At 40.6% G+C, this 144,179-nt stretch overlaps 3 protein-coding genes across 3 annotated transcripts; all 3 read left to right on the forward strand.

The window, feature by feature from the left end:
• Positions 1-4,559: 4,559 nt before the first annotated feature.
• CD2AP (CD2 associated protein) lies at positions 4,560-81,398 on the forward strand. The gene is made up of 18 exons (XM_056487248.1): positions 4,560-4,797; positions 26,489-26,649; positions 42,375-42,528; positions 46,045-46,145; positions 50,195-50,315; positions 52,655-52,854; positions 56,163-56,271; positions 59,508-59,599; positions 61,146-61,250; positions 63,595-63,631; positions 63,994-64,056; positions 67,299-67,458; positions 69,221-69,363; positions 75,281-75,396; positions 76,239-76,325; positions 76,958-77,142; positions 77,875-77,938; positions 79,089-81,398. The coding sequence occupies exons 1-18, from the start codon at positions 4,794-4,796 to the stop codon at positions 79,128-79,130; spliced, it is 1,944 nt and encodes a 647-aa protein (XP_056343223.1). The 5' UTR covers positions 4,560-4,793; the 3' UTR covers positions 79,131-81,398.
• A 2,325-nt stretch (positions 81,399-83,723) lies between these two features.
• ADGRF4 (adhesion G protein-coupled receptor F4) lies at positions 83,724-95,296 on the forward strand. The gene is made up of 9 exons (XM_056488626.1): positions 83,724-83,849; positions 87,040-87,141; positions 87,511-87,547; positions 87,682-87,842; positions 88,819-89,100; positions 89,795-91,153; positions 91,987-92,028; positions 92,108-92,167; positions 94,364-95,296. The coding sequence occupies exons 2-9, from the start codon at positions 87,064-87,066 to the stop codon at positions 94,367-94,369; spliced, it is 2,025 nt and encodes a 674-aa protein (XP_056344601.1). The 5' UTR covers positions 83,724-83,849; positions 87,040-87,063; the 3' UTR covers positions 94,370-95,296.
• Positions 95,297-124,887: 29,591 nt separating this feature from the next.
• LOC130251441 (opsin-5-like) lies at positions 124,888-143,130 on the forward strand. The gene is given in 7 exon segments (XM_056488056.1): positions 124,888-125,041; positions 131,706-131,825; positions 135,840-136,010; positions 139,055-139,389; positions 141,558-141,692; positions 141,694-141,794; positions 143,067-143,130. Coding segments are annotated over 7 exon segments (1,065 nt in total). The 5' UTR covers positions 124,888-124,902.
• Positions 143,131-144,179: the final 1,049 nt, after the last annotated feature.

Raw genomic sequence — 144,179 nt, forward strand, 5'->3', positions numbered from 1 at the left:
GAAAATCTGCATGTTGATACAATTTTTATTTATGAAAGAACTGCTCTGTGATTTTATATTTTCTCCCCTATTTTTTTTAATAAGAGTTCTGCCTCCTTCTGTGGAACAAACAGATTTACTGCTCACTGATTATGCAGTGAAGGGAAAAGTAGTGCATGCTTTGAATTAATATTTTCCCAGTTTGTATGCTTTTAGATGAAATATATCTGCTGCTGCTTCAAACCAGCAGAGGGAGTTTGCTCATCCAAATAATTTTTAAACTTCTCAATACAATCCTACTTTTTCAGTACTGTTGTTACCTGGCACAAACTGCTGCTGAAAAGAAAAGGTGAAATTTTACCATCCAGACTGTTTAACTCCCTAGGGCTAGAGGCTGCTTGCTTCCAGTCAATTTTTACAGATATCATTTTGCAAGAAGTTGCTGCATTGAAAAATGCATTAGAGAATTAAAAGCATGGAAAACCAACTCAGCTGGAATGTTTGGGAGAAAACTATTTGGTTAAAGGGGAATCTACAATTATTTCAGTGCATGTGCCACTCAAATATGCATGAAACCACGGTGTGGTAACAGCTGACACACTTGTTTTTCCTTTTTTTTTCTTTATCTTTTTTTTTTTTTTTTTTTTTTTTTTTTTTTTTAAAGTCAGTTCCTTTATTTTTTTGCATTTTAGAGAGAAGCTTTGAAAGTTCCTGGTTTAGGTTTCTTTATTTGGAAATACTGGAGTAATTTTAAGATGACTACAGTGGCAAAAAAGGTCAAGTGAAATGTTCACTGTAGCAGTACAAGGGAAAGAGTCTCATTATTACTAGCTTTTTTGTGAGAAAAAAAATCAGCTCCAGTGGTGACAAATTGTATCATATTTATCTTGTGTTATAAACCTGCATAGCAGGAACTATACAATGAACTTTCCTGTAAAATAAAATTATAGCAGTTAGTGACGTTAACAGTGGATATTATCTTGATCTGCAAGTATGTCACAACTCTTCCTCTCTCACAAGCAAGGTAGAAATTCAGATATTCCATTAAGCTCAATCATAAAACAGTTAAAATGCAAAACTTCATTTTTAAAAGTTTTGTTGAACAAATTTGTGAGATGATTGTGTTATTTTGGGAACCTAATTGAATTTGAAAATACTCTGAAACAAATGTGCACTTTTTTAATTCCAAAGAGTCAGAATATCAATTCTCTACACCTTGAACTGAAAGGAAGGTCGGAATAAAAAGCAAGAGCCAGTGTTCCCGTTCTCTATATCTATCTGAATATGAGTAAAATTATTTTCAAAGGACTGCATAAATACCAATTATTGACTAATGGCTCATTAAAATGTTCAGCTTTTCCTGAAGTGGAAAAGGAGAAAGGAACTCATTGTAGATGATTTAGAAGGCAATTTTCTGTAAATAAGCATTTGGCACATGCCACCAGATGTAGAGCATAGAGAGAAGAAATGAAGCAGTCACATGATATAACAGTTGAGTGAAAATAGTCAATAGCCTGGCACAGATGTTTTTTCTTTACATGTATTACAATTGCCAACTCATATGAGAATGCTAAATATGGGTCCCCACGCTGCTCTGAGTCACACATGAGCAGACTCTTGCACTTTTGCAAACCTCAGTGCTGTGAGCACTTGTCAAACTCAACAAAGCATGTCAAACTCAACACAACCACCAGTGCCACACACCTCACAGGCCACCACCCAGCTTCAGACAGAAAACTGCTCAGGCTGCAGGTGAGGGATTCAGCAGCATCACAGAGAGATTTGGGCTCAGCAGCCACAGGGGCTCCCTCAGGAGCCATCCCATTTCTGCCTCACTGGTACTGGAAAGAGGATGGAGGCTGAAGCACAGGACCAGGAGATGCTGGTGCATTATCATTGGAGCAGATGGGCTCAGAACAAAACTCAGGTTTGTACTCAGGCTGCTCAGAAGCTTTGAGCCAGCCTTGGCCAGAGTTATCAAGGCATTTGAAATGAAACAGAATTTCACAAAGCCAGTATCTTATCTGTTCACAGTGTAAGGATCAAGAGCCAGGGCTTTGCTCTCCTGTTCTAGGCTGAAGGGAGGGGCAAGGCAACTTTATGCCAGCATGAGTGAATATGAACTGGAATTTGGCCAGCTTCCAGAAAAAAGCTTCCAGAAAGAAGGCTACCTGGAGCTCCTTCAATGCTCTGTAAACATGTACACTATGGACATTTTATTTCTCACCTCTTGTTCATGCAAACTTCAGTTTGTGGCAGTGTTTAAAAAAGTAAAAACTGCTACATCAGACAAAATTTATAATTCCTCTTATCTTTTATCCTTCTTTTTTTAGCACATAGCTCTACAAAGGAAGTGGAAAAAAGCAATGCATTGGACACATGAGGATAATTCATTCTCATGGAAGTTATTTTCTGAATTTTTATTGTGAGTGACTTCAAACTCTAAGGCTGATGTTTCCTTTCTGTCCTGAACTTCCTCTTCTTGTTAAGTACTTTAAACCTGGGGGTGCAGAAAGGTTGTAATTTTATAAAAAATAAATTCTCCTTTTAAGGGTAGTACCATGGGGCCATTTATCAGCAAAACACTGCACCTGCTTCAAGGAAAGTCTGACTATGACTTGTACATTTCCAGTTCTGCAGCTGAAAAAAAAGGAAGCACCTGCCTCAAAGTATAGTGAAGCAGATAAAATGCCATAATAAAATGTGATATATATACTTGTTTATACACTCAGACTTCATGTTCTGTCTTTAGTGCTCATTATCTGATTCATTTTCCCTTTCTGTGCCATGAGAAAGATGCTAAGCAAAAGCTGACTCCTGGAAATACTTGACATTCTTTTCAGGCTAATTTTGTCCTGAGCTTGGCTGAAACAGCTCATTTGGAACCACTCATAAAAGGATGTCTGCAGCAAGGAAGAGGGAATATTTTCATTTCAGAGAGCCCTGCTGTGTTGTATCCCCTGATTTTCATCAAAACCAGACCATGTTTACTTGTCCTTTTGGCCTCAAGGTCAGGGTTTTTTCTTTAAATTGCTTCAGTTCTAAGTAGTTGTTTCACTCATTCCTGAGTTTCCCACAAAAACCTAAACAGTGGCAGCCTGATATAGCTTGCAGAACTTTCCTCCATGCATCTGAAATAAAAAAAAACAAACCAAAACACCCAACAAAAAAGACCCCTACCCTATAAACTCTTCAAAAGCAGTGCACAAGCCCACAAACATGTGCATGATGTTAATGACATTGGCCAAGGGGTTGGTTAGGTTGGAAAAGACCTCTCAGATCATCCAGTCCAACCTGTGAGCAGACAGCACCGTGCCAGCTAGACCCTGGCACTAAGTGCCACGTCCAGCCTTTGCTGAACATCCCTCCAGGGATGGTGACTCCACTGTCCCTGAGCTCCCGTTCCAGTGTGTATCACCCTTTCTGTGAAAACTCCAACCTGAGCCCCCTCAGCTCCCGCAGCTTTTCCTCATAAGATTTGTGCTCCAGACCCAGAGGAAGAGGAGAACTTTACACCAGGAAGCAGGGCAGAGATGTGGGGTGGCCCCAGCAGTGAAGGCAGCGGTGAGGGGTTGGTGGCGTTTATGAGCCCTTGAGGCCAAAAAGGCAAAAGGAATCCTGTGTGCAATTGGAAGAGCATTGCCAGAAGTGTGATCCTGCACCTCTGCTCAGCCCTGCTGGGGCATATCTGGAGAGCTGTGTCCTGTTCTGGGCTCTGTGAGAGACATGAGCTCCTGAAGTGAGTCCAGCGGAGCCTATGGAGACGATGAAGGGAGTGGAACATCTCTTACAAGGAAAGGCTGAGGGAGCTGGGGCTGTTCAGCCTCGGGAGGAGATCCTCAGAGGGAACCTCATCCCTGAGTGTCCCTGTGTGTCCCTGAGTGCAGGGAGGTGAGAGCAGTCCCAGGCTCTGCTCCAGGGCCCAGCAATGGCACCAGAGGAACGGGCAGGGACTGATCCCAGCAAGTCCCACCTGGACAGGAGGCAGAACTTCTTTACTGTGCAGTGACTGAGCCCTGAGCAGAGACCAGAGAGGGGCTGGAGTCTCCTCACTGGAGATATTCCAGAACTATCTGGACACAATTCTACGCCATGTGCTCTGCGTAATTCTGCTCGAGCACGGAGGTGGAACCATTGTGGTCCCTTCCAACCTGCCCTACTCTATGACTGCGTGAAGAGGGCTGCGAGGGATGTGAAGGGGGTGATGAGGAGGCGAATGAAGGGGCTGTGAGGGGTGTGATGAGGGGATTGCGTGGGGATGTGAGTGGGATGATGAAGGGGCTGTGAGGAGGTTACGCGAGAGCTGTGAGGAGGCTGATTGGGGAGTGATGAAGAAGCTGTGAGGGGGTTATGTGGAGGGGGTTTGGTGAGGGCGGTGATGAGAGGAGGGCTGGGGGCAGAGGAGGAGGTGAAGGAGGGGAGCCATGAGGGTGTGGCGAGGGGCGGAGCCGGGGGCGGAGCCAACCATGAGGGGCGGGCCCGGGGGCGGAGCGAGCTCCCCGCGCGGGGCGGGGCCGCGGCGGTGACGTCACCCCCTCCTGGCAACGGCGTGGGGGCGGTGGCGGCGCGCGGCTCTCGCGGGACTTGGCGCCCCCCGCCGTGGGCGGGGCGGAGCCGCCGGTGCCCGAGCTCGGCTGAGCGGCGGCGGGAGCGGCGGGACGGGACGGGCGAGCGGCCCCTCTGCCCCGGGCCGCCCGCGGCTCGGAGCCGCCCCTTCCACGCCCGTAGCGCCACGGATGGAGCCGCAGTGCCCGGCTTGAGCGCGTCGGCGGGACCCGGAGCCGCTCCGCCGAGCCTGGGCGGGCGGGCGCAGCATGGGTGAGCGCGGCGGGGAGGGCGGCGGGACCGGCTCCCTCTTCCCGCTTCCTCGGGGGCGCCTTCGCCGCCCTTTGTCTGAGGGGAGGGCGCGGAGCCGCGGGGCTGGGGCGGCGGCGGTGCCGGTTCCCGGGGCCGGTGGAGGGGCTGCCGGGCCGGCGAGCGCGGCAGGTGCTCGGTGAGCGCTCCCTGCTGCGGGGGCCGGGGCCGCTCCGGGGGGCTGCGCAGGGGCCGCGGCCGGAGGAGGCGCGGGGGTTCCGTGGGTTTCTGTGGGGAGAGCGAGGTGTACAGCAATGCCCGGTGCTGCTCGGAGGGAGTGGCTTGGTGGAGCATAAAAGTTTTTATGGTCAAATCCTGCCCTTTCGCCTTTTTTTTTTTTTTTTTTTTTTTTTTTTTTCCTTAGCGTCAATTTGAGCTGCGTCTTCACCTATTTCTCCACCAAGGCGACGAGCACTCACTGTATTTTAAAAAGAGCGAGTGTAGAACCACTGGGAGTGTTCAGGATGTGCCAGTTCAGGTTCACACTGGTTGTAATGGGTCTGGTTTTTAATGTAAGCATTGTCATAAGGAAGTATGAACGAGTCACTCAGACACCACTCCTGAGAGCCCTCTTTGCTTATAGCGACTTCCCCTTTATAGACTTCGGACCTCAGTGGGTCCAGAACGGTGCGCGGATCATTCTGTGTGTCTGGTTCCTCCGCCCTGCTCTGCTGTGCTGTGTACACTGCACTCCCGGAGGGTGTGTGCAGGTGGCAGTGGCTTCTGTGCCCTGTGTGCTTGTGCTGCTGTGTGCAAACATGCTCTGTCAGAACGAGAGTAAAGCTTTTAAAGTGGAAGGATACCTGGGTTTTGGATAGCTTTTCTGCCTCCCCGTTGTGCATGAAGGTGAAGAAGTGCACGGTGTGCAGATCAAACGTGCAGTTAGTGAAGCGAGAAGCTCTCCTCCTGGCTGGTGTTCTGCTGATTATCAAGATCTGCTTTCAGTGTGTTCATCTCAGTGGAAGTTGTCATACGGGGTCAAAGCATGCTTAAAATGAAATCTGAAAATATAAAATGAAATTAATGTTTTAAATTCTGGTAGAAACCAAACATCTCACTTTTTGATGCTTTTTGTGATTATTCAGAATAGGTAAGACTTGCTCCTCATTTATTTTTGGGCAGCATTGTTTTATTTGCAAGTGAGAAATGTCTGCCCAGGTCATTATAGTGGCTTGTGATGGTAGTTCCTAAAGCAGAAAGGCTTAGTGTGCTAATTGAACATATTGAACTCAGGCTGTAATGCTGAAATGAGAAATACCTCAGGATTGACATATGGTAGGTTTGAGTTATTGAAATCCTTAGTATACTCAATTAATATAGTTAGGAACACTCTATAAGGGCTGAGTCCAGCTCATGATTGTATATGATTATTCTGTTACATGATTTTATGTATTTTTGTCCTTAAGTCTGCTTTTCTAAAGGAAATCCTCTTCTGATGACCATAATGAGCATGTTATTGCTGTTCCAGATATGACTGAACTGAGTGGGTGCACACACTGTGTCGAGAGATGCTGTTGTGTGGGTTATTTATTACCATAACAATTGGTGTGTATGTGCAGTTACAGAGCAGTTCCTGCCAGGATGGTGGCCAAGCTCTAGAAAGGATTGTATGATAATCCCAGAGCCATTTAAACAGATTTTCTCTGAAGGCTTTGTTTATTCAGATTTCCAAGTATTTCTTTCATGTGGTCAAAAGGAGTGAGGAATACAGTACAGTAAAACATCACTAAAAATAAGAGTGGAAAAAGAAGTAACTGCATCTTGTTTTGCACTCACTGTAATTAGCAGTTGCCTCACAATTTACCTTGAGAAGTCATTAGTTGATTATTTTATTACTGGCGTCATGGTAGAGCTGTCTTTTGATAAGAGATTATTTTATGTCAGCTTGTGGAAGGGATTTTACGTGTGAGAGGGGAGTGCTGAGGTACCCTTGACAAACTCAAAGGTTTTTGAGATTTATGAAGTAAAAACAGCCAGTATGACTCTGGAGGAACCAAAAGGAGAAGGGCAGAAGTACAGAATGCCTTGGAAACAAGTTCTTTCATGTTCTTCTGGTAGCTGGAAATTAATGTTTCAAAAGCACGTGTCATTCAGGCATCTGAAGGATGGGAGAGTGTGATCAGAGGTGATGCACACAACACCATATAAAGTTATTTGTAATGTTCAGTGGCACCCTTGAGCCCTGTCATTATAATTCTCTTCCTTCTGCACTAGGTTAATCATGTGTGTATGACTCTAGAAGCAGCTTGATAAACAGATTAAAGAGAAGAAAATGTGTTCAGATGTTATAGGTGGAAAATACTTTATTTGATTGATTGTCTTTTGATTATATCTTGGTTCGATATTAACTTGGAGAGATTAGCTTCCAGCTAATTGTCAAATGGCTTTATAACTAAGAAGGAAGTATTGCAGCAGCAGCTGATAAATTGCCACAGTGGAACACTGCAATCCACTGAATGTCTGTCAGCATCTTCTTAGCTATATGCATCCCCCTCCATCTTTATTTCCAGAAATTTGTGCAGACTTTGATTTGTTGTTCCCATGGTTAGTATATTTGAATTTGCTACGTGTGATCTTCTGAAAAAATTTTAATTTTGGAGTACTTTAAGAAGCCAGGTACACTTCTTCATTGCCAACAGAATAAATTTAAATATATTTGGTCTACAGAGTAAGTTCACTGAACATTAAACTTGTGTGAAGCCTTTTGCTAACTTCATTTAGCAACAAAAAGCAATCTAGAAGGTTTTTGTAAGCAGACTTAATACTTTTAACATATTGTGGAGAGAGTGACAGTTTCAGTATTCACTAGTAGTATTCCAAGAACCTCTTAGAACATTTCTTCAGGATTTGTTCTTCAATTCAAAAACAAACAATAAACCCACACAGAACAACCCCCCACCAAAAATCTATTCCATACACCCCCAAGCAGATGGGATAGGATAGATGAGGAGTCCTGCTGCTGGTATTTTTACCAAGAAGTATGTCAGGTGGGATGTGCAGTTGAGTTTCAGTCAGACTTTATTGTAGAGTAAAATGACAATCAGAAATTCAGGCTGTTAAACCCTTCTGTACTCTGGTACTTGATGAGCCTGATGTTGACCAACTGTACTTCTGGTGATCAGCAAAGTGGTTTCTTCTACAATTTTCTTTATTGTAGACAAAACCATAAGGAAGAGTGATGTAAAACTGACTTCCAGAAAATATGTGTCTAAGCTAGTGGGAAACCAAATTACAGTAACTGAGAAGAGTTGGTGGACCCTGACTTTGGGTCAAGCCAGAGAGGAAATCCTGCCAAAAGGTGCTAGACATTCTGTCAGCTCAGCTCTGGCCTTTTTTGTTTTTTGAGTTTTTTCCCCAAGAATGTAAGAACTGCTGTGGTGAGAGTCCTGACTGTGGAGACAGGTAGGGAGGAAAAGGATATGGAAAGCAGGTTTGTAGTGGAAAGTTTTTTTTCCTTTTTTTTTTCTTTTAATTAAAACCCCTAGTCTGGCAGTTAGTGATTTATGAACTTTTTCAGAGGTGTTTGTGGTTTCACCAGATCTTTTTTTGTAGATAATTTAAGTCTGTGGTTGTCCATCCCTAAGGGGCTCAAAAAAACCCTGTGGTTTTTGCCACACTGTCTGTGACAGTGGGAGTCCCTGTTTAACATCTCTGGGAATGTGTGGGGGAAATATGTCCTTTCAGTGTGTTTTTTTGCCCTAAAACTGCTCCTTGTTCTGCCAGACTCCTTTGTATTTTTGAAAAAAGGTGGGTGATTGTTTGGTGGCTTCATACTGGGAAGTCTCTCTACATCTACTTTTGTTATGTGCCAGTCATTCCAGGTGCTGGTCACCTTTGCTGGATAGTTATTTTAGTACTGATCGTGTTTTCAATCTTGTTGAAAAAAGTTTTTCATGTTATTCAAGAGGTAACTTCATGCAGGGGTGGAATTACATTTATTGTCTTGATTTCTTCTGTTTTTCTAACAGTTCTTAAGAGCTTTAGTTTCATCTGGGTACGACCTTGCCCTTGAATTATCTTCACCTTCATTGGCTTTCTCCATTGTCTGTCTGTGCTTGGTTTTTTTTTTTTTCCTTTGTGGGTTTTTGTTGCATAAACACAGGAAATGTGTGGTTGGGCAACTGTGCTGTCTGGGGTGAGTGAGGTGGCTGCCTGGTCTGTCCTGCTCTGGCTGTCACAGCTCTGCTCTTCCCATTCATTTTGCTTCCCTGGAGATGCTGTCACATATGACTGCTGGTCTGATAGTTCCTTAACATGGCTTGGTAAAAATGATTTGTTAGGAAAGAGCAGCAGTGAAGATGCTTAAAGTGTCTAAAATAATCTTGACAGAAGTGGTGAGTCAATCAGGAGAAATTTGTTGCTGTGGGTCTGGGGTGTAGCAATTTCTATCAGCTGTGATTGCTACCTGGGCACTTAAAATGTGTCTCTGGTGCTTGACTGGGATTTAAACTTTTTCTTCTGCTCCTTTTAAAATGAGTCTTTTTTTAAACTGGCATCCTGTGTTTTGTAAGGTAGCTAAATTTCATTCAGCTTTTTCTTTCCTGACACTTTTCCTTTCCATAAGATTGCTTTTTGTTTTTACTCTGAATTGTGAATGTGTTAATGATCTAAAATGTGCCCAGTGTTCTGTGGAGGTGGTGCCTGAGCCTTTGCTGTCCCTCACTTTGGATGTGGGGTGGAGAGAAAGATTTCCCCAGTGCTGTGGTGGTGGAAGCACAACCCTGCTTGAGCATCACCCATCATCCTGGTGCACTGGTGACAGCAGGAGTGAAGCACTAAAACTGCCTTTCCAGTTGCCTCTTTCCTGATATTAATAAGTGTCCTTTTACCCTAAATTATTCCCTATTTCCTAGCATAAGCTTCAGACTTCATTTCACCAGCCCTGCTATTTTCTTTCTCTGACTAATGCCAACAAGAGTTTTTGGGTGAGATTGTGTTTTACTTCACTAATACCATATAGAATTGACTTTTTTCATATACAATCAGTATGAAATACTTCCTTTTTGGAAATCTTGAAAAAAGAAAAGGATGCATTGTAGATATTTTTGAACAAAAATTTAAGCCTTGCCACTGCCAGAGTCCTAAATCAGACTGAAGGAAAAATCACAGTATGTGTCTGCCAGATGAGTTAAATCTTTCCTCTTTCAGGGTGATGTACACTGTAGAGAGTATAATATGAGGTAATTCAGAATATTAAGTTCGCTTTTCTTAAAGGAATATTTATTGCCTATAATATGCTCATGACTCTGAGATTGGCTCAGCTCATCAGAGCCTGGTGCTAAAAACACCAAGTTATGAGTTTAGTCTCTGTATGGACCATCTATTTAAGAGTTGGACTCAATGATCCTTGTGGGTCCCTTCCAACTCAGAACATCCTGTGAAATCTCTATTAAGCCGGGATTGCTTACAGCAGAATAAATGAGAGTATAATATTTTGAATAATTAAAAAATGAAGCATTTTCCTTTAATTTCAGCAGTTTGCTCATTGCTGACTTGTGGTGTTGTAGATGAGGGCTGCAGTTGCTCTCCACTTAGTGCTGAAGAGCTTTGTGATTGCAAATTGAGTTTAAATTTGACATTGTTGTTAAAGAAACTCAAAGTGAATGTTACTGCTTTCATTGTTTTAACTAGATAAAGTGTTGCTTTAAATTATTTAAATGGCTTAAGATTGCACTGTTTTTTAACTGTGAGTAAATCACTGTAATCATATTTTTTGTCATTAGAGGCAAATGGTTTTGGAATTAAGCAGTGCTAGGCAATGTCATTATTTTTGCTTCTGCAGCAGCTGTGACTAGATTCTTGTTAATGGGAGTTATTAATGATTTTTACTTTAATTTTAAATAAGGCAGTTTTGCTAGAGTTCCTGGAAACTTGCCTGACTTACTATTTAAAGAAGACTTTTAAGTCATCAGTTTCTGCCTCTTTGATAAAATTACTAAGTGGTCAGCCTTTGTCAAATGTTTTTTACTCTGGATATATTTGATCTTTTTAAACTGGCATTGAAGTTAAGTCTGAGCCTTTGCTTATCTCTGGCTAATGAGCATTGTCCTCTTCCCTTGCTTGTATGAACTAAATAATCTGAAACTTCCCTGCCTTCCTGAATCAGTTTTCAGCCAGCCTGGCTGTCTAAAAACTGAGACTGAGCTTGTGGCTGCAGAAGGAGAGTGAGGATGCTGACACATATCAGCTGCAGCACACTTACAGCAGTGTCAGCTTGGCCCTGATAGAAAATGTTTTGTCATCTGGTTTTGGCTCTTCAGTTCAATTATGGCTTTATTGGTAACATTAATTCTTCTTAGAGTTGCACTGATTCTTCATTTTTCAGGAAAAATGCAAAAGGAAACTTGTCAGAATGCTTCAAGTTGTTTCTTCTCTCAATGCATCTTTGGCACTCAGGGAGAGGAGTCTCCATCTTTGCTGCTTGAAGAAATGAAACCACTAGTTTCACAAAGTGAGGGAGAATCTCATTGCTTTGAACTCGTATCTTGAGCTATGAACAGATTTGTTTTAAGGCTGCTATGTATAACCTCCCTTGTCCTGCAGTCATGCTGTGGGTGCAGTTCCAGGCTGTGGTTCAGAGATAACTCCAGGCTGCTGCTGGAAAGGGCCCGAGCTGTGCAGTGCCTGTATCTGGCTGGCCCTGGCTCCAGTGGCTGTGAGCCCTGCTGGGAGAAACTCCTGTGCAGCTTTGCCATCGTGTCAGCAAGCAGGATGGCCTCACTCTGGCTGCAGTCCTTGCCTCCTGGGAAAGAGAGTGGATGGAACTGAATTTCAGGAGTCAGGGAGTGTAGGGTGTTTTTCCTTTTCTGTTTTAATCTGCAATTACTTTGCACTAGATCCACGCTAAAATTTCATGAGTTTTTTCTGAGTGTCTATATTAATTGTTCTCTTATTTCTGTATCTTTAAAGGAATTTTTTTATCCCTCCCAATCCATTTTAAGCCAGCCAAATATTCCTTTTCAACTGTACCTCTGTTTTGCATTTTTTTTAGTCATTTAATAATACCTTTAAAGAGAAAATAGTTTCTAAACAGCTAGAACCTGTTGCTGAGATGCCTTTTGTATTTCTGTAGGAGCTGGTTTTGTTTGTTCTCAATAAAGTGTATGTCTTGAGAAGAGGACTGAGCACAGTATGTAAAAATATGCATCTGTTCTTCTGTATCCCAGTTTTCTCCAGTTGGGCTGGACTTGCAACATTCCTATCACTTAAATGTTTTTATGGAGTTTGGCTTCTTTAGCACTATCATAAACCAGTAAATATAAGATTAAGTGGAATAAGCCTGCCTAAAACTTGAGGTAAATCACATTGCTGTTTGCACTCATTATAACATCTAAATGTTTCTGTCAGGGAAGTTATTAATAGCTAGAACAAACTGCCAGGAGAATTCTAGAGCCATCATGTCTTGGTGTGGTCAATCCCTGGATAATGCAGATGTCAGTGTATTCTTCAGTCTCCCCTTTTGGCTGGTTTAGTGATCATGTGTCCATACAATGATCTAGTTCAAGACACTGGCCAGGGTTGAATCCAGCTGGAAGAGAACCAGCTGGCTGGTTTGGCAGCAAACTAGGCTGACACACCCTGGAGCAGCACAACTGTGAGACCAGCACAGGGGAAGAGGTGGTGAAATGAGAATGAGTACAGAGAGACCATGCAGGGTCACTGCTTTAGCTTCAGATTGCTGGAGTCACTGTAAAACTCTGGTCTCTGTAAGCAGCTAAAGCAGTTGTTCCTGAAAAGCAGAGCCCAACCGTTTCCCTTTCCAAAGAGGTTAAGTGAAGAAATATTCTTTTGTTAAGAGACTTTGGTACAAGACTTGACAAAATTAGCAGGGTTTACAAGCTGCATGAGTGTCTGCAGGGTGGGCCATGGGCTGTTTGTTTAAAACCTCAGTGTCCCAAACAGCACTTTTGCTGTGTTCAGCTGAGTTGGTGCTGTTCTGAGTCCAGGTGGAATGAGATGCTGTGCTGCAAGTGGGGCAGTGGAAGTGCTGAGGTGAGCAAGGCTTTTGAAGTTGTGAGGATAAAAGCAAATATGTTAATCCCTTGCTCTCATGGGTATGGTAGATAAGGAGGCAGCAGATTTTCTTTAAAAGTGCAAACAGCAGAATGTAACCTTTTAATTAAGGATAAATGATCAGGAACTATGCTGTTTTGCTCTTGAAAATCAAATACAGGGCTTCTTTTGCCTGACCCACAGGTTACATCTCATCCTTGAGCACAGGAAGAGAGAGTATCTGTGAGGTGGAAGATTATACTAAAAGCCATTACACTGACACATTCACATTATCAAAAACCTAAGTATAACAGGGCCTGCTTTTACAGACTGCCAGTAGCTGAATAAGGATGTGGTGCAAGGAAGTAGAGAAATTGGAATCTATCTCAGTTGATACCCTTTGCAGCTTGAGGAGAGCTTGAAGGCATTTCTTGCATTGTGTGCTGTAGGGCTAAATATATAAATTAACAGTGTGGGGTTGTAAAGTAAAAGCACAATTAAGAGTGTATAAAATTGCTTCCTTTGATTTTCATGTGCTCATCACCTTAATAGATGCTTATTTTGTGGAAAAAGTTTGCTCTTTCAGTCCTAGTGTTTCATCCTTACTGAGACAGAACTATAAGGCACATGTATGGATTGTAATGTAAATAGCTTCTAACATGTAGGTTGAAAAAAAACTTCCCTGGTAGATACCAGTAACAGAAAGCCTCAGGCTGGATGAACAGCAGATGAAATAAAGCTGTTTATGAAACAGGAGGTGTGCTGTCAGTACAATAAGACACAGCCTGCCATCTCCATGCAGCAAGGAGACTCTACTGATTTCCCATCAACACAGAGTTACTGGATCCTGCTGTTCACTGCTGTATCCTGGTTTTTTAGTTCTGAGCTGCACTTGAAGTGGTAAATCCTGACCTTGGTGTTGGAAAAAGCTGAGGTGGTATTGCTGACTCTTCTCTCATGATTTCACTTTTGTTGTGTGTATTAGCTGGGTCCCCAGGATTATGCCTGTAGTTGTGAATATGTGGGAACAGTCAAGAGTATTTCCTTTGTGTTTCTGAAATCCAAATGACTTCTTCAAGTGACTGTCTTGAGAACAGCAGAGGTGAGGGTTGGCTTTCCATGAACTTGCCTTGGGTGCTTTGTCTCCTGATGGCAGCAACTGCTATCCCTTGCCCCAGACGCTTTTCATAAACTCCTGTAAGGCCTCTGATCCCTTCTCTAATTCTTCAAATACAACATAGTGGTGTTACTATCAATTAGCTGTGCAAAACACAGCACATGCTGTAACTGCTTCCAAGCTGTGTATTTGGTGATCAGCCAGCCATCAGATCAGAAGGGCAAATGTTGGGGCAATCCTGAAGTCTTTTCCTCAGGAAGGAATGAGATTTGAGTGCTTCAGTGCTGACTCTGCAAAAAAAGCTAAAAACAAAATATGTACTGCTCATATTTTAGAGATGCTGCTCATCTGGCATGTTTCAGCCAAATGGGTGTACAGGGGAAGAATTACTGGGAGTGAAGCAGGAGGACAGGCAGGTAGGGATGCTCACAATGATGCTGGTTTCTTCAAATGCTCGAGATTATGACCAGGTACCTAAAAAAACTCCACAGTGAATGGGGTGGGGGATGATTGATGTGCTGCAATAATCAACTAGCTTACTGTCTGCCAGGGGGCACGAGCAGGATAGTAGTCAGCAGGTCATGGGAAGCGAGTGTTCCCTACTCCCTGGCACTCACAGGACTGTCTCTAAAATACTGTGTCCACTTTTGCTCCTCCCTCCCCTCAAAGTCAGCAGGAATGCCACTGGCCTAGAGTTGAGGGTGGCTGGGAGGCTGGTGCATATGGTGTGCAACAAGTACCTGTGCCTGGAGAGGAGAGCAACCTGATCTCCTTGGAGGCACAGTGCAAAATTGTGAACCAATGCCTGCAAGTTAGGAGAGTGGTAATTCCTATTAATATAATGTGGAAAAATTATTATGAGAATTCAGTATCAGAAGAGGTGCTTGGGGTGGCTGTTTTATCTCTATCCTTTCAAGACTTCTAAAATTCAACTGGACAAAACCTTGAGCAGCCTGATTTGGCTTTGAGATTAACCTTGCTCTGACCAGTTTGGAATAAGTAGCCTCCAGAAGTCCTTTCAAAAGCTATTTTCCTGTGATTGGAAGCATTGCAAGCCATGCAGATTGAAATAATGATCTTAATAAGAATTACTTGAATCCTTCTAAATACATGTGGAAATAGATATTTGAAAGACTTGATCCCTGAACTTTTAGTAGCATAATTGACCTAATGAAGCAATTTTGCCTCCTTTAAAACTGTCTGAGATTGTAGTGTGCCCTTGAGCATTTAGTGTTTTGACTGGCTTTTGTAAAAAATCCATTTCATAGGGATTTCTTTCTGTGCTTTTCCATCAGAAGTTCAGTTTATTGTCTTGACTAAAATGTCCACACTGAAAAGTAAATTAACTTTGTCACAATTAGTGTGCCCTGACAGCATGGAGTCAGATACAAACACTTGTTCTTGTTGTAATGCTAAGCATATTTTGTGGTTTTTGCAAGATTCCAATCTGGGACCATTCAGACTCTTGCATCATGTCTGTTTTCACAGATGAAGGGAACACTTTGTGCATGCTCTGAATTATGCTTTTAAGTTCCTGTGAATTTATTTCAAAGCCAGATTCTTGCTATGTTTGCAATAAGTACTAATTGTCATTCAGAATTAGAGATGTTCCAAATTGTAGGCTGTCTGTCAAAGCATTTCTGCATTTCTTTGGAGCGTAAAAGGAGTTTTCATTTAAACCTGAAAGGCTTTCAGAGATTTTCTTGTTTTCATAACTCTTGAATTCATAACCTGGGGCTGTGATCATGATGTCCTTTTTGGCTAGGAGAATCCTGAAATAAAATATCTGCAGGAGGAGCTGAAGCTTTTGTAGTTGTGTGGAGTCCTTATAGAAGAAAAGAAACTTCAAATACAGTTTTTTGTTTTCCTGGGGAATTACTTTGTAAAAAGAGTTCTCAGATAAGCAACAGAATCTTTAGCTTCAAACTTATTTTTGTGAGCTAATTATCTAGTGAAGGCTTTAAGGGAACACCTATAAATAGGGTGTTGACCTCAAGGTACTTTCACTGCTTATTTATTGCTTTGGATTTGAACAAAATATAAATGAGGTATAATTCTTTTGTTCTTCAGTGCTTTTTGGCATGGCTTTGTTTCAGCAGAATTTGTAATTTGGTGTTTTGTGACTCACCTTGAATGTTTTGCCAAAGAGATGTTATAAAATTAACTTAAGGGAAGGAAGAGAGGAAGAGGCATACATCTATATATAGAACAATGTCTGAGTCATGTCTTCAGAAAATGTGGTATTTTTTTTTTTAAATACATTCCCTTGTGCCCTCAAAGATTCCTGGTTTTCTCTGCAATGTGAATTAGTAGCATTTTTTCACTTCTGCTCGTGGAGGCATTTCCTGCCTTTCCTGCAGGTGTCACCTCTCATATCCAGGCTGGTTTCTTGCTCTGAGGTCTGCTCAGGCTGAGGAAAATAGCAAGTAGCACAAACCATCACTTTCTGCTTTGTGTCACTGGTGAAATATTTCGACCTCTTCTGTCCTTAAAAGGTATTAAATACCTGGAGGTGTTGAGGTTTTATTCTAATACTTCCCATTTCATGTCTTGTGCTGTAAATGGAAGAGCCCTGCAATTTGAAGCGAGGAGGTAAATTAAATCCAAACTTGTAACATTTATTAAATTTATGACTGAGTTTAAGACAAGTATTTCTGATAAGGTTGGAGGAGACATGATGGGGTACTTCTAAAGTTGAGAAATATGCAGTGAGGTATCCCTAAAACACTTTTCTTCCCTTCTAGTTGGCAGTGGTGACTTATCTACAGCATACAGTAGTAAAGTTAAAAGGATGTGTGTGAAAACAATATGCTTTAGTAAGTGAAAATTGACAAACATTGAATTTTCAACTGTTTTTTATCTTATAGAGTGTTAAGCACTATAATGCACTCCAGAAAATTACAGGAGCCTGGAGAAGGAAAATCAGGCATATGTGGTTTGTGTCTCTCAGGGCAGGCTGTTGGGCAGGGTTTCTGCTTTACTGTTCAGTTTCCTTCTCAAAGTCTCTTGCTAATTGCACCTGAGCCAGCACCAGAACTGATGTTTGAAGTGGTGGTTGTTAGAATGTAATGAGTTTCTTATTAGTTGAAATAATTTAATAGGAAAAACCTACATTTTAAACTGTTTTCAGCTGTTCATTTTCCTAATTATTTCAGGCATTCTTAGTGGTCTGTAAAACTGAACACAAACTTTTTATTAAAAATGCATGGTGAGTCATATCTTGGAGAATGCACCATTGCTTACCCAATCCAGAAATGCCAGGCGGATCCAGGGCGGCTTCCAGATGGACAAGTTCTGTGCTGACAGAACCAAATCTCCTGGCTTTAGACTGTCTCAAGGGTAGACTGCTATTTTTGTTTTAGTTTTTCTTTTTTTTAGGCAAGCTATGGATGTAGAGGCATTGTTGCTTTAAGCAAAAAATATTTGTGCTAGAACTGGGTGATGCAAGCACAGAACAAATTGCAAAAGGAGTAAGGAAAAACAGCAGATACTGCAGGGTGGACAAAAGAAGGAATAAGAAACTATTCAAGTTGCCTTGTCAGAGACTTAAGACACTGCCACAGGCTGCTCAGAGAAGCTGCAGATGTTTCATCCCTGGAAGTGTTCAAGGCCAGGCTGGATGGGGCTTGGAGCAGCTGGGTCTAGTGGAAGGTGTCCCTGCCCATGAATGATCTTTAAAGGTCCCTTCCAACCCAAGCTATCCTGTGATTCACAGGATATATTTTATAATATATTTTATAATATTTTTTGTTATAGACCATACAAATAAATAAACAAATCCTTGTCATTAGCACGTTCTTTTTCAGAGACATCCTGTAACTTTCACAGATTTCTTATAATCTGCAAGATCTCTCATATCTCTCACTGAAGTTTTTTACTTACACTTTTGATTTAACCTTTACAGCTGACAGGAAATTCTGCAGAAGTTAGCCAAACTGAAATTAGTTTCAGCCACTGAACACTTCTCCCAAAAATACCTTTTCTCTGCTGTGCCACTGACATCTGAGTCACGAGCTCTCAGACAGTGCAGTCCCCAGGCAGCTCCAGGTGCTGTCTAACCACCCTCAGCCCAGGATTTCCTTCCTGAGGTCTAACCTAAATTTCCCCTCCATCAGTTTAAAACCAGAGACCCATCCTGTCATTACAGACCTTGGGAAAAAATATATACTGAAAGGATGCAATAAGGTAGCTGTTATCATTAGAAAGCACCAAATGTGGTGAGACCCCATACATCAGGAAAGTAACAGAACTGCCTTTGTGCCAGCTTGTTCCTTCTTCTCTTGCAGTGATAGTTTTTTTCCCTTTAAGCTCATAGTACTTAGTCACCATGGGAAGCTGACAGTAGCTGGCCCTCAAGTGTGGGGAAGCAGAGGTGCTGTCTTTGTAGCAGTTTAAAATACCCTCAGTGTAAGCACTGGAGAATACTTACTAAGTTTTTAACAGATCTTGTAAACCATCATGTATCCCTAGCTTTTGGTAGTGACTTGAGATAGTTAAGAGAAATTATTCCAGAAGAATGACATATTCTCTTGATAACAGTGCAATGATTTTTTTTAATTGAGAAGACTCTGGTATTTAAATTCTGAAGTTTTTTACCATTTGATATAGGAATGGGAGCTGCAGCTGAAAGACTGAGTTGGCTGGGCACAATGCTTTGTCCTGGGGTGCATCAGGCACAGCAGCATTGCCAGTCAGACCAGTGAGGGGATTGTCCTGCTCTGCTTTGTGCTGGGGTGGCCTCACTTTAAATGTTGTGCAGTTGTGGACACCACAGTGTAAAAGAGGTACTAAACTATTGGAGAGTATCCAAAGGAGGGCAGCCAAGATGGTGCAGGCTCTGGAGAGGAAATCTATATGAGGTCATTTGACCTGTTCAGCCTGGAGAAAGAAGGGAGACCTCATTGTGGTCTAGAGCTTCCCCATGAGGTGTAGAGGGAGGGCAGACATGGAGCTCTGCTCTGTGGGGACCAGAATGGCCTGAAGTTGTGTCAGGGAAGTTTTAGGCTGGATATTAGAAAAATTTTTATTTCTTCAGCCAGAGGGTGGCTGGGCATTGGAGCAGGCTCCCCAGGGAAGTGGTCTCAGCAGCAGCCTGACAGAGCTCAAGAAGTGTTTGGGCACAGGGTGTTGTGACTCCTGGGGATGGTGCTGTGCAGGGCCAGGAGCTGGACTCAGTGATCCCTGTGGGTCCCTTCCAACTCAGCACATTCTGTGATTAATTTGGTGTTGGCTCAGATGGGGAATGGTGCTCTGATTGGTCAGCCCATGTGCTGAGGAGGTGGAAAGGGGCTTGTTGGGAATTTAATTCAGCCTGACTGCAGCAGATCATCATTGGCCTCACTCATCTAATGCTGCTTTGAACCTGCTGAGGCTTCTGAGATGGGGTGTGTTGAAGTGAGAGTGAGCTCATACTCACTTCACCATGACGTTGCTTTTAACAAGAAAATCCTCAGGCATCCAAACCAAGGTCCCCAGTGGGTGACAGCAGGGTGTTTGTGGTACTTCCAGAGACTGGGTGGACATAGCTGAGCTGGGTTTATGTAGAATCATAGTCCAACACTGTGTGTTTGTATGTATTGGAATAATCTTTAGTGCTTGAAAGGATTGTTTGCTTGCCTAGCAACCTGAACTAATAAATTGTGGAGATTTAGGTTCTCTGTCTTTGAAATAATCCATGACTGGAATAAACAGTTTACAGCAAGTTGGGAACTAATTGTGTATGCTTAAAAGAAAATGTACACAGAATGACATGAAAATATTTTTATTTCATATACATTATGTTGTATTATTATAAACTAATGAAACAATTCTCATGGCTCTGGGCATTTTGCTTAAAATAAGACCATAAGTCAATATTTGAATAAATGAGGTCAGCATTATGTTAAACTGCAGAGAGCCTCCTCTGCCACATCCCCTCATTGTGGCAACAGAGTTTGCTTGGCTGGCACACAGACCAAAGCTTCAGGAGCAGGAGGAGGTGTGACTGCTTTGGTACAGGGCTGTTTGGAGCTGGCACGACTGGTGTGGCTCCCTTGGGAGGAAGCACAGGTAGAAATGGCTCTGCCATGTGTCACTGCCCAGGAGGCACCTGGCCTCCTTCTGAGCTACTGTGGAGGTCAAACATCTCACTGGTGATGTTTGATACTTGCAGTAACCCTTGTGATGCAACTGTTGGTGAGTCCTCCATGTGGCATGTGAATGTGATGGCTCTGCATGGCTCAGCTCAGTGAAATGTCTGCTCTTCAGCGTGGTGTGGCTCTAAACTAGTGACTTACTGATAAATATGTGTGGACTGCATGGTCTCCATTAGCTAATTACATTTGTTCAGTTTCTTAGTAGCATGGAACTGCATCCTTACCATCAGAGTTGACAGGAATCCAGTGGCCTTGTATCAATAATGTGTTATGTTTGGATGTGGTTTCATGGCAGATACTGGCTTTGAGCAAAGTAGCAAGTGGTGAGGGGCAAGATGAGTGTATGTACAGGGGGAAATTGCTTGGGTGAGGGACCATATTCAGATTTCAAGTTTTGGATGTTTTTATATCATTGTAGTTTTAGTCTTGTCCCATGGACATAATGCCTGTTAAAGATTAATATGCATTAAGTGTGTTCCTGGGTATAGTTTCAGTGAAAATTCCAGATTACTTTGTGAGACTGTTCCATGCTGAACTGGACCACCAGAAAGGAGGGTGGTTTGGAGCTTCACTGAGCAGTGTGCTCCTGATCTGGGCTATAACAGGGATACAGAGGTTGATCTGATGTGTATTTGGAGCAGTCCTGTGTCTGACCCTGCAGTGAGACATCTTAAGGAGATAAACTTGCAGAAAGTTGCAAGAAACAGGCTTTCTCTTGGGCTGTTCTCTTTATCTGATCCACCAGTATTATAAATATCTGCTAATTTAAGCAGAGACCAGGGGGAAGGGGCTGGTGAATGCACACAGAAGAAAGCATGGGATCACAACATCCTTAGGTTAAGGTGTCTTGGAAAAACACCTCCTTGGGTTTCTCACTTTCTGTTGGTGTGTAGCTTTATATGGCACCATGAGAAGGAAGTAGGAAATACTGAATATTTCTATCTGTTCAAGGTTCAATCTCTTGACTGCTTCTCAGTTGGATGGTTATTGGGGTGTGAAAAAAAGGAAAGGACTTTTGCCCAAGACCAGTGCTCAGAGTGTTTTCCCTGATAGTGGGAGATGTGAGGCACTTCCCTATTTAGATTGAGGAAGGGCAAACCTACATCTGTATCCCAAAGGAGTACTTGGGTCTTTGGGGAACTGGTTATTCTGGTCATTTGTAAGCAGGAGTGTGAAGCCTGGAGAAGCCTGGCTGGAGAGCAGTGGGAGCTCTTGGCCAGCAGAGATTTGTCTTTGGTTCCCAAACCCTGGTGCTCACCTTGTGTATGTGTCTCTACAGGAGAGCTTTGTAGACAAAACTCACAGTTTTGGGAGCAGAAACTAGAATTTTAAGGGTAGTGGGAAGTCTGTCAGGCCTTTCTATTTAAGCATCTGGGTTGTCATCAATGACTCAGGTCAGAGTGACAGGAAATTATATGGTATTGAAGTGGAAAGAAAACATTCTTATAACCACTACTTATGTTTAACACTTATAGAGCTGTTTTTATTGTTAGCATTTAAACACCAGAGCTACTTTTTAAGGTCTGTCTTAAGTGGCTGAACATACACTATTATATTAGTATTAAACCAGCTGGAATTCCTGTAGCTCATAAGTGGTAGAGATGTTTTTGTTAGAAAGCAGTTGGAAGGATCATTCTCCTAAAGTTCAGCACCTGATTTTGAAATAGTTGTGAAGAAAAGTACAGTAGTTAAAAGGGTAAGATTGTGTCCTGTGTGGTCTTTTTCTTTAGTGTAAACTTAGTCTGCTATAAAATGAAATAACTTTGTAACTCTTTACTTTGTAATTCATATATAATAACAAATTCATTAGGCTTTGTTTTATAGGAGACTGAACTTTGGAGGTTTAATGTGATTAATGTACAAGTGGAAATAACAGTACTTATGAAGTTTGTTTTAGGCATCTAGCAACTGTCTGTTGTGATAAATTGGAAAAAGCAAAAGCTCAGTTTCTAAGGTAACTGCAGTTCTGCTGGCAAGGTACTTCTGGAGGTCACACGACTTTCCAGGGCTGTTGTTCCAATAAATGACTTTGAACTGGCCTGAAACCTGCCTGAAGAGACCTTTGTGGAGTTCTGCAGCAATTCTTGCTCCTTCACTTTGGACTCTGTCCCTCCAGGCCTGCAGCAAGTTTCAGCAAGGCTTCCCAGTATATGCAAGGATTTCAGCTATCTGATGGATCCCTCTCCCCTCTTTAAAAAAAAAAAAAGTGTAAGCTATTTAAGTGTTTTTTAAGGTCCCTGGGTTCTGACAGCATTGTAATACCCTAAACAATGTACCTAGAATGTGAAATTGTGCTCTTTGCTGGATGAGTGTCTGTTTCTGTTGAAGACACAGGCATGCTAGAGTTTTGATATCTTTTCCACTCTTCCTTGATTTATGTTTTTATTTCTGTTTTAGGGCTACCAGAGGGCCTTAGTTACCTCTAATAGGCAACTTTGGAGAGAGTCTGAGTAGCTGAAGGCATCATTTGTTTAAAATCAGAGAAGATGGGTATAATGTGGCCATGCTTGTTGGGAGACTTGGCTCTGCCTTGGCACTGGGATGTGGTTGGCAGAAGAGCTGGTTGTGTAAGGTTTGGACAGGTGGGGAATCCAGCTGTGCCAGCAGTGATTGAATGCCTGGTGCAGGCAGTGTTGCTGTCTTGGCTGACAGTGGGAGCTATTTTGTTAAAGAGGTGTTAGGTAGGACACTTTGTGCTGTGGGGAATAATGTAGTCTAGCTGCTGACTGGCTTTGATGTGTTTGGTCTCTTATCACAGAATCAGTCAGGTTGGAAGAGATCTCTGAGATAATCAAATCCAACCTATGACCAAACACCATCATGTCAAGCAGACCATGGCATTAAGTGCCACATCCAGTGCTCCCTTAAACACCTCCCTGGGCTGTCCATTCCAATATCTCATCACTCTTTTCACCCTTTAGAGAAGAATTTCTTCCTAATGTCCAACCTGATTTTTTTATTCTTGTTTTGTTAGTGAGGTTGTCATCTTACTAAAAAGCAGGAGCTGAGCAGACCCCCTCCCACAGAGCCATCTTCTTCCAAAGATGTCCAGTCAATTTTTTTTATAGCTCTATTGATTATAGTCAGTCAGTTGCCCCTGAAAATGGGTCAGAACATTCAAAAAACACCATCTGGAAGGTTTCCCGAGTGAGTTGGAAAGCTGTCATGGCTGGATGACAGAGTGTGTTTATATATGTTTAAGTGGCATTTGTTTGGTCTCATTTTGCCCCACTGCCTCTTGTGTTTTCATTGAGCACTGCTTGGTCTTTTCCACCCTGATTCATGAGATATCCCTGAGACCTTTCCCAGCTTTTTCAGCCTTTCCTTGTATGCAGATACTCTGAAAACTCAGGAGAAAGTTGTCTGCCCCTCTCAGGTGAACTTTGGTGTTTCTGGATGTGCTAGAAAAGCACAGTAACCTCACAGTGTTCCTGCCTAAGTCTAAGGCTATTTTTCATTTGAGACTTGATCAGTAGGGACTTTAAGCTACAGATAATTGATCTGAGAGGAGTTTGAAATGGAGAAAGCTGTGTAAAAAGCAGAGGGAGATAAGACAGGTGGGTTTGATAGCTTGTGTTGCTGAGGAGTTCTGCTGCACCTTCTACCAGTTGAGAATTTTTAAAAAAAGTTTTGACCAGCTTGTATTACTGGAGTCCACCTTACTGCTGACTGATTGCAGTGTATTTGTTCTTGAGTAAAGCTTTTATGTGAGAACCTGAAGCATTCAGAGCTAGTACAAGCATTAAGTATAATCATTAAACTAATGTAATTTCTAGTTAGTGTTATTATAAGGAGCTGTGATTCCTTAAAAACATTTTCTGTCATCTCTGGACTCTTGTTTTCACTTGGGTAAATATGATACCTTAGGATGTTTCAGGGATATATTTAATCTGGACTGTTTTGGCAGTACAGAGGTCTCTTGCCCATCACCTGGATGATTCAACTAGTGTTACTTGCTAATATTGAAATGCAAAACTTCTAAGTGTTCTTCTTGAGGACCACATAGTAGCAAGACATGGAATGTGTGGCTCCTCACTGTTCCTCTGCCATCATATGAAAAAAATCTATGGGATGAAGCTGTCTTAACATTCCTCATGATCCCTTCCCCTTTACAGATGAGGCAACAGAATTCACATCTGGTTTGTCTGTGTATCCGTGACAGCGAGGGTGTCTTTGGGTATCACTGATGAAACAAGGGGAAATTCAGCACCTCAATTTCAGGTGTAAGAAGCTGATATCTGTTTACTGCTATTTGGAACATAAAGACATGTGGATGATGACTGGGATGTTGTTCAGGTTCTCTATTTCTTGATGGCATGACTGAGTCGATGCTTTATTGTCTGGAAAGGTGACCAAATGAATGTGCTGTGTATTTCAAGCACAAATACAGAAATGTTCTCCCAAGGTAATAAATAAGTTTTCAATAGAATTGGTTCATGTTGACACAGTGTGGGTGTGATTATCTACTGCTGCTGTGGAAAAAGGACCAGGTGTTTGGCAATTCAAGTCACTGCTGTGAGCATTTGTCATGACTGACACTCTGTTGTGATCCATTTTCAATGTTTAGCTTTGTAAAACTGTCCTATAGTGTGTATATTGAAATATGCTACCTGATAATGCGCTTCAAAACAGTGTATCATGAGAGAAATATGTGACATGGATATTTCTTATATTTTTCTACATGTGTAGTTTTCTAGAATGGCTGGGTTGAGTTGGTTGGAAAGTGATGTTTTCATTTCCAGACTCTTAGGTGATGAATGGTTGTTGTCTTTATGATTTGTGACTGCCAGAATTTCCTGTATGTTTGGCAGTATTTTATGTCAGCCACTCAAGAGACAATGCCATGCAGAAGCAAGACAGAACTACTCTGCTTGCTGCAGGAAATAATGGGGGAATGATATGATGCTTTGAAACAAGCTTAGAGAGTACATTTGGCAGAAATAAATGTCTACAGTACAAAAAGCGTGTGCTAGAGGTTCCAAGTGCATATCACAGGCAGGTAACTCTGGTGATGACTTCTGTTCATAAGGAAGAAAATGTTGGTGTTTTTATTTTCTTTTTTTTTTCTTTTTTTAAAGGAAGAAAGTAAAATAAAGTCTTCACATTTATGTCTTCTGATTCCTTTGTTAATGAGTGCATTCAGAAAGTTTGCCAGACATATAATTCAAGCATCTCTTGCATTCATGGCACCATCAGGTAGTTCTGTTTTTTGCTAAGGGTTTTCTGGCTTCATCCATAGGCAGCAGAAGGATAAAAGCTTAATTGTAATAACTGCAGCTGCACTTGTGATTAAAACTGCTCACAGATCAGAATTACATTGGTTTAATGCAGCTGTGAGTTCAGTGACAAGGAAATAATGCTTCTTCCCTTTTGATTCCTTCATTTTTTAATTAATTGTTGGGTATTATTATGCACTGATAAAATAGATTAACCTGGGAAAAAAACTTCTACAACCATTAAGGATTTGTGTCTTTAACCTTATTGTGCTCTTGTGCATTGTGATCTGCAGAGGAGAGGGAGGTTTCAGTGAGGACAGTATTTTAATATTTGGCAGTGCCTGGATATTTGACTGAATTTGAGTGAGAGGGAAGATTATTTGATTGCTGCAGGTTTGTGGAAGTTTCAGGGATGAACAGAATTTCTTGGTGAACAAATGGGTCTTTATTGCCAAAGAAGCCTTAAGCTGTCAGTGAGCAACTTTGATGGATCTTGTGCAACAGATGGACAAGTATGTGTGCATGTTGCTGTGCTCCTCTGAGTAAACTTAATTGTATCAAAAGTAAAGCTCACTTGCATATTCTACTTCATACAAACCAAATGACTCTGAAGGAAGGTGCTTTTTACATATTTGCAATTGAAGCTGGATGATATTGTCAATCACACACCTCCTGGCTGTATTGCACTTCTTGGCTCAACCCTGCAGAAATTCTGTGTGTGCAGCAATTTGTTTTTTGCAAACATAGTAGCAGGCTCAAGTATGAGAATTAAGAAAGCATTGCAAGTATGTACCATACACACAGCCTCTGATTCTTGGCCCCATATGAGCACTGAGTAAGAAGTACTTACCCTATGGGCAGTGATTCATAATTGGTGAATCTTCAGCTGGAACTTGGTGGGAAAAAAAAACCACTTCCTTCCACCAGACATGAACAAAAACCTATCCACAACCACCAGAATATGACCTGGTGTCACATTCCTAAATTTACTTTATTCTAATAGGTGGCTGAACAATTGTTTCTCCCTCTCAGAAATACATGGCAGTGTCACATTTTACAAATGAGCATTGCTGTGAGGGAAATGTTTGTTGTTAGCAGTCATTGTTAGGTTTGCCTTTTGAATGTGCATGGTTTTCAAGTTGCATTTCCCAGTCTGAGTTGTATTCATTGTGCTTTTTTTTTTTTTTCATTTTTAGTGGACTATATTGTGGAATATGACTATGATGCAGTGCATGATGATGAGTTAACAATCCGAGTTGGGGAAGTCATCAGGAATGTGAAAAAACTAGAAGAAGAAGGATGGTTGGAAGGGGAGTTAAATGGCAGAAGGGGCATGTTCCCTGACAATTTTGTGAAGGTGAGTTTTTGCATTGACTTGATTTTACTGTCATGGTGTGGCTGGGTCATTGTTACTGAAGTGACTGCAATACACAACAGTTGTATTTCTAGCTGGATGATTTTTTTTTTTTTTTTTTTTAATGGGAAGACATTCAAGGTGCTGACATTTTTAAAATATGCTTTTGAAGATTTTTTTCATTTAAGTTCTGCTGTCTATTCTTATTTTAGCATTTCTTTTGATTTGTACTCTTGCATTATGTGTTCTGTGTCACTCTGACTTCTGCAGTGCACCAAGTTGTCTGTAGCCATGGTTACCTGCTTTAGTGGGATGAACTGATTAAAAAAAAAAGAATATAAAAAGTCTTCTAAATCTACCCCTACAGAACACCTCCAGTCATGAGAGAGTTGGGAAAGTGGGGTCACAGCTCAGTCAGCTCATCTGTAATGAAAAACTGCATCCTCAGGCTGTGCTGATGTGGGTTCTTCAGGGATCAAGCTGCTTTATTTGAAGGGGGAATTCTGCTTCACCCTGGACTCTGCTGCTGGCACTGCCTTCTTTGCAAACTCTGTGGTGTAACACTTCCATATAGTCCAAGTGAATGTAGATATTCCTGCCCCTTTTGAAAGTGAAATTAATTCTTTACAAACCAGAACTATCCAGTGTATCTTACTGTGATACTTTCATGTTGTAAAACCTAAGGGGATATTGATCCAGTGCTATTAAACACTTCTTTAGACTTACTCATTTTGAATTTGACGGTATTTCTGATAAATTGAAAGAGCAAAATTATTCTTTTCTACTCTTCTGTGAAGTGTTTTGAGATTTTCCTTTTAAAACTGATGGGAACAATGCAGTTGTTCTCAGAGAGGGTCTCTTACCAAGGGAAAGTTTGTACATGCACTTTTCACTTGTCTAACATTTTCAGGTTGTTGGTAGTTTAGTTCAAAGTAATTTTTGGGTTTTGAGTCCTGTATAAATAGTAGTTTGACCTCAAGTGGTGCTTTGATTATTGTGCTGATGTTCTTAATTAGCTCTCAAGTGTTGTGTAGGAAGAAAGCATCAGTCTCATCTCTTTGCTTGTTTGTGTGTCATCAGTTTGTCCTGCTGAAGAGCAAAGTCGGATGTGACATGTTTCTGTGTTAATTACCATACTTGTTGGCTGTTTTCTTGCCTTCTGCAGCTGTGGCTTTTAGAAACTTTTTTAAAAATGATTTCCATCCTGGCATCTCAGCTGCAGGTATTTTTAACTTTCCAGCTGTTCATATGTGGATGGCATGGTCGGATGGATGTCCTGAATTACGGGGTACAGTCAGTTTTCAAGGAGGTGTAGGGGTTTGGAGAAGTAGAAGGGAAGTTGTCTAGAAGAAAATTATCACTCTTGTTTCATGACAACAGGGGTAAATTGCCTTCCTGCTGCTGGAGCTGAGTGCAGTTATGGGGCTGATCTTGGGAATTTATCTTCAACATGATCATGGGAAAGCATTAATTGTTAGGGAGGTGAAAGTTGTGTGTTTTCTTCATGGTCAATTTGATTATAGTTTCTTTGTAAAAGTTAATTTACAGGTAGTGGTAGTTTGAGAGGCTATTTCTGGGAGAGCTGTTACAAAAAAGAATTTTAGTGGGTTTTTTTTTTTTTTTTTTCCTTTTTTTTTTTTCCTTTTTGGTGCCTCCTCCTAAACCATTCTCATTTGCTGCTGTATTAGATTGTTGGATCATGCTGCAGGATCTATGGGATGCTACTTTGACCAGACTGCTGCAAGTTCCAAGCCTCAGCAACTAAACTCAAATGCCCCTTCTTGGCCTGGTTACTGTTAATACCTGCAAGGTGTGGGTGACCTGTTGGAGGGAGGTGGAAATGAGCTCAAGCAGGGCTGGACTTTGGCCTTGTGAATGAGGAAAGTTCCTTGAGAAATGGATTTATTTGTTTGCTGCTGACAGCAACCACTACCACTGGGAGTGGTAACAGTGAGGATGCTGACAAGGGATGAGTATTGCTGACTTCTCATGACCCACATGAAAGGGATGGAGCACAAAAGTCTGAAAGAAGACAGAAATGTGATCAAAGAGCACAAATTCCTGTGGACAGTACTACCTGGTTGCACCAAATTTTACATACTTGGTTGCAAAATTCTGGGCTGTACTTAAATATTTATTACTTCCTGAAAGGATCATCTTACTCTCCTGTTATTAATATAATTTCATGCAATAAATGAGGATCTGACCTGAATGCATTATGTGGTTAAATTTGTGGTGGCTTTTTGGTGACATATGTATACACACTGGTTTGTTAAGAATTGAGCTGTGGCCAGGATATAGCCTCTCCATGCAGACTATGGATGGTAAATTATGATTTGTGCTGATCTGGAAATGATTAAAATTTGAAGCTGAAAGAGCATGTATTATCCACTGGATTTGCCTTCATGTGTGAAATAGAAAAATACAACAAATATGACAAATTAAACTGGGTGAAGATAAACATGTTTTCTTTTTGAAATGTTAGATGTTATTAGAGAAGATAAATTATTAAAAAAAAAAAAAAGAAATAAAAGCCTTTGATTTTCATCAGCTGGAAGAGAATTGGGAGGAAGGTTCTAATTCCAGCTCATTTGTTTTTGCTAATTTTGTTAGTTTGTCTCTTCTTCATCCTGAGTGAGGGATGAGGGCAGGAAAAGAGCTTGTTGCTCTGGTGCCAGCTGCAAACTGTCCTTGGCTGTTGGGCAGCACAAGGCTGCTTCTTGCCTGTTTGAAGGACAAGGAAAATGTGGACAGGATTATTTCTGCATGTGGCATGCCCCAGATTCAGACTGTACCCTCACTGCTAAAGCAGATCAGTCTCCTTCTGTTCCCTCCTTCTGGGCTCTGCCCATACAATGGATTTACTGACATTTTATGCCACTTCTCATGCTTTGACAAATGCATCTTTTCTGTTTGAAGTATGACCAAGTGCTGTCAGCTTCATTTTGGGCTGTTAAAGCATGAGATAGATTTTTAAATTTTTTTTATTATGTCTTTCTTTTATTTCTCAAGTCTTCTAAATATTGCAAAATAATTTTAAATTGTAGTAGTAGTAAGCTTGTTTCATGTAGTGGTAGCAGTTGTGTCTTTGCTGTCAGAAGTGCAGCAGAGGAAGCTGAGACTGTTTTTAATTGGGTTAATTTGTTGTACAGTGTGGGTGAGCTAAGCACTATGTGACTTTGAAACACTCCTATGGAGAAGGGAAGCTTCCTGTGGATACTGGTGCAATGCTGATGCTTGGTATATTGTAATATCATCTGGTAATTTTTTGATTGGGTTTTGTTGGCTTCTACCCAGGCCTTTTGAATATTGATGGGTAGATTCTGGAGAATGACCAGAGCTTGGTGATGTCTGGTTCCTGGTGGCAGCTGGGACCAGGATGTTTCCTGTGAGCCCATCACTTGGTGGGTTGGCTAGCAGTCTGAGATGGTCTGTCCCAAAAGGTGCAGTCCTTGGTGCTTTTACTTGCATCGTTCTGCTTTAAAAAAAAAGAGAATAGGTAGACTCAGCTGAAGGGAGCCCCATAAAGCCTCTGTAACATCCTCAGATGCTACTGTGCAGTGCCACTGTGTGGGGGGTGGGAGGTGTTGTAAAGGTTGGGTGTGTGGGATGTCCACAGGAGTCCTGAAACCAGAAGAAGGTGGTAAATGTACAGTTGAGTACGAGTAGTTTAAAAAAAACACTGCAAGCAATTACTGCCTACTTGTGAAACTCATTTCCTTGAATTCACTTTTCAGTGCTGCAGCTTCTTAAAGATGTTCTGCTTGTATTGAAAAGCTGGATTTTGAAATGCACACGTTTCCAGTGTTATTAACCAAACCTGTTGTGAAATTCCGGTTTGAATTGTGTGCATATCCTCTTTGAGTGGGGTTGAATTAGAGTTCTTGTTTCTGACATTGTTATTGCCATTTTTCTGCTTCTTCCTGTATGGGCAATTTAAAATAAACAGTTTCATAAATTCCTGAAAGGAATTAGCAATGGAACCTAGCAGACTTTTATTGTTTTCTTTGAGAGCAGCTTTTCCTGTCTAAAATTCATCACAGTGAAAAATGTGCACACATTTGGTTTTTTTTCAGTGCGATTTAGAGAAGTGTAGTAATGCTGTTAAATGGAATGTGTGAGGTTTGTTGAGATATTAAGATGTGTGGAATGTGGAACACTTTTTGGTTTTGGGTTGGGTTTTATTTCTGTTTGCTTCTAGACTTTATATAATATACATGAACAGTTCTCTGAAAGTAAAGATTAAGAGTCCAGGCCTCCCCTCCTTCAGGAAATCTCCTAGATCTCCCTCTTTGGCCCAATGAATCCTAACTCCTTTTTTTGAATTTACTTTGACAAAATGGACTAAGATTAATTTTTGTTGATTTATTTGTTCTGAGTAGTTCTATTCACTCTCCAGACACCTGTTGTGTTGATAACTGGTAGTGATGATTTGGTTTTCATCCTTCTGCTTATTTTCTTAAGGTTTTTGTCCCTGCATAGCTGAGAAGTTTTTTTTAAGAGCCGAAGTTCCTTGTTTTATTTAATTTATTGCTATCTTAGTTTTTTAAATAGCTGTATTGTGAGTAATAGGCTTTTCATGGTAGTAAAACCAGTTTGATCATAAGCTCAAGGCAGTAACTCGGATGAGGGAGGAGCAGTGGATAGATTAATCAGTAGCTTTCATCAGTTAAGGCAGAGAAGTTTGCCAGCAGGCTCTGGGGACATTCTGGTGAGTGAGCTGGACACTTCTCTGAGCAGTTTGGGACATGCAGCCCCTCAGCCTTGGAGCTGGTGCAGGAGCAGCTTCCTGCCTGCGCAGGTGTGAGCAGCTGCTGCCGCTCTAGCGCCGAGCCTGGATCCTCTCCAGGTTAGCACGTGAACTTTGCTCACTGTGACATTTTTTCTTCCTCCCCCAAATAAAAAAAAAACCCTGCAACACTGGGCGTGTTCGAGCAAATATGTCCTTGGAAGTGGTAAGCTTGTTTTATTTTCCATATGTTCTTAACATTTAATGTTGCAAACAGACTTTGTGTTTCGGGGTAGTGGATGGAAACAGCATAAGTTTAAAAGTTGTGCTTGCAATATAATTTTGAGAGTTTATTTGGTGTGTGGTGTAAATTCTTGGTCTTAGAATTGTTTGCATAAAAAAATTACTTGGGGCTGGTTTACCTCATGTCCCCTTCTGTACTGTAGGGAGATGCTTAGAGATTGCAGACAGTGCTTGCAGAAAGAGTTCATTTTTAAAAGGGTGATTTGTTTTTAGGTGATTATTTCTGTTCAGCTTCCTGGTCTGTGTGTTTGTGGAAACAAAACACAGCCCAGGCCTCTTTTCTTCCCTTTTCATCACCCCTAGACAAGCACTTTTTAGAGTATTAGCACATCTGACCTACCTTCTTAAGTCTGTCTTTACTGCCTGTCTAGTGTTTTCACTGGAGGGATGTTGTTAAACACAAGTGTGCTGTGAGCCAGTGAGAGAAGTTTTGGCTGAGAGCTCCTTCAAGCGTAACATCTTCCTTAATTCCTTCTCAAAAACAGTAAATTGACCTCACCCAGAACTTAAAACAGGAATCATGGAGTTGGGAGAGATCACAGACAAGACAGTCTCTTCTAGATTAATTCTAACCTGAGCACAATTAAAAAAATGTAGTAACATTAGTTAAAAAGCAGATTAATAAATAAAATTGTAAGCAATGTCTATAGGTTACATCCTATGTATTTAGTTTGAAGTAAGTAGGATGTATCTAAGGAATAGAATACAATACCTATTTCCAAAATGTTGATGTCTGCTCCTTTTAAGTGTTCTGTCCAAAATCTTTGCATCCAGGTAAGACTTGGAAAAAACAAGATGCACAGCAATTTATCAGTCCTGTTGGTCAAATTGCACTTCAGTTTATACAGCCTTTTCCTTTGCTTTATTACTGTTTTGAGGGAGCTGTCACCACTAGCAGGGAGATGACACTGAGTGCTCAGAGCAGCACTGCTTCCCAGGCAGAGTAGGCAGCCCTGCTGGTAAGGTGGTGATGTTTGCTTCAAAGCTGGCAGTTCTTGTTTCTCAGAAACAAAGATTACATGCAAGATTGAAAACCATATTAAGTAATTTCAGTTTCAGTGCTGAGTGTGTGAGAGAAGCGCTGGGTTATTTGTCTCCAGGCAAGAAGTGAAGCTGAGCATTCAGGCTGGTGCTTTAACACCTGTTGCCAATACTATGATCCTATCCATTGTTCCTGCTGTTTTTTCTTCAGGCTTTTGGGGGAAATAGGACCACTGGAATAGAGTGTTATTTCAGGGGATACCTCGTGGGTTTGCCTGAGCTGCACCTGCTAATCCCATCCATTGATATATGTCTGAGATTTGTGAGAATGGGATAATGATTCCTGTGCTTGGGGGGTGAGAGACAAGTCTCTGCTATCCAGCTGTTTTGGCCTGAATGAACAAGGAAACAGTTTTTTTTTCCAACTGGAATGTTGCTTATTGGCTTGGGTGAGCCTTGCTTATGATGAGGAAACTATTGTTTCTAAAAACAATAGTAAAGAAAATAAATCAACTGAAGACATTGACAGATATAACTAACGGCACTGGAATGTAAGCATTTTCACTTTCAGAGCTCACCATGATTTATTCTTATTCCTGTGACTTTTCCAGTTGAATCACTGGATTTTCTGCTTTAGTTCAGACCAGTTGGGTCGTGACCCTGTGAAGTCCCTCTGTGATGTGACTGTACCTGGCATGAAGAGGGGAACTCTGGAGGTGTATTTGGTTTAGCACTGCAGAGATGCTGTTGCTGACACAGCTGTGCCCACACAGCCATTTGTGGGCACCTGTGTGTCAGGTTGTCTTTTCAGCTGTCACCACCTCCACACAGGAATTTCCTTTGTCAGTGTTGGTTGGGGATGTGTGAATTATTTCATATTCTGAGGCAGTATAGGTGCCTTGTTTGGAAAGAGCATGCAAGTGAGTTGACTATTTGAAATATTTATCTTGATGGACTGTTAGATCTGAAATGTCACAGATGCTTTCCTCAAAAGTGAACTATTTAACTGCAGGAAATTTGTTGAAATGATGTGGCCCTTTCCCTGTTTAAGGTGAGCACCTGTGCTTTAAGATGTCGAAAACATCACCTGAGAAGATTTCACTTTGCATTCACAAACTATTATTTCACTGTAAGAGTAAAAATCTGTGGCAGTGTGAAATCTTCAGTGGCTGGATGTGAACACGGAATGGGGAAAGTGCTGGTGGTTCTTGTAATACTTAGTATCTTTTCAAAGATGGAAAATTTGAAACATAACAAATTATGTATCAAATATGTTGATACTGTGTTGTCAAGAGCATTGAAGAAATGGAAATAACTTCTGAGTTTTGACTCAGTGGCAGCACTCGTATAGAACTTTACTTTAGGTGCTGTTCAGGAGGACAGCAGGATAAAGCATGATTAATGATCTGTTTGAATACTGCTTAGTATGCTAATTATTCCCTCTGATTTGAGTTATCCAAGTTTGTTGATTGTACCTGTGCCACTTGCTTTTCTAAATGCTTTATCAGCTTGCTCTGTGGTAACTGCACATTCCTGGATTCTCCCAGAGCTGCTCTGATTGAGTGTAATGGTCTGTGTGGAAGAAGCAGCAGGTCTATACATGTCCTTATTCCTGTAATCACATGAAGCAGTTTGCTCCTTTGTCTGTCCTTATTTAGTTGTTACACTTGATTTGTGTGTAATTTTATAGCTTTCTCTCCACGCACAGGAGCAAGGCAATCATTCCCTGCCTGGAGGCTTCAAACAGGGTGTGCTCCATCAGAAGGTGTTTGCAGCCATCACTGAGTAAACTGCTCAAAGCATTGCTGGCATCTCAGGCAGCAGGGACTGGGTGGGCTTGTGCAGGGACCTGACTTTTTAAGTGTAGACCTTCCCTATGTGCAGAAGTCTAAGATATGGCTATAAATATGCACTCTGGAATTAGCATATGTAGTAGGACCAAAGAGGTCAGTTAGCCAGGTGCTGTTTGCAGTAATGTTTGTTACATCCCAGGAGGCTCTAGCTGCACATTCCAGCCATGTAATTGTAGTCTTTTGCCATATGTCTCATAAATCAATGTGTGTGTACACCCAACAGAGTTAATATTAAATCTGTTCTTTTGCTTTTTTATCAGGTGGAATGATCTAAATGTGAACTTGAAGCTTAAACCTGCACAAGGGTAGCTCATCTCCATCCTGTCATCTCTTAACATTTGCACCAATTGTGAATTTTTTGTTTGGTGGCTCATCATTTTGGAGGGGCAAGTTAGTTTATATCAACTGGAGGACTTTCAGTATTAAGTTGACTTTCAAATGTATGTGTTCCTTGAGCACTGGCTTTATTCAATATTATAAGCTGATCTAAAAGTTTAGTGTGGTAAATATTTTGTAGGTTTAACAAGCTTTTTTGATGCTCTTCACTTTGAAAATATATTTTGGGGTATGTATGGAGTTCATTAGCTTTGGACTTGGTGTAATAAGCTTTTGAATTCTTGGAAACTAATGGTGATAAGCATGTTATATAGATGCATTCAAAACAGGAGCAGAAAGCAAGATGCATTTTCAGTTAAAAGTGTTATTTATTGTATGAATCTCTGGCAACGCTTAATCTTTAAACATTTTCTAATCTCCACTGAGACTCCAGATTTATATTTTTAGTCTTTATTTGACAAACTCTTAAGCATTTAATTTTGTGTCCTGGGCAAGACTTGTGAAGTGATGTGGATGTGTCAGTGTTTTATCTTGTGGCCACTAGTGATATGCTGAAGGTTTTACAGGAAATGCAAAGAGATGGTACCTTGGAAAAAGGATGCAGGGAAGAAGAAAACTGAGTGCCACAGCGTTGATGCAGAAAGACAGGATGATGGTGGAAAGGAGCAAGGCATGTTCTGAGTTAAACATCAAAGTGACCCTATAGTGTTACTGGATCCCACATTTCTCTGGACCAGCAGTAGAGGCAATTAAGAGAGAAGGGAGGAAGGAAAGAAATGTCTTCCTGCCTTCCCAGGTGGGGGAAGCTGATAAAACACATGTGCTGTGGGAGCTGGAGCTCTGTCTTGCCCTCTGCCACATGTGATTCCTGCTTTCATTGGTCTGAAGCACTGTTTTGTGGCTGGAGGTTGACAGGACATTAACTGTTATTCTATAAAACAATTACAAGAAATATAATTAAATTTTCATATGTATGTATTAGCAAATACAATAGAGAAGAAATGCAATCAGCATTTTAAAATGGTTTTATCTGGCTATGAACATGGCAACACCATAAAATATTCTTAAGGTACTACTTTCAGAAGTATTTTAAAATGAACTTTTTTTTTAATTAAATGGTTGGGGAACATTAATGTAAAGATCTGTGCTTCCTCTAGTTACTCCTGTTAATTTAGGATTCCTTGCTGTGCTGTTGGTAGACCTGTGAGCTGACTGCTGAGCTTTCCTGTGTCTGGGCTTTCATGTTTTGGTTTGAGGTCTCTTATATTTTGCCAATATTAACAAGACTTCGTGTCAGATTCTGTTTTGACACTTGCTTGACACAAAGTTTATATATATCCAATTCTTCATGACAAAATTGAATTCTTTGTATACATAAAAACTATATGCATGTATTTTTATAATCTGTATTAAAATCTGAAACTTCAAGCCTGCTTCTGCATTACCTCTATAGAGTATTCCTTATATAGGGAAGTTTTACTCTTTGTCTATTCTTGACCATTAAGTATCACAATTATTCAGTGGCTCAGGCTTTAGTCTGTAAATCTGCAGCAATTCAGTGAATTTTTTATGCTTCCTGGAGAACCCAATTATTCCACGTGTTGCCTATTGTGGGAAAGAAGTGATATCTTCCCTGATGGATGATTGTCTTCCTCCCACACAAGGAGACAGTATGATTAAAAGATCTATATTTAGTATAGATTATAGCACATGTAAAAATGTTGGTAACTTGTTAAACCATGTTATGTGATGTGGGTGTGGTTTAATAGAAAGCAACAAGTCAGACTGAAGAGGTGAAGACAGGGAGTGATGCTGCCTGATCTTGGGTCAGCACTTAAACCCAGTGATTCACTGTTAAACATTCCTACTTCAACCATAAATTAAGCCCCTGAAAAATCAACCCATGACATGTGTTAGACTCTCCAGGAGGTGGCTTGCAAAACAAAGTTATCTATCTTGTCTATTCTTCAGATGGGAGCTGCTTTCATCTTTAGGTGATTTGTTTCTGTTTTCAAGAATACTGTTTAATCTTCTGGAGAGTCATGGGCAACCTCTGACCTCTCCCAGCCAAGCTCTTCTCTTGGGAGGTGGAAGCTGCTCTGGTCTCCTGAATGCTCCAGAGAAGGAGCTCAGCAGCTTCTCAGCTGTTCTGGTCCATGGATTTTCTTGATGATTCTCTTTAGCCTATGTAAAGTAATGAGACAGATATGAGCAGCTGCACATTACTAATCTTTCTTTCATTGCCTTTATTAAATATTTTGCCTCTGGGCACCTACATTGTGGATGAGAAGTCATGTTTTCTACTCAAGGAAGAGACACAGGCAAAATGAAAGGATATGGGATATCTAAGATTTAAGTGACTGGAGCTGTTAAAGCTGCCATGTGCCTGCCTCTCTGTTGCTGTTACTAGAACTGGGAATATGGTGCCTGGATAATTAGTTATGTGAAGATTTGTGTGCTTCAGGAGCTGAAGGTTTCATTGCTCTTGAACAGGATATGGATGACAATCTCTCCTCTGTAGGTAGCTGTACAGATTTTTCATAGATTTATATACAGTCACATTTCTATGTGTTTTTTTTTTAGGAATGGGATTTTACAGGCTGTGACCTTGTATTAACAGAACTATTGCCTGTTTCCAATTCCTCCCTCTCCCCTAAAATGACAGGTTCAATTCTGAGTTACTTATTTTCCACTCAGTGAAATGAGAGTCCTGGACTCTCCAGTCCACAAGTTCTTTATTAGTGTCCTGATGGGGAAGAAAAGAGATAAGATAATTGTATGAGTAGGCTCAGGCATTTATCTTTATGCATTCTTTATCTCAGCCTCTTTAGAGATCGAGACCATTATCTGCTGCTGGAGATCTTGCTTTAAAATGTACTCAGCCACTAAGGGTAATGCACATCATTTTTGTACAAACTGATGTTACAGTGGAATTAATATAAAAGTCTGAAGATGATTGTTCTTTGTATAATGGCATACATAGGAGGAGATGGCAGTTGAAGCCTTAATATTTATGCTTGAAGAATCTAGCTAAGGATTTAGATTTGCTGGGTAATGAACTTCTCTGTGCTCTATAATTCAGGAATAGACTTGGTATTTTTAACTCCTGGCCTTTCAGATGCTCTGACCTGCTTTCTGCCTCTGCACTGCCTGGCTGATTGGAGTGCTCATGGCTGCTGGCAAGGGAAATGGGGAGGATCCAGCTGTCCCCTCTGGAGCCATGGGTGGGCAAGTGGCTGAAGGAGGGGAGGCTGCTCCTGCTTGCCTCAGAAGTAGGTCAGGAGCAGCAGCTTATTTTAACAGCATCATGAGGCTGTGCATGCATTTACATGTGTTATCTTTTTGTCTGCGTATAAAGAATAGTTCTTGTATCACACATTGCTGCACTTTAACAATTTTGAGATTTTTATTTGTAAACATACACATTTCCTTGAGGGATTATTAAACTGTGACAGATGCAATTTAAGCAGAAACCACTTTTTTTTTGGCTAGTTAAATTTATATACTTGTTTTTTGACTATCAGGCTGCAGTGAGTTTGTTAGTGTTGCGAAATACACATTTAGTGGAGATTATGAAAACTTCAAACCTTTATGACTACTGCTGTAGTTCACAACAGAATAAGTGGGTGGTTGCTTCCCAGTGGAGTGTGTTTTAGGCCAAGAGACAGTCTGTATTGACCTTGTACTGCCAAGTCATAAATGCATAAAATCTGTGTTGCTCATGGAAACACTGACAAGCCTTGAACTGCAATGGACTGGCAGAATAAAAATATTAAAATTTCCAGCTTTAGTTAATGTCATATTTTCATTTTGGTTTTGCTGGCAGTGGCCTCACCTCAGAACAAGATGAAGTGTCCTGGAGCTTTTTGTTTGTATTGTCACAACACAGACTCTCTCTGATAATTTGGGTATACGAGGCTGACTTAAAACCCATCAAAAACAAAGGAAAAAAACTGCCTTGTGAAACCCATGGGCAGGAGTCTTGGGTTGAGTATAGTGTTACCTCAGAGGTGAGACCTTTTGGGCAGTGTCATTTTCTAAACACTCAAAGTGCAAGCAAGCTGTTTGGAAAAGGTATAAGAATTTCAAACTCTTATTAATATTATTAATGAGGCATGAACTAATGTTTGCATCAATAACTGTCAGTTTTGAGATATCCAATCTGTCCTTGTATAAAGATTACTTCATTTGTGAAAGGAATCAGAAGGATGATGCCCAGGATGAAGATGCTGGCGGGGTGTAGGGTGTGTATGTCAGAGGATCCTGATGTGTGCTTTTGAAAATGAATCTTGGAGCACTTCCCTGCTGTTAGAAGACTGATGTGAACTACTGGGCTGTGGTGTAGTGGACCACATGCAGGTGTGGAGACCAGGGATTCCTGAATTTGTTTCAGTTTGGTTTAGTTTTAATATGATTTATAATGCCCCAAGGAAGGATAATTAATGTTGCAGTTCTTCTTTAACAAAGAGAACAAAAGGTTAAATATGAACAAAACAGTTGCTGGCCCATTGAGTCATTGCTTACTGGCCCTTCTGTAGTTCTTTGTCAGAACTAGATTTATGCCTGGCTGCTGTGGCAGAACTGTCTCATGTGGTTGTTTTTTCTCTCCTTGTTGCAAAGCAGCTCCTTGTGATGCTCCAGTGCTGCTTTCTGACACACAAAGTAAAACGTCACTGTCGGCTCTGGTTCAAGCCTGGCTGGTGCCTGTCCTGTGCCCACATCTGCTCATTGTAAACTGGATGGATTTGCAGCTCTCTGCTCTTGTTTTTATCAGAGTCACCTTGAACTTCTCTTTGCATCCTCTTTCCTTTTGTGTGTCTTGGATTAGGATGATTTCTCTTAACTGTGTTCACACCTTTCCCATCCTGGCTCTGGTAGGAAGAGAGCACCTTCCTGGTGCTGCCAGACCCTCCCCCTGTCTGACTGTTCTTTTTGATGTCTGCTGAGGAAATTCTTCTTCAGTAAATCTTCAGCCTTTGAATTGGGCAGCAAGATTTTCTGCATATAATGACTATACACAGAATTATTTTAGATCCTGTATTTTAATGTAATTCCATTGTACTTCCTGCTAAAATTTGCCACTGTCTTGTGTTAGACCCACAGCATTTTCTACCTGTCACTACTTCAGGTGGAGATGGAAGCCTGGCAGGAAAGTTGCTCAAGCATTCCTCTTTCTGGTTTTGGGTCCTTGGTCTTTTGTAGTGGGCACTGCTTTTATCTGAAAAAATTTCCTATTATTTATAACCTATCCATTATTTTACTACCTTTGATGCTGGACTTAAAAGCATATTGTCTGTTTAATTAAAAATACTGTTATGGGAGTGCTTATCTCACACCAGTTTCTAGCATTTGGAAGTGGTGTGTGTGGTGGTTTTTGTGCTTTTTGTTTTAATAAATAAATTTACAAAAAAATCCCTTATGTTTTTGACTAAACTGCCTGTGTGGGGCTTTCCCATTTACTTTTTGCATCTCTGTGCTTTTTACAAAGCAGACCTGGGGAAGGAGCCTGGAGCTGACTCCTCACTGGACAGTGTTACAACTGAGAAACAATTCCTGGAGCAGCTTGGAGATTTTAGTGTCTGTATAAATTGTATAGCAAAAAAATTATAATTTTAAAAATCCAAGGCAGGCAGAAGCACTCTAGGCAGATTTTCAGGTACCAGTATGTTTTAAGATGAGCAGAATGGCCTTGTCAGCAAGGATGTTTTAGAGGTGACAAACTTTTCAGCTGGAGCCAAATTTAATTGCTTATGGTTTTATCAGACTTGTATGTAACAGGCCAAACAACAGCTGTAGGCCTGAGAATGATAAAATCTTCAAAATGTGAAATGTCTACTCAAATAGGAGGTAATAGGATGCTGTGCTATTCAAGAGGGGTTAGTTTTTTGTTTGTTTTGGCGTTTTTTTTCATCTTGGAAGACGGGATGGATGTCAGCAGAGCTAAGATCTCCAGGGCAGGAGTCACTGTGGAGGAAGGAGAGTAACAGCAGGAGCTATTCAACTGTTTTCTAAAAAGCCTTTTTTATGTAATGTAGATGAGTGGGAGGAAAAATCCTGCTGTCTGTAGTCTTGCTCTGTTCTTTTGAGAAATAGGAAGGTGCTTTGGTCTGTTTAGCTTGTGGTTCATAGTACATTTGAAGGCATCAGTGAGTGCTCAGATCTGCTGAGTTTTCCAGCTGGACAGCTACAAGTAAGAAAGCTGGGCTTTAATGGTCCAAAAAGCACCAGACAGACAGGTCCTGGGGAATATGTTTCTCATAGTTTTGGCATTTTATCAATGTATGGGCTTTGTTGTCTTGAAGCTCATGTCGAAGAGCTCACATGACATGAGTAAGTGTATATATATGCTTTGCCAATTCTGTTTTCAAGTATTTAATATTTTATTGCAGCTACAGCTGCAATAACTCATGAAGTTGTTAGCCAGTGGCTGCTGATTGTGGATACAAGAATTGTTCTGAAGTGCATCACAAAAAGCTGCAAGTACTTATGGGTGTTTGCATCCCAAGGGTGCTGTGGAGGCAGGCAGGACTGGAGGTGCAGAAAGGATTTAGACAGCTCCAACTGCAGGCACAGGAGAAAGAGGAGGTGATCCATCTCCCTGATGGAACCTTACTGGTGCTCTGGGAACGTGGGAGAATCTGAGTTGCAGGAGCTCTAAAGAGCATCTGAGATTTTGGCTGCTGGAAGCTGTGTTCTGCAATAGATGGGACATTGATCTGGCTTAATGGGTTTGTTCTTGTGCAAAGTGATGATTTCCTTCTTTCAGAATATCTGTTCTCCAGTGGAATCCCATTTAATGAGCTGATACAGTAGAGTGACTGGTGCTGCTTGATCTTTTTGTTCAGAACTGGTTCTTTCTTGTTTATAGGCTTCTCAGTCTTGTGTGGCACAATCAATTTCAGTGCTAACATTCTAATTTAGAAAGATTAGGAGAGTGAGAGACATTAGCTAGAAAAATGGTATCTCTGTTATTTTCCTGTTAGATTTTTCCCCTCACTTGCTCCCACTCTGTTTCTTGGAGCTCACTTTCATTTCTGCTCCCATCTTTCAGCAGTGCATCTCTTCTCTGTAAACACCTTGGAGCTTTCTGGAGCAGAGATGATCACCTAATAGTTTTATATATGAAAATATTTTAGTACCCTACCCTATGGTCTGTCATGGAAGTAATATTTATATTTTTAAAAGTGTTTTCAAATATGAGCTGTTAAATAAAAGTTGTAATATGAGACTTCTGGACTCAAAGCTCCTTTTCTGAGATTTAGAGTAGAAGGCTAAAATGCTGTCCCTGTTTCTGATTTTTCTCAGCACACTACCTTACTAACACAATTGTATGGAAAGGTCAAGTTTATTACAGCCTTGGGTATGTTTAGTTGAAGGATGAATGCCATGATTTTTGAGTATGGTATGTCATTATACCCCAAATGGTAAGTACCTGAAATGTGTTAGTCTGTGGTGCACCTGTTTAAAACCACTGACCTCTTGGATGATTTAAGTGGCCTCTGAGTCTTTTAAATCTCTTGTTTCAGGAAGTTAAGAAGGATGTAGAGCCCAAGGATGATGCTGTGCCACTCAGGAGGGAGAAGTCTGGCAATGTAGCCAGCCTTGTGCAGCGTATGAGCACCTATGGGCTTCCAGCAGGAGGATTTCAGCCTCATCCCCCGTCCAAAGGCTTCAAGAAGAGTATGTGGTCTTCCAGTTCCTTCAATTGTGCATGCTGCTGATGTGCATTTGTAAAGTAAACATGAATTATTTAATGCATGACTTAATTTTAAGATAATGTGGAAAACTAGAAACGTACAAGATAAAACTGAATTAAAGACAAATTTTGCTCCTGTATGTATAGGCAGAAAGCTGAAATGCAGCTTTTAGCATCTGTAATAGGGGTGAATTTTCCTGTGAACAGGATTTAGACTCTTTCCAGATGTCAGAGAGCTCTGTAACTTCATGTAGGCTCTGTTTGTATTGCCAGGTACCTGAATGGAGAGCTGCAGGCCTGTTCATGATAAACAAAAATTTTCTCAAAAATGTGGTCATTTTAAAAGAAAGGTTGAAACATGCAAACAAGTTTTGCTACAAATTCAAGGCTATGACAAGGAAATGCTGATAGTCCTGATAGGCTTGCTTCTGGTGTGAAATAAGATGTTAACACCAACCTAAGGTTGGTGGTATTAACAAAAAGCAGTACTTTTCCTTTTGTTGTAACTGCAACCCTCAGGATGACAGGAGTGTAGGCCTGGTGCTTCTGTATCTGTGATTTCTTTGTTATAATGCCAGTTTTTGTATCAAGCTGACTAAAGCCTAGAGCAGAAAGGTTACCATTCCCTGCATCCAGCAAACAGGCTTGTGATTTGTATTTGGACATACCAATCTCTTGTAAGATATTGCTTTAAATTACTGTGGCTTCCTATGTCTTACCAGGTTTTGAAGGCATTTATGATTTAAGCTTGCTTTTTAAAAAAGAGTTCAGAACTTACTGGTTCTGGCATGTTTATGCTTTGAGGTTTTGCCTATAAAAGAAGAGCCACTAGTTGTCTTTTAAAACCCTGAAACAGGATCACCACCTTTACAAATTTGTTGAGACTTTGTTCCAGGAATCTAAGGGTTTAAAATCACTTTTTAGTGACTCTGATCTGTGTGTGCATGTTAGCAACAGTACATAGGTGCCTGTTGGATGTTTACACAGCAGGCTTTGGAAAAATCCAACCTGAAAGATTAATGCTGTTCCTAGATAAATACAGCCAGGCTCTGAAAGGGAATCAATGTGATCCTTATGGGTCCTTCCACCTGGAGACACCTTAGGGTTGTGTGAACATGATCTGATACCAGTTCAGCTGTCAGCTGTTGTTCTGGTCACCCTAACCCTGGAATGTTCCCATATTTTCCATGTCACATCCTCATGCTGGTGGCTGTGGCCAGGGTAGAAAGTACAGCTTGGTCTCAAACCCTGCAGGGCTCTGGCTACTCTCATCCATCTGGAGAAAATGGTGTTCAAGCACTTCCCTTCAGGCACACAGCTGTTTACCTGGTGCAGTGACAGTCTCTGCATTTCCATTTCACTTGCTGTTCCCTTTTTCCTGGAAGACTGTTTTAACAGCTCCTGCAGATCCTGTTTACTCTGTGCCTGGGCAGTCACTTGCTTTCCAGAGCTCAGTTGTCTTTGTGTTTCTGGTTTTTCACTTGCTGAAATGAGGTTTACAATGTTAAAAACAGAGTTAAAATTCTTTCATGCAGCTCTCCCTGAATTCAGGTATTTTTGTGTCAGGTGGGTGGTAAGCTGCAGGCAGAATTCCTATCAGTTAGATGTCTGCTTTTTTTCAGCAGAAGGAAAATAAAGAAGGTGTGCTAAGTGACAACAAAGAGCTAAATTTGGTTTACCCTATACAAAACAAACAAAACCTGAAGCCAGAGAAGTTGTTTTGGAAAGGGACAGGATTGCCTGCAGGCTGCCAGCCCAGTGAAGCCTGAGTGCTGCTCTCTGAGGGAACCAGTTCCCTTCCTAGGTTATTCTAGGGATTTTCAAAATGGGAGGCAGTACTTCTTAAACTGTGCCACTGGAAACAGACCTCAGAGGAGAGGGAGGTTTCTGGATGCAAAATGTATCCATGGGTTTCCCCCCCACTGCCATTTAGATATAATTACACTATGAAAAGGAACACTGAGATCAGATTTATACCAAGTGGCAGTGACTTTTTCATATGCCTTTTTTTGGTATCAGTTAATCTCCTACAAAGCAGAAGCCTTGAAAGCACTGCAGGAGGCAGTAAAGGCCATTGAACCATTTATTGCAATTACTCTTAACTGAACAATCCCTCTGGGCTCATGCATGAGTTCCAGTGGAGGTAAAAGCAGGGTATATTATATGGGAAATTATGTGTTATTAGAAGTAACTCATAAAGCTTCTTATTTCTGGTTTTTGTTTCTTGCATAGTTCATATACTAGCATGTAGAAAATTCTTGCTTTGGTGAGCCCTCTCAGAAATTTTAAGTGCTGAATATTACTCTGATGCCTGGCCTATTTTGTACTGAGGATGCTGGGTGTGGTTTTTAAATGCATTGCTCTGGACTTTGAACAGTGCTATAAAAAGACAAGGATCAATCTTGAGGCAGTATCTGTGTTTTGAAATGTTTTTACATGGCTAATCTTAATTGCTGAAGCTTGAGTGTAGAAGGAGTACGAAGAGAGAGCATGGAAATCACACAGCTCCTGTAAGCTTAGGCTTTACCACCTCAAGCTTTTGATTGATATTTTTGTTTAAACTGTGGCAGGTTGTTTTTGAGGAGAAGGGAACATGCATGAGTCATAGCTCAAGATGATAATTGTCTTCTAAAACATTCTGGCTGCTCTGTTGTGGAAAAGGTCTAAGGACATGGCCTCTTGTTTGAAGGAGAGGTGCATAAGCTGTCTGGGTTCAGCAGCAGCAGCACTCCAGGATATGTGCAGAGTAATTAGGCAGTGTGGGTTCACACCATGTGGCTGCAGGGCTTGGGTTGTCAGAAGCCACTTCAATGCTCTCTCCTCTCAGGATGTCATTTTGCCTTTTTAAAGTCTGCAGAGCTTTAATGATACGAAGCAAACAGCTAAAGACTGCACTTGATTTTAATCTTGCCTTTGTCAAAGACTGCTAATTGACAGTTTGAATTACTGTATGCCATACTGGCACTGAGAAAAAAAGAGGGATTTTTTTTTAATTCACAGATAAAGATGAGTTCAGGTTTTGAAATATGAGCCCAGCAAATGTTGGCATTACCTCACAGCTGTGGTAGCAAGGTCCTTGTTAGAGTCCAGAAGGTCTGTAAGCTCTCCAGTGTGGTGCATAACAAAAGGTGTTCCTGCTTTCAGGATTTCTTAAGGACTGGAGGCTCAAACTTGTACATTTTATTCCAAGTAGGTGCTAACTGGCAGTGGTTGCCATTCCTGCAGATTTTGGTTAGGAAATAGCTTGAGAAATCACTGTAGTGTGGATTTACCTGACTTGCTTGTGTCAACATGCTTTTTATAGCAGGTTGATAATTGATAAAGTGTTTGTGTGTTAAAACTGTAGCTCCCTAGCCTAAGGTGGCCCAAGCAAACCACAAAACCAGGATCAAAAGCTCCACAACTTCTTGGGATGGTTTCTAGGCCTTCAGGAGCAGAGTGTAGGGAAGATGAATTCTCCTCCATGGGAGTTCTCACTTGTGGTGTTTCCCTTGAACCAGAGTCCAGGAAGCGGCAGTGCAAGGTGCTCTTCGAGTACATCCCGCAGAACGAGGATGAGCTGGAGCTCAAGCTGGGGGATGTGATTGACATCATTGACGAGGTAAGCTGTTCTACAGAGCTGGCCATCCATGTGCTGAGAGTCAAAACACTTTTTTGGCTGATTACTTGTATTGCAAGCATGTTGGAAAAATAGCATGGGAAGTGTTTTTGCAGCTGAAGTTAATAATTTAGGAGTTTTTTTTCTCTCAGGATCTAATACTAAAACAATGAATGCTAGATGTTTAGAAGAAATATTTGATCATCACAGTAATAAATTGTGACCTGTTACACAGATTCAGTTTTTGAAAGGGTTTTGCAGTTCTTTGGCCCTGTCTGTGTGATCCTTGGCTTTAGGATAATTGTGGTAAAACTGTTGGACCACTTTCTTTAGTCTGACATACTCCAGATTGTTATAGGTGAAAAATGTTATTTGGCTTGATTTGCCAGTTTCAAACTCTCTTGTAAACTCATTGAGTTGGAGGGGTGGTTTCTTATCTTTTCTTACCCATGTGCTTCCTTGCTATCTGTTCCATTTAATAGCAGTGTGGGAAGCTTTTGTGTGTCTATTCCAAATGTGAAATCTGTCTGGGAAGCTGTGGAAAAGATCAGAGTGATTGTGGAAGGAGCCTTTTTAGAACTGGGTGGAAAACTTCTGCACAGCAGGCTCTGACCTTCACTGGTGCCATCTCTTCCTCTCTGAGGCTCTGAGGAAGGAGAGTGAAGCTTGCTTTCTAGCCATGTGTTATTGGTGGTTCTTTTTAAATAGCTTTATGAGACTGTGTTTTTCATATGCATGACCCTCTTTGGAAGAGAGTGCTAACCTGACAGTTGCCAGGAAGGACTCTTCCATTTTCCTAGCAAGCAAAAAACTGTGCCTTCAATGCAGTTGCAGTAATACTTCCTGAATTTAATATCTGGGAGTAAACAGAGCAAGTGAGTTGCAAAACCTGCTCACTAAACTCAGTTTCATAAATACCTTTGTGTGTGGGTGTTTTTAGAGGAGTGTTCCTGGGTAACCTCAGCAATTAATGTAATTTGTGGATGGTGCCTGCACTGGCAGTTGTGACTGGATGGTCCAGTGTAAGCATTCATGGGAGAGCACGTGCAGTGAACTGTTGTGAAAACTGCTGTTTTGGTTGCACGTGTCAGCATCTGGAATTATTTTCAGAGGGCTGTGTGGTATTGTGTACCAGAGATGGCCAAATAGCCTAACAAAATAAAAAGATCAGAGCATTTCCTCATCTGGTTTCTTAAGGAAGTGTGGATTATATTTTATTATTTAGATTTTTTTTTGTTAGTTACCATGCTTATTCCTTTTTTAATGATTTGAAAGTATGTTTTTGTAGTACCCAGTCTTTGGTACTTCCTTCAAAAACTGTTAACAAATTTTTAGGGAAATGCTACCTGGTAAAAAAGTATTGCAGCTTACTATGATCACAGAGCTGTTTGCACACTGTTTCATGGTGATGTACAAGAGACTTGACAGGTGTGGACTATGGCTGTCTGCTTCATGAAACTGTACTGATGGGACCAGAAAATGTAAATAATGGTAGAAAATACTGTCCATTGGTTGTGCAGTGTGCTGGGATAGCTTGTCTTAGGTAACTTGTTTTCACTATGAGATAGTTCTCTTCTGTTTATATATAAAAGGTGCTGTTTCTGTACATGCAGATGACTTATAACTTTTACTTCAAGGCAAGATTGTTTGATCATCTCTTTCTGTGGGGAAAATAAGGTAAAATAAGCTTTGTGAGAGGATCAGCTCTATCAGTTACTTGAGAATAATCCAATATTTTTCCCTTGACTGGAATTTGAAAATTGATTAGATATAGATGACACCACTGATCATGAAATTAAAGATGGAGGCAAATGGGTTCAGAAATTAAATGGTTGATATTGAAGAGATCAGAAGTAAATTTTTGGGAAGAAAAATGTGCTATGTGCTGGCTGGATCCACAGGGTTTTTTGTTTATGAAATGTCACGTGGGTTTTACACATGAAGAACATGCACAGAGTGCACGTGATGACTGTGTCATTGCTTTAAAACCTTTGTTTTTTTGTTTTATCTTTCCCTCTCTCCTGTCAGGAGCAGCACTAAATAGCAGATTTATTTTTGTAGTATCATATTTTTGGTGTTTGCATACTGTTCTTTCAAGTGAAATAAAATTTCATATAACATCATTTGGGATGTTTTTAGTTAAAAAAAAAAAAAAAAAAAAAAAGAACCAAACTAGATTGGTAAAGCTGCTTATTTCAGCCTTCTTCCCCATTTTTCCCTTAGAATTCTGAGTTTTTTGTAGAAATAAATCGATGGGATTCACAAAAAAAAAAATAAATTCTGGTATATGTACCAGAGCTGTACCTCCCTCTTGTGGAAATTGGATCATATGATAATATTTTGGAATGGAAGAGAAGGGTTATGAAATTGTCATCTGTGTTGCTGCTGCTCACAGATGTGCAGATGTTCTCCACCAAAGCATGGAGAACTTTTTTAGCCTCTGTCTTAATGTTGATGAAAGAAACCTTTTCTGGCAATACAGTTTGTGTATAGTCAGGGGTTTTTATAAAGGCAGTATGGTGAGGAGGCTGAAGTGAGTGTGCCTTGGAAATTTTGGGTTTGTTCCCAAGTGCCTCTGAGTTGGCATTGCTTTGCTTTGCTGTAAAGTGCTTTGCTGACCACATCTCTTGCCAGAAGAGTAAATGGATGCTCAAGTCACTTTCGTTGTGATAGCCATTAAAACTCCCTTTCTAATGGCTCCTGAGTGAATGGTGTGGGTGAGTCAAGGCATTTGTATTTTAGTTTTCTGTTTTGTGTTCCATAAAGCCTGAGGTTCCAGAGCCTGGGCAGCACTTGCCAGTAATCTGTGCTTAAAATTTGTTTCAGAGGACCATTCTCCGAGTTCGCATCATCCACAACAAAGCTGTATTTTTGCACCAGATGCCTTTAAAAACAACAATCTTCTTTTCATTGCCTGTCTCTGCAGCTGCCAGCTTCTGCTTGGGCTCTGCTTGCCTGGAGGTGGGCTGGCATTTAAAAACTGTGCCTGTGTGTCAGGCGTAGTGACCTACAAAGCCAGGCTAAAAAAAGATAATGCAAACAGCTGCTGCTTGGTTTGCTTTTTCCTTTTCCTCTCACTTTCCTTCCTTTCTTAAAAACAGCTTTCCAGCCTCAAAATGGGGCAACCTAAAAAAAAGGTTCTGAAACTTATCTTAATTATAGTTTTTAACTAGTGCTCATTAGGTAAATAATAACTGAATTTATTTAAGAAATTTTGAAAACCATTCATAAATTCAAAGAGCACAATTCTTAGTTCTTTGGTATCATTTTACCCCATCACCTCTTCCTGCCCAGCTTTTGCTTGTTCTGCTTTAGACCCTGTGGGGTATTCCTGATAAACTTTCCAATGTGTTTCTAGCCTTAGGACTGCTGTGTGCCACCACAAAATCCTTGTGGACTTGGTGATGTTGGTCAGCTGTTGGCAGGTCCCTGCCCCTGTGGCACATGTAGGGCCAGGCTGTGCTGTTCAGCCTCCTGCTAAGAGTGGACAGCTTAGTTTTCCATTACTCTGATGTCCTTAAGGACTTTTCTCTGTTCTACTCAACATTATCTGTAGAAGTTTTATTTTTGAAACTTGTGTTTTGTTTGAAATTGTTTGAAGCTGCCCTGTGGATATGAGGCCAGTTGGAGCAGGACTGGTGGAAACTGGACAAGACAGAGGAAAAGACAGATGGAGAGCAAGGACACATAAAAATTTCCATGGTCTCAGTTTCATCTGTATTTCATGAACAGTTTAATACTTTCTTGTTGTGGTTAAATGTGCAATGTCTCTTACTTTGTCTTGAGAAAGTTGATGAACATTTTGCTGCTCTTTGGGATTAACTGGCATAGAGCTAATCTCCTGTTCTAGGATCATTGCTGTAGTGATACAAGTAATATTGAATTGTTTTATTGCCCTTCTTTTTGGGTAATGCTTATACATCTTTGGTAGGTTTCTTTATAAAGAAATAATGATAATTTGAACTTTCCCCAAAGTTGATTGTAGAGTTAGTATGGAATTGATAGGAATTTCTTTCTACTCCTTTGGTAATGTGCAAAATATTTCTATACAGGTAGAAGAAGGATGGTGGAGTGGAATACTGAATGGCAAGGCAGGGATGTTTCCTTCAAACTTTGTGAAAGAATTGGAATCAACGGATGATGGAGAAACACAGGATGCTCTGGATGACACAGGTAGTGTTCTGTTTGTTATAAACTCTTAGCAAATTAATTTTGGATTTCTGGTATCATATGGAGTATTATGGTTAAAGTGCAACAAAGTTGTAAAGAATTCAGTCTTCCTAAGAATGGTGTTTCAATTTCTTTCTAGAAAGTGTTGATGCTGAGTATGAAAATACCTGTCTGCTCCCACTGCACTCATAATAAAATTGCAGTCAAGATCTTAATCTTGCAAATGTGTCTTCTACACTTTATCACTAGAAATTTTATCATATTCAAAGTTTGTATTTTTTAGAATTGGATATGAAATTATTCTTTTGTTTAGTAACTTTTTTCTGTCTTATTCTCACAGACATGAGCTCTCTAAAACAGAAAATTTAAGTGTTTAACCAAATCATTTAAGAATCAAAACAATTTGAAGAGCCTCAACTTAAATTAAGTCCAGGAAGGAGACCCTGGTTCTTAGGCCTTAGATTATGTTTTAATATAACAATAAGATGTTTTTAAGGCAGAATTTACATCTGGCTGTCCTTTTCTGGCTGTGATGGTATAGCTGGGGCAGAAGCAGATGCTCTGTGGCTGAGCAGTAGCTGAGTGTTCCAGGCAGGTCTGTGTGTTACAGGCAAAAATGCAAAGATGTTCCCTCAAAAATGCACTTTAGAAACATTTCAGTCTATGAAGATCAGTTTGAAGGGGACTTGTGATACAGTATTACTGAAACAGGAATGTTTTTTGGGAGCATCATAGCAGGAGTTAATTGATTTTTAAAAGACAGTGGTATAATGTTTGAGAACAGGTTTTGGTTTTTCTTTTTCCCCTTGTGGTAATGTGCACCCTTCTCTATATGATGTCTGGTACTGATTACTTCAAACCATTGCTTGGATGTAGCAAAGAGCCTGGCTTGCGATTTTTTTTGGAAATTGTGGAAATCACAGTAGCATAAAACAATAGTTTGACTTGGGCAGTCCTAAATAGCTCAGTGGCTGTTTCCTTGGAGATCATGTTCTCTGAATTAGGTAGGTCTGGTGCAGTGAATTAACAAATAGGTATGTGTTGGTCCTAATTCCTGAATACTGTTATCAGTGACATTGCACAGTAATTTGAGGTAATTATATTTTCTGTCAGTACCTAACAAGTTGGTGTTCTCAGCCCCTCATCCCCCAGGGGTTATATTTAATGCTCAGTACTTTCACAGTCTGGAGTATCTTTTGGTTCCCTCCTGACTCTTGGGAAACAGTAACTTCCTCTTTCACTCACCTGTGGTCCTTTAAAGGTGCAGCCTGGAGTTTGCCCACCAAAGGGATGTTTAGCTGTCCTGTGAGGCATCTGAGGGGGATATAACTAAGTAAAGAGCATCTGGGTAGACAAAAGGTGAGCAGCTGGAGCCAAGAGCAACTTAGCTTCATAGTACCATCAAAATATCTTAAATTTATGATAGTAGGAAGAGGCTTTAATCTTTATTGCAGTTCACAGGCCTGCAAGGGCTGAAAAGAACTCGACCCAAAGGCTAAAACATGTAGAGGCCATTTTGACTTTGGTTTATAAAAGCTGTCTGTTTTCACATGACTGTCTCCTGGAATTTTGCATGCAAAAATTGCTAGCCTATGTATACTAATCTGGGCTTTAACAGATCTAACTATGATTTAAAAACTTAAAAAAAAAGTTGCAAAGCTTTAGCAACAAAATTAAGTTATTCTCTGAAATGCATTTCTGGGAGGTGTCCCTTAAATGCTGTCCCTTAAAACTGAAAGATTAAAAGAATTGTAAATAGTTTAATTACCCACCAGTGAATAACTTCCAACAACTATATTTGGTTTGAATGCTTAGAGCATTTTGAGCAATAGGAAAATGTCACTTTGCTGCCTTGAGAGGCATCATTCTGCCACTGAAATACACTGTGTTATCTATGGCAGTTGAAACATGTTTGGATTCATTATGAACCTTTATTGATTATTGCTCTCTTTGGCTGTAGCTGTTCAAATCAGAAGCTTTTAAATGTTGGACTAAAATGCCATTTTCAGAGAGTGCATAAACAGCATTTCATAAAACTAATGGAAAATGCTGACGTTAGCAGGCTGTGGAGCCTGAGTGCTAAATGAAATAGCAAGAATATTGGTGAGCTGTTGACTTAGTTGCCAAAGTAATCAGGGCAAAACTGGCATGATTTAAGTTGGTCTTACATTAAATATAAAATGAGAACAAATGTGAGGTGTTACAGCTACAGTGGTGTTCCTAGAAAAGCTCTTTATCAGGAGCAATGCACAAAGCTGTGCTGCTTCCACCTTTTTTCCCAGAAGGGCAAATAAATAATTTAAGCTTTTAAAGTAGCTTTCCCTTTCTTATTTTATTTTCAGAGCCTGTTTTCAATAGTCCTACCTCACCTGTGACCTCTCCAGGAAATGGGAGTGAACCTGCATTGGGACCAGCACAGCCAAAGAAAATCCGAGGAGTTGGGTTCGGAGATATCTTTAAGGAAGGCTCAGTGAAACTTAAAACGAGACTATCCAGTAATGAATCAGAAGATAAAAGATCAGAAGATAAAAAGCAAGATAAGGTTTGTAGTGGTACATATTCTTCTTTTGGAGTTTCCTGTAAAAATAATTTAGGAGATGTGGAATCTGACCATTATCCTCTCACATTGCTCTTGCCTATAAAACTAAACAAATCCCCTCAACTTTGTTTCACAGTAAGTGGTATTTAACATTGATTCCAAAAGATCTATTCAAATGTCTTGGTATTTAAGCCATTAGAGACTGAAAATCAAGCTGATACATAAATTATCAATTCAGAGCCATGTGGTGAAAGACACCCTGGCATCTCAAACACATCTGCAGTGTGAGGTCTCTTGTAGTTCACCTTGTAGCAGACTTTCTGTATAGTCTGGGAGAAGATTAACCCTACCTATGCAAGTTAAACTTGTCTTTTAGAACAAGAATATTTTGGCATTTCTTTGTGTTTTGGCTATTTGGTTTTTTTGGTTTTTTTAACCAGGCTTTGGTGTATGTTGAGATTGCTGTTCTAGGTGTCAACTGCAATTACCTTCAATGAGTGCTGCCAAGCTTCTGGCTTCATAAATTACTGTTTGTGTAAGCCTGAAAAATGCAGTTCTAGGATTTTGCATTTTCTTTCCCCCAGTTTCTTACGAGTGAGTGGGAAAAGGAGCACTTTTATTCTTCGCTGTTTGAATTTTATTTTGATTGAAACTTGAGCGCTCTTATCCTGGAAGATAAGCTCCTTATCTTGGAAGCACAGCAACGATGCTCAGTCCTTTAACTTGAACTTACTATTCCAAGAGCTTATATATGGATTTTCAGCTTTTGATAAATTAAAGGCAGCTGAGATAGTCCAGAGTTTCGGTTTTCATTCAGGTGATCAAGAAAGCTTTTAAAGCCTTTGTCCATTTCAGTTTTGGTTTGTGGGTTATGGTCATTAATGCTGTTTTGGTGAGTGATTTGTTTTCCTCTGCCATGGTAATAATTGTAATGGTGTGGGGCAAAAAGTGAGGTGATTTCTTGAGAGGAGGGAGGATCAGGGTCTTCCTTGAATGTGTTTTCAATAGCAATGCTCAGAGCAATGACATGGTGTGTGTAGTGTATGTTTCTGGTCTGGTCAGAGCATCAGATGATTCTGAAAAGTTGCAAGTGTGTTGCCTTCTGTTTAAAGCTTGGAGAATGTTGCCTCCTAAGGAAGGTGTTTAGAAAAGAACTGTTGCAGACCTTACTGCATCCTTTCAATATATAAATGGATATATAGATGGAGAGAGACTTTTTACTCGGGTCTTTAATGACAGGACAAGGGGCAATGGTTTAAACTGAAAGAGGGGAGACTTAGGAAGAAAAGAGGAGAGATGAGGAAGATGTTCTTCATGGTGAGGGAGATGGAGTGCTGGAACAGGATGCCCACACAAGTTATGGTTTCCACATCTTTGGAATTGTTCAAGGCCAGGCTGGATGGAGCTTTGAGCAGCGTGCTCCTGTGTCCGTGCTCAGGAGGTGCTCATTGAAGGTCCCTTCCAACTCAAACCTTTCTGCTTCTGTGAAGTTGCATGGATTCTCCTCATTCCTCTCCTTTGTCCCTTGATGTGGCAGTCTGTGATCACAACATCTTCATGTGGATGCTGTTAGAGTAAGTTTTCAGGACCTAGCTTACAGTTTGCTTTCTTGTCATGTGTGTGCTTCCCTGCTGTAAAGCTTCTCACTTTGGAATATAAAGAGCCTATCCAAACTGGTGCAATTAATGTGAAGTCTGCTCAGACCTTCTGAATTGTTCTCTTTGACTGTGTATAAGTAATAAAATGTGCTGGTGTGGTGCAGTTTTGGTTGGCCTGGCTGGGAGGGTCTTGTAGGTCATTTCTCATAAAGAGAGGAAATGAAGTGAGAAAATTGTTTTGCATAGCTTAATATCAGAGAAGTAAACAATTTAGTTTAGCAGTTAATGTTCCACTTACACTTGTTGCCAAAGTCATCCCAAAGGTGGACAGAGTTACAGAACAGCATGGTGAGCCCAAGGAAGATAATTCTCATGAAGCTCTTGTGAAAATAGATGGCTTCCTTGGGTTTGTGCTTGACTTGCTTTGGGGTTAGCTGATGAAATGCTGGGAGAGCACTGTCAGTCCTTTAAGACAATACAAAAAAAAAAAAAAACTGTGTAGAGGAGAGAGGGATCTTTTCCCTTGGAAAATCCAGACTGTTCAGCACAGGAAGGCTGAGCACTGATGGATCTGAAGTGCCCAAGAGTGTATATGCTGCTGCAGGAGATTGTTCCAGCTCTCCCAGCATCCTGCCTGGACTCAGGCTATTTATACTCTGTCTGCCTAAACTTCTTCTAAACTTCCTCTCTTACTTCTAATTGCATCTTATGTTGGAAGGGAGAAATGCAGAGAGCTATTTCCATGTTGGAGGTGTTTAATCTCAGAGGAGGGTTATTTTAGTGCTTCCTTCATATACCATTCTGGAGAGAGATAAATTGCATAGGTACTGCAGGAACATCCCTTGGCTTCCTTTATGGTATGGCACCAAGCACCAGCCTACAGGCATTGTCTGGCTCTAAGGAGAGTAAATCCAGTTTCCCTGACAGTAGAAGGTCGGCAGAGTTGAACTGTAGATGAAAATGAGCAGAGTAACTAAAGGCAGTGGGATTTTTCACATTGGTAATGCTGTTAGGGCTGCTCAGGTAAGTACTGACTGTAAGATCATATTCTGTGTTTGTAGCTCTTGGGTGTGAAAAAGTGGATGCAGCTGAAGCTGTTGGAATCTGCCTGGCAGCTCAGTAAGTTTCCAAGGGGAAATATGAAATATTCCATAATTTATTTTGGTTAGATGTTAACTCTGAAACTTGTGGCAATGCCTGTTTGTTTTTTCATTTAGGAGAAATCTCTAGTGACACTTAACCTGTTCCATACAAATTGCTGAGAGTGAAGGGAAGCTGGGGAGTTTTCATTTGTCTGAGTAGTTAAAAAACTGCTTGTCTGAGGTGGTGTGTGGCTGCTGAACATCCCTGCCTTATTCCAGTGCAAAGTCAGCATGGCCAGTGAGCTACTCTGAGCAGAGCTGTTAAATAACTGCTTATGGGAGAGTAACACCTGGAACTGCTGAAGTACAATTGCTAAAGTATATTTGGTCATATCCTGAGATCAGTTTGAAAGCTGTGCTCTGTCTTTAATCAGTAAACAAACTCTAATTGCAGTGTCTGTAATGAAGTAAATACAGTAGGCTAAGTGCTTAGTGGGAAGGCTCATTAAATCTCTTGGAGATGGTAATTTTCATAATCTCAGCTAATGAAAAATTCAGTGTGTTCTGTAGCCTAATCAAAAACAAAACTCTAAAGAATTTTTTTTAACAAAGTTATTTTCCTTTCATGCAGCCGTTACCTAACCCTCCCCCTGGAACAAAGTTAATTCATTTTCCCAGTGTAACAAAAACTGAAAACACACCTGAAGTAATAAAACCAGAAGCTGAAAGCAAACCAAAAGGTAAGGCTGATGGTTATTTACATCTGTTACATGGTAGTCCTTTCTTATGAACTATTTTGTTATCAAATGTTCTCATGTTAAAATCTAAAACATCTGTGTGTATTCTTTTATGTAATGTTCTGTACCTTTGAGGAGTTATGCAAGTGCAAAAAAGTCTGAAGGAATTTTTTGCTTATATTTCTGTAAATAAAGAAACAAAAAAATTTTTAGGGTTGTCTCCCAGAACAAAGACTGGTAGGAACTTTTATTGCAACAGTGCTTTTGCATTAATTTTCTGTTGACATGTTGAAAGGGATGTATTTCTGCCTGGTTTGATTCTGATGGGATGCTGGAGACCTATTTCCATGGAACAGTCTCCCAGCACAATTTCTGTCCCCAAGTTACACAAGTTCCTTTGTAGGCTCAGGATTTTCTGTGGAGGTGGCAGTGTGCAGCAGAAAGTTGGTGTTTACGTTGTGTTGAGGTCTGTTCTCTTGATAATTTAGTTCCTTTGTGGTTGTCTTTATATTGTTTTTTTATTTTTCTTTATTATCTTTTAAGAATTTATGATTTCATTTTCCTGTCAAATTGCACAGTTTAATTGAGAGAGATTTTTAAGCCAACCCAAAACATCTTGGGGAGTACCAACCAAGTACAAAAATTAACTTTGATTATGTGATGTGTAAACTGCTTATTTCCCCAGTTCCAGAGCAGACATTTAGTCAACTTATGTATTGTAATTTTAGGTATATTTTTGTTTTATGTGGAAATATCTTATTTTGGTTTGTTGTTTTTTATGGAATGTGTAATTTGCAGAAATAAGAAAACTGTGACATCTTGCTTTTAAACCATTACAGTGCTATTGCTCTAAGAACCAGCAAGACATTGTACAGCCCTGAGCATTGTGAAATTTAACTTGTCTAAAATTGGCATAAAAATTAAATATGACAGCATTCTTAAATATGACAGCAATAGAAGCTGTAGGAGACCATCAATAGGTAATACCTATAGACACCAGATAAGAACATCTTAATCATATGAAGAAAGCTTGTTTTCCTTAGTGTCTTGTTTAAATATAGACCATAGTGTAGTTCATGTGTCTCATCCTCAGTCAGAGACCAGGTTTTAAAATAAATTGTGTTCATCTGTTAGCAGATAAACACAGATCTCTGAAATGTTTAGGCTAGGGTGGCTTATTTTGCAATGAGGTTCTGGTTTTGGAAGCTTGTTTTGGCCTCTCGTGCAAGTATGTAAAAATATTTTCTTTAAAAAATAAAATAATTACAATGTGACCCCTCTTTCCCCCAATTATGTTAGGATACAATATCTATGATCCCTGCTACTCTATTGTTAGTCTTGAGACTTTGGAAAAGACTTATTTTAAACTAAGTTCTTTTAAAAATATTTACTGAAATTTAAATGGTATAAAGTTAAACTGGAGTCTTCCTTAAATTTAACTACTGTCAGAATACCAGGCTCACAAAAGAAGATGCAGAAAGGAAGAGTGTACAAACTCCTCTCCTATGTCTGGATTTCCTGGTAGTGCTGATGCAGCCTGGCCCGTGGGGACCTGGGCAGGGTGCAGGGCTCCCTCTCTCCAGCCTTCCTGGCAGCTGGAGCAAAACATCCCCTTTCTGTCACTGCTTTTTGTTTGCTCTGGGACTTGGTCTGTGTGAGGAGGGGACAAGTGCTTGGAGGAGGAGAGGAGGTAAAGGATTATACTGACCAACTCCCCAGCAGTAAGGAAATGCATGTATTTTCACAGGATCAGGATGTAGTGAAATGCTACAGTCACTCATGACTACTGAGAAAATCCTCAAATTTGATAGATATTTGTAGTGTACCTGTTGAATTTTATTTAGAGTTGATATGAATTTTGGGCTTTGGACCTCAATTTACACATTCATCTCTTTGACATGGTTCTTACATTTCTGTAATTCTTCAAAAGCCACAATGTTATCAGGCTGTGGCTGAACATTTTTGATTACTAGATAAGACATCAAAATAAAACAAGTTCTTGTGCCTAAGATTGCTCATGTGGTTACATATCTACGAACACACATACATATATCTCTAGTATTATCTCTTAAACCGTGGCATTCTTGGCATTTTAACATAGTGGTTATCACTGTTTTTTATTTCTGAATACAATTTGTGCATTTTTAAACTAAAGATGTATCTTGATTAAACAAAATACAGCAGCAAAAAGGTTTGACTGCAGCTGATTTATTCTCTTGCCACCCAGCAAAAGCTGTCATTAAGAACTGCAGATGATTCTGTGATTCTGTGACTTGGTGTGCTGCACTAACTGGAGGCTGAAGCAGCTGCTCGTTGTGGTGTCAGTGCCAAACACCTGATAGGTTATGGCAGCACCTAAAGAGTCCTCTTTGTTTTCTTCCTCTTTCTTGGTGTGTCAGACACAGAAATTCAACCTTTTTATCTGCTAAATTATTTTAAATGTGCTGGGGTTAAAAAGTCTGTTTATGTATTTTGGCCTTTCTCATGGTTGTTTTTGTGCCAGTGTGGGAAAGGAAAACAAATCCTCTTGCTTTTTCAATTGTTACCACAATTTTAAATGGATTGGTTTTGAACTGTACCAAATAGAAAGAAAAGAATTATTCTTTCTGCTTTTGCAGAAGAGGCTGTGGCCAAGTTGGTGGCTCAGATGAGCTCTGGTTTCAGGTGCTTAGCCAAGGAATGCCTTTGCTTCAGTTACTTGGTTTCACTGCACAATTTCTGAAGTCTGCTGCTTGAAATTTCTGTAGTTGTACATGTCAATAAAGGATGTCACTTGGAAACAGCTGCCTGTATTTAATTAGGATTTCAAATCTGAAATTTAGATTAATTTTGAGAAAATACATATGAGCTCTAAGCTTGAAACCATTTTTATGTGAAGTAGCTCAAAATTGAGTATATAAATGCTATGGAGGGGTTAGGCTGTTACAATTTTAACTGTCACACTTTTAATGCTTCTTTTTTTTCCTCTGAAGTCAGAGGGCTTGACTTAATTTGCTGTTGTGAAAAAATGTTTTGGGGCTTATACTTCTAACTTCTCAAAGATTTATTTATTTCCTTTGCTCAATAAATATATAATCCTATTTTTCCTGTGATTTGAGCATTCATAAAGCAGTCTCAGGTGGCTGGTCTAGAAGGAAAGTTATAGTGTGAATTTCTCAGCTCTCAGACAGCATAAGTGAGCTGTTATAATAAATGTTACTACCTATGGTATCCAGATTAATTGTGCTTTTCTGTTCCAGCCAAGGAATATTGCAGGACAATATTTTCCTATGATGGCTCAAATGATGAGCTCAGCTTTAAGGAAGGCGAGATCATTCAAATAATCAGTAAGGTAAGAAAGTCTGGTCTGCTGTGACCATGTGTATGGCTGTGGTGAATTTTGTACAGGGAGGTCATGTATGAATGATGGTCCCCAGGAGGGTCTGTTGGAGTAGATACTCCTGTAGACTGATTTCTCTCATGTGAGAGTCAACTCTGTTCTTCTGTACTTGGTGGAGATCCAGGTGATTTCAAAGATGGTTCCAGAGTGGGAGGTTATCTTTGTGTCCTCAGATCCTGGTGGGATCTGTGTACACTCAGTACCAAAAGCCTTTTCAGTGAGGAAATGGGAAAAGCTTTGCAAACGGCCCCTTTACCTTCAGATGCAGTTATTTTTCCCTGGTGATTCAGAATAACCAGAGAGAAATTAGTGATACTTTGTCTGTAAGAGAAACAGGACTATTTAGTTGTATGTTCTCGTTTATGTTGAATTCTGAAAGCACCTTTTGATTGATCTTTGTTGCAGAGATGGTTCTAGGCAGGAAATAAACCTACCCATACATAATTTCCCTGCACTATTCTGCAGTCTTTTGTTTATATGCTTGCTATATTAAGGAATAATGACTTGCCTAAAGAAGTGGAAAGTTTCATCTTCAACTGTCTCTCAGTTGCTGAAGAAAGCATAACACATTTTTCTTTATTAAGATTTTAATTGTATGCAATTAAATTATTGATATTATGAGCATCCTTGATTGTAAGTACAGTGGAAAGGAGTAGTTATGGAAGGCCCTTTTGGAAACACAGCAACCCTTGCCCCATCTCTACTCAGTCTCTTGCCTCTCTGTCTTTGTAAACCAATTTACCCCAAGCACACACTGGTCCAGAGTGGATCTAAGAAGAGTTGTCCAGTCTGAGTGACATCCCTGCCCATGGCAGGGGATTTAAACTGGATGATTTTTCAGGTCCCTTCCAACCAAACCATTGTAGGTTTCTGTGATTTTTTTTTTTTTGGATTGGAGGCAGAGAGGAAAGCTGTTATTTATGCTGGTAAAGTCTAACATCATGTTTTTCTGTTATGGACAAAGGCCTTGATCCAGTAAAATCATGTAATGGATTTTTCTGCCATTGAATTAATTATCCAATATTTTATTTTCTTTTGTCATATTTTTTCTCTCAGTGGGGTATATTCTGCTTCTTTACCCTTTCAGACCAGTGGAGCTGATCCATCACATCAGAATCACTTTTATTTAGTAGAATTGTGCGTCATGCCAATAACATTTGAAGTATTTACAGAATAACTTGCTGGTCAAGGAAGCTGAAAAGATCAGATGTTGTGTGTTAGGTCTTAACTGGGTTTGTATACTTTCCTTCCCTTTGGAGATCTTATCCTTATACCCTTATCTTATGTGATGTAATATAATTTCATCCTGCATTTTGGAAAATCAACAAAAACTGACCAAACCTGATCTGATCTGTAGATGTTTCCCCTTGTTAAGTTGGCCAGTTTCAGACAAACAATTACTTTATGTTGCACGTAAAAGGGAAAAAGTTGTTGTGTAACTGTATCTGTTCTGGGGAAGAAGTAAATATTGGTTGAAATGACCTTTTGTTTGTTTTAGGACACTGGAGAGCCAGGCTGGTGGAGAGGAGAACTCAATGGTAAAGAAGGAGTCTTCCCTGATAACTTTGCTGTTCAAATACAGGAGTCTGATAAAGACTTCCCTGTAAGTTCTTACACCTGTTGTTTAGTATCACAAAAAACTGTTGATGAAAATAAAGAGAATAAGAGGTCACAGCACATAATGCTGCTTAAAATATTACAATTGTGGCAGTTTTAACTTTATCTTGACCTAGTTGTATAAAAGAAGAAAGATGAAAAGGTTAATCTTTGTGTTTAATGTGTCCATAAATACTAAAGTGAGGCGTATTTTTTGAGATAAATTCTAGTGAGGATGGTCAGATCATTTAGAAAAGGGTGTAGTTCTGATAGCATGGTGTTACATGTTGCTGATTACTGAATTAAACCCTTACTGTTTAGGAAGGAGATAAGCTGTTGTTTTTTCCATCTCAAGTCCTTCAGTAACTAATTACAAAGGGCTGAGTGACCCCTCTAGGTCTGACTGGGATTTTTCTGTGGCAAAACTTGCAGTAGGCTGCAATATATGAAGGATATTTTTGGGATGGGATTTGGAAATATTTTTTCCCCATCTTGTATACTGACTTTTAGAAATTCATGCTGCTCAATGATCTTATAACTTTGGTCCTCATATTACAATTTTTTTTGTTGAGATTAGTGTGTTGTTTTGGCTCTGTCACTTTTGTGACAAATGTTTGCTACACGTTTTGTAGCAAAGATGGTTGTGTTAATTCCCAAGTGTACATCAACCCCAGGTGAAACGGATTCAGCTCCAGATCAGGAGTTATAAATTTATCATTTGTCATGAGTTGCATCACATCCACAGAAACCTACCTCCCCCCACTCAGAATTTACTTTTTGGATGGATTCTCAGCTGTGCAGGGCAGCATAAATGCCATAAAATACAGCAAGAAAGGGTAGGTAGGGTTGCTCTTTCACAATACAGAGCTGTTTCCTTCAGAGAGGGAGAAAATACCATTCTTTTACCCTAAACAGCATTTCCCTGCTTTGATCCTTTATTCTGCTTTGTGTGCAGTGTCTCAGCACAGGATTCACCTTGCACTGAGCAGCTTTGAGGTTCAAGGCACTGGGTGGCTGGTGATCATAATCAGCTATTTGATACTGACTTCATGAAAACACAGAGCAGAACTGTATAATGGCAAGCTGATGCTGAACTCTGTTTAATTGTTTTTGGTGTAGACAACAATGCTGCACAGCTGGATAATGTAGTTACTTTTTTGGGGAAGAAAGAAAATAGAATCTTGTTACTCAGGTTCACTTGCTTTTGTGTCCTCTGAAACGAGAGAAAGAAATTGTATATGGGTTCTTCTCCTTGCTTAATTATATTTCACATGTTAGAATAAAATCTTGCTGCATTAAAAAGAGTTTATTCAATAGCTGTAGGGGCACAGAAGTGAAATCCATCCATAGCAACAGTTTTAAAAATACCCACGGAGAGGCATTTTTGGCAGGGTTGTGTTAGACTGAGCCTGTATGGTTTCAGCAGTGCCTGTGTGAACAAGTGGTTTTGTAGGCTTTTGTATCATTTTATCAGGGAATCTTGTCCACAGTACAACCAGAAAGGCCCCTCTTGTAAAGCAGTTTAATGAATCACATTGTGAGAATGAGTGTTGGAGATCTCTCCTGAGGTGCCAGTCTCCTTTTGGCAGGAGAGAGATTCAACTTCAAGTGTATCAGAAAGTGATGAATGACTGTTTCAAAATAGCAATTTCAAAGTACAAACTGCTGCAGTGTGATACTTTGTACATTTTTAATGGCTGGTGTAGTGTCTCCTGTTTCTCCCACTTAAACATAATGATAAGGAAGCTCAAATCAATGTTTTTCTTGTAACTGCAGTCTTTGAGACATGTGCTGCCAGCATTTATTTGCTTTTTCTTACACTTGTAATTTGAAAGTCAATTAATTGAAGCCAGTCCTCTGATACTTAATTTAGAAGTCTGTTTTTAGTGAGAGTGAATATTTTTGGCTCAAAAAATTACCTGGTTACTCTTTTAAACTGGCATTTAAACTGGCATGTACTAAGATTGAGATTTACGTATTGAAATTAAAATAAGTGTGATCAGAGCAATTCTTTGGACTAAAAAGGATGAAATTATTGGCTTTCAGTTTGTTTTTTTTTTTTCCCCTGTGTTTATGCACATTGCTGAAGCACTGATTTCATTTGACAGACCTGAGTTTTGGTCCTGAATTTTTGTAACTGGTTGTCTGGGAGATATCAGAGGAATTATTCTAGGTCTTTGTTTTTCCTGTCTGAATTGATTGCCTGCTTTATGAAATACTTGGAAATCAGCTAGTAAACAAGCTCCACATTACAGTATGCAAAACAAAACACAAATGAGGCTGCCTTGGAGATAGAGAATATCTATTTGCTTGCTTGCTTGACTTTGGTTTTTCTCCCCTTCATTTTGCAGAGGCCAAAGAAACCTCCACCTCCAGTTAAAAGTCCAGGTATGTAATACATGTATGGTGGTCTGAAAAAATGTTAAATTTCAGAAGCAGTGCATGACTTCGAAAGAAAATTTAGAAGTAACTTTTTATTTCCTAGTAATGCAGCCATAGTCACTCTTTGAGGTTACTTTTCATACTTTATATATTTTGCTGCTGCTGTATATTTTTAAAATTATGATGGAGCCTGCTTTGAAAACATTTTAACAGTGGCTTGCCATTTTCTGGGCTTAAGTGAGTGTTTATAAATGGTGTTACATTCCTTGCAAAAGAGAAGACACAACTTGGCATGAGTCTTATTTTTAGTTAGTGACCAAGATAATTAAAGCTCTTTGAGAAATGTCTGTGTTTATTTTTGCATTCAGCTGCAAGACCTGAATTGCCAACTGGAGAGAAAAAATTCCTTTCTTTGAGGTCTGAAGAAAAAGGTAAGGACAATTTTCTTTGGGGTGACTTGGCTGCTCTGCCAGTAGGCTCTCTGTTCAGGAGCCATTACACAAACTTCCTTGATACCTTCTACTGAAGCTTTCATGTGTGAGATATTACAGAAATATCTTAGTGTTTAGGGGAACTGCTAAACTATTGAAATCTTTATTTCTGTTACTGCATTACATTCTGAAGATTGGTAATTGCACTGCACAGTAACATAGTTGCTATAAATTCATGAAGGGTTAGTTCTGTGACAGTGGCTGCAGTTTTTAGCAGCAGTGGTAAGTTATTAGAAAGGGAAAGGTTAAGTGCTACAAAAATCAGTCTGATCAAAAGTATTTTGAAAGAGCTACACAGAACAGGTACAAGACTCCTTAGATAGATGTTAGTCACAATACTCAGAAATATATATCTCTTGTCCTGTTAATTCTTGCTGTATTCCATATTTTCAAGTTCCACTGAATTTGGAGACATTTACTGTTTTATTCTTCAAATTGAAAGGACACTTTTTTTCCAGAGGCAAAGCTACTATTGTTACCCAAGCAGATTCTAAAAGGCTTCTTTCCATGTTTGAAAAACTTGCCAAATGAAAATGTTTGATTATGTTTAAAAGTGAGATGCTTAAACAACCTTAAACAAGGTTGGGCCTTGCAGATGAAATCCTGATGTTCCTGCAGCTTAACCAAATTACAAAACTACTCTGTCCTGTGAATGGTGGACTGTGGCTGACCAACATTTCTACCAGTGAAGCTGCTGATGGGTTTCTTGGCTTCTTTGGGCAGTTTTTATTACCCCCATTTTAACAAAGCACCTTCTCAGGTGTTGAATATGAAAAACACTCTTTAAAGTCAGTTCTATTTGTTCTGCATGTGAGCAAACAAGTAATTTATCTGTTGGAGCAGTGTCTTCAGGTGTGAATTGAGATGTATGTATGATTCCAGAAATGTTTATCACCTGGCTCTTTTCAAAATTCTTCTAAACTGAAGGAAGTTTAATTTTAAATGCTTCTGTTTGGACTATAGTGTTAGTCTTTGCATAGTGGAGCTCACTGTTCATGGAGGAATATAGGAAAAAATATTGAGTGACACCATCTAAAAAACCTAGCAATGTCAAAGTTACAGAATTACATAAGGTAGAGAACTTTTCTTTACTGAGCTACAGGAAATGCAGGAGGAATAATTTGCCACGTGTTCAGTTGCAGATCAGGTCATAAAAATTACTTTTTTAGATAAGCACTAGTGTTTTACTGGAAGATACACCCATTTATCAGTGCAATTATACTTGTGGAAAAAAAGCCCTGTTAATACTAGTAATTAAACCCATTTAGAATGAAATTGTTCTGTAACTAGTTCTCAGAAAATATTAATTGAGCAGCTCTAATCAGAAGCTATCAAATCATGTCATTTTTATGCCTATTGAGAGACTAATAAATCTGCCTTTATTTGCAATCCAAAGCTGATCAGAAACTAAAAAATAGAGTTTCTATGAATATTTCTGTATTTATAGTGAAGGACACTTCGTGGTGTCGTGTAGAAGTCTTTTTCCAGTGTAAATGTCTTCAGATTTGTATCTTTTATTTCTATTACTTAACTATTCATTTTTAGCCAACACTCATTTTCATTGAGGAGCAAAATCCAAAAAAGGCATCTCATTTTGTCCAGCAGAAATGCCCAGTTTCTGTGCTCATGGTGAACCTTGGCCTTTGGTATTAACTTACTCCATTTATAGACATTTTTTATATTCATATTTTGAATGGGAGTATTAGAAGGGAGAACTGACAGATGAGAGTTCAGGAGCAGGGTTTGATGACAGCATTGTTTTCTGCCCTGTTTATGAACTCACTCATTTTTAAAAACAAAAGGGGTAATTCTCAGCCTGGGGTCAGCATAGCATTAGTAAAGCCAATTGATCTGCAGTTAGTTCTGGCTGGTGTTGGGTGTTGGGTGGGGAGGCAGCAGTGGCTGGTGCTGCTTCAGCATCCTGCTTTACACAGGGCAGGCAGCCCCACCATGTGGCAGATCCTCCCACTGCTTCAGCATCCTGCATTGCTAGCTCCCTGCTGAGAGAGACTGAGACATGGCAGCCAGCTTGTTCTTTTGCTCACATCTCCTCCTGATGCTCAGGTGTCCCAAAGTGGGAAGACAATTCTGCCCCTGAGCAATGCTTCTGACAGAACTATCTCTATCATCTGTTTACTTCCCAATATTCCTGTGAAAGAACATTGGCTTCTTCCTGTTCTAGGGTTGAGGGGATGCTCTATGGCTGCAGGCCTTGTCCAAAGGAAATCAGTTCTTGCCCTGGCAGTTCAGGCACTTTGCTGGCATGGAGCTGAAGCAAATGCCCAGCCCTGCTCCCAGATCCATAGCATATGTGAACATTTTACACCAGATCAATACTTGGTTAAAAGCAAATTGCAGGAGGGGAGGATGGGGAGAATCAAAGCTGAAGGTCACTCTCCCCATCCCATTTTACTGATTCACTGCCCTAGAAGGGCAGTAGCTGTAAAGAACTATAACCCCTTGCTGTAACCTAACAATTATTTTTTAAAAATACTCAGTTCTTTGTGTATACTGAACTGTGGCACAGTTTTACAGGGAGAAGTAGAAGGTTTGCTCTGGCTATCCAACAGGGTAGAGTTAGGACACATGGGTTGAAACCTATTCAACTATTGCTTGTAAAGCAGGTTGAATTTTTCAGTGTCCCATATGTTGTATGTCAGCTCCTCTGTACTGGATTCAGTTAGGCATGCAGACATCGGACAAAAAAATAATTTTTTTTTTATCCATACCTAATTTCTCTTTCTATACGTTAGATAAATTCAGCTATTCAGATAACTCATTTCTCTCCCCCTTCTTCCATAGATAAATTATGCTGCTTGTGTGTGTAAGAAGTCTAGTTACAAACCCTACCTCTTTAAAAGGAAATCAAATGAATTTGTAGAAAAGACAAAGCAGTACAAAAATTCTTTTGGTTTTGTCATTTTCAGTGCAATAATGTGAATCCATTATTTATTACTACTGTTTCATGTCAGTAGGAAGATTTGTCTTACTCTAAGATGAAGCTTTTGAGCTCAGTAAGTAGTTTGTGTATTTTGATAAGGTGTCATTTAAGACACTTGCCTATCTATTTTTCATTTTGATCTTCAAAGAAGGCATTTCTGAGAGCAGGTGCTTTCTAATTGATTAGTAGTGTAAGAATTCTAAACAACATGGGGTTTTTAAAATGTGATTTCCTTTGTCAGATGAAAAAGGAGCTTTGGATCAGAAGCCTTTGAAGCCCCAAGCTCCTCAAGTCCCACCCAAGAAGCCTATTCCTCCAAGCAAGACCAACAGCTTACTGAGAGCAGGGCTGCTGCACCCAAAGCGTCCGGACAAACCTGGTTTGCCATCCTCTGCATCCAAGTCAGTATCACTTGAACTGCAGCCACCAGGGATATTCAGTTTGATTTCTTGTTTGATCTTCCTTCATGGATGAGTTGGGAAGAAATGTGTGCTTAAAGGGTGAAAAGAATGCAAGAATAAGTTTTGCCTTACACCTCCCAGTGTCTTGGTTCTCCTCAGAGTCAGTATTAGTGCTTAACTGACCATGGGGCAGATGAAATTGCTCCTCTGGGGGCTGCTGTAGCAACAGTAACAGTAACAGGCTGGAGTAAAAGAATGTGGGCACAGCCCTTGAGAATTACTATTGTGTAGAAGAAAACCCTGAAAATTTGAGCTCAGTGTTCAAGGCTTGAGCAAGATAGATGGAAGGGAAGAACTGAGCTCAGGTACCTGTGCTAAAGGTACTCACTGTGGCTTATGTTTGCTTCTGGAGAAAGAAGCACTTACTACAGGAACACTTTCAGATTCTCTACTCTTGAGCCTTCTCACTTGACTTACTGGACAAATAGGGACAAATGCTTCTACATACACTTCATTTTTTTTTCCTCATGAGTTTCAAAGTTTAACAAAGACTGATTTTTAATCCATACAATCTCCCACACAGACAATTTTCCTTTCTGTCTCCTTCACAGTAGTTGCTAGGCCCTTACCCTAAAGAAGTGTAAACCAAGAGCTGACTGGTAACTGTCCCTTTGGGATGTTCAGTTGCCTTGAAAGAACCATGAGAAAGTGAGGTTGTGATACATTTGGCCTTGAGCAAATAAAGGAGACAGCTGCTATATAAAGAGCTTACACCTTAAATAACTTTTCAGTATAGAATTGTGTTATATTCACTTGGTATTTTGGAGACTTTCCCAAGTAAAGATTATTTTTTTAAAACCACAAGTCATGATCTTTTCCAGCTTAGAAAATAATTATTGCTCTAAAAGGATGCACATGTGTAGTTAAATCGAGGTCTATAGCAAACTGTGGGCCTTTAATAATTGAAACCTTTAAATCTTAGAGATACTTAAATGTCTGAAAGTTTTTAACATTGTTTTAGGAAGATCAAGCTACTGTCTCTTTTTCTACTGCAAGAAAACTTACAGGCTTTGGGAGGTAAATTAGTCAAAGTAGCACAGTTTATATTTGACATGTACAGGCCAACCATGTGATCAGGCCTGGACAGAATGGGTTTGTGATGACAAGAACTAAGAACTGTAAAGGAAGATGTTGCCTATTCTTTATTTTGGCAGGGGGTTTTAGTACTTTGGATTTTTTCATTGTTGTTCTTGGGTTTTTTTTTTTTTACTGTGAATGATATGAGCCGATATGGAAGGAATGCATGATAGAACAAAAGCTACAAGGTTGCTTTTTCCATATCCAGGAAGAGATAACTTGTTCTTGTCAGCCTTTTTTCCTGTAAGGAAGATTTATTTAATGTCAAGGAGTCAGTTTCTGAATTATTTCAGGAGATATTAGTGATGAAAAATGTTATTCAGCTCACCTGTCGTTTGAGATGTAATATTTTGGACTGAAATGCCCAAGTGTGTCCTATAGTAAAAGTTCTGGATTATTTTCACATGGGTTTTGTGCACATCTGACAACTCTACAAGAGGAACAGAAGCATTGCTTTTCATAGGAGTAGAATTGATCTCCAGAAGCCTTGGTTTTCAAACAAGACTTCAGAAAGTGATAAAATCTGCTGTAATTTTTCAGTTGGCTTCTAATTCTTCATATGTTTCCCTTTTAAATTATTTCACCTCTTGACCAGGTATGTTTTGTCTTTTTTTTCTTACCACAGAACTAATGGAGAAGTTGTTACTCTTCGACCGAAATCTGAAGTTGAGCCAGTAGCAAAACCAAAGTTAGACTCTGAACCATTGCCACTGAGACCAAAATCAGTAGAGGTAGATTCACTTGTGGTAAAGAGCTCTAAAGAATCAGGTAAGAAAAGAAATGTTCTTTTGGGCCTTTCTGTTTGGATTGCCGTGTTTTACAGGATTGGAAAAAGCTTTTTGAGTGATTTACTCAAAGTGCCACAGAGTGCATTTGTGCCTGTGTATTTTTTAGAAGTGCTGTAGTCAGCTGAAGGTAAGAGTCAGGAGGGGATGAGCAGATGTCAGATGCTGAGCTCTGGGTTGTGACAGTGGGCAGGAAGGGAGACAGATAATGGATGGTTCTTTTAATTTAAAAGCTTGGGTTTTTTTGCTGCCTCTTTCATCTTGAGTTTTTTTGAAGTTGTTTTCTTAATGGCTGGTTCAGTTTGTTCTGCTCTTGCAGTTCAGATAGCTTTGCTTTTCTAGCTAACTTCAGAATTCTTAGTAATGCCAGTACCTTTGGCCTCCTGTGATTTAATTCAGAGCTACTCTAGATTTTGACTTTATCATACCTTAAATTGAGGCCTTAAGAAAGCATGGAGCATTTTACATTTGAATAGCATGGTTATGGCTTTGCTTAAAGCACCTTGAACCAAACCTGGCATCTCCTTAATTCTAAATATATCTAGTAAAACCCTTGACAGTGGTTAAAGCACCCACATTTAATGATCGGAATCTCTGTATTGGTACCATTAGCCCTTGACTGACAGTGCATCTGATACCAGACCTCTGTGTGTCACTTAGGCAGAGATCAGCTGCTGTGAGCATATTTTTCTGAACTCTAAATTATTTATATTTTATGAGTAAGCACTTCAGAAAAAGCTGTAGTGAATTATACCTGCAGTGTTCATGTGGCATATCTCAAATGCAACTTTTTGTCTCAGAAAATATTTTAGTAATGATAAATTTAAAAATACTATAAATATATTTGTTTTTAAGCCAAATTGTGATATTCTAGTTGTAGAATAGTTGGTCCAAAGTATAATAAATTCATTGGGATGATAAAAACAATGCATTAAAAGAACTGAAGCAGTTTGGGAATAAAAAGAATACTCCTGACTTTTTTTCACTGAGCTTGTTAAAATATGCTTTTTAAGTGTGAATGCTTTATATGAGGAAAGGTTAATTCATGTATACCTTTAATACAGAAGTTTTACTACTCAGATTAGACAGTAGAAAAAGAAATTCTTTAATAATGAGGGTGGTGAGGCACAGATTGCCCAAAGAAGCTGTGACTGCCCCATCCTGGGAAGTGTCCAAGGCCAGGTTGGTTGGGGCTTGAAGCCACCTGAGACAGTGAAAGGTGAAGATCTCAAAGTTCCCTTCCAACCCAAGGCTTTCTCTGATTATCACTAGGGTTGTGCTAGATGTGTTACTGAGTAGGATAGTATCATTTAACCTCAGGAAAAACTCCCTATGAAAATAGCTGGAATCTTTTTTTTTTTTTTTTTTCTTTACGTTCAGTTACCTTGACATCTTTAAGAGCCAGGGTGGCAACACAGTACTTGTGCTGTCAGGTGTTCTTGTATATACTACAACTTAGAATGTTCTGTGATGCAAACAGAATAATTCTACGCAGAATGAGAAAAAAAAATCTGTGGGGTTTTTTTTTTTTTTTTATGCTAATATAGGTTTTTACAGGCTTATGGAGAAATTAAGGATTTTAGTATCTAGATGGGGCAGGGCACAGGGGTATACAGTGGGCTGATGGGTGAGGTCTGTTCAGTTCTGTTTGGTGCACAGCAAGCAAAGAAGGCTCAGGCAGTTCATGTGGGGCTCCTGCACTGAGAAGGGTCAAGGAGCTGCAATTGAAGGAAAGTTTCAGAAATCCTGTTTTGTCAAATGACTTTCCTTAAAACAATCTGCATAAGTCACTCCTACTGCTCTTGAGAAAAGGGACTGATCCAAACTCCTGCCAGTAAAATGTAATGAGTCTTATGCTCTAATTCTCTACATACTGTGCTGCTAAAGACATAATACCCTGTGCAGCAAGGCTATATAAAACTATAAAAAATATATTGAGTCCTTACATAATGTTTAAGACTGCTTAACCTTACAATAACTAGAGTAGGTATTAATAAAAGGTGAGGGAAAATGGATGGCTGGGGCTGGCGACTGCTTTGCCAGTCTTTATTTTTTATTACTTCTCCCCTCTTCAGATTATGATCCAGAGTTAGATGAATTTTTAGGATATATTTTTTTAAAAAAATATATGTCCTGTTTTTCTGCAGCTTAGTTTGACCATGAAGTGAAGTTTAGATTGAGCCACTTTCAGTTTAGAATAATAAGAAGCTCTAAATATTCTGTAATGAAAAAAACCAACCCAACATGGATCATATTGAAATAACTCCTCTTGAAGTTTTATTTAAAAAATTGCATAAATGTTTCTGTGTTTGATTAGCATCAAGTACTGTAAAAGACTAAAGCTGTAATACTAGCATGCTGAACATGTAAAGCAATTCTGTTTCTTCTACAAATGTTTCGTTTTCCTGCTTTGTAAAATAATTTTTTTGTTCAGAATCTTTTTCTAGACATTCCTCTCCTTGACTTTTCTTTCCAGATTTTGTTTCCTATCCTGTTTGCCATGTTTCCCTTCTTACGTGTCAGGAAATTACCCTACCCTTCTCCATTTTGGTAAGATAACAATCTCTAAGGAAATCCAAATGCTTTATTTCATACACATATCCTCTTCTTAACATCGTGAGTGTGGTTTTCAGTTGTAATTATTGATACTAAAATTTTGGGGTTTCTATTAAAAATGCACTTTTTTTTTTTTTTTTTGTTTGTTTGAATGCCTGTTTTCCTTAGTTGTTAAAGAAGTTGCTTTAAGTAGGCTTTTTTGTTAGGAGCTGGTGGGGACTAAAAGCAAGAAAAAATTTATAGTTGAGCTATTGATAACCCAAACTTATTGTTTGTTTGTAGTGAAATGTGTTCAGTACCTTTAGCACATCTGGTGTATGTAGGTTGAATGGCTTTATTATTCTGTACACACAAAGAACACAATCATGAAGCTTTTGGGCACTTAACTATTTTATAGCTTATAGCTGTCCCCTGAATTTTCTGGGGGAAATCTCAGCAAGATGAGTAATAAGAGAAAGGACACCATCTTTTTACTCCACAGATGAATGTGAGTTCTTGTCTTCTAAAATGTTGGATAAATTCCACTTGTGTCATGGGTGCTTAAACCCCAGCCACATGGCAATAATTTTTTCAGCCACCCTTCAGCTTTACTTCTTTTTGTGAAGGCTTTTTAAGACAAACTCATATGAATACACCTGAAGAATTTACAAATCTGTACAAAGCCTCTCATTAATTGTACCTCTCAAAGCTCCTAACAGCTCTGTGGTGGATCCATGGTAAACTTGTAGAAGAGACATTTCTAATAGTCCATCCTATGTAACTTTAGGCTTAGCTCATCTTCTTAGAAAGGTGCTCTTGTTCAGTCATAAAGCCCTTTTTTGGCCCAGTTTATCTCCAGATGTGTGGCCTTGCTTTTTTGGCACTATGATGGAATTTCCTTTAACAGTTGGTCACAGGCTGTCTGTAATAATCATATTTGATAAATCATTTTATTGATTGAAATGGGTATAGACTGTGAACTTTCAATGGACTTCATCAGTATCTCTATTGGTTTAATGATTTACTGGTTAAATTTTCTCTAAAATAACAAAAAGTGCTGTTTAATTAAAGAGAAACAATCAAAGAAACCCCCTAAGCCTGCAGTAAAACCAATCAACCTACCACCACCACCAAAAAACCCAAAGCCCAATCTTCACCAAACTGTGTTTTAATTTCTTCCCTATACCAAAGCAATAAATTGGAAAAGTAAAAACAAAAGTTCAAGTACAGTCAGAATTCCCTCTGACTGGAATCTGCTGTCAAAATCTTAATGTTGAGCAATTCTCTCAGGTGTTACAAATTCCTTTAGAAGCTCTTAGAAATATGGAAAAAAATCCTTGGCTTTTGTATCATCCCACCATCTGTATTTAAACAGTACACAGTTCAGGACTGTAGCAGTCTTCAAGCCTTGTCAAATATTGTAATTTTTTTTTTCCTTAATATATTCTTAATACTCCTGATGTTTACTGTTTGGAGATAGTACTGGCATTACAATCATAATAGCAACTAAATTTATAATTCTTACTTAAATTTCTTGCAAAATGATTTTTCATTTCTGTAGAATGACAAAAGGATCATTTAAAGCCAGAAAGTAGTAAGATGAGGGAAAAAGGCATAAAATATCCTCTTGTTACCTTTTTAATGATATCTAACTAACAAAAATCCTAATTTGCCCTTTGGCAACCTGGTCTAGTGGAAGGTGTCCCTGCCCATGGCAGGGGCTTGAACAGGGTGATCTTTTAGGTCCCTTCCAATCTGAACCACTCTGGGACTACTGATAACTGAGTAAAGACCATGAAGATTACCCCATGGTCACTGCTGCTTGCAGTGTATTAAGTGAAATATTGGCACAGACTAGGGCAGAAATCCCTTCTCATTTATTTCTCCCCCATCCTCTTTTCCATCAGCTGCTTGCCATTCATTGCTCTTCTGTTTCTTCCTTCTTTTGTTTTCTCCCCTGCTTGTTTAATTGCAGGTGTGATTGCATGTTTGCAAAAGACTGCACTGACATTCTCTTGAATAGAAGTAAAAAGCATCAAAACTGATTGGTAACAGTGCTGTAAAGGAATGGGTGATCAAGTAGGTCTGCAAAGGAGCTGAATGTTCTAAGGCCTTCAAGGATATTAATGCAGAGAACACATTTAAATCAATTAAAACATTCAGTGGAAAACTCAGTACCTACAGCTATAAATGAGCTTTGACAATGTGTGAATAAAACTTGCATTAATCAGATGATTTTAAGATATCCAGACACTGAAGGGGCATGAATGGTCTGGCTCAGTGTACCCAAGGCTTTTTTCTTATCTGGCCTTTAATGGAAACATAGGAAAAGAGATATTGTAGGTTCTATGTGCTAAATCATAATGTCAAGTAAGAATCAGAGGTCATGAAAAAAAAATGAACCCCAAAATCTTGAGTGTTGTTTATGGTGTCTGTAGTGTATATTGTGTGGCATTTTAGTTACAGTCTGTAGAATAAGTAATGATTTGGGTTGTAAATTGTATATAATAACTGTGGTCTTATGTCAATGCTTAAATAAAAAACACCACTCAGTCTCACTAAACATCTGTTGCCAGGTAAGTATATTTATTTTTGTGAAGAAAAGGCTAAGTCCTGTTGTTACTTTGGTGAAATACTTATGTTACAAAGACTAATTTTGGTCAGTTCTTCCTATTATCAACATTTTTTCCTGAAGTTGCCTGTTCCTAGAGGATGTAAAGCTGATCTGAGAGTTTACTTAGAAGTGTGAGCATAAAGAGACTAATGAGCAAAGAGATCTGTGCGATTGAATAAAGTATGAGTGTGGAGTTTTGAAGTGTTTAATTAAAGATTTTATGAAGTTGTGTATTTTATCTTTAGATACTGAACATTAAAAAACTACCCTGCACAGATAGGTGCAGTTAATGTTTTGTTAGCTTTCACCATCCTGTGGGGTACACCAGTATGTACTTCACCATTTTGCTTTTATTTTTGGCCTAGTCACTAAACTTGCATTTTCATGCTTTTCATGCAAGGTCAGTGAAAAAAATAAAAATGTTCTCAAGTAGTTGAATATGGCAGCTCTTGGAAAAAGTAATAAATATATTTTCTGCAGAAGCTGCCATGTTGCTGGAGCATTTCAACTTGAATTTAAGTCCTAGTTGAATTAACTCATATTTTTTTCAAGGGGGAGAATACAGTTTCCCAGATATGTCAAAGTCATGTGGTTGTTTCAGACACCTCATGTGTTGTATATCTGAAAATCCTCGAAACAATTAGAATTCTGCTAATTCTCTTTTTGTGTCTCAAGTTTAAAAAAAAGTGATAAAAAGAACACAGCAAAACCTTCTGGTCTTGATGGTGGTCTCTGTTTTCCTCTTTTTTAGATCTGTTAAGCTTTGATGATGTCATAGCTACCTCAGATAACCTGTCTCACCCGACGGCGAGCCGGCCCAAGATGCCTGGTAGGAGGCTGCCCTCCCGTTTCAATAGCAGTAGTCCTGTGAGTATTTTGGGGTGTTCTCCTAGTAGGGAACTAAAAACTGCCTTTCCAAGGAACAGGACTGCCCTGGGCAACAGTCTTGTAAGCCATTTATCTGGGAGCAAAATACTGCAGGGGTTCAGTTCCTGTAGGTTTTGTGTGCAGGGAGGTCCATTCCCAGCAGGGAAGTGAATGTAAGAGAAACATCTGGAACTGTGTTGCAGCTGAAGGAGTGTTCCTGGTCCATGGGGTGTTGCTGCAGGAAATGCTCAGCTCTTCTGGCCTCACTGGTGAAATGGGTCTTGTGGATACACACAGATCTGAAAGTGTCTCTAGTGACTTTGACCATTGGCCACTATAAATTTGTAATTTAATGCTGCTGTAACGTGGGGTTTGTGGTCTCAGTGCCAATGTGAGGTTGGCAGACAATGAGAAGCAAAGTCCCTGAAATCAGTTTTTGTCACTGGATGTTGCATAGTTAGTCATGCTAGTTACCATCTACAGTTCCTGCTCATTTGTGTTTTGTGGGAGCACCTACAGGCTCCCAAAAGTGTCACAGACTTAAGTATTGCAAATACACTTGAAAATCCTGCCCAAGATTCCCATGTTTGATTTAAGTTCAGCTGAATGTGGAGAAGGAAAAGTTCTGACTGTCAGGGACAGAAAAGTCTGCTAGTGTAACAATTTAAGTTTAGTTACATAGTTTTCTTCTCTACTATTGCATTTTTAGAAACATGTGAAAGCTTTTTCTTTATTTACTTTATTTACTTTATTTATTTACTTTTAAGTTTTGTTGTTTTTTGTTGCCTTTTTTTTTTTTTTAATTTTGAAAACTTTTTCATTCCTTATGAATGGTTTACCAGGCAAGTCAAAATGTGGGTCCAGAAAAAATTTTGAAGGTGCAGAAAGAAGAAGAAAGTGCCAAACCAAAGCCAGTTGAAACAAAGAAGGTATGATACTACCAAGGAGCCAGGGGAGTACCAGGCAGCTTGATGTTCTGTTCATCCTGTTCCATTTCCAGTACAGGTTCATGCAACCATCTGAATGCCAGTGCTTATGTTTAAGTACAAGTGAGCTGAGTCATTTAGTTTAGTAAAGTTCGTATTAAAAAAATTTAGTATTGAAGCTCATTTATACTTTCTAAGTGCCTAAGTGCTGATGAGAACTGTTCTATCAGGTGGTGTTTCCCAAATAAGTTCCATATCTGCTCAACCTCCAGTTTCCTGACAGGCAGAACAACTGAGCAGATCAGCAAAGTGCACAAAAGTTTGTTTATAATGATCCACTGGGATCCATTAAATCCTTTTTTTTTTTTTTTTTTTTTTTTTTTTGTCTTTCAAGCATAGAGGAGTGCAGTGTAAGTACTTGTTATTTTTAGTGACTACAGGGACCTCAGGTATTAATTAAGTATAAAGTAAGTATTTCATATACTCCAGTAATCCATTCAAACTGGACATTGTTTTTTACCTTTTCATTAGAAAATTAAGGGAACTTTAGCTCCCATTCTGGTACAACCTGTGTGCTGTAAGTGTTCAGTTCATAAAGATTTCACTTCTTTCCTTTCTGCTGATTTATTTTTTAGCCATCTGCATTCAGCCCACTGATTCCACCTTCATCTCAGAGACCAAGTTCTGTCATACTCGACTTTCTACCTGGAGACCTCCAACCTAAAGGAGAAGCAGATGATGAAAAAAATTCTGTGGAAGAGCTCAGGAGTCAGATTAATGATTTATTGGGTTTAGTAGATGCACTGAGGAAAGAGCATGGGTAAATATTTCCTTTGTCAATCTGCACAGGGTTATATAGACATCTTATAAATGTCTTCAAAGCCAGACTTTGAAACAAGAAAGCTGTTCTATGTTAATAACATATTAATACATAAATTCAGATATTTTTTATTGAAAATGATCTTACTAAATGTCCTAAATACATACAGATTTGATGTCAGAGTATTTTTGGAATTCGTATACATTTTTTGCCCTCCTACTTAGCATGCCTGCATACATTACATCTTTTTTAAAGTATTTCTTAAACAGTTTGTGCTTTCATTGTAAGGAAAAGTAGTTAATTTTTTGTGGTAATGGCATAAGTACATGTGCAGGCCTTGTGTAACACTGTGCACCAGTACTTGCAGTGTAGACATGGCTTGTAGGAACTTGATATTCTAAGTAATTTATTCTATGTGTAGAAGTAGCCAGGTTATTTTAGGTTATTTTAGCTTGAATTCAACTTTAAATATTAAATAACAGCACAAACTTTTAAGTAGCCTCCATAAAATTGGGATTAAAAATTAAGGATAGATGAATAGTTGTAGGTAACAAGTGTTGAGTGGTGGTGGAAACTTGTCCAACAGATGAGTAACAATTCACTGGTGGGCATGTGCCTTGTTTTGTGAATCCCACTTGTAAAATTTAAACAAGACCTGTGCATCCTGTCCTCAGTAATTTGAAGTTTCTTTTTCCCCCTCCTAACTTCTGTTTCTATCTTAACTACTGTTAGGAGAGAACTGGAAAAACTAAAGAAGGATTTGGAAGAAGAGAAGCTGTTGCGAAGCAGTCTGGAGGTAATGTTATCACTTTGGGGAGTTGAGGGGTGTGGAGGCTTCATTCTGGGATTTGATGTCACAGGAAAGTCTTGCCAAACCTGTTCAGTCTCTTTTTGTGTTGCTGTTTTATTTTGTGATTGAATGAATGTCTCGTGAGGTATTTGGATGTCTAGAGAAGATCCAAGTTCAGCTTTCTTTTTCTGGATTATTATCTGTGACACTCAGTGTGGAGGTTGGATTTCAGTCTAGCATTGCTGGATTCTGCTCTTTGCTAGAAATATGTCCAACTGGACAAGTTCCAAGAGAAACAGTTAATACTTTCCATTTATAAGACTTAAAGACCTATTTAATTTAGGTAATCAAAAGAAAAACAGGGCAAAAGTAAACTCTAAATTTTGATCAATTATTTAAGTATTAAGTATGGAGGATTTGCCAAAATAACAGAATGCATCTGAAAAATTTCTTTATGAATGAGCACCACTCCTCAATTTACTGATGAAGAACACTACCTGCAGTGCAATATGATGCCATTAAGTAGTTAATAGGATGAGCTCATTGTAGGAAATTATTTCAGCCTGGTGCAAAAGGGCATTTTATTTGTGAAGTAGTACCTCTTGTTGGCTACAAAGCTGCTTGAAACACGAGTGAAACTTTTGGTGAGTCACTCTTTAATGTGACTCTAAAGCAATCTATGAAGATGCCTTAAATATGCAGTAGAGATGAAGAGGATGTAACTCCAGGTCCTCTGTCCATTTCAAGAAATACAAATTAATCCAGGTAGTGTTTTGCATGAAAGGCTGTTTTAGGAAGTTACTCTCAGGTGATGGTGCAGCATTACATGGGGACATGTTAGGTGATTCCATAAACCAGCTTTGACTTCTTTTTTCAGAGAGAGTGTATGCAGATAAACTGATTTATAAAACAGATTTTTCTTTTGTTTTAAAAAGATTATACCACAGCTGTAGTCAAATTTTAAATTATTTTAAATTCCTGATCATTTAGCAATATAGTGGTACAAAATGTACTGTAAATACTGAGCTGTCAAATGCTTCTATGGTGTAATACTTAAGTGTCTTTGAAATGTAAAGGTTATAACTTTGGTGAAAGCTTTGAAGACTTTATAGCTATTTTGATACTGACTTTCTTTTAAAAATGTCTGTTTTTTCAGCTTGAAGTAGAAAAATTGAAGAAAGCAGTGATGTCTACATGAGACAGCTATGGACTCAATGTTTTTAACTCGCCAGGAATTCAAAGCTGAACACAAGGAGAACTGACTCTTATTTCATTATAATGGATGCTGGTGTTCTACAGTCTTAAAGAAAAAATATAGTAAAAAATAAAAAGGAATATAGTCTTATATTCAGAGAGATAAGAAAACAAAAAAGAATAAAGAATAATGGTGTAATTTTTTTGCCAATATAAAAGAGGCCTTATTTCTTACTGTGCTGGAATTGCAGACCTTATTTTTTTGGTTTGCTTGAAAATACTACTGAATCTGTATAGAAAGGAGAGGGAATTCTAAATAGATTTTTATTGAATACCTGTAGCTTAATTTTTAAAGAGATCTATACTATAAATAGGGTGATCTGTCTTTGCAACTAATCTGTAAAATAGTCTGTTGGAAGGGATGGAATAACTGTATCCTAATTGTAGTCACTACTTTTCCCCTTCATGCAAAAAGGGAATATATGGTATTTGTATGATTTTGGCAGTCCTACCCAGGGTTATGCTGTTGTGCCTGTCTGCAGTGAGAATATTAATACTATGCTGTTCATAAGTTGAGTAATGAGATAGGAATTAGTGCAATGAAGCAGGTGAAACTCCTATGCATTGTACAAAGATTGAATGATCTAATCCGAGTAGTTCAGCAGAACGGTTTGTCACTTGCACTATTGGATTAAAAAGGGATTTAAGAGTGAATTGTGTAATCATGACAAAATTAACAAACCACAAAACGCAAGGAATACAGAAACAAAGGGAGAGTCCAGTCTTAACTCAACCTGTTGTGCCTAAAATATTACAGTATACAGCATGAAAGAGTAAACCTTAAGTCACAGCATCTGTGCTTCTGTGTTTCATTGGTCTTTCTAGTGGTTTGAGTATGCATCTTGATCTGTTTTTACAATAGTCAGGTTTTGTTTATAATATATCTCCAAATAAATCCCTTTGGAACTTTGATACTCTCAAAAGCTCTCAATATTTATATATTTATGCCATAAACTTTCTCAGTATGTTGCATACCTCTAAACTTAGTAACATCTTTGTATTTTAATGAGTGATTGGAACAATTGCTTTGACATCATTGTACTGGTGTCCAACATGGTGTTGTTACTTTATGGAAAAGAAGTTGAGATTGTGTGGATTACCATTATCTTTAACCCCTGGGCTCAAAACTTGCACCAGTATAATACACAAATAATATGCAAAGTGATGGGAGACAATGGTATTTATTGCTGTGTTTGTCTGATTAAAGAATTAAAAAACATACAGCTTTAGAAAGCCAGTCAAATTCATTAGTTCTGTTAGTCAGCTCATCTACTTTAGGTCTGCTGTAACTTAAAGACATGCCACATGATTTGGCAACTTTACCAATAAAAGAAAGTAATTAAGCTTCTCTTCATGGAAGTAGTCATAAATGTAATAATTATTCAATATGTCACTTGTTCAAGGGATATGGAAGTGTTACTTCTTGAAAGTAATCCCACACTGGGGGATTCTTCCATAATTGATGTGTCATAAAATACAAAAGTCAAAAAGTCAGTTGGGGAATGTTTGTCCATTACTGATTCAAATAGTTCATGAAATCTCATTGAAATCTGATCAATACACTATGCAGGTATTGAGTAATATATGCTAGTCAAATTGCTAGTAAGCTGATTGACTCTTAATGCTTTTAACCTTGAATTGCCCAAGTGAATTGAGGAATTGAGGAATTGTGTGCTTCTTGTCAGACACTGAACTCTTGCCTGGAATTCATGCCTGTAAAGCAGGTGATGAAAAACAAGAATTGAGCCTAATGGAGGACCCAATTTTGTTATACAAGCTCTTCACTGTGATTGGAGCACAAAACAAATCTTGGAAGGGGGTTGCTCTGCAGAAATTGTTCCTGTGTGTGAGCTTGCAGAGGATGAACAGAACAAGACAATCAGTTAAAGCCACAAATGAAAGGTGTTTGTTATTGAATGGCCTTTGTTCGCTATAGCAATAAATGACCCAAGTGCAATGACTTGATTTAATAAACCCCCTTTAAAAGGCGCTGCTATGAGTATTTGTAGCCATAAGGACGTTGCCCTGATGTGTGTCTGTCTTGTCTTCAGCTAGTGTTATGTTCTGCAGTGGAGGGGGAGAGGGTAATGGTTTTGGAGACATTCCACAGTACAAGTTCCCAAGAGCAGTGTGCTTCACTGACTTGTCTACCGGTGCTGTAAAATGATGCATGCTATCCAAACTCAGCAAATAAAATGAGTATAAAAAACTCTTCAGGCGTCTGCTCAGTTCTGTTCAGGGGTGTTTTGTATTAAAACTTAATAGAAATTAATTTGCCATTAAATTCTTTGCAAGGAGTATGGGGGATGGAAGCAACGTATTTGTAATAGTCCCCCTTTAAAGTTTTCAGATTTCCATTTACTCACAGGGATGCTCTGGCTCCTGACTATCAGGGTGCCTTAGGATCCAAACAGTTGGAAAGCTGAGTTTTGCTTTGCAGCCATAACTGAATCTTTAACTCCTCAGGATCTATCCATTCCCCTTTTTTTTTCCTCTTGGCCCATATTGAAGTGACCTTGCTGTGCATCCTCAGGCTTTATTTAAGATCCCTACTGCCTCTCAGTAACATGGATAATTGCATGTTTGAACCCTTATTAAGTATAAAGTGAAGAACTGAAGACTGAGGATCTGGCATGTTTAATAGGGATATGGAAGAGGGAAAAGGCACATAAAGAACAGAGCAGCAGAAGGGCATTTTTAAACTGCTAGGTTTTCATTCAGTCTTAAGATTCTCTAAAAATCTTTTGGTAGCACACAAGATATATAGATTAAAAAAAACCCAAAAATTACAGGTCTACTTACTTGATTTTTTCGACAAAGATTAATTTTTCCCTTAATATTCATGGAAGTGAAGTTCTGATGGAAACTTGTGATTATTGCAGGGTTTGAATTGTATAGCAAGGTATCTGTTGAACTTTTAAATAAATACCTGTATTCATTAAATTAGCACAAGTCTGTTGTTAACTCTTTCCAAAGGAAATGGTAAACCTGGATTTACACAGCTGCCATTTGGCTGCTCTAAAAGTTACCTGAGATGTTTGTGATCTCTGAGATAGCAAGTGGTGAGCACAACATCGAAGCAGCTGCTTGCTGATCTTGGGTTAATTGGATTTTGCAAGAGCTGAGAAGACAAACCCCTCCCTGTATGTGCCTGAAGAATGCAAACAACCCCAACCAGCTTGTAAAAATCATGAGGCTGATGCTGCTGGGGTCAGGTTTGGAGTGCCCTCTTTGCTGGGAGTCACGGTTTCAGTCTCTTTCCAAGCCCCTTGGGAGCTCAAATTCACACAGCTGCCTTCTGGGAGAGGTGTGTGGGTATCTGAGGGCTGCAGGATGCTGGAATTTGCATCCTTCAGAGAACTCTTGATGTTAAGGAGGTGTTGAAAATCAAGGGCCATTTGGTTTTGCCATCACAGTGAAGGTTCAGGGAGTGTGTAGAAGCACAGCTCCAGGTGACATGGGCTAAAAGACTTTTGAAACATGTCCATACCTTGACATGATATGGTTTTTAGCCTTCCTTACTTTAAAGTATTTTTTTAAATTTTACCTTCCCAGGTGGGTTGTGTTGGCTGTGCTTGATTGTGCCTGGCTAAATTCCTACTTGATCCTGATGTGAGGTTGGCTGTATCAAAGCAGAACAGTAAATAATTCATATTTTTAGGTTAAAACCTGTGACTGAGGACTGGCTGGAGTTGTGACAGCAGACAAAATGACAGGAAACCCCATAAGCTCCTGACTAACACACTGCAGGATTGTAGAAAAAATAAATTAGTGACCAGAGATCTTCCAAGTCAGTCCTGCATGAAGGAGTGTTAGATTGTTCTCCTGTAGTGATAAACTACTTGGCTGTAAAATTCTGGCTGTTGGAAATCTGGCTCTTGGAGGTGAGGTGACATTTAGAGAGCCAACACTGACCATGGCACAAGGTTCAGCAGATAATTGTCACCCTTTATGATGGGGCAGGCCTGAAGAAAAGGTTATTATTTGCCCATTGAGCTTTTTAGCTGCACAAGCTCCTGTCAGAAATGTGGTCCTGCATTTATGAAGGATAATGCACTGACGTGACCAGATTTTGATCATCAATGTTCTGAAGTCTTTAAGAGATTGTTGTTCAGAGAAGTTGTGGCTGCCTCATCCCTGGAAGTGTTCAAGAACAGGTTGGAGGGGGCTTGGAACAACCTGGGACAGTGGAAGGTGTTCCTGCCCATGGCAGGGGTCTGGAACTGGATGGTCTTTAAGTCACTTCCAACCCAAACCATTCCATAATGAAATTCAGGAGAGCAGAAGCTGCTGCCTGCACCTGGAGGAAGGCACCAACCCCCAGGTGTGACTCATGCCTGTGGACTCCTGGCACAGGTGGCAATCTGGCAGATTTGTGGGCGGGTTTATAACGTGTTCTGTCATTTTGCAGTGCAATACCTTCATCTGCAGGTTCCTCAGCCTTCATCCAGTCAGGCAAGAAAAGAAGCAGCTGCTGGCCAACATTATTTCTTCATGGGAAAACTCCAAATGAATCAAAGCACCCAGGCAGGGCTGGGTAAGACTGAGAGTGAGACTGGGGCAGGATGGCAGCAGATGAGTGGTTAGACAGTCACGTCTGAGACCTTGGGGATCCCTGGCTGGCTTCACTTTGCTCACAGTATTCCCCAGACTTCTGAAAACAGTGAGTACTTCCACAGAACATTATTCCAGAGCTGGAGCTGGACAGTTATCAGTGGCCTGTGAAATTGGTTCATTCATAAACTAAAATTCATTTAATTGCTAAGGCTGTCTTTACTTTGCACTTCTTTTCTGAGTTTTATATTCTCTTTACATCTGTGACAATAGTTAGATATTTTAATTAACCTCTTTTTTTTTTTTTTTTTTTTTTTTTTTTTTTTTTGTAGTTTTGTAGTTGGTCTCTGTGTTGTTACTTGTAAGAAAATTTGGAGTTTTCTTATGGCTATAAAAAGATTACTCTCCTCTTACAACCTGTTTCACTTAAAGCTATACTTTCCAACTATAATTCCTTTAAAAATACAACTAATGCCATTCTGAAAAACTAAGAGTTTTACTTTTTATCCTTGGATGACCATGTGAACACAAAAGCCTCCTGCTGGAGCCTTAACTTGCTTGGTAGCAGTGGCAAGTTACCATGTTATGGTGGTTTATTGAGTCTTAAGCAAGCCATGTGGTCATTCAAGCCCTAAACCCAATGGATTAGGTTCTGTAATAATGGGTTTAATACTTCTAATAAATGTTAAAGTTGTGAGTAGGTAGTGTTTAGGAAAATATATTTCTCTAGCAAATTATTACTAGGTTGGTATAAATCTTAATTTTGTAAAAAATGTTTTTGTAAATTTTTTGTACAGGCCACCTTTCCTGTTTCCACTTTGTTTTCTGGAGTAGTGGAGAGGAGAGAGAGATGACTCCAGGTGATGGAAGGGCCCTTTGGCCAGAGGCTTTGGCTCCAGCACTGGGGGGTGTAACTCCCATAGCTGCCATGGTACATTTGGACAGATCCCTCTGTTTGCTGTGCCCACATGGGGCCAGATTGCTGTGCAGTGCATCCTGCCAGTAGTTAGAATCAAAAATATGCTTGGGGTAGAATAGTATTTACAAAATACTTCAATTTCACACCTACAGGAGTCAGAGTAAGTGATTTGAATGTAAGCCTGTGAGCATTAACCAAAACAAGGATTACTTTTGAAGTTCATGTCAGTTTTTTTTAAATTTTTTTGCTGATTTAGGAGACTCTTTGTTCTCATGTAACCACTGCCCATCCCCTCTCTCCTTGCTCTTTCCCCTCTGTTGAGGGCTTTGAAATGAACTGGAGAGGGAGGATCATCATCTGGTGACAGTCTCCTGAGCTGGGTACACTTGCACAAGTGTCCCCTTACTAGAAAGTCCTTTTCACATGAGAGGGCATTGACACCTCAGCTTCCCATGTGTTCTGGTACATGGATGGAACAGAAACCTCTGGAGCAGAGGAGTATCATGCTTACAGCTTCTTACAAAGGCAGGGATTATCATCAGTAGAGAGTTTATGGTAGGAGATAAATCATCCTCTGTTTGTGCTTTCACGTGGCACAGTGTCACTACTCCCATGTTTTTTCCTAAAGTAACTGTGACTTGCTGCTGTCTTGCTTGTTTTGCCCCAAGTTTCTCCAGCTGGTTGCCTTGGCAGGTAGTTGCAGTGCTGGGACTGGGTGGTTTCCAGGATGAGTCAAACAATGCAGCCAAGCAAGCTCAGTGTTTCACTGCTGGCAGGGCTGGTGTCTCAGTGAGCCCGAGATACTTGGAAGATGCCCCAGATTTCTCCTCATCAGAGGTATCAGCCCTAGGTGGAGTTGCACCCGTGAGTAAATACAAAATGAATGTGAATTAATTAATGGTGAGACACGATGAGCTCAAGGATTCCAAGCTGTGAAATGGAATTAGGGCTACGGGCTCACAATAAACATTTAATGACTGCAGAAATCAGAAAAGAATTTGGTGCAGCCTTTCACCCTAAACCTGTAGGTGTTTCCCAGCCACCTCCCATTCTTTGGCAATATTGATCCAAATATTCTGCTTCACTTCTCCTGATCCATTTTATTTCTTTAGAAGAACTAGTGGCTGCTAGCTTTTAACCCAGAAATTGCTTTTCATACAAACAGCTGAATCCAGAGGCTGGCATGAGGTTTTCCTTAGGAGCTACCTTATAAATTCAGTGCATTAGTTGAACTCTTATGGTAATTTCATGAATAGGTAATAAACCTACAGATCTAAAAGCATAGCACAGTGGACAAACATCTCAGGTGAAAGGGGCCAGCTGTGTGCCTGGGCCTTTGATGCTGCCAGATGGGAGAGCCTGGAGCCTGTGGATGGGAAACCATCTCTGCTGTCCCAGTGCAGAACCCCTTCTGCTTCTCATCAGCATCATCTCTGCTGATCAGTTTGTGTCAGGGGGGAACTGAGGGGCTCCTCTCAAGGCATGGTAATTTGATGAGGTTTTTCATGTTGCCTTCTCTTGAGACCCAGCTGTAGTCCTGTTTTCCACTGTGCATTTGCTTCTTGCTTTAGTGGTTTAGCTCAGTGACTTTTATGCATTTTATTTTTTATTTTTATTTAAATTAAATTAATCTACTTATACTTGTGGTGATAGAAGATCAGTGTTTCAATTCTTCTGAGCCCACAGCAGCTGTTGCTTTTGCCTTGGACATGTATAGCATCTAATAATTGGATTTCATGTATCACGTGTATTTGATGTTTTTCCTTCATTCCCTTTGCTGGATTATTTTCCTCTATCAGATATGCCTGTAACAAGTTGCATCCCAGGAAGTTTAACTTTTATTAAGGACTGTGGGAAACTTCATGGAGGGAATAGAGATCTGAATCCTCTGCAAAGGAAATTACTCTTCTCTCTGGCCCTTGTTTATCATATTTTGATTTCTATGCCCTGAGTGCCCATGTTTACTACTCACATGGCAGAACTGCCCAAGGAGAGCAGAGCATTGAACCCAGTGGAGATAAGACTGTCTTAAATCTTCAAAAGGGACCCACAGGCTGAACTGCTTTAATAAGCTCTCCAACTTGCAGTTTACAGTCAATTATTAATGCAGTGATTTCGAGTGTTGAACAGATTTCTGGGGTTTTTTTTGGTTGTTTTTTTTTTTGTTGTTTTTTTTTTTTTTTTTTTTTTTTTTTTACGAAAGGGTTTACAAGTTCTTCTCAGTAAAGGTAAATAATTATGAATGCTTGAAAATCACCTTGCAAGCCCAGTAAGGACAGTTTCTGGCATAGGTTTAGCTGCTTCTTTTCTGGAAAGTAATCAGACTGTGTTCAAAAAGTGGAAACAGAGATGTTTAAACTTTGTTAACATCTTTTTCTAGAAGGAAATCAGCAAATGAGTGGTGATGGATGTGAGGGTGATCCACTGCCTGCTCCTTTGGGCTGCACACTTCTTCCTGGCTGTGCCACACACCACTGCCAGGGTAAGTTTCACTATCCCAGGCTGCTCAAATCCCCATCAAGTGACCTTGGACACTTCCAGGGATGGGGCAGCCACAGCTTCTCTGGACGGTCTGTACCAGTCTCACCACCCTCATCCTAAACAATTTCCCCATCTGACATCCTGTGTATGAGCTCAGAGTGTCACTTCAGTAGCAGAGTCCAACTGAAAGCTCTTTTCTTAGAAGCAGAGAGTTCTCAGTGGGTCTGGATGAGCAAAGGGCCACCAGCTCTGCATTCTGGACCTCAAAAGGAGTATTTTCCTCTTGAAACCCTTTCTGGTCTGTACCAAGGAGTCATCTTTTACTTATTTATGTAAACATTCACTCTACCTTCCACTTCTTATTTTTCAGGTTCTCAGTAACACATCAAAGACTGGTGATGAGCAAGGTACAGTGACTAACTATGTGCCTTGGTTAATGCTTGTGAGATGTTATCAATACTTTACACCCCTGATACTCACATCACAGACTGTGTATGCTGTCTTTCACCTTGTAACAGTGTCTGCTTGGTTTATTTTCCAGATGCCTGTATAAATCTCATTCCCTGCCAAGATAATGGAGCAATTTGTATTCAGCCTTGCTCTCCCTCTTTCCATGGGGAGACAAGCTTTGTCTGTGAAGACAGAAAGTGGCAGATGCTGTCAGATGCTTGTGCAAGCCTGGATGTTCAGTCCCTTTTTCAGGTGAGGATACTGTTGTACACCTACTTTGGCTTTGGCTTGTAACTTCTTTCAAAGACAGACCCTCCTGCCATGTGCTTTCAGACTTGAGCAAAGGGAGATGGGATTCTAAAACACAGAATACTTTGATAACAGGTTCTGACTCCATGAAATCAAAGAATTGTTTGGGTTGGAAAAGTCCTCTAAGATCATTGAGTGAAACCATTATCCCAGCACCACCATTCCACTGCTGAACCACATCCTCAGGTGCCACCTCCACACCTTTTTGAGCATGTTCAGGGATTGTGATTTCACTACTTCCCTGAACAGCCTGTTCCAATGCCTGACCACTATTTCAGAATTTTTCCCTAATATCTAAGCCTCCCTTGATGTGACTGGAGACCATGGATTCTTGTCCTGTCACTTACTACCTGTGAGAAGAGCCTGATCCCCACCTCAATTTTATCTCATTTCAGGTAGTTGTAAAGAGGGGTAAGATCCTTCCTTGAGCCTCCTTTTCTCCAGGCTGAACATTCCCAGATCCCTCAGCCACCCCTCATCAGACTTTGCTCTAGTTCTTTCACAATCTTAAATTAGGTGATAAGAAATAAATTTGGGAGATTCTTGTGTGGAAACAATTTAGAAATGAAGTTGCCTTGTTTCACTTGACTGGTGTTCCTCATATGGATCTAAACTGAGATAACAACACAGTAGGATGAAACTGAGGAAAGAACAATACCAGTGTGTGTAATAATCAGATTATTTGTGACAAATTCTCCTCAGCTGCAAGATCCTTATTCAAGTCACTTCAAGAAGAAGACACTGCATTTAGCTCTTGCCCCTTCTGTAGTATAACCATGATATTCTTCTCAGGTGGGCTTTGGTCCTGGGTTTCAGTCCATCTGACACCTTCTCTGCACACCCAGCACTGCATCTCTTGCCTGGGTGTAACTGTGGCTTCATTTTCATTAATTGTCTCAAATCTATTTCCTCCCTCCAGAGGATATCCCAAAGTGAACCCCTCTCATGCTCTGGAGGACATGGTGGTGCTGCTGGAGAACATCTTCCTTTTATAGGAGGAGGAAAGCCAGGGCATGGGAAGCCTGGAGATGGAGCAAAACATTTTGGTGCTGGGAATCATAGCTGCCAAGCTGATTTTTCATGCATCATCCCAGACATCCTGTCTTCACCAGCCATCCCAGGAAACATTGCTGACATAGTGGAATTGCTAAAGAAGATTTCCCTGCAGCTATCAGAGAATGTCACTAGAGAAAAAATGCAGGTATTTACTTTTATTGACTTTGGGAGGTGCTTCTGAATTTTACACAGCATCCACAAGTATTTTGTCCTTATGGTCACTGTCCAATGAAGTGGTGGCTGCAAGTCACATTGAGATCACATGCCAAGAATTTTCAGAGTGGGATATTTTGTTGTCAGAGAAACTTTTTGACTTATTAATGTATGATGAAAATAGACTGTGGAATTAAATTTCTTTAAAAGCAAGGTTTTCAGGAACTGCTGTTATAGGCATGGTATAGCAGTACAAGGAAGAATTAATTTCTAAAGTATGACCCTGTAGGGAAAGCAGCCTTGGGGATGCTGACCTGCAGCTTTGTTGTCATGTGTTGTACAGCAACAGTTGAGATCTTTCCCTGATGAGCTCAGAAACCAGAGAGGGTGGTAAAAATCAGACCTGCACTGTGGGACAACATCTACAATAGAACTGGGGTGTCCTTTTTGCTTTATATTTATTTCTCCAGTCACCTTTTGATGTAGGATATGAAGAGGATAGGACAATTCTAGTAATGAGATGTTTGGGTTTGACTGGGATGGATCATGGGAACATATTCATTGTCAAAGTGAATATGTCACATACTCATGAGTTAAATGAGCCTTTTTAGAGAGAGAATAGGAGAATAATATTTGGTTTCTTCTGACACGAAACAAATAAATTCTATTTTGCTTGTTTGTTTCAGAGCTACAGCAGGATAGCAAACCATATTCTGAACAGCTCCATCATTTCCAACTGGGCTTTTGTGAAGGACAGAAACGCTGGTTCAATATTACTGGACTCAGTGAACTTATTTGCTGGGAAACTTCTTCTAAGAAATGGGTCAGAGAGCATCCAGGAGCCCTTCATGGCTACCAAAGGCTACAGCATACACAGAAACACTTCAGCAAAGACCTTTGACTTTTCCATGGAGTTCAACGGCACAGGCAACATCACCGGGCAGGTGTTGATTCCAGAGGAGGAGCTCCAGAGGTTACCCAGGGCGTCCAAAGCCGTCAGCGTGGCGTTCCCCACGCTGGGAGCGGTGCTGGAGCCGCAGCAGCCGGAGCCCGCTGCCGTGGGCGGGCTGGTGCTGTCGCTGTCGCTGCCGGAGGAGCTGCGGAGCGTGGTGCTGACGTTCGGCGGGCCGGGCGGGCGGGCGCGGGGCGCTCGGTGCGTGGGGTGGCACTGGCGGGAGCGGCGCTGGGACGCGCGGCCGTGCGCGCTGCGGGCGCTCGGTGCCCGGGCCGTGGTGTGCCGGTGCGCGCCCCGCCGCGCCTACCGCGCCTTCTCCGTCCTCATGGCCCCCGCCGCGCCCCGCAGCGCGCTGCTCGCCCTGCTCACCCGCCTGGGGCTGGGCCTCTCCGTCCTCAGCCTGCTGCTCTGCCTGCTCGTCGAGGCGCTGGTGTGGCGCCACGTCACCAGAACCCGGATCGCCTACATGCGCCACTTGTGCCTGGTCAACATCGCCGCTGTTCTCCTGGTCGCTGACCTGCTCTTCATCCTGGCAGCCGTCGTGCACGACACGGCCCTGAACTACCGGCTGTGCGTGGCAGCCACCTTCTTCCTTCACTTTTTCTATCTTGCCCTGTTTTTTTGGATGTTTACCCTGGGCCTCTTGATTCTCTATGGGTTGTTATTAATTTTTTTTAAGGTAACGAGATCTGCGTTCCTCGCTGCGGCGTTCTCTATCGGATATGGATGTCCCCTGGTCATATCTGTCCTCACTGTTGCCATTACTGAACCTAAAAATGGCTATTTAAGGAGTGGAGCCTGCTGGCTCAATTGGTATGAGACAAAAGCCCTTCTGGCTTTTGTGGTACCTGCCCTGAGCATCGTAGTTATGAACCTCATTGTGGTGGTTGTGGTTGTGGTGAAGACTGGGAGATCCTCATTTGGAGAAGGCTGCAAGTCACAAGATCTGAGCAGCATGATCCGAGTCAGCAAAAACGTTGCCCTTCTGACACCTCTGCTGGGCCTCACCTGGGGGTTTGGATTAGCAACAATCATTGACAGCCACTCTCTGGCCTTCCACGTGGTGTTTGCGCTGCTGAACGCCTTCCAGGTAAACTCTGGGATGCTGGGAATAGTGCCTGTGCCCAGACCTTGAGCCTGGCATAAGGGTACAGACCAGAGAGGGGCTGGCAGCAGGTGTTGTGTGTGAAAAGTAGGATCTCAGATTTCCCTTCCACTCAGTGCTTTGCCATGGTACCTGTTCAGTTTAGGTGCAGATGGATCATGGAACAAACTGATCTGGTTTGAAGTGGGATAAACAATTAATCCCATTATTAATTTCTGTTAAATGTAAAATGCACCAATTAATGTCCATAATTGCAAAGATGTTTGATCCTGATCAATTGCACAGAAAATTCTCCCTACCAGTGAAGATGACACTGGCACAGCTTTCCCAGAGAAGCTGTGGCTGCCCCATTCCTGGGAATGTTCAAGTCCAGGCTGGATGGAGCTCTGAGCAACCTGGGCTAGTGGAAGGTGTCCCTGCCCATGGCAGGGCATTGGAACTGGATGTTCTTTAAGGTCAACTCCAACCCAAACCATTCCATAACTGATTCCATGGTTTTGATTAACTCACCAGCACAAACACCCAGTGTTACCTGATGCAGGGCTGCACCCACTCTGCCTTAGCTCTTCTTGGCTCAGGCTGCACTGAGTGGGCTGAGAAATTCCTGGTTTGTCACCCATCAGTCCAGTTCACAGTCAGGATTAACAGAGGTTATTTCCATTCCTGATGTTCCCAGAGAGCCTGCATGTGTGGATAAACCCATTTTGTGCATTGCTGTTGCCCAAATCACAGGTGATGAGATCTCTCCTTAATGAAAAGACATCTAGAAATATCATGTGGTTATGCTGATTTTGTTAACTGGTTTTGTAATTTCTTAGGGATTCTTCATCCTGTTGTTTGGGACACTTCTGGACAGAAAGGTACTTATTCTGGATTATATGAACATTTTCTACACCTTGAGAAACTGATCCCTTTAATACTTTTTATTTAAATCTGCAGACAAGAGAAGCCTTAAGGATGAGCTGCTTTTCATCAAGGAGGAAATGGCGTCTGGAAAAGGTAAAGTTTATTTATTTTCCCATTAATGGCTGATTTACCAACTTACAAACTTTATTTGTGTGTCAGAAGAATGGAACCATCCACTACATCTTACACCATGTAGCATTTTGCAGATGTAAATTCTGGCTGGAGGACATACAGGTATCTCAAAAGTCTTCTCAGGATATTAATCTTCTAAATATCAGAATTGATTTTTGTGACTCCTACATAACCTACTGCTGTGGTTACAAAGTTAAAAGTGGTATTTTAATCTGATCTCTGCACCTGCAGATGACAAAGCCCATTAGGTAAACAGTGCCAGTAACTTTTTTTTGCCCTGGATGTGAATTAGATTGACTTTAAGGTCACTGAATAAGGAAGGAACAGAATTAGGAATCAGAATTCCCAATACAGTGACCTGTTTGCTGCCTTCACAAAACTATGGATCTGTATGCCAGCAGGGCTGCTTTAGGATGCCAGAGGATTGTTCTGCTTTCATCTGAGGGGTGGAAACCACCCAGAGCCCAGCCAGTGTGTTTGGTGCTAATTGATGTGCACTCATGAGAGCTTGATGTTCTTTAAAATATCAGAACAATTCATTAAAAGCAATGTTTCATCCTTAAAAAAACAGTGTTTTAGCAGCTTCCTCCAAAAACTTTGGCAGAGTTGAAGTGTTGACATCACTGAGTTGGTGTTTCCTACCTCTACTGGAAAACTTTTGTCTGTTGTCCTTAGATTTCTTTTGTTACCAAGGCTTTAGTGGTTTCACACAATGTTTATAACAGGGAGTGCCCTTTAGGTGTCTCAGGAATTACCTGCAGTGTTTTCTTCTGCCAGAAGAAACTGTGTCAATCCAGTTTGGACTTGGGAAAAATAATTTCTTTGCTTTTTTTCCCAGTTTATCACTCAGTTATGATCCTTCTACTGAAGGCTGCGGAGAGTCTTCCAGTGACTGTGTGTTCAAATGTGGTTTGTGAGGGGAAAACAGAGGTTAATGCAACTATTCCTCTCCTCTGAAACCAGCATTTGGGTCATTTGGGGAAGAAGAGACTGTGCAACTTCGGGATTACAACTCTTTTATAGGTCCAGGAAGATCCAGTAAAGATGTTTCACATCCTGTCAGGCATTAGGTCAGGATTGAAAGTTTGAAAGTTAAAATTCTCTCAAGACACCATCAGTAAAATAGTCTGGAAACAGCAGATGGAAATGTCACTAATCCCATGAGTCAGCAACCTTTGATAAACATATTGAGTGATCTCACTGGGCTAAACTTGATGTGGAAACCATGGCTGTGTGTGCCTGGGAATTGGGGTCGATGTTGTCACTCACCTGGGTGGAAGAAACCACCTGTAGGTGTTTACTGGGTGTAGGTGTTTACAGGGGAAAGATGTGAGTCACCCACTTTTGCAAACTTGGGTGTAAACATGGAGTTTGACTCATTAGAGCTGGAGAAGTTCGTCACACTGAGATGATTGCTTAAAAAAAAAAAAGAAAAAAAGAAAAAAAGAAAAAAAAGAAAAAAATTCTTATTGCAGAGAGCTTCAGAATCATAGGATTGGTTGGACTCTGAAGTTGAGTCCAACCATGAACCCAGCACTGCCAAACCCACCACTAAACCATGTCCCCAGGGGTCACATCTGGATGGCTTTTAAATTCCTCCAGGGATGGTGACTCCACCACTGCCCTGGGCAGCCTGTTCTAATGGCTGACAACTCTTTTGCAGAAGGAATTATTGCTTCTATCCAATTAAATCCCCTTGACACAAGTTGAGGCCATTTCCTTTTGTCATGTTGCTCATTACATGAGAGCAGAGCCTGACCCCCCTGGCTGTCCCCTCCTGTCAGGAGCTGTGCAGAGCCACAAGGTTCCCCCTGTGCCTCCTTTTCTCCAGCTGAGCCCCTTTCCAGCTCCCTCAGCTCCTCCTCACACTTGTGCTCCAGCCCCTTCCCCAGTTCTGTTCCCTCAGAGTCTCTCTTGAAATGAGGGGCCCAAGGTGGGGCTGTGTATCCAGGGGTTTAATGGTCAGTGTCAAACTCTGGAGGGGTTGTACAGACTCTCCAGGTCTCTGAGTTTCCCCAGACCTGCAGGAGCCTCTCCTGTGGGTCACATTTTAAGGTGACCCCTGTGGTGTTTCTCACAGGATGCTGAGGCAGCTCCTGTTTGAAGTGGACCCTCCACAGTGATTCCTGTAGTCTGACCTGATTGTTTCCCTCCTAGTCCTAGCCATGGACTGCTGTCTTCTGTGGATCTGAGCAAGAAGAAAAGGAGCAGTTCTTGCAGACAGGTGCTGGTTTGGGGGAGCTGAAGAGCCTGACCAGCTCAGAGCATGGACTGGGAGCACAACATGGGAAGCATCATGAAAACATGAAGGGAAAAGGACCTGGACCTGCTGTCAGGAGCAGGAGCCATCAGTGCTGCTGCAGCCCTTGGAGGAAGCATGCTGAAACATAAAGCTTGTTTCTCACCTTTGTGGAAACTGCTGGGAGGAGAGTTTGTCCTCATTTGCCATTTCAGTGCTTCAATTTCTTTCTTCTTTTATTTTTTCTCTTTTATTTTTTTTTGCCAGTGCAATAAGGAGCTGTACAGTATGTTTAGCTGTTCTAAAATTATTTAATTTTTCATGTGATGTACAAATGTTGAGCATTATCTAGCTGATTTTGGCTGTCTTTTGAGCAAAATTGATTCTATTTGTTGCTACTGTATTCATAATTTCCATTTCTCCTCCCAGGCTGATGGACAATTTTGTTTCTGCATTGCTGCCATTCTCTCCCTCCCAATATTTGTTGTCTCCCTCTCAGTACTTGTGTACCAGAGGAATTGTACAAAGCTCTTCTGAGCTTTGTCAGAACAGAACTTTTATTCTTTTTCCTGTCCTGCAACACATGATGCAGAGATGAACAAGAAAGAGGATGCTGCAAATATTCAGTTTCCCCCTATAGATGTGGGAAAGCAAGCAGAGATAATCAAATGGATGGAAATGTCCTAACAAAGGAGATTGTTTCTCCATGTGAGATAGAGTGTCTTGTTTAATTAGAAAATCTGTCCTTGATCTGAGAAATTTCTAATGGAGGCTTTGATAGAAATATTATTGACTCTTGTCAGGATAAATTGATGGTTTCAAATGAAAATAAAGTTGAAATTTTGTCATTATTTCTAACAAGTGGTACTTATCCTTCTCTACCAAAGATGTAGATAAATGCCCTGTAGTATTACCCAAAGTCAGAAATCACCTCACATACATTTGAAATACAGAAGATTTAAGCAAAGTAACACAGTTTAATGTCATCAACAAGCTTTTATTGAATAGGGAGAAAAGTGCCCTGTCATGGAAAAAGCCTCAGCCAGATGTTCTGGTGGGAGGAGCTGAGGAGGGGCTGCAGGGCAGAGCCCTGGGCCATGGGGCATTTCTTGTCCTCAGGACTCTGCTGCTTCCTCTCCTCTCCTCTCTTTTCATGGACTCTGATCTTGTTACAGGAGTCCATCCCTGCTCCTTTCACACAGCCCATCTGCATGTTGGAGATCTTTGTTCAAACAAAGGTAAAACTGGGTCTGTGTGCTGCTGGAACAAATTTTAAAAGACCATTACCCCAAGGTCTGCTTCTTGGTCTCATTTTATTAATGAAATTATTGGATGTTTTTTACCTGAAAATTTAAGCAATCTTGCCACAGCCCAGCACCTGCCCCCCTTTCACATGTGTGCATGTTAAACCAGTCTGTTAAACAGTGGAATTTATAGATGGTCTTGGGTGAGGCTTCCTTTATCATACAGACCCCTTCAAGAATCCCAGGACATTCAGCAGGAGTCTTGCCCCAGCTAAAGCACCATGAAAGGAATGTTTCATCTGCTGTTTATCAAAGGGTGTTTGAAGCATGGTGCTTATTTTCAGCACCTGGCACATATCAGTGTTTTCCCCTGTGTTTTATGGTCATTTTGGTATTTAAAAATAACAGGGGTGGGGGAGCTTTACAGAGAACCAGTTCATGGTCCAGGGTGAGGAGGAGCACTGAAATTCTATTTTTAATATCCCAAACTTAAACTGTGCAGGGGCATTTAATGAATAAATATATTTGAGGTGTGAAAGCTGTAGCTGTAAACTAGTGTTTCTCAAAATGCCAGGGGCTGAGAGCCCAGCTTTAATTGCAGCTGAGGAGAGGGAATCACCAGAGCTGGAATTCTGCCAGTTTCACAAATTATCTGTGTAGCAACATCCTAATAGTGCCAGGGTTGTGTGGGACAGTTGGACTCCTTGATGTGCAGGATTGATTGAGCTGTTCCACCCTGGCTGGGAAGTCTCAGTGCCCCCCTTGCCAGGTCACATTCCCTACACATCCCATTTCTTGCTGTGGGCTTACAGCCCTGGCTGTGGCTGAGCCTGTGGCTGCACAAACTGGGTCTGCAGGGCCATGTCCTTCCAAGGTTGAGTCCATTTCAGGGGGCAAGCACAGTCTGGGACATGCAGCACTATTTCACCTCCTGCCCCACAGGGAGGATGCTCCTGGTGGATGTGCTCCACCAGGCTCACTTCAGTGGTTCTGTTTGGGCCAACAGCATGATGGGAATGTGTTTTTAGCACAGAAATCTGTGAATGCCAAGGAGTCAAAATTCTAAATTTACCAGTATTCCCCTTCCCTGCCCCCAGGTCAGATGTCCTGTTTGTATCCTGCAGGCAGGGCAATGCTGAATATGTACTTTACAGTTTCTAACATACCCTGTATTATAAATCAGATTGGTTTTGTTTTCCTTCTCTCAAGGGGGTACAATCAGTATCACATTGATACTGGTGCATGGGAAGTTCCAGCTGAACTTGAGGAAGAGTTTGCTGTGCAGTGATGAGCAAAGAACAGATTGTTCAGAGAGAGTGTGGAGTTTCCCTCACTGGAGATATTCCAGAACCATCTGGACACAGCCCTGTGCATGTCCTTTGGGGTGATGCTTGAGCAGGAATGTTGGAGCAGATGTCCCATCCACCCTGACCCATTCTGTAAAATGCCATTGGAGTTGTGTAGAATTTTAGTTCCCTGTCAGATTTTAGTGCAATGAAATCTTTCCATGGTTTTTCTCTGAACTCTGTGCTCAGAGGTGTTTTTCTTCAGTAAGTTCCATCTGGACACAGCAGAGAACCTTTCTAATGGTGTAAAGCTTGTGAACATGTTGACATGCCATCTTGTCTCAGATCAGCTGTGGCTGGACCCTGTGTGCTCCTTCAGTTTCCCATTGTACCTGAAACCCAGCCTGGCTCCAGGGACACCCTGGGGCTGCTTTGGGAAATGGTGCATGTCCCTTCTGATCTGACTAAAACAGTTCATCTGTCACTAATTTCTGCAGCCATGTGCTAAGGCTGTTCTTTTTCACAACTGGAAAACATGATCTGAGGTCTATTTATTTACTTAACTGCAGCCAGTCAATGGAGTGGCACTTTTATTTGCTCAGCAGTGCTAAACTTGAAAAGCCCTGTGCTCTCTTGCTGACTTAAGCATCAATCTTTAATTACAGATTTTCAATCCACATCTGAGATGTATGTGTATCCTTTGGGTACTTTTGTTTCAGGTTGAGACCAGCAATAAATCAGCTCTTGGGGCTGTTTGAGGATTAAATGTTGAACAATGGATTGATTAGCAAGATCATTCCAACCCTTGGGCAGTGCAAGTTGAGTTTTATAATGTAATTCCTATTCATGCTGCAGCATATCTGGGCAGGGAACAGGCAGACTGCAATTACTGTATTTAGCTTGAGTTTGGCTTTAAATACCCTTGTTTAAGAAGGGTAAGTTAATAGAGGAGTGTTTTGAGCAGCAGTGAGGTTTCCTTACCCTGCTGTTGCTAACCAGGCTTTCAGAAAACACCAACTCCTGGGCTCTGTGCAGTGGTGTGAAGCAGATCCCAGCCTGTGAAATGCTCCCTGGTGGCCTCAACACTTGATCCCTGTCCCAGGCTGTCCTCCCCACTGCAGCATTGATAGCAGCAGGCAAATGGCAATTTCTGGGGTTAGAGGTGACCATCTCCAGGCAGAGCTCTCTGGGAAATGAAGTGGGACTCTTATTTCAGTATACCTGCATCCATGCCAACATTTATAATGCACCCTGCAGCTCATTATTAGTATCTTTGGCCCACATCCTTGCTCTTAGAGTGTTCCTCTTCCAGAAATGGAATATTTGATGTCAATATTTCATCCTGACTTTTTCTGTTACAAAGGAGCAGAACTGGGCTTGGAGTACCCCTGGCCTGTTTAAATCCCATCAGATCCCTCACCCTGCTCTGTGCCTCTCTGCAGTTTCCACAATAAATGATCCATTTTTTCCTGGGTAATGACAGTTACTCATGCAATCCTTGTTTCTGCCGTGCTGCAGCTGAAAACCTCCCACATTGCTGAGGTGGTTGGGTTGGGAGCCCTGGGACAGCCTGGATTTCTCCTGCATGATTACAAAATGTTATCTTAATCCCTGCTCATTGCAGGAGCCTGGGGGATCCATCTGTGCAGCTGGAGAGGTGCAGCAGAAATCCCCTGGTTATCTGCTGCAGTGCTGGGGGGCAGAGCAGGACAGAGCAGTGGAACAGGGGATTTTGGCTTCACCAATAATCTGTAAAGCTCTTGCAGTATAATGTGTGTCAGGCTCTGTCAAGAGATCTATTGAAGACAAGACTTGAAGGCTGACTTTGAAGTGTGCTGATTAGCACTAAAATTCCCTTTAAAACCAACTGCCAGGCTAAGTGTCTTGAAAATGTCTGCTTTTGGGAAAAGGCTCATTGATACTTTTTTAAAGCTTTTATATCCTAAGCCAGAAGTAACTGCTGAGATTAACCAGAGCCTTCTCCTCTTCTCTTCTCTTCTCTTCTCTTCTCTTCTCTTCTCTTCTCTTCTCTTCTCTTCTCTTCTCTTCTCTTCTCTTCTCTTCTCTTCTCTTCTCTTCTCTTCTCTTCTCTTCTCTTCTCTTCTCTTCTCTTCTCTTCTCTTCTCTTCTCTTCTCTTCTCTTCTCTTCTCTTCTCTTCTCTTCTCTTCTCTCCTCTCCTCTCCTCTCCTCTCCTCTCCTCTCCTCTCCTCTCCTCTCCTCTCCTCTCCTCTCCTCTCCTCTCCTCTCCTCTCCTCTCCTCTCCTCTCCTCTCCTCTCCTCTCCTCTCCTCTCCTCTCCTCTCCTCTCCTCTCCTCTCCTCTCCTCTCCTCTCCTCTCCTCTCCTCTCCTCTCCTCTCCTCTCCTCTCCTCTCCTCTCCTCTCCTCTCCTCTCCTCTCCTCTCCTCTCCTCTCCTCTCCTCTCCTCTCCTCTCCTCTCCTCTCCTCTCCTCTCCTCTCCTCTCCTCTCCTCCTTCTTTTGATAGACTGACCTGTCTTTTCCCTTTCAGAAGAGGACTTGTTGTATTGAATTTGTATTGATTTCCATTTTTGGTAGCAGACAGGACAATTAATTTAGTACACAGATGCATCCATCAGGTTGGAAGCTGTGTTAAAGTAATAGGAATTTGGGTCTTCTTCCTGTAAGGAGTGTGTGAAAACCTGAGGGGAGAAAGGAGTTCTCTCAGGAGGATGCTTCACTGTGTGTTTATGAGGAATAAACATGGAAAATCTGATGCTCCTAATAAATATGTGTAACCTTTCTTCTAAAGGAATGCTTCCTATATTGCTGGTTAAAATCTTAAATGAGAAACACAGAATGGTTTGGGTTAGAAGGGACCTTAAAGATCATTTAATTCCAACCCCTGCTGTGGGCAGGGACACCTTCCAAGCCCCATCCAACACTGGAACACTTCCAGGGGTGGGACAGCCACAGCTCCTCCAGGCAGCCCCTTCCAGTGTCTCAGTACCCTCACAATAAATAATTTCTTCCTAATATGCAATCTAAATTTTCCCTCTTTCAGTTTGTACCCATTTCTCCTTGTCCTACCACTGCAATTCCTGGAAAAGAGATCTCCACACAACCTTCCCTTCTTGCAGAATTATTGTTAGTTAATAATGTTGTGTCATTCTGGTTGTGTTGCTTCTGGTGAAAGGTGACTGAAAGTCACCAATTCTGAGTTTTGGGGAAGCTTTTGCCTCGGGGGGGGGTCAGTCTGTGTCAGGTTGCACATCTCTGCAGCAGCTTTTGGGTGAAGTTTATGATTTTATTTTCTCTAACAACATGTTTCTCACTGTATTGACTTTTTTTTTTTTTTTTAGTAAGAAGTTCTAAATGTAGAAAGTGGTAGATTTATTCTTTGACCTTATCACCAGACTTAAAGGTGTGTGTAGGTAAGCACATGTATCAAAATACACTGCACAGCCTTTGTGCTGTAAAAAATAAAACTCTTCAATGGAGGCTGTGCCTGGAATAATTCATTTTATATGGCTTGGGATATGCAAAGCCATTTAAAATAAATCACTGAACCAATTAAGCAAAATGCCTTTGATAGGGTTAAAATTTCCCAATTTGTGGCCAGCAGCAAAGATGTGGTATCTGTCAGAGCTTGTATGGCTGGGGCCCCAGAGCAATGCAATGCTTGTTGCCTGCTCTCGTCTAAGGAAGAGGAGGAAAACCAAATAATTGTTTTTTTCTTCAAAGGTGCAGGCAGTAGCTTCTCAGAGAGGCTGTGGTAAAGGCAAAAAGTTTTTCCCTAAAGGCAGACTGAAGGATTTTAAAGATGGAAATTATGAGGAAAAGTTGGAAATATGAAAACAATATGGAATAGAATAAAATTAAGTCCTTTTGCTTACAAAGAAGTTATAAATTTTGGTCTAAAAGACCTAAATGCTATAAAGATTTGCTCTTTTATTATCAGCAAAAAAAGAATTTTCTGTGAGGAGCAGAAGGATCTTTTGCCCAATTCAAAATGATTCACCAAAAGAATTGGAGGCAATCACATGATGAGGAGTCAGTGAAAACCAATTTTGTATCTTTTGACAGTGCTGAATTTGAAATGAAAATCTGTTTTTGAGTCCCTGTTCAATATTTCCTGGCTGTAGTGTGGACCCAGCACTGGCTGTTCTTACCCTTTTGCTTGCTGCTTTCTGTCAGGAAGTTTGTGGTAGATTTTCAGGTGGGCTGTGGTTCTAGGTTCTTCTCAGTTCTCAGCTTGTTTTCTCCATGTACTCAGTGCAGGGCTGAAAACCATCTCTGGAACACGTTTTGTTTTGCTCAGTGTGAGCTGGACACCTCTGGAAATAGGTGACCTGGCTCCTGTGAAGCCAAGGGGAGCCCAGGACAGGCTGAGCATCCCCTGCTCAGGGAGCAGCACCAGGCAAAACTTTGGGCTCCTTGTGTGACCTGGATAAAAGCAGTTTTGAAAAGTCAAAGTCATCTTGCTCAGCACATTCACACTTCCTTTCTCCTGACAGGGCAGACTCTGAAGGTGCAAATCTAATGGAATCTGTTGTTTTAATGTCATAGATTTTCACCCTCTCATCAGTGTGAGCACAGGCCTGTGGGGAATTTGCAGTGTGAGCTCTGAGCTCTCCATCCTGTGAAGAAACTCATTTATTAACCACAGCCAGCTGCACAGAGCAAATCCAGAAAGCAGATTTTTGTCAAATACAAAATTACATGCCCAAAGGAATAACACCCACAAAATTGTTTTCTTTATTGACTTAATCCTGATACAAATAACGAGTTTTTCACCCCTGAGACTGTGGCATAATCTTAAATAATTTTTTCAGATATTAACAATTTTGAAGGTAAATTAGAGATCTATATAGTCTCAGATCCTATGGAGGTTCTTACAGAAGTACAGGGAGTGTGTAAAACAATTCTCCATCTCTCTGAGCCCAAATTCTCACAGGGGTAGTGTAGCAGAAAACATGCATGAGATTATCAAACACAGCCCATTTCCACTAATTTATCATCACTTCCTCCCTGTGTGCGGTTGGTAGAAAAATGTTGTAAATTCAGTTTTACTGAGAACTTTCAGAAACTTCAGATATCTGCATTTGCCTTTGTATTTTCTGTAAGCATTGACTTATTTGTAGCAAAGGTGATGAGGTGAAGACCTCCAGTCACACAGGCAAAAAATGCCCCCAGCCTTCAACCTGCACCTTGCCATCCTCTCCCTGGGACTCTCAGAGAGCTTATTGCCTTTTCCACTGGGGAATTTTGAGGAAATGGAGTAATTTGCAAATGGAGGCATCTGCAGCTGAATGCTTCCCTCAGCTTCTGTCCCTCCCTCAGCTCTGAGACAGACTGTGCAGCATTCCATGGGCAAAATGCAACTGCCCTGGAAAAAATCCCATGTGTCTCTTCTCATCCTGGAGGGGTGAGCCAGGAGAAGCTCCAGAGCATCACTGCAGGATCCCCCCGGGCAGGTGTGGGCACTGTGAGTGTCTGCTGGGACATGGGTGGGTCAGAGATGGGCAGGGGGAAGCAAGAGGAAGGAATCCTGGATCATCTGCACAAGAAACTGCACGGCCAGTACAGGTGGATTTGTTATTTTTTGGTGTGGATGTTGTCTAGGATGAGTCACTAGTCTTCCTTCTATCTCTCTGTATCTTTCTGTATCTTTCTGTATCCTGATTAAAATTTCCAAAAATGACAGAACAACAAGTGGATAAAAGTGTAATTCTATTCCCAGTTTCATTGCACCCATATTTTATGGGAAAAGCTGTGGTTCTTTCAAATTCATTAACATTTGGCTAAGCACTTTATGGAAGCAGTTAGTCAGCATTCACCCTATGAAATCTGTCATTTCCACATTGACTTGCTGCCAGAACTTGTCTTGTGTGCAGTTGTACCACAGACTGTAAATACAACACAAATAACAAATGTTGTGTCCAGTTCTGCTTCCTGTGTTATGGGCAAGCACGAGCAGATGTTTCAGAAAGCCAGTTTATCCTCTTTAGAAGGCCAGTCCATCTTCTCTCCTTTTTCTCCCCAACCCTTGTATTTGTTCCAGGCTCTGTCCACACAGAGCTGATACCAGTTTGGTACCTGTCTGACTGGAGGTTGAACTGAAATTTAGCCAAAGTGCATCTAATCTAAAAAAATGCCCAAGACACACATTAGAATTAATTCACAACTCTCCCTCTTCCTCTATGCTTGACACATTTGTCTCTTTTTCTCAGCATTAAAATACAGTTCTGCTGATTTGCCTGTGGAATTAAATGCACTCTCAGAAAACCCTCATTTCTTAATCAGTTTTCTAGATTTTTCTGTGCTATTTGGGATTTTTTAAAAGAACTCTGCCATTGGAGCTGCCTGTTGCATTCTAAGATGTAATTATATCTTAGCTAGAAAAAGGCTGAAATAATTCTTTAGGCAGAAAAATGGAAACATCTTTTTGTCTTGGCAAGTTAATGCACAATTTCACCTTTGCACATGTACAATGGCTGCATCAGCTGAACATTTTATGCTGTTGGTATTTATTTCCATTAGAAATGTGAGGTGATGTGACTTTTCCTATTATTATCTGATTTCTCTTTAGGGGAAAAATGTCAGTGTGACCTGATTAAATTAACATTCCTGAGGCAATTTATGGCTGTGAACTTTTCTCAAGAAAAAATCATTCATATGTGCTGATCATCTTGAACTTTAGCATGAATGAGGCATGTACTAATTTTGCTGGGAAATTGTTAGTTAAAAGAAATTCCTAAATTATGCCTTGCAAAGCTGTTAAAAGCCAATCACAGAGGTATAGACAAATATCTATTTATTTTAGTGTTCTCTATGATGATTTATGAACAGTAATCTTAGAAATATTTTAGTTATATTTCAGAACTCCAAAAATCTCAAGAATATTGAATGGATGGTATAATAGATACAGAAAATTATTTGTTAAATAAAATTGATTTGAGGTGTAAGGAGGAAACATTGCTGTGAAATACCTGTGACTCTTTCATCAAATTCTATGGGAACAAGAAAGAAAAGCTTCCCTGTATATTTCTGCTGAAAAGCAGTTATTACAGATTCACAATCTGAAGTAAGAAACAAGGATTATAATGTCATAAAGTGTTTAGAAAAAAATAATAGTGCACAATCTCAACCTCATATAATTGGAAGATTGTAGATTTTAGCCAGAAAAGCTTTCCCAGCTTGAACAGACCCTGATTTTACTGGGTGTTTAGAGGACCATGATCCAGTGATGAATCAAAATGAAGTTATAAGGTGTGTCCCAGCTGTGCACACGAAGTCAGGATGTGGTGGATGAGTTCCAGGGATGCTCTGGAGGCTGCAGCTCTCAGGGCTGGTGTGGAGCTGTCAAACACATTAACCTGCTAGAAATGGTTGCATGGCTGATCTGTGTTTGCTTGACAGAGAAAAAGTAAATGTTTTCTTTTCATGGCACAGAAGGACTAGGGACCTCATCAAAGCAAAGATCAGGATAGCTTAGCAAAGTCCCTATAAATATTCATTGTTGTATGAATGCCTGTCTCCTATACAATGGTTTGAATTCCCTTAAAGTTCTTGGGAGTGAAGGAAAAGCACTGAATGCTTCACTCACACCTGCATTTTTTCCTAAGGTTAGTTTCCACAATTGCTCTGTACTTTACTTTTGTTACAATTACTCAGAAAAAAAAAATTACTGTATAGAAGTAGAAAATTTTCTGTTCTTATTTTTAAAAGAAACTGCCAGTGTGCTGTTTCAGTTTGATATGTGCTTCCAGGTTTTGGTCAGGTTGAAATAATGAATTTAATAATGGCTTCTTTCTTTTTTGTCTGAGAAATTAATGACAAAACACTTTTTCTTAGACAAAAGCTCAGGGACCTTGGAACTATGCACTGCACCTACCTGCTCCTACCAGCACATTTATATTCAAATGTGCAGCTTATATATAATTAATGTGGATGTCCCTGAATAATCTAAGCATGCTCAGCAGTGGCTGGTTACTGTGTGTACCTGAGTCTTTTTTTTGAACATCTTTCCTTCAATAGGAAGGTGTTAATCATTTACCAATCCTCTCAAGGGACTGCTCTCAAAGTTTTAAAAATTCCAGCTATCAGTTCAGTAATTAATTATCTTTTATCCTTCTGTGCCTTCTGGGGGACATTATTTTCAAATACTGTGTTTGGACTTCTAATGAATTTCTTTATTAAATAATTTTCTGCTTCTTGGGTAGACTTTTTTTCAAGTTCCAGTTTGTGTTATAAGGTCCAGCCTCTGGCTGGGAGCTCCCAGTATCCCAGCAGAAATCCCAACACTGGTGTGTCACCTTTTAGAGGGAGAGACTGCAAACAGCAAGGGATTTAAAATAAACAAATAGATCCTTTCTGAACATTTGGAATGGCTGAGATGAAGCCCTATCCATCATCATGGGTTTGCATGCTTTCAAATCTTTTATTCCTTTAGGAAGAAAATGTTTTTAGAGGATAACACTTCAGGTTGCACATTTTGACTGGAACTTTACCCAGTTGCCATGTGGGACATTAGGCTCTTGTGAAGGCTCTAAAATTAATCCACTGAGTGTAGAGGGCTCTCACTTCACAGCATCTTCTCCATCCTGCTGATGGTTTATACTGCAATAAGAGCATGATGAAAGAGGGGTCTGGAGAAAAAAAATGTGTCTGTTCTCATTGACCTGTCCAGGACTGAGCCAGGCTCATCTGCTCTCCTGATGCTCACCTGCCTGTGCTGTGGCCACTCAGTGCTCCAAAGGAGAGGTGGGTATAATATAAATATTCTGTCTCTCAGTGGATATTATCTGTTAGGACTGTTTTAAGTCATTTCAGTGCCTCATTTGATTTTAGTCACCTTGTAATTCTTACTCTGCTCATTTTATCATCTCCCAATTAATCTACTTTGGTCTCAGAACATCAACCACTTTGTTAAAAATATACTATCAGAAAAAATGATTTAAACACATGTTAAATTTACTTACATTAAACATATACTTAATATCTTAGATATATAATCAGAAAATAGATTCTCTGCTTCTTTGCATGTTGAATTAATGAAACCCCCATCTTGAGCCATAGTTTGATTTATATGAAAGCTTTTCTGGATTTAATGATAGCTCACAATTTGAGGGCAATAACAGCATTAGCTTTGCAACACTAGGTATAGTGTGAACAAGAATTAGTCATTAAGAGGAGATTTCTTCTTGAAACAATGCCTATTTCAATTTTTTTGTTGTTGTTGTTATCAGGACATATTTTGTATAGAGGCAGAGTTACTTTTGTTTCCTCTCATATTAATGGTCAAAAAGCCCTTAAAACCCAATTTGTCCTTATTCAGAACACTTAGACTGTCATTTATTTATTTTTTAATACTGCAAAGGTTCTTAGTCCTGCTTCTCTTACTAAGAAGTGAAGGAGTAGGTCTTTTATTAGAAATACATTGAGAGAATCATAGAATAATTAAAATTGGAAAATACCTTCAAGATTATCAAGGCCAGCCTTCAACCCAGCACAATGACTGGACAAAAAAAAAGGAAATTTTATTTGCAGGACTTGCTTTTACTGCCTTTAACACCCTTTGTAATATTGCTGTCAGATGACATGAAAATGCCACTAAGGATTATTGGAGGACTTTATTTTAATTGCTGTCTTAAAAAAGAACTTGAAAAAAGAGTTCAATCTCTTATTGACTTTAATATTTAAAAGGACAAAGTGCTCATAAACCCCTTAGACTGGGAAATTATACTGACAATATTTTCTCAGAAACTGGGGTGTTTCTACATTTGTAGTTCCTTATGTGCACATCTAACTGTTACAGAGACAAAAATCCTCTTTAGGCCAAAGGCAAATATTGCTTTTGGCTGGTTTAAGCTGCCAGGAGCAGACCAGGTCTGTACCTGTCCTGATTAAACCAGCACATGCAGGGTGATGTGCAGGAGGAGCAATGTCAGGGTCACAGCAGCCCTTGGGCCCTGGTGCCAGCCAGGATTTCCATTCTGTGAAGAAACTCTGGTCTCCAAAACGATGTAGCTGCATCCAAGCCCCTTTTGGGAACAGTTCCTGGCCCCTAGCTGGGATTTCCTGGCTGGCTGCTGGTTTGTCTTGGCCAACATTCAGCTCAAGGTGACAGACTCAGTGCCAGGGGGGATTTCCCAGAGGTAAATCTGAGTCAGCCTGAAGTCTGGAATAATGTCCAAGGACAGGGGAGGTACTTAGGAAATAAGTGAGGAGCTGCTCTTATGTTTTTTCCTGGGCTCAGCTTATCTTGACATGAGAGACTCCTTTCATCATGGTCTCAACACAGCCCTCGTTCCACTGATGTCAAAAAGCTGGATGGCCTCTCAAGTTTTATCACAGAAATCTTTCAAAAACACAGAGAAAATGCATCCCTCAGGTATGGGATGTATACACAACTATTTAAAATATAAACCCTCATCCTGGGTGTAGTGTCTCACACTTATTACAAACATATTCGAGTGGAGAAATAGGAACATTTCCTTTGTACTATTTTCCAGAAAAAAATATTGTTTAAAGCAATAATATTCTGCTGTGATTATACAGTTATATATACATTTTTTTTTTACTAACTTCACCTTTAGTTTTGAATTAATCCACTAGAAATGGATCAGTGATGCAAGCTCCACAAGCTGATATTTCACATCTCCAAGCACATCTCCAATGCCTTCTAGGTGACTTGAGAAACTTATAATTTTCTTTGTGGCACTGAAGGTAATTCTGTTCAGGACTGGGGTTTTTGGTGGTAAAATTGTTAATTTGATGGTAGAGCTGTGCTGCCTGCAGGGACTTGTCTGCCCCCACACCTGCTCTTTCCCCTTCCCCTTCCCCTTCCCCTTCCCCTTCCCCTTCCCCTTCCCCTTCCCCTTCCCCTTCCCCTTCCCCTTCCCCTTCCCCTTCCCCTTCCCCTTCCCCTTCCCCTTCCCCTTCCCTTCCCGTTTTTTCCTGTTTGCTGTGCCCACAGTGTGCTCAGAGCACAGAAAGACTGAAAATACAATTTACACATACATTTGCCATTGGATATCTCAGCTGGTGGCCTCAGCTGAGTCATCCTGGTGTTGAACTGCCTGGTGTGACTGCTGCAGTTCCTTGGCCTCTGCTCCTTTTGGAGCTCAGGCAACAATCCAAGCTTCTCATTGTGGTGAACAGACCAGTGACTCCAGGGGAGACCCGTGTGACAACATGGGAATCAGGTAGCACCAAATTTTGCTTTTAAGTGAACGTGTATAATAGGGCATGAGTCAACAGAGGTGGATAAAAAATATTCCCTCTGTTCCTTTCCCCTCTTTCTCCTAGGAGAATGGAGCTGAAAAAAGCCTGGAACCATAAGAAAAGATACCATATTGCTTCAAGGATATGGAATTCATAAAAAAATTCAACTTTTCATGGAAACACAGAAGGGATTTGCTATCAAAGAAGAGATTTGCTGATCCAAGCAGTAAATTTGGTGGTTCCTCTTCCTTTTTCTATGGTTCTGGTTTATCTATGTTTTTGCTGTTTTTTCAAAGCATTAAAAGAGATATAATTAGAGATTTCCACTAGTTTCTGTTTTTGAGGGAATCAAGAAGGTCAAAAGTTATTGGGGAAACCTTGGGCAGTGTAATTGTGAAGTTCTCATTCCCCTAAGAAACAAGAAGCAACTAAAGTGCCTAAATTTCATTCAATTTTCAGAATTAATATTTATTTTCAGGGATGAAGAAGTTAAGATTAGTTTTTAGGAAGTATCTAACAGCAGAAATTTTAATTTCAAATTTTTAATCAAACTACATTTTCCCATTTCTCTTTTGAATGATTCCATGATAAAAGTAGTTTCTGTTTTTGTTTTTTTCCTTTTTCCCTCATGCTTAGAGATAAAAAGCTGACAGATATTTAAATTTTGATGTTTCACATTTCACCAACTCCCATTAGGTGGGATGGATTTTAGCCTGTACATAAATTATCTTCCCATGGCATAAGGTAAGCTCTGGAATTCTGCTCACCTGCACTTTGTTGGCTGTTTCTCTGCCCTGTGCCATCCCTGTCCCTCCTCTCAGGACCCCTGGCTGGAAGCAGAGCATCCCAAGGTGTCCTCACTGCTGGGGGGAAGCCTTTGTTGAGGTGAGGTGTACCCAGCTGGCCTGAGACATCTGTCAGCAGGTGGCCTAGTTTGAAGTTGTTTTTGGCAAGTCCTGCAGACCCAGAGGACAGAATTAGTGGCTTGATTGATCACACAGATTTTATGTGCCTTAGTGAGAGAAATTCGCTGCTCCATGCAGGAGACATTGCCCAGGTTTGCAGTGGAGGCTGGTACAAGGTGTTTGGGAGGCATGAGTGAGGAAAAGTTAGAGTTAGGACTAATTTAAACCCAGTTCTCCAGGTCTAGAAAACTTGGCATTTTTTACAGGGCAATTCACTTGACTTCTCTCAGCTCTTCATTCTTAGTGAGGTGAAATGGCCTCTGTGATTAGAAGGAAGGAAAAAACCTCCCTGCTGGAGTGAGAATGTGTGAGAGGAGCAGCTCTGCAAACACCCAGATCAGGGGAGAAGGAGGAGCAGCAGCTGCAGCCCCTGGTGAGGAGCAGGGAGAGGCAGCTGTGCCCTGCAGGTCATGGGGATCCATGGGGAGCAGAGATCCACGCACAGCCCATGGGATCCACAGGGATGCAGAGATCCACCCACAGCCCATGGGATCCATGGGGAGCAGAGATCCACCCACTGCCCATGGGGATCCACAGGGATGCAGAGATCCACCCACAGCCCATGGGATCCTCAGGGATGGAGGAATCCACCCACAGCCCATGGGATCCATGGGGATGCAGAGATCCACCCACAGCCCATGGGATCCAGGGAATGCAGAGATCCACCCACAGCCCATGGGATCCATGGGGATGGAGAGATCCACCCACAGCCCGTGGGATCCATGGGGATGGAGAGATCCACCCACAGCCCGTGGGATCCAGGGGGATGCAGAGATCCACCCACAGCCCGTGGGATCCAAGGGGATGCAGAGATCCACCCACAGCCCATGGGATCCTCAGGGATGCAGAGATCCACCCACAGCCCATGGGGATCCATGGGGATGCAGAGATCCACCCACAGCCCATGGGATCCAGGGAATGCAGAGATCCACCCACAGCCCTGGGGATCCCACTCCAGAGCAGGGGGATGCCCAAAGGAGGCTGTGCCCCCGTGGGGAGCCTGTGCTGCAGCAAGGTCCTGGCAGGACAGGGAGCCCCATGGAGAGAGGAGCCCACACTGGAGCAGGATTTTGGGCAGGATTTGTGAACCTGCTGGAGCAGCCCATTCCTGATGGACTGCACCCGTGGGAAGGATCCACACTGGAGCAGTTAATTCACAACTCCAGCTCATGGAAAGGACTCACACAAACACAGTTCATCCTGGGATCTGGATCTGTCTCCTGGGAGAGGAAACCCACACTGGAGCAGGGGAGGAGTGTGAGGAGTCCTCTGAGGAGGAGGAAGGAGCAACAGAAACCCTTCCCTGTCCCCCTGCTGAAGGTAGGACGGCCAGAAAATCCAGAGTGAAGCTGAGCCATTGAAAAAGGGAGGGGTGGGGGAAAAGTGCTTTGACATTTTATTTTGTTTCTTAGTACTATGAATCAAGTTGTTATGTTTTGTTTTGGCTTGGATTTTTTTTTTTTTGTTTGGTTTGTTTTGGTTTGGTTTGGGTTTTTTTTTTTTTTTTTGTGTTTTGTTTGGTTTTGTTTGGTTTTTGGTTTTTGTTTTTTTTTTTTTTTCTGAGCAAGTTATCTCCCTTCCAGAGGATGGGGCACTGTGAAGGTCTCAAGGGTGAGGGCAGTGAGCTCCTCCAGGGTCATTCCAACAGGGAAGAACTGGGCATGAGCACAATTGCTCCACTTGGCAAACCCTGTCACACACAGCAGGGATATTTAAAATATCCTTCAAAATGTTGTGAGTCAATCCAGCAGAGTCCCTGGCTCTGTTAACACGTTCTGGCAGACAGAAGAGGAGCCCCAGGAGGGGATGGCACCCACCTCACCCAGCCCTCAGAGCCCCAAGCTCTGCCTGGCACTGTGCTAATGGGCTGTGTCACCTGCTGCAGTGTGTGACTGGGAGCTGAGCACAGCTGGCCCTCGAATGAGCCCTGGCATCTATTTCTCCATGGAACAAGAACAGGAACAGAACAGTTCCATTGCACACATCCAGATGGATGAAGCCCTGGCACTCAAATCCCCTTCTTCCATTCCTTGTTGTCAGGGATGAAATTGTGCAAGCAGAGCAGGGAGTTAATTTTCATCTCAGCTGATTAGTGTGACATTAAGCATCAAGCCACAGTTGTTATTATTTTAATAACCATGTGAGTAAATGCAGTGAACATTTCAGACACCCTGCCCTGGGCACATGCCCACGTTTGCTCTGCACTGGTTCTTTGTGCCAGGATTATTTGGTGGTTTTTGTGCTGCACCAGGAATTTTTGCTGTTCTTTACCCCACAGTGCTGTGAGCATGGAGCTTCACTGTGCTTCATGGTGAGTGTTGAAAAGACACCTTGCAGTGCTGTGGTGTATCAGTAATGGAAGAGCTGCCATTCTGATTTATTCTCTATTTGCTGTTGCATTAAATCAATAATTTTTTTTAAAAAAGCTGCTTTAAAAATAGAAAGAAAAATTGGATGAATGAACTGCTAGGCTGAAGGATATTTTTCTCTGTACCTTTCTTTTTTCCTGTACATTTTTTTTCCTAAAAAAATCAATATTCTGTTTATTTTTATGGCAAGCATGTTCAATATTGGATTTTATTTCTCTGTTTCTCATGGTACATGGCACTTATGTTCATTCAGGCTTGGGGAGACCAGCAGTTTCTTAGTTTTCTTCCAAACTGTGGGGATTTTTCCTCTGAGATTTCTGAAAAAATTGTTCAACAACTTGAATCCTTGGGTGTCACCTCTTCACTAAGCCTGAACAAGTTCATGAGACTTTTCACAACATTCAACTACACCCTCTGCCTTGCCTGGCACAATCAAAATCTTCTAAAATTCCTCAATTTTGTGGTTTGCCTGGGGCTATTTTTAAGCTATTTTTCTTAGTGAGTTTCTTTCCCAGCCATCTATGAACCTTTACTGTGCCAGGATTTTCACTCACATGTGGTTTTTTTTGCTGGGATTTTGCCATCTGTAGTAAGACTGAATGTTACCAAATATGAGCAAGTCCAAGGTTTAAAGTTACTGGTCAAGGATTGTGATTGAAAAAAATAACCCTTCCACTGCTTTTCTTATTTTGTTGTTAAGATTTTAGTGTCCTGATGCTTTGCTGCTTGAGCAAGGAAAGCAGGTCCAGACCAGTTAGTAAGACCAGTTCAGATGGGAGCTGAGGACATCATCAGTGATCTGTTACTGGCAGTGACAATGTCACCACCTGCAATAAACTGGGGAATAAACTCATTTATTTATTTAATTTCCTCCCACTGCCAGCTTTCAGCAGTTGTTAGCCATTTCTGCAAACTCTTTCCTAGAGATAAGGGCCATGCTCCAGAAGGACTTCGATTTATATTTCACATCTACTGGTTTTTGAGTCTGTAGCCACTACCAAACTCCTCTTTAAAGAAATTTCTGTTTGGAGAACCACAGCACAGGGTGGTTCTGGAGGGCTCAGCTCCACATCCCAAGAGCTTTCCGGGTGTCTGCAGCTGTTTTGCACACACTGACAGTTTGGAAGACTGAAATTTTCACCTAGAGAGAATTTCCTCTTTGGAAAATCCTGTACTTTTCACCTTTCCCTGCTGGGGTTCTTCACCCCCTGAATAAAACATGGCAGAGCAGCCTCAAACCAGCTGAGCATAAGGCTCTGTGCTCCTGTAAACCCTGCAGTGAACTGGCCCCAGGTCACTTGGCACACAGGGTCCTCAGAGGTGCAGTCTGGATTTTGGGTCAGTTAGAAAATCCCTTCCTGACTTTCTTGATTCCTCCCTTTACATGCTGTGCTTTTAGCTGAAGGACCTGAGTGTGCCCAGGAAGGGGGAACTGACTGGAGCCAGTCTGTACCCAAAAACTGGGCTACTCCCACCTCTTTCATAAGGAAATGGAAAAACAAGTTGCTTTTCTTTTTTTGTGTAACCATCAGAGAGTGGTATCCAGCCTGTGAGACTCTGGCTCAAAGAAATCTCATTATTTCTCTAAATAATTTGCTGCTTCTTATCTTCTTTTGCCATTTTAGGATAGAATCCTTTTTTTGTGTGTTTTACTGCTAAAACACAATCCTTCCACCTTTGGCAAGCATAGAAAGACACCCATGAAGTCATGACAACATTTTTTAAAATGAAACCCAAAGAGTGTAATCATCTCTATTTATCTTTAATACTAAAATGTCAACTGAAGGAATTTATTAAAATCTTTCAGTGACTTCTGCAGCCTCTTAATTCCTAGTCCTGTCAGAAAGGTGATAGGGTAAGTGTTGAGTTACAAAGCATCTAAAAATGTTTGCTGCAATATTCTTTCTGTATCCAGGACTGGATCAGTTTGCTGTGTTACCTAGGAAAGTGATTCTTGACCAGAGCTGATGAAAAACAACTGACTCAGATTCTGTACAGACTCAGAAATCTGCCTCAGTGGAGAAAATTGAGGATCAATCTCTGTATTTCTTCTTTGCAAATTTCTTTTGCAGGCTTCAGATTTTATTTTGCTACAGTGGGAATTGAAAGGGTTCCAGTTAATGTAAACATTTTCTGAGTTCATAGTGGTGATGGTGATTTACACACACATCTTTTTACCATCCAGCCCAGTCTTACAAATGCCTGATGCTGCTGGTGAAGAAAAGTGAAATGAAATGCTGAAAGCAGCTTTTATTACCTCTGTGAAAGCAACTTGTAGCACTGCAGATCTTTTTCCTCTCTTACCAGAAAAGTAAGAACAACTTGATGGGAAAAAGCACCTCCGAGTTTAAGAGCATCCTCCTTTCTGTGGTGGGGGGGCTGCAGAGGATCCCAGCTGCGCTGGAGGAGGGAGCCAGCAGCGTGTGACATTTGCTGTGACAAACCTTGCCTGGCTCTGGCTGAGCCCCTTCCTCTGCCTGGGGCACTCCCTGCTCCCCCTTAGGAGCCCCTGCACTTTGGGAAGCTGCCTGAGGGGCAGGATGCTCCAGAGAGGGAGTTTGATGGGGTGAGATGGATGATGGGCAGCAGCAGCACCGGGAGAGGGGAGGAACAGAACGCAGAGCCTGGGAGTCCGAGATGGGAACTGGGAGCAGAGGGAGATGGGCTCCTGCTGAGCAGCAGAATGATTTCCTCCTCTCCTTCTGAACTGTAAAACTCGAAACACCAAGAGCCCTGTGGATTTATGCATTTACAGATCGCTGTGGTCCAGGCTTTGAAATGAAAGCAGCTGTGGAGCTCTAGGGGGGATGCTCTATACAGAGTCAATAAATAAGGTAAGTCCTTTTTCTCCTCCTGTTCTGCTAAGATGCTGAAAGTGTGGATATTTACATGCATGAGAATATGCAGGTGCAAAATGGCAAACACAGATAAAACCAGGGTGCTTACCTTACCTATCTTCACTGTATTCTTAATTTAGGTCCATTTTATATTATCTTTGCTCATAATTAGTTTCTCAGAGAATCCTTTTGATTGCTATTCTGTTTTTCTTCTCTTTCCTGTGGAATAAAATGTTTCATCATAGGAATGAGAATGTCAGGGTGCAGTGCAGCCTTCTGAAATAAACCTAAGAAATTCAGAAAAAATTCATGAAAGTTTTGATATTGCACAATGTTATTTATTCTTTTCTCTCCTCCACTCCTTCTGAGGGCATTGGAGTCTCCAGGCATGTGTGATATAACCAGGGATGATTTCATGATGTAACAGGACTGGCCAGTCTAATGCCATTCTGATAAATATTGTCCTTTTTGGACTGGTGTTTCCATTAGTCTTTCTGAAATTTTGTCCAAATCTGGCATTTTCTTTATCACAGAATGAATTTGGAAGAGAACTGTTCGTTCGTGTCTTTGGGCAACAGCAGGAGCCTAAAACATTGATTAATTTGATACTGATTATATGGTTGGTATTGATTTTGTGCTGATCATTGGTTAATTTCAAAGTAAAAAATTAAAATTAGTATCCCAAAGTATTCCCTTACAACAAGAGAGAAAGCATTTGCAGAAACTTTGCTCACAGGCAGAAGGGAACTGCCTGGAGTTGTACAACTGTAAGTCAGCACAGGGTTGTGATGGCATTTTGCACCAAAGAAAATGCAGTTCTTTGTATTTAGCAAAACCCTAAGCTTCATTTAGTAATAAAATAACACTGAAGTGCTCACCTGGGAGTCAGGCATCAGCAAATCCTTGTGTTTGCCTGCCTTTGGGGGATGTTTCTTTGCTGAGCTGGATGCAGACACCTGCTCTGTGTGCCTGCCTGCACCCCAGTTGGCAGTGTGAACTTCCTCAGTAATAAACAGGCAGCAAAGGGACAATTTTGATATCAGGGTCAGCCTGTAACAAGAGGACAGAGATCCAGCAGAGAGAGAAAGTTGCATCCCCAGCCCCTGACTCGTTACATGACTGCACGTAGATGACTGAGCTGCTCTAATTAAGTTTATGAGCTGGAAAATAGTTGTGCATTTAGTTACTCCAAGCCTAATGTTTTACATGAGAAAGGATCAGATGAGATTTCATGCTCTGATCCACCAGGAAACCACTTGTTCATCCCTGGAACAGTCAGGTGTTTGTGTGCCTGCAGGACTTTGGTTTACTGGACAAATGGGCAGTGATCTCAAAGCAGAGCAACAGGATTTCCTCTGCAGTAGGAAAATTCTATGGAAAAGTGCTCCAGGAGCCTAAACCAAAATTTCTGGAGTTGTATCTTGCAATCTGGCACTTCATCTGGTTTTCTTTTCATGGCTTTTCCCTGTTGCTTGTTCCCAGTGGTGTTACAATTGGGGTACAGCTTTCTTGGTTAAAACAGCACTTGCTCGGTTACTGAGACCATTTTTTGTTCCTCTGCTTGCCTGTGACTGCTTTCCATTTTCTTCTAGGCAGCCTCTGCTGATTATTAGCTCCCACATTTGAGTGGCACATGCTTTTTTCACAAGCCAGCCCCAGGATGCAGGAGTGTGAAATGCTGTGCTGTCACTACCTTGGAAAAATTCTGTAAAACCTTTACAGCCTCTCCAGATCCTGTGAAATGTCTGCCTCTGTTTTCTTCAGTTTTGTTTTGGCTCAGGTCTGCAGAGACAGCCAGATCCCTTCTGCAGGGTTAGGAGAGGGGTAGAGCCAGGTATTGTCACGTTACTTTGCTGCTGCAGGTTCACAGTGTTGAGCTGGTCACTGCCAGGACTCCCAGGAAAAACATTGCAAGAAAATGTGTCCCTTTCTGCCCCAGACAAGAGCAGAAGTGGGTGCCATGAAATTCATGATCAAGGTGAGCTCAAACATAGATTTAAGGACATTCTGATGTGTCAGAGGGATCCCTGTGAATACAGTGGGAGCACAGACCTTTTCCTCCTAATAGGCTGGGTAGCATCACTGAGGAAATTGCAAAGTGATCAGAACTTGTTGCAGGGTGGGTGCCTATGATGCTTTGCAGTTAGGTTGGTCTAAATGCCAACCTTTAGGTCTTTTTATGGCCTAAAGCCCAAACAGCAGGAAATATCTAGTGTAATCAAAAATTTACCTTTACATGGTTCTTAATTTTAATATCCCAAATTGAGTTTTTTTCAGTGTTTCTTAAATGCCTTCTATTCACCAAAAAAAGGTAAATTTGGTTTTACATTCAGGTCCCTGTGAATTTATCTTATTACTTTCCTCTCACCTTCCTGTAATTAGACCTCTTGCAATTGAGGTATATTTTCTGGTATATTATCATGGTGAATTGAATTTTTTTTGGAGCCATTAAAAGCACTTTTGATGCCTCATTCTTGCCAAATCAATATTCTCCTACACTAACATGTGTGTTACTGCTCAAGGCACTTGAATTTCCCTTCATTGCACACAGCCCTGTTCCTAATCCATTTTGCATTAACAGGGCTTTTATCAAGGCTGAATTCAGCAGATTATTGGATGTGCACTAATTATACCCCTAAAATACTGAAATGAATCCCAAATATTATTATTCCCCAAAAAGATCTACCTATATCAGATATTAAGGATTTCAGAGGAAGAGGAGTGTCTCTGACCTAATGATGTAAGTTGTTTAAGAAGTGTGTGATCTCTTTCTTTGAAAATTTTGATTAACCTCAGAAAGAATTTACCATGGGAGGCTGTGAAATTTCCATCATTAGGAACAGATTGGACACTCATCTGTAACAACAAACCCAGGATTTAACCTGCTGTGAAATCAGATAAGGGCTGAAGGAAATATTCCATGATTTGCATGCACCAGCAGCTTTAGATTCTGTTCCTGGACAAAAATATACATGGCCATTTTCAGGGATACTAGCAGGCCAGAGAGCATTATTTGTTGTTTTATTGAGCTTTGGGAAAACAAACCCACAAATAAACAGAATAATTTGGATGACTTTGGGCTTGTGGATGTTGCTAGATGTCCTCTGGATACTGAGAACTAACTGTATAAATTTTGAAACCAATAATGCTTGTGGTTTTTCACACCAAACATTGAAAACATACCAGGCTGCTGAGACTAATCAGAAATCTCAATTTTGAACTCTTTTATTTTAAATAAATCACTTTTCTTCTGAAGATGCTCTCCTGGAGAAATAAAAAACCCACAACTTCAGATCTCAGAGTACTTCACTGTACCTCCCCATCCCTTAGGAGATCTTGTGGTTTATAATAATTTTCCAAACCAGCAGAGCACATTACTCCTGCTTGGATCACTGACTTGGGAGCCATTGCACCAGAACACATTAATCCATTGGTCCAACTTCCCCTGGAGATCCAAATTCCCTCTGTTCTTCTTTGGGGAGGAAGAGGTTCAGCAATTTGCTGCAAATTCCACATCAAGCAGAAGAAGGGATGAGACTTGGCAGGACCCAGGGGTTGCTCTGTGCTTGGTCCTCCAGACCTTTCTGCTCCCTCAGAAGGTTAGGGGACTGCAAGAATTTCCTTCAGATGGGAAAACAGGCTGGGAAATGGATGTTCTGGATGGGAAAACAGGATGGACACCAGGATGGGAATGTGGGCAGTGGCAAAATCTTGATATCTGATGAAATAGAAATGGGCAAAACCCCAGCCAGGACAGGTCAGGGGTTTAGAGCTGCTGAGGCAGAACTTCCCTGAAGTTCCCACCTTCTCCAGGTGATGCTTAGAGGGATACAGGACCTGAAGGCTTCAGGCTGGGGTTTGTTTGGGGCAGGGAAAATATCCTGCTATGCCTGCTGTGATACAGCCACTGAGGGGTCTGCAAAACCCTGAAACCAAATGTCAGGGCCAGATAATAATGGAAATAAACCAACTGGGGTAGGGTTAGAATGATAGGGTTGGAATGATATGGTCTCTAACCCTTCCAACCCAAACCACTCTGTTCTGTGATTCTGTGAAAAATGACAGGTCACAGGCAGGTCCTTTTTGTTGCTATCACTCATCTCCTGCAAAACATCATGATTTTGGCAACTCTGTGTGAAAATTCCCTGGATTTACCTAAACCTTAGTGAAACCATCACGTGTTTTGTAGCAATAAACAAGATTTCCTTCTCCTTCCTTCTGTGCCCTCCCTACAGGAGGTAACCATTGTTATATGGTTGATTTCTACCCTGAGAGAGGTGGGGATGGTGTGTCCTGGCCTTTGCCAGGGTAAGAACAGCCTGGCCAAGCCATGAAGGACATGCTGAAACACCCCCAGTGAGAGATGAGGAGGGAGCAGGGAACAAAACTGACGTAGGGCTGGAAAAGCTGCATTGATTAGGCCAAACAAGAAACCTCAAATCACTTTTTTTTTCCTTTGATCTCAAAAGTTTTGAGGCTTGATATTGAAATTTTATAGTGTCTGAGTCAGGAGTTTGTATCTTCTGAGGTTGGCTGTAGTGGAACAGTTCCATTTTAAAGAATATATTATTTAAAAGTGGAATTGCTTGTGTATTAATTAAAGATGAGTGTCTGCAGCACTGATATAAGCATGAACCCATTTCTAATAATCAGAACAAGTTGGATTCTTTTGTTGTGATTTTAAATCTGTTTTCCCAGGCACTGGGGACCTTCCAGCACAGAATGTAGATGGGCTGGATGGCAGCCTGAGGTGCAGTGCTCTCTGCCCCCAGCTTTGGACATCAGAGACAGACCAGTGTGGAATCCTTTGGTCTTCTGGGGCAGCAGCACCAAAAACAAACCAGTCCTTAATAACTGGATTATTTCCCAGAGCTTGCTCAAGTGTGCCTACCACACTGCATGAGGCACTTATGTCACAAAATAACTTTTGGGAGCCTGGGTTTTGATCTATGGTTATTAACCAAAATCAAGGAATCAATTATAAACAGGGTTATAATTTACTTTTTTCTTTTTCTATTTTCTTTTTAGTGCTTGAAAATATACAGCCTTGGTAAAATGAAGGTCCTCAACAGCAGCTGTTTTGAATGACAGTTATCTTCCAATAAAGGCAGAAACTTCTCTTTGAAATGGAGAATGTAAACCCCCTCCCTCCAAATTATTATTATAATTTTGAAATTAAGGGGCTCTCAGGCAAAGATATGGGAATAGGAATAACAGTTCTTTACTAGGAAAATTAAAATAGAAATACAGTATTACAAAGAACAATCCCAAACACTGCCAGAGTCAGAATCCAAGCTGACACCCGTCAGTCAGTCAGGGTGTTGGCACAGTCCCATTCAATGGTGGCTGCATCCTCCTGCAGGGGCAGATGTGGTTCAGCTGCAGCAGTGCTCCTGGAGAAGGTGCAGTTTCCTCTGAAGCTCCAGGGATGATGTGGAAAGGTCTGGCTTTCCTCTGGAATCCAGTGGAAAGAAGGTACCTTGCTGTCCAAAATCTCAGTTTTTATCTGGGTAGGAAAGTCTTGGCTCCTCCCCTGGCTGGAGCATCTCCCAGTGGGATGATGGAATTTTATCAGTCACACAGTGGGACTGAATGGCCCAGCAGCAGATGATATCTCCTGGAGGGAGGATGGGCTGTGGGAAAGATAAAGATGATTGCCCCAGCTGGTTTAAAGATGGCCCATTAGCAGATAATATGTGCCAGGAGATCAGGGTCACTGCCCCACCTGGCTGATGGTGACAGAATTCACATTTCTGGTCACATCCTGGATTGCAAACAAAGACACACTGAGGAACTGTGGCTGCCCCATCCTGGAAGAGTTCAAGGCCAGGTTGGATGGGGCTTGGAGTACCCTGGGATAGTGGAAGGTGTCCCTGCCCATGGCAGAGGGTTGGAATGGAATAATCTTTGAAGGCCCCTTCCAGCCCAAACCATTCTGTGATTCTGTGATCTGAGTGTGGCTTTTCTCTCACCTTTGCCCTTCCAGTGCTCCTGTGGGAAGTTGCATTAGGCTGTTTGGGCAGATCTTCTGTGCCAGGCACGCTTGAAGCATTTTCCTGGTGTCAACAGACCAAAAGTTGTTCTTTCAAAAGCTCTATCTCTCTTGTGTGAGAAGCATGTGACACACCAAATTTACTGTTTTACATGATTATTAACACAAATGCAGCAGTGGGGTGTGATGTGATAGAGCATAGTGTACACCTGAAATGTAGAAAATGTTTTAATTTAGTGCATTCACAGTGATGATTCCTCTTCAACAGGTGGGAGTGAATCCACTGTAAATAACCAGCAGCCTGGTGGCTGAACAAGCCTGCTGAGGACAAAAGACAGATTTCCAGCCCATAGCTTGAATCTTCAGGATTTAGCCCTAAAGTGAGATGAAACAAAGCCCATCTTTCTTAAAAGGATCTCTTTGACTACCTAGAAGATTACAATAAAAGAAAAAGGATGGCGGTCTGTAACTCTTCTGAGATGTTTCTGATCCTTGTTATTTATGTTCCTAAGCAGAGTGGCAGGTTGGATTATTGGGAGGTGCTTGGCTCAGGATGTGTTTTGTGAGTTTTGAGTCTCCAGGCTCAGTGTCAGCAGAGCAGCAGCCAGGATGGTGGGACAGGACCAGGCAATGACCACTGGGACCTTTGGCTGTGCCTCCACAGCCCCAGTCTAGGAAAGGAGCTCCTCAAATTACCCTGGGGAAGTTCAGGATGAACATGACACTTGACAGTGTGAGCTGGGATCCAGCAGACACTGAGAGCAGACTGACTTTGCTGGGAGATACTGAGAGATGGATGTCATGGGACAAATTAGGAGATAATTACCTCTTTTTCCTCTTGAAAAGATAATATTTTCTGGCACTAATTTATCCTTTTAGCCTTTTTCTTTTACTGACTCAGATAAAATTATTCATAGTTTTATTGTTTTTAACATATTATGAGAGAGCAGAAAATTATTTTCCTGATTAACCCAATTGAGAGTGTTATCACTTTAGTTGTATTAATCTTTCAAATGAGCCCTTCTGACTCTTTCTGTGAGGTGACTCTGGGGCCATGGACATCTTTTGTTTCCCTTTGCCATTTATCCCCTGCCATTAATCTGCTTTTACAAATAATTCCAACACTTGTCTTTGGGCCATGACTTTGGAAATAATGTTTGACTTCTTGTGCTGTCTTGTCAAAAACATTAAAGTATTCCTGCCACAGTAACTTCCATAGAGGATTTTGACAGCATCTGAGAACAGTTCAGTTTCTGGGATTCCTATGGCACTCACTGCTGTTTCCCATAGTAAAAAACTTTTGTCATTGCTTTTAGTTTTTTCAGATTTTTTTTTAAATGGTTGGCATTAATATTTCTTTCATTTGCCTGCAAATTTATAAAAATGCATTCCTCACTTCATACCAGTTTGGCTGTTGTACATAAATTGGGTACATTCACTTTTGGCAGGCTAACAGCACAGTAATTTATTTTTTACTATTTTGGATTAATTACTAATTTACTTAATTAAATTATTAATTTAGATTCTTACTAACTTAGATTAAGGACTTTAGATTTTGCCACTATGTACCCATATTTGTCTAAGCCCCATGTAAGAGGACACAATAATTTGAACCTGAGTTGTTACACCCCTCATTTTTAGCTTCCCAAAATGTTTGAGGAGTTCCCAGGAACTTGCAAGCCATGAGGATTGGTGCAAGCATGGATCACTTGTGTTTCTATTAAAATAATATTTTATAGTTCCTGTAGCTGATTCATTAACTTTTAGGAGCTGTGTATCAGAAGATTTATGACCTTTATCAGGCATTTAGTACTGTGACACCTTATAAAACACATGTATAAATAAAACCAGCAGAGTTGGCTGTTCAAATCTTGGTTCCTGAAGTAATGCATTTGGGAAAATGCCCATCCCCTATTTTTGCTAGGCTTTGCCTATTAGTATGAAAGTTATTCCTCTCCACTCTCCATTTCTTACCCAATATTTAGACACTAGATTCTGATTAGGATTATGGCTTTTCTTGACTTGGAATTTTGAGAGGACTAATTATTCTGCCTTCTTAATTACACACTTTTCTGTCTTATGCACTCTAAAAGTGAGATTGATTCAGGAATAAAGCTTCATTTTGGGGGTCACAGTTAATTCCTGTCTAATCAGCATGATGAACATCTTTTCAAGCCATAATTGAGTATTAACTCCCTGCATTATACAAAACTAACAATTTTTGTGTAAATCAAGTAGAATTGCTTTTTAAATCTTCTTATATCTGAAACTTATTCTTAATTCACCAGACATGATTTAAAATAATAAGAAAAGTTTGCATACCTACTTGGAAGTTAGACATTAATTTCCTTTTCTTTTTGTTGGAAATTTTCAAGAAATAATGAGCTGTCTCTGCTTAAAGCTGAGATAAAGTGTTTCTTTTTCAGCAACCAGAGAGGATAGTCTGTCACAACATTAACATTTGCAAGCAGGTAAACAACTTATATCAAATGAGGCAGCAAAATTTTCCATGCCTAGGTGGACCAGAGTGTCCCAAGGCTGTGATTTGTCTGGCAAACCTGCACCTTTGCTTTAAGGCAGATTAAAAACCCAGTGTCTGCACTTCTAGCTGGGTTTAGCATACAAAGAGATTGAAATTTCCTATTTAAAGCTACTTTGTTTTTATGCTTGGGCATAGCAAAATCCTGTCTGTGAGCCACCTGACGCTGACTTGAGTGGGAGATTCTGCCCTTAAACACTCTGATTTTGGTGTCAGACCCAAATTGTGCTGACAGGTGCCAGATGTGCTTTTCCATTTGCATCACTTCAGCCACCCTCAAGGTTCAAGTGCTGCAGCCACAGAGGAGCTGTGGGACTGTGCAAGCTGGGGACAGAAAAGCTTCAGGATCCTTTTAAAGGCTGGGTGGAACCTGGATCAACACCTGTGGCTGTGAGAGGATGGACAGGATATCCTGATTATTTCCCAGATTCATGCTTTAGTCCATCCTTTTGTACAAGATGGTCTTTTCAGACTGTCCAGGCTGTTTGTTGTACCAGAGTGCCTGATCCAAACCTAAATGGCTGCTCTGCTGTCTGGAGAAGTGGATTAAGAAAAAAAAAAAAAAAAAAAAAAAAAAAATTAATCAGCCTTTTTTTTTAATGAAAAAAAATAAAAACAAGAGAAAAAAAAAAGAAATACAATGAGACTGCTGAACTTTAAATAGTTAATGTTGCTTGGAGCTCTATGCCTGGATGACTTTTTTGTTCTCTCTCATGTTTAGAGTAGCAGTGTACCTTCATTGTTCAATCCTCCTTCAGTAAAATCTTTCTTTTTTTCTTTTTACCAAAGCTAGAAGGACAGTAGTGAGAGGGTTGTGAGTACTTCAGGTGTACATGGGTGTACCAGTCTGTTATTGACAAGTCTTCAAGGTGCAGAAGAGAGAACAAATGGGTAAAATAAAGAAATAATTTTTGTTTCCTATTTAGTCTCCCTCCAAGCTGGAATTTTAAGGGGAAAAATTTAAAGCTTCACAGCTTGTCCCAGGTCCCACAGCAAAAGTTATGGAAGGCCTGAGTCAAGCATTAAGTTCCTGAGTGCCATTCCTGCCCCAGCAAGCACCAGCAGGAGGAACTGGGGTGCCTGAATGCCCTAAATAGCTCCTGGCTGGGTGTTTCAAACATGGCAGAAATGTTTTCTTCTTATGCAGGAGTTCCTCACTTCACTTCTTCAGCTGTCCTGGAGGGATGATTTTCATGAGTGTTTGCCAGATTCCCATTTTCCCCTACCAGGCTTCCCTTTATTTATATTAACATATTTGAGCTCAATAACCCATTTTCACACAGAAGAAAATTAAAAGAAAACCCAACAAGCCTTCCTAGTTGACTCTACTATTTAATCCTCCAGCTAATTCACAATTCCAATGGCCAATTGCTGTTTATAACCGTGGCCATGAGGAGGTATTTGCACTGGAACACAACACCTAGGGAACTCCAAGGAGAATTTATGGATGTAATTTTTATTTAACTGTAAGATTTGCACAGCTGCTATCTGCAGACATAGTGCCCCTCAGGATACAAAGAAATTGCTGGGACTGTCTTGCAGATTATTCCCAGTTTCTTGGCATTGTGAGAACCATGTGAATAGACAAAGACAAGTAGCACAGCTCCAGCTTTCCTCCAGTCCTGTCACTGGCCATGAGAAAGAGCAGACCAGCCCCTGCCCCTCCTCTTCCCTCCATGAGGATGTTGAACAGCCCAGTGAGTCTCCCCTGTCTCCTCCAGGCTGAGCAGACCACATCCCCTCCAGACCCTTCACCATCCCCTGGCCTCTGGACACTCTCCAACACCTTGATGCCTTTTTCCTGTCGTGCTCCACGTGAATCAAGATGTGCTTGGAAAAAATAAGTCATGACCTAAATCATGGCATGATGCTTTATGTGAGGTTGAATGGTATCCTGAAAAGCTCTGGGAAGTGTCAGGGCAGAATGGAAGATGGGAAGATGGATCCTGTGTAGGAACAAAAATATCTTCACATTTTCTAACAGCAGGTGTGATCCATTGCAAACTCTCTTCTTTTCTTTTTCAGGCACTTAACTGGACATGAGTGGGATGGCATCAGATCACAACAATTCCTCCCAGGAAGAATACATCCCACACTATCTCCAAAAGGAAGACCCCTTTGCATCAAAGCTCTCTAGAGAAGCTGATATCATAGCTGGCTTTTATTTGACAATAATTGGTAATGATTTTATAATTGGTCTTTGAAATATGACTATGCTGCTGCATCCTTGCAGCTCTCAGAAAGGAGGCAGAAACTGCTGTTCATTGGTTGTGTAATTGCACATTTTTTCGTACTAGAAAGAAAAATATAGGAGGGAGGAGAGATAATGTGTTAGAAATATGGTGTCAACAGTTAATGTCAACAGATAATGCTGCTGCAGGTAGCTAAAAGTGACTAGCAGTAGATGTTCCAGCAAAAAGTGAAGAAATACTAATTGTTTTTAATAACTGATTGGTTGCTACTCTGCAGCTCAATTTGCCCCTGGGCAGAATAGGGTTTCCCTCACTGTGCCATGTGGGTTTTATGGCCTGTTTTCACAGCCTCTCTCATGAGCCTGCACAGCAGTGAGCATCCTCAGATGTGTTCATGTGACCCTTGCTCAGCTCCTGGCATCATCTGTTCTCTGTTACACATCATAATGAGAAATATTTTCTGCCTAGCACCCTCCTCATCCTTTTGTTTTGGAGTCCTTTACAAGGTTCAAAGTGACCTTGCAAGCAGAATAAATACAATTATCTATTGGTTAGTGCACACCATGATAGCTGGGACTGGTTTCCCTTTAAAGTATTCACATGCCAAGGAGTTATCATTCAGCAGGAAAATGCTGATTTCTGTTTTTTCTAGGGATAAAATGGGCCTTATTCTTGATAATTTGCCTTCTCTACTTCACGGAGGAGGGCAGAGTTATGTCTTTTTGTGTCCATATTTGCCTCAACATCTGAGGGAATGGCATGAGGCTGAGTCAGGGCAGGTTTAGCTTGGATATCAGGATAAGGTTTTTCACCCAGAGGGTGGCTGTGCACTGGAGCAGCTCCCCAGGGCAGTGCTCACAGCACCAAGCCTGACAGAACTCAAAAAGTGTTTGGATAAAGCTCTCAGGCACATTCAGGTGGGATTCTTGGAACTGTCCTCTGCAGGGTCAGGAGCTGGAAGTCAATGATCCATGTGAGTCCTTTTCAACTGAGGATATTCCATATTCTATTCTATTCTATTCTATTCTATTCTATTCTATTCTATTCTATTCTATTCTATTCTATTCTATTCTATTCTATTCTATTCTATTCTATTCTATTCTATTCCATTCCATTCCATTCCATTCCATTCCATTCCATTCCATTCCATTCCATTCCATTCCATTCTTCTTTATATATTTTAAGTTCCTTTATGCTTTATGATCTTAGTTCACACAGTTTCTCACAACTCAACAGCTATTTTCTCACTAAAACTGATCTGAGGACAGAACTGTTCTAAAAAAACCTGGGCTCCAGGTGTCAGATGTCTGAAGACAAGGCTGAATACAGGATGTACAGTGATGTTTTGACATTTATTTCAGTTTTGATTCATTGTCTTGTTCAATGAGTTGTTCACAAAATATCAAGATCTGTCAGTCACTCCTACCTTTGTGTTTCTCATTCACTACTTTACATCCCCCCTCCTACTCTGTCTAACAGCTTTTCCTCTGACTGATCTAAGTAATGTAATCTTTTCCATACTGGAGGTACCAGAGTTTTATTATTATTTCTCTGCTATTTATGTTTCTGTTGATTTCTCATTTCTCTTCTGCTAATGTCTTTATTGAAAAAAGAATTCAGAGCAGCAGAGGTGAAGCTGTATCTCAGTGCTATTGCTAGTGTTCATACACTGTTTTGTAGGTATCCTCACTTTTCATACAAAAAAAATTTTTTTCTGTTGCTCTGCAGACAGATATCTTCAGTGAACTGTACAAAACAATCCCCATTTTGGGTCTTTTTTCACTTGGTTAAGTAAACTTAGGTTTAATCCCAGGAAATATGTCTGATGGATGAATCATCCCAATATGCACTGTGTTGGCTTGTAATAATATTCACTGTATTTAGTGTAGATTTATCCTGTTCCAAAAATTACCCCTGTCAGGTGTGAAATGTCTTGTAAAACACAGACATAATCAAATTAAGGCAAGGAACAAGAACTAAAAATTTCTGGTGAAAAATCAGAAGTCAGCCATAAAGGCACAGATTTTAATGAGCTATATGAGAAAACTGAAATTATAATTTTAAAAGGTCTCATAACCATTTAAATATTGGACTTGTGAACTCATTGTGTCCAGTGGCCTGGGCCAGGATAGTTCAAGCCACAGCTCTGCTGTCCCTGTGTGTATCTGTACATGTAAGGTCCTACATTTGGCTCTAAATTAAGTGAATTTTTAAAGTGTGTGTTTTGCACTGTATTTTAGTTGGTTAATTGCTTTGTCCTTGTGTGCATTACAAACTTAATCAGTGGCTTTCACTAGAGCCAGTTCTGGTAACAGTGAGATACAACATCCATCTTCTTGTATCCATATAAAGGCTGTATTTGCATATTCCTTGGATCTATAGGATAAGGAGATTAGGAAAAAAATTCTTCACTGAAAGAATAGTTGAGCACAGGAATGGGCTGCCTGGGGAATGGTGAAATCTTTAGCCCTGGAAGGGTTCAGAAAATGAGTGGAGGTGGCAGTTCATGGTTTGGTTTGGTGGGCATGGTAGTGTTCAGCCAAAAGTTGGACTTGATTATCTTGGAGGTTTTTTCCAACCTAAATGATTTTATGATTCTATGTCTGGTTTTTTTTTATTATGACTTGTGATTCACACTTAACCTGCCACATTTTTTCCTGTGAACTGCATTTCCTACTCCTTTGCACATCCCTTCCAAGAAGTTGTGGCCCCTCCTGAGGATGGGCTGTGGGGACATCCTGAGAGCAGGACAGGGGAGCAGGAGGTGGGAACTCAGGACTGCTTTTGTGCATCTCTTTGCACTTGAGCTGTGTAAGGTGCTAGTGAGTTTAAAAATTCTTTCATAAAGGGGAAGAAGCTGAACAGTGAATGAACAAGGCTGGATCTTATCAGGAAACTGCAGAGCTTTTAGGGCCAGACTGGTTGTACAGCTGAAGTATTGCAGTTTGAAATAGAAAAATAATTGTTTTTTTGTCTTTGAAGAAAATCACAAGTCTTGACTAGTCTGATAAATTCTATGTGAGTGCATGATCCTTTGTCCTGAATAGTTCATTTCCATGTGCTATTTTCTAACTGTTGAGAAAAGAAAAAAAAAATCAGTCTATGCACATGGTTATAAGAATCAAATTATTTTGTTTTTGTCACTTCCCCCACCAGCTTTTTCATCACTGTCTTGATTGATTCACTGTACAGCTGGGCAGGGTGACAAACTACTGAGCAGGGACCTGCTGGCTGTCAGCTCCTCTGAAACCCCTTGGCAAATCACTATTGACTTACAAACTGTTGTGAAACAGCTTAATTGAAAACAAAAAAACAAAATCCTGAACTACCTTTTTTTAATTTTTTTTTTCTCTAATGCTTTAGCACTGCTGTCAGGTTGGAGAAATGGAAGTTTATTTCTCCAGTTGGCTACTTGCAAACACTTTCCCCTCTCGCTGCAGGTTGTGTGTCTCAGCCTGGCTCTGTCTCTGCAGGTGTCACTTTTTTAGTTATCACATCTTTGGCTCTTTGTATATATGTAATAGTGCCACAGTGCCTGTTCTCCAGGAAAAGAGCCTCTATTTTATATCTGAAATGTCTTTTTCCCCTGTTTCCAACCCTGCTCCAGCAAGGGCTTTAGCTGACTGCTAAAAGTCATTTCATAGCAGGGGAAATGGAGCATTAGATGCCTCATCTAAGGAGTTTAAAAGTTTTAATCACCAAGGAGTTAAAAAAATATATTCAGATAAGCAATTTTCAGATGCAGGCATAGACAAAAGGCAGCACAAATTATCAGTGGACACCTTCCAGGCACAGGATGAGGAGCTCAGTGGGCTGGGGCTCTCTGAAATATTGATATTAATAATGAGCAGTGGTTTCAGAGCACCTTGGCAGCTTCAGAGCTACTTGGCTGATAGAGATGTCTCTCTAGACTGCCAGTCAGTTGAAAACGATTCAGGAAAATGTCAAATGCTTTCAAAAGGTATTTCAAACTGGATGCTGGCATTCTAGTTATCCTAAATACCACTGGAGAGGAAAATGGCATTAAGAGAGAAAAGGATTAAAATATATGGAAAATGCTCACAGCATAGAGATTCATTCACTCAGCTGCAAGGAAGAAAATGACTCATATGGATACTTCTATCTGCTTATAGGTTGTTCTTAAAATTTAATTCACCAAGTGTAAATAAAATTTAATGAGAAAACATAAGGTCAATAATAAGCCAGCTTCTATCCTTCTGTTTATTTTGTAAAATAGTAGAGAAAACAATACTGTCAATTAAAAATAAAAAAAAGTTTCCAATAAGTGTAGCATTTAATACAGAAAAAAATCAAAATCAAAATATTTTTCACCTTAGTTTGGTAAACTTTTGGTACCTGTCCAGATGGACCTTAAAGATCATGTTGTTCCTACTCTCATCACATTCCAACCCCCAAAGCTTAATATTTAATTACTAATTTAAGCAGTGAGAAACAAAGGTGTCAAACCTGAAATACTTGTGGAAAACACCCTTCCTCACCCTTTAAACTCAATATACTTATGGAAAACACCCTTCCTCACTCTTTCATGTGCTGAACTTCTCTCTGACATTTCCCTCACTGCTGCTGTAGGTCCCTTTAGTGAGGCAAGAGCAGCACAGGCACTCTCTGCTCTTCACTCTTTCCTTCTGCAGTTCCCTCCTTCTCTGGTGTGAGCCTCAGAGGACCATGGTCCCTTTGGGTTTTTCACCTTCTTGCTCCATGAGAGGGATGTTGTGAGCTGTCCTGTGTTTCCACAGCAAAACTCTCTCCAACTTTAAACTCTTTCAAACATGAATTAGTGAAGACACACTTCCTTTAAGGGAACTGGAAACCTTACAATTTTCTGTACCAGTTTGATTAATTCCATAGCAGATGAACCTCTTTCAGTGCTGGTACTTGTGGGTGATGATATGGGAAAAATATGTCAGCCAATATGAGAAGGATCCCATGAACTGAATTTCATCCAGAAGTTAAAATCAGATTAATCAGTTTTATTTTTTTCTTTCTTATGATAGAAATAAATTTTAATACCAGATTTAAGATCTGGTATTAATATATGAATTTAAATTAAACTAGGAATTTATCCCTCAATGTCTGATTAAAGTATTTAATAAAATTGAAATTGGTCAGATTCTGGTTCCTGTGATTACAGAGAGCTGAATTTCATTCTCATGGCTGTATAAATGTTTGAGTGAGAACTGGGTTGGCCAGAGCAGAGGGATTCTGGGGTTTCTGGTATGAGCATTCCATTGATGGTTGTTGTTGAAGCCAGTGAGTTAGAAGTCTCTGAATTCTTCAGAGAGAAATCAGAGTTCAGGGATTGAATTAAAGCCTTTGCATGGACTGAAGTGTATTAAGCCACTCATACATAAAGTTGTGGTATAAATTCAAGTTTTAGAATAAGTAAGTAAGGAAGTAAGTTTTAGAATGAGCTTTAAGAGCTTTTAGAGAGTAAAAGGCCTCAGATGCCAGAGTAGAAGTGAGTTCTAGTGAAGGCTGAAAAACATAGTCTTAGATATTAGTGTTTCCTGGGGAGGCTCCAGGGACATAATTTTAGATATAATAAAACTACAGTAAGAATATTGCTTACACTTTTCAGATAGAATAAGATAGATCATATGCATAGTTTATATGTAACCTGGTGTGCTAAACTAGAATTCTAATAGGTTCAGAAGTGTGGGTTTGAGTTTGTCTTAGCTTGTTGGGAAGTTTCTATATAAGAACGTGCACTGGGGAGAGCTTTTTGCTGTCACTGTCTGATTAGGAACAGTGAATAGTACAACAACACTCAAGATCTTTTCAAAGCAGCAAGAAGAGGAGATTTATTGAAAAGCCATCACACTTATACAGAATAGATCGTGTAATGCAAAATAGAAAAGGCTCATTGGTCCAGGAAGGCAACACCTCTCTGAAATCATGCTTTCTGCAAAGCATCACGTAGTACAGGTAGGCTCTGTGATCAACAACAGGTGTTAATCTGTGTTATTCATTCTCCCTTCTCTTGCTTTTCTCTGAGAAAAATCCCCAGCTTGGGAAATATCCGAGCTGGAGCTGAGAAAGCCAACAGCCTGGGAAAAATCCGAGTTGGATTTTTCCATGAGCCTTCAGCAGCGTCCACATTTACTATTTGCTTTTGCTTTGCTTTGCTTTTTGCTCTCTTGCCACAATCATCAACACCCAAGAAGAAGACAGGAGCTGCCCAGCGACATCCAGCCCTGTCAGGAGGAGCTTCTGCTTCTATTTCCAAAACTTAGCATGGACTTAGTGCCTGTGGCTCTTTTGCTTTTGAGACTGATGTGCTTCTGCAATAAACAACTTTATAGCAGCTATTAGCTGCTTTGCTCATTAAAGAAGAGAACCTGACAAACGTAGAGATTTAACCCCACAGGCTGTGCAGGCTCAGGTGGTGAAAGCAATGCCCTGCTGCAGAGGGGAAACAGAATTTGCTGTGGGAGGGACTTGTCTGCAGCCAAGCTCTCTATGAGCTGCACATTGACAATGAGGGGATCACGTTTCAAAGTAAAATTCCCAGCCTTAGGGACCACATGTTGAGGCTGAAAATATCAGGGAATTTCACAAGGAAAGATGGAGTATTGCTGTTTTTGAGGATGATTCTAATTTGAATGTTATTCTATTTTCCATTATTACAGGGATCCTTTCAACTCTGGGGAATGGGTATGTTATTTTTATGTCCTCAAAGCGAAAAAAGAAGCTGCGACCTGCTGAGATAATGACTGTTAATTTAGCAGTGTGTGATCTGGGCATTTCAGGTAATTTCATGTTTTCATTCTCACTTGTTTTTATTATCTCACCATTCTGCCTGGCAGCAGCCAGAGACATTCTTCTGGAAGTCATGAGGGCACCAAATGCCTTTTGCTGAGGATATTTCTGCTCTATTATTTGCATGTAAATAATAGAAGAGGGTGGAAAACAACATTCCTGAACAACTTGCTGGGAAGAAATGAACAGTACAGAGGAGAAATTAGGGTTGATTTTATCAAATAGACAGAGCCCCTGTTCAGCCCAGCACTGGGCAGGTCTCCAAAGGCAGTTTCCATGTGCACCCTGGCACAATAACCACAAAATAGCTTGGTATTACAGGTGCAGAAAATTATGTTTTCTTGCCATAGGGTGAAATAGAAAGGTTCCAAATGCCTGAAAAATGCACATTTAGCCAAATATTTGGAAAATGCCAATTGCCATCAGCCCATCAAAGCCAGTAATTTTCTCTCTAGTGGCCATCCTCCTTTGTCTCTGGATCAGAAAAAATAAGCATTTTTGTCAGTCTGTAGAGTATGAGCCAACTGGGAGGATTTTTGTTTCAACCCCACAGTCTGGATGTCCTGGCATTGGAGGAGGGAGCTTTGGAGAGGTTTATCCAGAGCTGCAGAGATGGTTGTTTTGGCTCTTGACATGAGACTGATTCAGCTGCTCATGGGTATATACAGGGAAAGGGCTGGATGTCCTTTGGAAAAGGATATTTTGGATGGCAGACAATCCAGTGGGTATCAGGACCCAGCTGATCATGGGATCTCCCCAGTGCCATATAAATGGAATTATATTCCCATGCCTGCAGAGACATCTGTCCCCTATGTGTTGTATACACTGGGACCTCTGCCCTCAGCTCCAGTGCACCCTTTTCCTTCCCTGGTCTCTGCCAGATGCTTTAGGCCCCATCTAAATGCCAAGAATATCACTGAACAATATAAAATGATGGCTCCCAGCCTCCCCAGTCTGATGCTTGTTTGAGCTCTCATGGCACCAGACCACAGATCTGCTCATCCCTGCAGATTCCAGTGGCTTTGGTCCATAAACATGGATTTCTGAAGGAAAGATTAATTCAGTAGAAGAAAGATGTTGGTATAAATATCACTGCTACAACACAGAGAATTCTGATTATTTCTTTGGTATTTCTCTCATGGACACACTACTTCCATCTCTCAACACTTAGAAGTTAAGGAAAAACCACAGACTGGCTTTTCTCTCCTCTCTGATATTCCCATTTTCTTTGTGTTTTAAGAATCTGTATCAAAAGGTTCATATTAGTCACTCCAATGAGGAGTATTTCAGGAGAAATTCCCTGCTTTGTATTGTGAGTGTTGCCCAGAGGAGCTGTGGCTGCCCCATCCCTGGAAGTGTCCAAGGCCAGGCTGGATGGGGCTTGGAGCAGCCTGGGATAGTGGAAGGTGTCCTTGGCAATGGCAGGGGGTGGAATGACAGGATCTTTAAGATCTCTTCCAGTCGAAAATATTCTGTGATTCTATGATTCAGTGAATTTTAACAGGTATTTCCTAACCATAAAAATTGTGTGTCCCAACCACTCAAACTACAGCTTGTTTGGGACCCCTCTCAGTGTGAGAGCTGCCAATGTCTCTTTTGAGGTCTGTCAACAGTGCCTCTGGTCACCTTGCTTTCTTCCATGGGGATCTAAATCTATCTGGGGTTTAAATTTTGGAATTAAAAATAGTGATTGCCAGAGCCATGCTTAGTTTTATTTTTTCTCTATTTTTTTTTTTTTTTAATATTAATGGAAGGTGCTAAGTTGAGAAATGTGATGGGTTCTGTCTGTTGGACACCGAAGATACATTTTTTTTTTTGCAAAATCTTCATATTTCACACACTTGTCTTAACTTTTTGAAGGAAAGAGTTCTGCTTCCTGCAGATTTCCACAGGGTGGCACCAGCCCCTTGCTCAAAGAGCATCAGGCTCATTTTGCACTGACACCGTGCCCTGAGCTGCTCAGAGTCCTGCTGCTGAAGAGAAATTCGATTTTGTGCATAGAAATGTGTCGACCTTTAGAGCTGTCAGTCACTTACATGCCTAAAGCTGCTGATTTCATTGTTAGCACATAACACACTTTGCCATATTTAATGTTTTTCTTGAAACCTTAATCACCAAGGTCAGCTTTTGCTTGAAAAATTAAAAGTGCATTTATTCTGCTCAGAGAAAAGCACATCATACACTGACCTGAGAACATCCTGCAGGTCCAGGCAGAACTTTCTTCACAGGTTTAGGCTGAAGGAAAGTAATCCAAAAATACAGTTTTAAAAAATGCAGCTGATTTTAAAGAGTTTTCCAACCTAATGCTTTTGGCATAGAAGATGGAGCAAAGGTAATTTTCTGCAATATTTCGTTTTGGAAGAAATGCTTTAATTTTCTGTTAAGAATTAAAAGTGAATGCATTGTTTCCCATCAGTTCAATGTGAAATGGAATGTTTTTTAGGAAAAATATTTTCCTACAGATCACTTCAAGAAAATAGAGATTTTTGTTTTGGTTTCTGTGAATAGGTTACATTGTAGGAAATACAATTTGCAAGATCATTTTTGCCCTCTTCATAAATCAATTCACTGAGCTTCTGTGACATTACAGACACTGTGGTTCAGCCAGGGAAACCAACCCAGGGAAGCTGAGGTGTTTTCAAATCCTTGAGGTGCTCTCAAGTCCTTGAGGTGCTCTGGCTGCTCCTGTGCAAGAAGGAACACAGTCACAGGAATGTGGAGTTCAATATTTAATGTTGTTTGAATGTTGCAGTTGGAATGTTCAGGCTTGGGAGAATTTAAAATCAGGCTGGTAAAACAGATGTCCCTAGATTATAAATTTTTGAGTTTTCCATTCCATTAAAGTTGATTTTTTTGTCTTTGCCTAAATTAAGACCAAGAAAAAGGTAATAATTAGGAAAAAACCAGAACTTTCCAACTACATAATTGCAATTTTCAAACTTTCTCTTTTTCACTTACAAAGAATATGAAAAATGTAAACCTGCTTTAGGGTGAGAATGGAATATCATTTGATCAAACTTCACTTCTTCCATAATACAGCACTCACTTTTACCTGTGGAAGAATGAGCTAAAATGCCACTAAGAGAAATCCTCAAAAGTGGTGACTCCATTCCCATCTCTTTGGGGAATGTTTTGGTGTCTGTGTGCAGTGACTTGCTAGGAGGCACCAGAGGAATGCTGAACCACCTCTGCAGCTCAGGTCCACATCTCTCCTTCCCACCTACACTTTACTCAGTGTGCATCCTATTGCTGGGCCTTGACAGGTTTGAAAAGAGAAGTTTGTGAGGGCAAATTTCTTCACCTTGTGCTTGAAGACACCCAGTTGGCTACAGGGATGTAGACTAAGTAGATCTGGGATTGTTTCAAGCTCTGACTCACCATCACCCATCCTGTTTAGGTACTGGCATGTGGACTCAACACATGCTCTGAAGGTTTCATAATGAGAAGAGTCTGCCCATGATTGGTTCCAGAGTGTTGGTTCACCTGTGGTTTATAGTAAAGCACCCATTCCCAGCCCTTCTGCAGGCTTGGCTCATCCTCCCACGTCACTGGTGCCATGGGATGCAGCTACAGCTGTCTCAGGCTCAGTCCTGTGCATGGAGCACTCACCAGCCATGGAACCACAGAATGGTCTGGGTTGGCAGGGACCTCAAAGACCATCTTGTTCCATGGGCAGGGACACCTTCCAGTGTACCAGGTTGCTCCAAACCTCATCCCACTTTGCCCTGAATGCTTCCAGAGATGGAACATCCACAGCTTCTCTGGGCAACCCATGGCAGTGACTCACCATGCTCACAGTACAGATTTTCCTCCTAATATCCCATCTAAATTTACCCTCCAGCCTAAAGCCATCACATACTGTGCCTGAAACCCTTTCTCCAAGCTGCAGAGCACTTTTACAGGCATTAGTTTTGTGCAAGGGAGAAAGTTTGCCTTTCTGATAAAAGGAGATTTTCTCAGGGATGGGTTTTATCAGTGGGTTTTATTCTCTTCTCCTTCTGAAGTTGTAGGCAAACCCTTCAGCATCATCTCCTTCTTCTGCCACCGCTGGATGTTTGGGTGGGTCGGCTGCCGCTGGTATGGCTGGGCTGGGTTCTTCTTTGGCTGTGGGAGCCTCATCACCATGACAGCTGTCAGCCTGGACAGGTACCTGAAAATCTGCCACTTGTCTTATGGTAAGACAGACATGTATCTGTATATAGATAACTCTATTACCTGTGGCTGTAGAAAAGCTGTACTAAGTGCTATAGTTTGCTACACTGAAATAATTAAACACTTCAGAATACTTTTCTTAAATATAGAGGAGAGGAGACAGAGTGGAGAAGCAAGTTTGCATGATCCATGAAATCCTAGTTAATTCCATTTTGCTGGACATAACACCCTCACTGTCTACTGTCTACTTAAGCCATGAGTTTTTGTAATCCCTCACAGATAAATTACTTTATGTCTGTCAAGGTCTATTAGCATTAACAGATGCAGTACTGCACATATTGCAGGGTCTTAGAGACCAACATATAAAAATATTCCTTATTAGATGCCAAAATTTCTCTGTGGTGTGTGGCAAGCTATTTAAAGCATCTAAGAGATTTGGAAGGGCAATAGGTCATAATGTGAAATAGTCTCCCAAATATGGAAATGGAACCTGAGGGGATGAAATTTAGTACCACCAAATCCATCAATATCTTGTACCTCTGGAATATGATGTATTATCTGCTTCATTCTTTCCAGTTAAATGATATTGTCACAGTTTAGAAAAGATGTTCTTCTTGCATTTCCCATCCAAAACAGGGAATGCTCAAGGTGACTTTACAAGTAATAAACACCTTGCCCATGTGACTTGAGGGACACAACAGATTTCTTCATGATAACATTGATCATGTTAAGTTGTAAGGAATGTTTGCAGCTAGGAAATGCAAGCAAGCCAGTTTGTGCAAGCAGATAAAAGCTGTGGTAAGATGTCCTGTCTGTGCCCATCCTGCTGTGTCCATACTTTTTCCCTAAATGGGAGTACAGGGGAGGTCTCCTTAGCTGAGTTTTAGATACACCAATTATATTAAACAGTATTTCAGTTCTTTCCATAGGAGCAGTCTCAAAATTATTCAATGGCAACCCAAATCACAGACAATTTTTCAGACTTGGTGACCCCTGAAGCGAATATTTCATGGCTGGCTGCATTCATGCCACCAGCTGTGGTGTTTAACATGACATCTTAGCTCATAGGAGACAAAACTCTTCAAAATCCTTTATTCTCAAGGACTTTGATAATGGATCACACAAAAGAATGAAGAGCAATGAACAGACATGTTTATCATGCTCAGTCTAGGTGATTAAAAACATTTCTCTTTTAATAGTTATGTTATTGTTGTTTTGTTTTTCCACCCCTGAACATAACAAACCACCTTCCTGCCTCAGCCATCACCTATGAACACATTATTTGTCAGGCACTGTTTGTCTTCCTTCCTGGACATGTAAAATCAGCTGGGAAGGGATGGTGGACATATCCAAATTACAGGTGTTTCTTTTTTTGGGTTTTATTTTAAGTCACTCTGAAACCCTGAAGAAATCTCCTTAATATTAGTGTGAAGAAATTAACTGTGAGTCAGAGGTTGCAAAAAAGTTGTGGGACCTAAAATGGAAGATATTATAACACCATATTCCAAGCTTCTGCAAAAATTAAAGATTTAGATTTGTTAGTCCTATCTGAGTCCTACATGTTGAACATGTAGATGCTGAGGAAAATCCTTTAAACTGAAACTTTTTCCAGATGAATTAGGGCTGTATGCAAGGTGAGCAGAGAAACAATGTTCTGTTCTCCAGGAATTCTATTTTTATTTAATTAAAAAAGAAAGGGGAAGGATACATGAAAAACACATATTACAGATACTTCTGACAGGGAGTATGGTGATTCTCTATACTGGAAAGGAATGAAAAAGTAAAATTAAATATTAGATATCTTATTTTCACTGTAAAGTCTTGTTTTTCAGTCAGTGAGTTTGAACTTCAGTCAGGTAACAGGAGAGAAAGAGTAGGAGAAAACCCAAGTTACATTAAAGAATTGAAATTACCGGACAAGATACCCATGGCTGTTGATGAGCTGGTTGTTTGGATTTATTTAGTTTTGACTCTTCTCAGTTGTAATTCATCACAAATTAAAGCAAAGATCTGAAATAAGGACAGGTGGAGCTTTCCATGTGAGTGTGCTTTTGTTTTCACAAGGCACTCAGGGTCACTGTGGACACATCTGCAAAGAGCTGAGACAAACATGACAGAGGTGTTGTCAAACAGACAAAAAAATATTTCACAGAATCATAGAATGATTTGTGTTGGAAGGGATCTCAAAGACCACCTAGTTCCAAAGGCCCCACAGGACAGCTTCCAGTAAACCAGATTGCTCCAGCCACACTGTCCTGGTTTGAAGACAGGTGTTTGCTAAGAAATGCAGGAGCCTTTCTTGAAAAGTACAATGTAATCCCCCTCCCTCCAAATTATTATAATTTTGAAATTAAGGAGCTCTCAGGCAAAGATAGGGGAATAGAAATAACAATACTTTACTAGGGAAAAAATTAAAATAGAAATACAGTATTACAGAATAAAACAAACCCAAAACCCTGCCAGAGTCAGAATCCAAGCTGACACCCGTCAGTCAGTCAGGGTGTTGGCACAGTCCCATTCAATGGTGGCTGCATCCTCCTGCAGTGGCAGATGTGGTTCAGCTGGAGCAGTGCTCCTGGAGAAGGTGCAGTTTCCTCTGAAGGTCCAGGGATGATGTGGAAAGGTCTGGTTTTCCTCTGGAATCCAGTGGAAAAGGCTGTTTTGGTGTTCCAAATCTCAGTTTTTCTCTGGGTAGGAAAGGCTTGGCTCCTCCCCTGGCTGGAGCATCTCGCAGTGGGATGATGGAATTTTATCAGTCATGCACTGGGACTCAAAGCCCATTAACAGGAGATATCTCTGTAGAAGAAGGATGGGTTGTGGAAAAGATAAAGATGATTGCCCCAGCTGGTTTTAACAGCTGGCCCATTAGCAGAAGATAACCCCCTCCAGAGATAAGGATAACTTCCCCACCCTGTTTCAACAGATGGTAGAATACAAACTTTTGGTCACATCCTGCTTTGCACGACACACATCCAGCCTGGCCTCCAACACTCCCACTTGACACGACACATTCCATTGTGCCAAACACATCTGGGCATGGACTGGTAACTCTTGAATTTTCTTGCAGGTACCTGGCTTAAGAGGCACCATGCATTTATCTGCCTGGCAATAATTTGGGCCTATGCTACCTTCTGGGCTACAGTGCCTTTTGCTGGGGTGGGGAGCTACGCCCCCGAGCCCTTTGGCACCTCCTGCACTCTGGACTGGTGGCTGGCACAGGCTTCAGTGGCTGGACAGGCTTTTGTTCTGAGCATCCTTTTCTTCTGCCTGCTGTTCCCAACTGCAGTGATTGTGTTTTCCTACGTCAAAATAATTTTAAAAGTCAAATCATCCACCAAAGAAGTTGCTCACTACGATACCAGGATTCAGAACAGCCACATACTTGAAATGAAGCTGACCAAGGTAGGTAGCAATGATTTCCTCAGTTTGATGTGTTGGGTCATAGAAGCAGATTAGGAGACAATAACATGATGCTCTGAAGGTGGTTTTTGTAGTTTTCTCCCCTGTTACTGTCAGGATGGGGAAAAAACAAGAGTGGAAATGTAATTCTGTGATTAGGGCCCTTGGGTCCCTGAGACCATGATTCACTCTGAGCTCTGCCTTCACTTTCCCTTGTGACCTTGCAAGTTGTATCATCTCCCTGTGGCCCTGCTCCTCACCATAGAACACCCTTTGCTTTCAGAAACAGTTGGGAAGGGTCATTTAGGGTGTTTGATGTGCGTTGCAATTATAACAGAAAACAGATAGAGTGCAGATTATTGAAGCAGGGAAATAAAACTTTCAGACAGTTTACATTCCTCTGTTAATGAAGACATAAACCAAAATTGGTCCTGTGACACTGCAATTGTTTTTATGAAATAATTTATCAGTTAGGCTCAGACATGAACTGCAGATAAAAATGCTGAAATGCTAAAATTAGTTTTCCATCACAGACCAAATCCTGTTTTCCCTTTCTGATTGAATCTATTTTCTGTTTGGCACTGGTGACAGCCATGATACTTGGTATTGCTTATTGTGCCAGGAAATCTCTCAAAAGAAAGACTTGTATTGAACAAAATCAGATTCCTTAGCTGTAAAAGATTCACCAACCTCTGTAATCCATGCCAAGACCGAGACAAGGCAGCAAGTTTTGTTTGGCTGATCAAATTTTATTACAGTTTTTGTGAGTTGAACTGAGAGTTATATAACATACAGCAATAAGGGACATTATGTCTAAATATATCTGAAAATCTCAGCTATGTACCTGTACAGCCAGTGCTGACAGTACAGCTGGTACAACTGCACTTGCCTTTCAAAAGGATATTTCAAATTGTTAGTTTTTTTTGGATGGTTATTCAGCAAATTTCATTTGAAGAGCAATGGAAACTTTTGATTTGAAGATGTAGGTTTTTTTTTTTTGTTTTGTTTGTTTGTTTTTCCTTTTTTTTTTTTTAATATTGGAAGGATAATGTAAAACTTCAATTTAATCTGAGCTTCAACATCAGTAATTTTCCCTCCTGTCATGAATCTACAGTGGAGAACATAATAGTGGGATAAATATAAATATGGAAAACTAGTCTCCCTTAAAACCCATTTGACTCCACAGCACAATTTATGACAAACAGGCTGTTTGAGATCCTGGCTCACCTGCACTGTTTCTTCAGTCACAGACTGACAAAAAGAACAGGCTACAGGAAAGTTTATGCAATGTCTAAACCCCTTCTGCTTTCTGGTGGTATATTTTTTTTTGCAATCTGATCCTGTTAATTGCCTTATTCCAAATGAGTGCACATGTGCTGCTGCCAGTCTGGATGCAGCAATAATCTGCAATGGCAGCAGTATAAAGGCAGATGTTTTTCAGGATGTATGATGGCATGGCATCATTTGAAGTGGTATCAGGCTGTGACCGAGTGCAGACAGGCTGGTTCAGGTAAAGTATACAAACCACAGATTTTGGCCCCAAACAGTTTCTCTTTAGTATCTCTACTAAACTTTCTTATGGTTACATTTCCTCACATTATAGAGAGGTCACTTACTAATTCACCAGAAGCACGTTTATCAGAACTAAAATATTTAACTCAAATTTGCTTTTAAAGTATCTACATACTACTAATGGAGTGCAAATCTATAAATAAATCTAGACATTTTACTAGCATTCTCACTCTCAGGTAAATTCCCAGTTTTCAAAAGATCCTTTTTCAAGAACCTTTGCAGCTCTGCTATTATCAGTGTATTATCTTAAATAGGACATTCTGTGTTTTGAAAGGAATCCCCTCTTTAAATAAATTGAATTCAATATCAAGCTATTATTATTTTCTGAAATCTCATTTCTTTCCTCATATTTAGCCAGACTTTACTGTATTTTTAAAGGTCTGTTAGCATTCATTAGCTGCTCTGTGTCAGGCAAAAGGAACACAGGAGCGAGATAAAGAGGCAGATTTTGTTCATACTGTAAATTTGTATGAAAAAGCAAGTTCTCATTTTTCTTTTCCATTGGAATGTAATTGCCTTTCATTCTGCCTAGCTGTGTGCTGCTGTGCCAGTGCCTGGCTGCCTGGATAAAGCTGCTGTCTCTTTTCTGCTCTCACAAGGTGGCAATGCTGATCTGCGCAGGGTTCCTCATTGCCTGGATCCCTTACGCCGTGGTCTCGGTCTGGTCAGCCTTTGGACAGCCAGACTCGGTGCCCATCCAGCTCTCAGTGCTACCCACACTGCTTGCAAAGTCAGGCAGCCATGTACAACCCCATCATTTACCAGGTCATTGACTGCAAGTTTGCCTGCTGCCGCTCGGGAGGGCTGAAGGCCACGAGCTCTTTGAAGAAATCAAGGTAATTCCTTCTTTGGGGCACAGGATACCTTTAGGAACATGATGTTCCAAAAAGTACCAGACTAAGGTCTACCAAGAATCACAGCTCATTGAATCACAGCTCATTGAATCTCATTTCTTGGGTTTGGCCCTGACCATTTTGATTTGGGATTTTTCTTGCCATGAATTGTAAAGTGACTGTAGGTGTATAAGGAGAAGCAAGAAGACAGTCCTTGCTCTTAGATACAGCTGCAACTCCATGGATATAATTTGGAAAAAAGTCCCATTGGTTTTAGCAATAGGTTTTGGATCAATCCTGTCTTCCTAATCCTTTTCTTTCACATCATCATATGTGTTTCCTCCAGAAGGTGTTGATGACCTCTATTGCCTGTGTACCAAACAGAAGAGAATTGTGTTAATTCTTTCCATAATTAGCTGTTAATACTGTGCCTTTCAGCACTGAATCAGCAGGGAGAGACAATATTTCCTTAACCACCCAGCAGGTACCATTCATACCACGAAAACCTACCTCAAACCAGACAAATCAAAGTGTAATTGTCTCATGAGAAATTCACTTTTTTTTTTTTTTTTTTTAGTTTACAACCTTCAGGCAAAATTTGTGCTCCACACCTGTGAAATTCCTGAAATTCCACAGGTATGCACTTGGAGGAAAAGTATAGTTCTGCATTATGCCAGACAAGGACAATTTGTGGTTGAATTGTCTGAGATAATGATGGATGCTAATCTGACAGTGTACATGGTCACAAACACCATATCACACATAAGTGACTGTGAAACAATAGGATTCCAGTAATTTGCTTCAAAAGCCTAAAATACATATGCCTTGATTTCCATGGAAATGGAGGACCATTTTATCATCCATATTATTCCTTCACCAATTCCAGAATTTTTGGTGCAGTGTTCAGTGAGTCAATCTTGAGCATCCACAGCTTCCTGTAGCAGATCCTTCCATAATGCACTGAGATTCATTTCATCTGCAGAACATACAGAGTTTATATATGTTGTAAATGTCTGAGGTGTTGAATTTATAGTTTGCCAAAATCCCTTCTGCAGTTTTAGCCCAATGAGACACAAATTAGAAATTGTCTTCAGAGGATTTTGGTAGCTGGATTTGTGTTTAACATCTGGAGGGGTCTCACCCAGCCCCTCAAGCTGAATGCAAGCTGTGCAGTGAACAGAATGATCTGAAAGAATCACAGAATTCCCAGAGGTAGGAACTAGATTTCCAGCCTGGTGTGAGCAAACTGACCATGGTCCCTTCTCTGCCCCACAGGACATACACAATATCTGCACACAGGGACTCCACAGCAGTGAGTGAAACCCAGCTGGAAGCATGAGTGCTCACCTTCACCTGCAGCCCAGGAGGACCTGGTGACAAACACCCTACTGGCTCCAGTTCCTCCTTCTGTACATGAATTAAAACACAGGGACAGGTTTATTTTACTCCCTATTCCTGTGTATAATGTACAGTTCTTTCCATCCTGACCAAAACTGTGTTGTGTTAGAGTTGGGCAAATATTCTAAGTATTCAGAGGAAGAAGAAACAGAGAAAATTTGTTTTTATTAAAATTTTTCTTTCACTTTAGATGCTCTAAAATACCCTTTTTTGTTCTTAGCACTAATAGAAATGATAGTTTGGGCAATATTTTCCCTCAAGGGAAGGAAAATATTCATAAAAGCCAGTTTTAGTTTACCAAAGCTAATCTCCCTAAATTCCTGCTGCAGTCACTGGAGGCCTGGAGCATGAGAGAAAGGATTCCTTAGAGGACAAATCTGAGTTGGAGCTTCACTTCTTGGGGCTTTGAATTACCAGTGGGGAAATATTAGCTGATTGAATTTCCCTGGTGAGCATCCCTCCAAATCCTGAGGCTACAAGCTGTGTTAAACCCACTTTGACTTCAGAACTTCAATACTCAGAAATATTTTGATTTTAGTTACAGCAAAGTCAGAGGTGCCACATTCATACACAGGATGACTTTACAAGATATAGAATAACAAATCCTTACTCAATTGTGAATGAGAGGGGAAAGGTCCCTTGCTCAATCTGTAGATTCCTTTAGGAGTTATGAATAACTTTGCAATAAAAAAGCAGAATGAAATGAAGTCAGCCCAAGCCAAACTGAGCAAACCAATATTTCACACATTTTTATCATTCTCTGGCCAAAATTACAATGAAATATGATGGCAATAAGCAGAAAGATTTGATAACAGAATTTTTCACTGTGTATTTTACTCATCACAATTCTTTATGAAATCAATTAATGAGATATAAAATGGCAAAACATTCCTCAATCCAAACCAGATTCAAAACTGGTGTGTTTGTGAGGAGGGTCACAGCACTGGTAACAGAGGAGTTTTCCAAAGTGCAGCTGCAGAGTAATTCTTA

Source organism: Oenanthe melanoleuca, chromosome 3, assembly GCF_029582105.1.
Source record: "Oenanthe melanoleuca isolate GR-GAL-2019-014 chromosome 3, OMel1.0, whole genome shotgun sequence".
Lineage (NCBI taxonomy): Eukaryota > Metazoa > Chordata > Aves > Passeriformes > Muscicapidae > Oenanthe > Oenanthe melanoleuca.

What these genes read in the sequence shown, in the direction of transcription:
- CD2AP (XM_056487248.1), top strand. An exon ending in GGATGCTCTGGATGACACAG is followed by an intron (nt 50,316 to 52,654) that starts GTAGTGTTCTGT and finishes TTTTATTTTCAG; the next exon opens with AGCCTGTTTTCAATAGTCCT. An exon ending in TTTGAGGTCTGAAGAAAAAG is followed by an intron (nt 64,057 to 67,298) that starts GTAAGGACAATT and finishes TTCCTTTGTCAG; the next exon opens with ATGAAAAAGGAGCTTTGGAT.
- ADGRF4 (XM_056488626.1), top strand. Translation starts at nt 87,064, where the DNA reads ATGGATGTGAGGGTGATCCACTGCCTGCTCCTTTGGGCTGCACACTTC. An exon ending in AAAGACTGGTGATGAGCAAG is followed by an intron (nt 87,548 to 87,681) that starts GTACAGTGACTA and finishes TTTATTTTCCAG; the next exon opens with ATGCCTGTATAAATCTCATT. An exon ending in TCACTAGAGAAAAAATGCAG is followed by an intron (nt 89,101 to 89,794) that starts GTATTTACTTTT and finishes TGTTTGTTTCAG; the next exon opens with AGCTACAGCAGGATAGCAAA.